Source organism: Schistocerca gregaria, chromosome 8 (assembly GCF_023897955.1).
Source record: "Schistocerca gregaria isolate iqSchGreg1 chromosome 8, iqSchGreg1.2, whole genome shotgun sequence".
NCBI lineage: Eukaryota > Metazoa > Arthropoda > Insecta > Orthoptera > Acrididae > Schistocerca > Schistocerca gregaria.
The window spans coordinates 16,989,448-17,105,206 of record NC_064927.1 but is presented as its reverse complement, the minus strand read 5'-3'; the positions used below and the strand labels follow the sequence as shown (position 1 = coordinate 17,105,206).

General features: G+C 46.5%; 35 non-coding genes across 35 annotated transcripts; all 35 read left to right on the top strand.

Annotated features, from left to right (window-relative positions):
* The first annotated feature begins 16,996 nt into the window (after positions 1-16,996).
* On the top strand, positions 16,997-17,069 carry Trnak-cuu (transfer RNA lysine (anticodon CUU)). Its single transcript has one exon. It is a non-coding gene; the product is annotated as a tRNA-Lys (tRNA).
* An 8,538-nt stretch (positions 17,070-25,607) lies between these two features.
* Positions 25,608-25,680, top strand: Trnak-cuu (transfer RNA lysine (anticodon CUU)). The gene has a single exon. It is a non-coding gene; the product is annotated as a tRNA-Lys (tRNA).
* Positions 25,681-27,130: 1,450 nt separating this feature from the next.
* Trnak-cuu (transfer RNA lysine (anticodon CUU)) lies at positions 27,131-27,203 on the top strand. Its single transcript has one exon. It is a non-coding gene; the product is annotated as a tRNA-Lys (tRNA).
* Positions 27,204-30,188: 2,985 nt separating this feature from the next.
* On the top strand, positions 30,189-30,261 carry Trnak-cuu (transfer RNA lysine (anticodon CUU)). Its single transcript has one exon. It is a non-coding gene; the product is annotated as a tRNA-Lys (tRNA).
* Positions 30,262-33,288: 3,027 nt separating this feature from the next.
* Positions 33,289-33,361, top strand: Trnak-cuu (transfer RNA lysine (anticodon CUU)). The gene has a single exon. It is a non-coding gene; the product is annotated as a tRNA-Lys (tRNA).
* A 3,000-nt stretch (positions 33,362-36,361) lies between these two features.
* On the top strand, positions 36,362-36,434 carry Trnak-cuu (transfer RNA lysine (anticodon CUU)). Its single transcript has one exon. It is a non-coding gene; the product is annotated as a tRNA-Lys (tRNA).
* Positions 36,435-37,885: 1,451 nt separating this feature from the next.
* Trnak-uuu (transfer RNA lysine (anticodon UUU)) lies at positions 37,886-37,958 on the top strand. Its single transcript has one exon. It is a non-coding gene; the product is annotated as a tRNA-Lys (tRNA).
* Positions 37,959-40,940: 2,982 nt separating this feature from the next.
* Positions 40,941-41,013, top strand: Trnak-cuu (transfer RNA lysine (anticodon CUU)). Its single transcript has one exon. It is a non-coding gene; the product is annotated as a tRNA-Lys (tRNA).
* Positions 41,014-42,452: 1,439 nt separating this feature from the next.
* Positions 42,453-42,525, top strand: Trnak-cuu (transfer RNA lysine (anticodon CUU)). Its single transcript has one exon. It is a non-coding gene; the product is annotated as a tRNA-Lys (tRNA).
* A 1,435-nt stretch (positions 42,526-43,960) lies between these two features.
* Trnak-cuu (transfer RNA lysine (anticodon CUU)) lies at positions 43,961-44,033 on the top strand. The gene has a single exon. It is a non-coding gene; the product is annotated as a tRNA-Lys (tRNA).
* A 1,437-nt stretch (positions 44,034-45,470) lies between these two features.
* On the top strand, positions 45,471-45,543 carry Trnak-cuu (transfer RNA lysine (anticodon CUU)). The gene has a single exon. It is a non-coding gene; the product is annotated as a tRNA-Lys (tRNA).
* A 1,439-nt stretch (positions 45,544-46,982) lies between these two features.
* Positions 46,983-47,055, top strand: Trnak-cuu (transfer RNA lysine (anticodon CUU)). Its single transcript has one exon. It is a non-coding gene; the product is annotated as a tRNA-Lys (tRNA).
* Positions 47,056-48,498: 1,443 nt separating this feature from the next.
* Positions 48,499-48,571, top strand: Trnak-cuu (transfer RNA lysine (anticodon CUU)). The gene has a single exon. It is a non-coding gene; the product is annotated as a tRNA-Lys (tRNA).
* Positions 48,572-50,006: 1,435 nt separating this feature from the next.
* Positions 50,007-50,079, top strand: Trnak-cuu (transfer RNA lysine (anticodon CUU)). Its single transcript has one exon. It is a non-coding gene; the product is annotated as a tRNA-Lys (tRNA).
* A 1,431-nt stretch (positions 50,080-51,510) lies between these two features.
* Positions 51,511-51,583, top strand: Trnak-cuu (transfer RNA lysine (anticodon CUU)). Its single transcript has one exon. It is a non-coding gene; the product is annotated as a tRNA-Lys (tRNA).
* A 1,439-nt stretch (positions 51,584-53,022) lies between these two features.
* Trnak-cuu (transfer RNA lysine (anticodon CUU)) lies at positions 53,023-53,095 on the top strand. The gene has a single exon. It is a non-coding gene; the product is annotated as a tRNA-Lys (tRNA).
* A 1,443-nt stretch (positions 53,096-54,538) lies between these two features.
* Trnak-cuu (transfer RNA lysine (anticodon CUU)) lies at positions 54,539-54,611 on the top strand. The gene has a single exon. It is a non-coding gene; the product is annotated as a tRNA-Lys (tRNA).
* Positions 54,612-56,058: 1,447 nt separating this feature from the next.
* On the top strand, positions 56,059-56,131 carry Trnak-cuu (transfer RNA lysine (anticodon CUU)). Its single transcript has one exon. It is a non-coding gene; the product is annotated as a tRNA-Lys (tRNA).
* A 1,436-nt stretch (positions 56,132-57,567) lies between these two features.
* Positions 57,568-57,640, top strand: Trnak-cuu (transfer RNA lysine (anticodon CUU)). Its single transcript has one exon. It is a non-coding gene; the product is annotated as a tRNA-Lys (tRNA).
* A 1,455-nt stretch (positions 57,641-59,095) lies between these two features.
* On the top strand, positions 59,096-59,168 carry Trnak-cuu (transfer RNA lysine (anticodon CUU)). Its single transcript has one exon. It is a non-coding gene; the product is annotated as a tRNA-Lys (tRNA).
* A 1,437-nt stretch (positions 59,169-60,605) lies between these two features.
* Trnak-cuu (transfer RNA lysine (anticodon CUU)) lies at positions 60,606-60,678 on the top strand. The gene has a single exon. It is a non-coding gene; the product is annotated as a tRNA-Lys (tRNA).
* Positions 60,679-62,110: 1,432 nt separating this feature from the next.
* On the top strand, positions 62,111-62,183 carry Trnak-cuu (transfer RNA lysine (anticodon CUU)). Its single transcript has one exon. It is a non-coding gene; the product is annotated as a tRNA-Lys (tRNA).
* A 1,426-nt stretch (positions 62,184-63,609) lies between these two features.
* On the top strand, positions 63,610-63,682 carry Trnak-cuu (transfer RNA lysine (anticodon CUU)). The gene has a single exon. It is a non-coding gene; the product is annotated as a tRNA-Lys (tRNA).
* Positions 63,683-65,135: 1,453 nt separating this feature from the next.
* Positions 65,136-65,208, top strand: Trnak-cuu (transfer RNA lysine (anticodon CUU)). The gene has a single exon. It is a non-coding gene; the product is annotated as a tRNA-Lys (tRNA).
* Positions 65,209-66,632: 1,424 nt separating this feature from the next.
* Positions 66,633-66,706, top strand: Trnak-cuu (transfer RNA lysine (anticodon CUU)). Its single transcript has one exon. It is a non-coding gene; the product is annotated as a tRNA-Lys (tRNA).
* Positions 66,707-68,134: 1,428 nt separating this feature from the next.
* Positions 68,135-68,207, top strand: Trnak-cuu (transfer RNA lysine (anticodon CUU)). The gene has a single exon. It is a non-coding gene; the product is annotated as a tRNA-Lys (tRNA).
* Positions 68,208-69,635: 1,428 nt separating this feature from the next.
* On the top strand, positions 69,636-69,708 carry Trnak-cuu (transfer RNA lysine (anticodon CUU)). The gene has a single exon. It is a non-coding gene; the product is annotated as a tRNA-Lys (tRNA).
* Positions 69,709-71,133: 1,425 nt separating this feature from the next.
* Trnak-cuu (transfer RNA lysine (anticodon CUU)) lies at positions 71,134-71,206 on the top strand. Its single transcript has one exon. It is a non-coding gene; the product is annotated as a tRNA-Lys (tRNA).
* A 1,427-nt stretch (positions 71,207-72,633) lies between these two features.
* Positions 72,634-72,706, top strand: Trnak-cuu (transfer RNA lysine (anticodon CUU)). The gene has a single exon. It is a non-coding gene; the product is annotated as a tRNA-Lys (tRNA).
* A 12,062-nt stretch (positions 72,707-84,768) lies between these two features.
* Positions 84,769-84,841, top strand: Trnak-cuu (transfer RNA lysine (anticodon CUU)). Its single transcript has one exon. It is a non-coding gene; the product is annotated as a tRNA-Lys (tRNA).
* Positions 84,842-98,724: 13,883 nt separating this feature from the next.
* On the top strand, positions 98,725-98,800 carry Trnak-cuu (transfer RNA lysine (anticodon CUU)). Its single transcript has one exon. It is a non-coding gene; the product is annotated as a tRNA-Lys (tRNA).
* Positions 98,801-100,176: 1,376 nt separating this feature from the next.
* Positions 100,177-100,249, top strand: Trnak-cuu (transfer RNA lysine (anticodon CUU)). The gene has a single exon. It is a non-coding gene; the product is annotated as a tRNA-Lys (tRNA).
* Positions 100,250-101,680: 1,431 nt separating this feature from the next.
* On the top strand, positions 101,681-101,753 carry Trnak-cuu (transfer RNA lysine (anticodon CUU)). Its single transcript has one exon. It is a non-coding gene; the product is annotated as a tRNA-Lys (tRNA).
* An 8,233-nt stretch (positions 101,754-109,986) lies between these two features.
* Trnak-cuu (transfer RNA lysine (anticodon CUU)) lies at positions 109,987-110,059 on the top strand. The gene has a single exon. It is a non-coding gene; the product is annotated as a tRNA-Lys (tRNA).
* Positions 110,060-111,484: 1,425 nt separating this feature from the next.
* Positions 111,485-111,557, top strand: Trnak-cuu (transfer RNA lysine (anticodon CUU)). Its single transcript has one exon. It is a non-coding gene; the product is annotated as a tRNA-Lys (tRNA).
* Positions 111,558-115,759: the final 4,202 nt, after the last annotated feature.

The window sequence follows — 115,759 nt, the reverse complement described above, 5'->3', positions numbered from 1 at the left end:
TCAAAGGCGAGTGGCGCAACTGCCTGCCGGCGATGCCGTCAGGCCCCTGCTATGTCAACGCTGCCCGTGACATATGTCGCCGTAGCGCGCGGTTTTGCAAGTGCCACTGCGCCCCCGGAAGTTACTACGAATACCGACCCACAAGCGACCGACCAACCGACCGACTCAGGTGTAGCATCTGTAGACACTCAACCCTCCTGCGAAGACTTATCTGCTCCTGCCCTTGTCGCCGTGGAATCGCCCAATGAGGCAATGGATACGGACGCGACCTCAGTCGCTTCGGGTAGTGCTTCTCTGCATCCTGGAGCTTCTTTAGGAGGTATCAAAAGCGTATCAGGTGCACAGAAAACGGACTCGCAACCAGCCGTTTCTAGTGGTGCTCTTCCGAATCCTGCAGCTGCCTTAGGCACTGACCACAGCCCGTCAAGTGCAATGAAATCAGACCTAGCGTCAGTCACTTCGAGTAGTGCTACTTTGCAACCTGAGGCTTCTTCAGGTACCGTCCAAAGTCCACCACGAGACGTATCTCCCAAGAAATCTAAAAAACGGAGGATCGCGCGTCAAGGTGCAGAGCAGACTGCACCACAACTGCGTGAACAGGCGAAGCAAATAGGGGGCAAAATACGTCAATCTGTATCTGAGAACTTGCAGTGCAATCAGCAGTCATCTAACGAAGACCCTGTGTCCTTGGATGGTACCTTAGGTTCTGCCAGTTTGCCCTCCGCTGACGTAGCAATTACCCGAACCGAAGATAAAAATCACCAGCAAACACCTGAATATAGTGCACCACTTAATGACGAACCGATGACAGGGCTGTCGAATCCGTGGGCAGACGATGTCGACGACACTACAAAGGAGGACGCAATTATGGACACCACAGGAACCGTTACAGTCACCACGATGGCCACACCACGAGATGACGTCGTCTTGAATGTCATCGCCGCGACGGATACTGTCCCAGACACCGAGAAGCCGACTGATCCCTTCCCAAGTCATGAATATTTCTAGTCTGAACGGTTTTACTGACTTGTGTCCACATGTCTCTTGGGTCAGATTTCTTAATGTTTTTTCGAAATGATATGTTGCCAGAGTTTTTCCTAATTACACTCCCGTCTTGGCTAACGTAGTTCCGTTGCAGGCCTATAAGATCGCTACGCTGAACATCAATAAAATTTGTAGCACATTTAATTTACAAAATTTAAAAGATTTCCTGTATGCAGCTGATGTGGACATTTTGTTTTTACAAGAAGTAACAAACATCAAACTTGACTTCATACAGGGGTATAATGCTATAGTCAATCCTGGAATTGGATGTGATTTGGGTACCGCATTTCTTTTCAAAGAGGGCGTCGTCATTACAGACGTAACAAAACTGCCTAACGGCAGAGGCATTGCCGGCACGCTTTATAACACCAGGATTATTAATGTCTATGCCCCATCTGGTTCTACCAATCGGTGCCAACGAGCACAGTTTTTTAAGGAGGGAATTGTTCCTTTGTTTGGTGTACACTGCACCCATACCATCCTTGGAGGCGACTTTAACAGTGTCATACATGCCAAAGACCAAACTCCGAACTACAACAAATCTCCGGACCTGGAACGTATCGTCACCGACCTCCGTTTAACTGATTCGTGGGAGCAAAAGAACGGCGCGGCACCCGGCTTCACCCATCTCACTAATCATTCAGCGAGCCGGTTGGATCGAATATATGTCTCGCCCAATCTGAAACACTGCATCCTGCAGTCTGAAGTTTGGCCAACCGTTTTTTCGGACCACGCTGCATATATATGCTCATTAAATTTGGAACGACAAGGAACCTGTCGATATAAAGGGCCATGGAAACTTAATGTTTCACACTTAAAAGATCCTGCCTGTCGAGAAGCCTTTCTCACCACTTGGAGAGCCTGCGAGACCAAACTCATCTCTTACCACTCGACTTTGGATTGGTGGCTCAAATGCGCCAAACCTCAGATCCGGAGATGTTTCATCAACTACTCCCGGGAGAAGAGATTTTGGCGGAAAAGAAGGATAGAATTTTACTTTCATTGTCTCCGAGAACTCTACCTGCAAGGTGCTACAGCTATTGGGAACCATGGGAGAATTAAAAAAATCCAGGCAAAAATACTGTCATTAAGGCGACAACAGCTTGAAGGCTACCAAATAAGGTCAAGAGCAGAGACTGTGGCGCAAAAAGAAGCCACTTCGGTATATCATGTGATTCGTGAAACTAAACGAGGATTCCGCAAAATACTGACGGAGCTTAAAACTGATAATGGAACCACCTTGACAATGCACAACGACATAAAAGCAGAAATACTAACCCATTTCGACAACTTGTTTTCACACAAAGAGGTAGACGAAAAAGCACAGGACGATTTACTGACCCACCTGCAGGGATGCGTTGGTAACGCGTACGCGGAAGCTCTAATAGCGGAGGCGACCGAAGACGATGTACACTATGCTGTCTATCAAAGTGTAAACAGTAAATCCCCTGGAGCTGACGGCATACCAGCAGAATTTTATCAAGTCTTCTGGGAACATATAAAACATAGAATTACATGCATCTGTAATGAACTTCTGAACCTCAATAAGGAGATACCGAAAGATTTTCGCGAAGGTATGATAGTGTTAATCGCAAAAAAATCGGCTGGCAAGAAAATTGGAAATTTGAGACCAATCACTCTGCTGAACAGTGACTATAAAATTTTTTCGCGGCTCTTAGCCCACAGACTTAAAAATGTAATGGCCAGCGTCACCGGCCCATATCAGTCTAGCGTGGGCAAGGGTAGGAAAATTCAGCATACGCTGTCCGACTACCGCGACATAATTTCAATAGCAGAAGTATGTCGACTAAAATGTGCCATCGTGTCGTTAGATTTCGATAAAGCCTTCGACAGGATCAGCCACTCCTACCTCCTGAAAACGATAGGCGTAATGGGTTTTCCGCCGAGATTCGTTGACCTCATACGACGTTTGGTAACGAATAACTCCTCCAGAATCATCATAAATGGACAGCCTAGCCGGCCAGTCGAGATCGCATGTTCCGTCAGGCAAGGTTGTCCGTTGTCCATGGCACTTTTTGCCATGGCCATCGAACCTTTGCTCGCTACCTTGACTCAGCGGTTACAAGGATTGCAAATACGAGGAAACAAAATAATATGTAAAGCTTATGCGGACGATGTTGGGTTTCTCGTTATGAATGTAGCGGAAGTCGAGACGGCAATGCACATAATAGAAAAATACGAACGAGCGTCAGCCGCGAGGTTAAACAAAACCAAGTCCGGCATATTCAATATCGGACGTGGCATTGGCATGCGCACACACGGTCAGTTACGTGAGCTAACAGCCTTGAAGTGTCTCGGCATTGATTTCCGAAAAAATATACGTCAAACTATTGCGGCCAACTATAGACAAGTACTAACTACCATACGAGCTAGTGTACGGACACATAGTATTCGACAATTAAATGAAATTCAGAGAGTGTCTTTAGCGAACGTCTCTATTACTTCCAAAGTCAATTATGTCGCCCAGATACTGCCAATACCCGCCGGCATCGCCAAACAAATTATGTCAGCAATAGGCTATTTTGTGAGCTGTGGCCACATATTTAAAATCCAGTATGACACTCTGACGCTCGCCACTAATAATGGCGGCTTAAACTTAACGAATGTTACTAAAAAGTCGCAGGCTCTGTACATCTCCAATACGTTTCAACAATGGAGACAATCCGTCAGCTGTATCGCCGCGCACTTGCTATCTGAAATAGCTCCAGATGACCTCTCTCCACCCATTAATGTGCAGCACATACCGAGCGGACTTTACCATTTACGATGGTTTTTAATAGAATATAGCTACCTACATTCAAGAATTCCGGAAAAAGACATGACAAACGTAAAAGAAATATATGGCAAATTGATGGGAGAAAAGAAGAACAACAAAATAGAACAAAACTATCCATGTTCTAACTGGAAAGTGATATGGGCAAATATTCATAACCGTAACTTAGCTACTCATCTGAAAGCAACATGGTACTTTGTTGTAAATAGGAAAGTTGCAACAAACTCGAAACTTCATACGATCCACTTAGCGGATTCGCCTTTGTGTGCAACGTGTAGTTTAACTGATAACGAAGAATCGTTTCGTGTGTGACAAGGTTAAAGATATCTGGCTGAATGTCCGACGAAAGCTGGCACTCATCCTTCGAACGTCACCTAACGCTATAACGCCTGCGGACTTTTTGACACCGGATGATGTACCCTTTCCTAACACGAAACGCAACGCAGTCAATTGGCTGAAAGCGGCAACGGTCCATTACCTCTTCACGAAGGAAGAGAAAAGCCAAGAGGATTTTTGGATCTATCTGCTAACTGAACATCACATGTTACTGAAGACTAGTAAATATAAAGAAACATACGCAAATTTTTTAATCAAGACCTTGATGTAAAAGAATTAACAAGAAATATCTGCGGACACAGAAGACAAACGTAAGAGAGTGTTCACCACTACTAACTTACTTTACAATCGTGGAAAAAAATAAAATAAAATAAAATAAAATAAATTATTTTAGTTTTTACCGGAATTGCCGTTCTTTGAGTTCAACGTTTATTAATTTATTTTTCAAGAAGCCATTATAAATAGTTGGTTTGTTTTTTAAGCATTTTCAGAGAGAAGAGGCAGTTTCAGAATGCCCTCTGACGTTTCTTTGTCAAGGAAGCCTATTTGCTTTAAGTGTGACAACAAAAAACAGCGATGAAGAAGGAAACAAACTGAACATAACTTCCGTTTCTACCTACTGAAGACTTCATTCTTTTTTCACATTATCAATAAGCCCAAAGAAGGGGTACATTAGTTTCTCCACGATAAAGGGATTAACTTTGTCTCATCAGTTTATGGTTATGTACATGGCGTGAGAAGCCGGCGCCGATGAAGGCGAATTATGGAGAGCGCAAGGATAGGCTAAAAGGGGTGATGGGAGGCCCAAAAAAAAAAAAAAAAAGTCGGTAGAGCATGAGACTCTTAATCTCAGGCTTGTGGGTTCGAGCCCCACGCTGGGCGGAACGGAATTTTGTTCCGCTGCAGATGTAAATTACAGTTTTTCTGATTAACGTGATGTAATGGAAATAGCAACTTTAAACTTTGCCTACGTCTCTATCAGTCGCAAGGAAACTGTATTTGAAGGTGAAGGTGAATTTGTAGACATGTGTGAAATACATGTTCTGAAATGCAAGTGTTGTTGTTTGGAGAGGACATCGGTTACGTGTCAGATGTGTAGCCAAGCAGTAATGGGTCGCCATAGCTGCAAATATTAGTCGGTAATATGAAGTGTTGTCAGCTGAAGTCTGATGATCCAGACGACCGTAAGGACGAAGTACGCAAAAGTACCGCTAGGCCGCGCGTCCTTAGCTCAGTGGTAGAGCACTGATCTAGTAAACCAAGAGTCGTGAGTTCCATTCTCAAAGGAGGAAGTCGAATTTTGTAAATCAGTTGCGCGTCGTGGCCGTATAGCAAACAGTATCTGTGATGAGGAACAATTAGCGACATGCCTTTTATTAAGAATTACTCTCAGATGTGATTAAGGCGTATGGCGCAGCTAAAGCCTTTGCCAAAGCGGTACAGCATACATCTTCGGCGTAACTCGAGAGGGTTGCGCCCTTCGATATTATTGTCGTTAATATCGAAGTGCTAGGAGTTTCAGTGATCGCTGCAGCTGCCGTTGTCCCGAGCCTTGCCGCCGTTGGTCCCAGCCGCCGCTGCCGCCACCGCCGGTTCCCACCGCCGCCGCCGCCGCCGGTCTCCCGCCGACGCCGGTTGCCGCCATCGTATCCGGTTCCTACCGCTGCTGCTGTTGCCGACCGCCGCCGACGCCGCCGCCGCCGCCGCCGCCGCCGCCGCCGCCGCTCCCTGCCCGTCTTTCGTTCTGTCGTCTCTGCTTACGTCTTACCCTTCCTCTTCGTCAGTCTCTTGTCCTTGTCCTTTGACTGTCCCCTGTTATTTTTCCTCTTTTCCCCTCTCCCATTTATCCTCTCACCATGACAACCCCCACAACTACCGCCACTACCACTGCAATCGTGTACACGTCCCCCTCACTTGCTGCCACCACCATCACGTGGTGTGCTCAATCACCACCTCCCCATATATTCCCCCCTCCTCACTCTTCCCACCCCCGCTCCTTTTGTTGCTCCCTCCCCTGTTCCTACCCCCCATGCCTCACGTGACCCATTCCCTCCCCTCCCACATGTAACTCATGCCACCCCCGCCAGGGTTGTTGTCCGTCGGGCCACCACCCACGCCACACCATCATCATCGTCATCACCATCACCATCACCATCGCCCTCGCCATCGCCAGTGCCAACCACTGCCACTGCATCTTCTGTGGCGCCAGCTCCAGCTCCAGCGCCAGCACCAGCACCACCACCAGTGCCTGCACCGCCGGTGGGACCTGCCATCTCCCGCCATCTCCCGGTCGTCCCCATCCCCCACACCTCTTCCCATCCCTCTCCCGCTGTGAAACGTCCCAGCGGCACCCCAGCCTCTTCTGCTCCCAAGAAGTCGCAGACTCTCCCCCCTCCAACCTCCCAGGATGCCATGGATACCATCCCACCTGCCCTATCTACTCCCTCCTCTACCTCCCCCTCCTACAGGTACCTCCTTTCTCACCCTGATCCCTCTCTCCTGGAGGCCCGCAATCTTACCCTTCTCCTCCGCCAGCACTTCCCCGGAGCCCCGATCTCCCTTCTCACCCCCCGTCGGGACTCCGTCCTGATCACATCCCCCAGCCCCACCCTCCACTCCGACATCCTCTCCCGCATTCCCCTCACCCGGTTTGGTCCCCATGCCTCCCTTGCCCCTGCTCCCTCCCCCTCCTCATCCCGACAACCCCAGCCGCCCCGTCGCCCACCGACCCTCACTGCTGTGATCACTCGGCTTAGCCTGATGATCACGGTGGAGGATGTGTTGGCGGAGCTGAAGGCCCCCGTCTGCCCGCACTGCAAAGAAGCACACTTCCTCCGGCAGTGCCCCAACCTTCAGTCCCCCCCCCCCTCCTGTAACACCTGTAACCTCCAACACCCAACCTACTCCCAAAAGTGCAAGGCCCGACCCCCTCCCTCCGCTCCTGAACTCACTGTCCCTGTCCGCCCCTTGGATGCCCCCACCCCTCCCGGCAATTCCCTCCGTCCCCCCCCCACAGCTGAGGACATCATCCGCTTTGTAACCGTTGTCCTTCAGAACATCCACCCCTTTCAGCGCCCCCACACCCTCCAGCAGATATCCCTTGCCACCCGTTCCGTCTTCCAGCTCAACACTTACGCCACCTACTCCCATAACCAGGCCCATTTTACCTTCTCCCGTCTCAACACCCTCGTCTAAATTCCCACTATGGCGCGACAGCAACGTATACTGTTTAACAACATCCGTTCCCTTCCTGTCAACAAGAATCTCCTTATGCATACCCTCACCACCCACCGCGTGGATGCCTTCCTCCTAAACGAAACATTTCTCCAGCCCCACCATACTGTCCATACCTCGCCCTACCTCCTTTACCGCTCTGACAACCCCCTCTCGATAGCGCGTGGCGGAGTTGCCATTGGCCACCATCGCCAGATCCCTGTTCGGCTCCAACCCCTCCTTCCCAACCCCACGGAACACCTGATCCTTAGTCTATTCTTCCCCGGCCTCACCGTTACCTGCGCCACCATCTATGTCCGCCCCTCTGCCTCTATTCCTTTTGACTTCCTTTCCCACATCGACCGTACCTTCTCCTCCTACGTGATTGCTGCAGATCTCAATATCCACCCAGTTACGGCGGTGGCATCGGTTCCTCGCCACCATCCAAGGAGATGTCCTTCCTCTTCCCCAACACACCCGCCCTGAATCCAATACCACACCCGATGTCGTCCTAGCCTCCCCCAACCTCCTTGGCCGCATAGCGGTGGACGTCCTCGACCCTATTGGCAGTGACCATCTCCCTGTCCTTCTTACCGTATCAGAAGGTCGTCGCCCCCGTCCCGATCCTCGCCTTGACCCTCCCCCCAAGTATGTCCGTGATTACTCCCGCGCCGACTGGATTGCATACCGGGATACCCTTACTACCCGAGTCGATAGCCACCCCCTCACCTACCACCGCCCACATGACATAACCCATGCCACATCCTTTCTCCAGCAGACCTTGTCTGAGGCTGTGGAGGCCCACATCCCTACCGTCGCCATCCACCCGCACCGTCCCACTTTACCCCCACAGGCCGTCCTCCTCCTTCGAGAATCCCGTCGTCTCTACCGTGCCTTCCTCCACACGCGTGACTGGGACACACTACAACGCCACCGGCAACTCCAGAGACACATCCGGAACTTGCTCGCGGCTAAGAAACGCCGGGACTGGCGACAGACATGCACCCGTCTTAATGCTACCCTACCTATTAACTCGTCCAAATACTGGTCAGCCTTCCGCCGCCTTACTGGATCAAAACCCCCCCCTTACTATCCTCTCCTTCATAATGACAATCCCTTTCCTGACAACCTTAGTAAGGCCAACCATTTTGCCTCCTACCTCACCGATGTCTTTACCGTCCCTGACGATCCCCAGTTCGATTATTCCCTCTTCCCCGATGTCCGCGATCGAACTGACACCTCTATCCCTCCACTAGCTCCTGGCTTCCAGTACTTGGACAACATTACACACACTGAACTCAATAACCCTATAACTACTCAAGACATCATCGATATACTCCGCACCAAACGCAACACTGCTCCTGGTCGCGACCGTGTTACTTGCCGTCACCTCCGTGAAGCTCCCGCCCCCTTCCTCTCCACCCTGGCCAGGCTGTACAATGTGGTCTTGTCCACCGGCTTCTACCCCGACCTGTGGAAAACCTCCCGGATCCTGATGTTCCTCAAACCCGATAAACCACCTTCCGCTGTCTCCTCCTACCGTCCTATAAGCCTTACCTCGGTCTTCAGCAAGGTCCTGGAATCCATTCTAACCCGCCGCATCCACCAGCATCTCCACCGGCACCGCTTCCTTCCCTCCACCCAATGTGGCTTTCGACCATCCTTCTCTGCCGATGACCTTCTCCTTCACCTCACTCACCTCCTCTCCGAACAACTCAACTCCCGTCGCTCTGCCATATTCCTCTCCCTTGACCTTGAACGCGCCTATGACCGTGTGTGGCATTCTGGTCTCCTCTTCAAGCTCCAAACCTTTGCTCTTCCTATTAACTACGTCCGTCTGATCGCCTCCTTCATTTCCCACCGCCCTTCCTATGTCACTATCCACAACACTGATTCCTACACCTTCTACCCCTCTGCCGGTGTGCCCCAAGGTTCCGTCCTTTCCCCTCTTCTTTACCTTCTTTATACGGCGGACATGCCTCCACCTGCACCCCCCCTTCACCTTCTCCAGTACGCCGATGACACCGCCTTCCTTGCCCTTGCCCCCACCCTGCTACGCTCCCAACACCTTCTCCAATCCCATCTTGACCGGTTCACCTCTTGGTGTAACCAGTGGTTGCTCAAGGTCAATCCTTCCAAGACCCAGGCAATCATCGTAGGCAAAACCACCCCTTCCTTCCGTCTCCTTGATTTCTATCTTACCATTTATGGCCGTCCTATTAACCTCACACCCACCCTCAAGTACCTTGGCGTCACCCTTGACCGTCGCCTCTCCTGGACCCCTCATCTCCGGACAATCCAAGCCAAGGCACGCTCCCGACTCCACCTCCTGAAGCTCCTTTCTGGCCGCACATGGGGTCTGGACCCCTCCACCGTCTTCCATACCTATAAATCTCTCATCCGCCCTATCCTCTGTTATGCCCACCCCGCCTGGATCTCTGCCCCGCCTACCTTTTACAAATCCCTTCAAATCCTTGAACGGCATGCACTCCGCCTCGCCTATCGCATCCGCCTCCCTTCCCCCACGCGGCTCCTCTATGACCTCATCCCCTTCCCACACCTCCTCCTCATCCTCCAACGGATACGGATCCTCTACACCTCCCGCAAGCTTGATCCTCCCCACCCGCTTGTCTCTTCCATCCTCTCCCACCCCAACCCACTGCCGCGCCTGTACTCATGTATCCCACCTGCTCTCCATCTTCTCACTCTCCACACCCTCTCCCAAGGTGGCTTCCGCCGACTCCCCCTCCCGGATGATGCCCTCCTCCCCTCCATCTACCCCTCCTACCAACTTTGAGCCTTGCCTTCCCCTCTCCTCTCATTTTCCTGTGGGCACCCTCTCTCCCTTCTCTCCCTCCCTCTCTCCCTCCTTCCATCCTTACCTCCCCTCCCCCTCTCCCTGGGCTTCCACCCCCCTCTTTTCGTTTTCTCCCCTCCTCCTCCCTGGCATCCTATCTCCCCCTCCCTCCTTCCCTCACCCTGTTTTTTCCCTTGGCAGGCCCCCAGCTTTTCAGTGTGGACAGTGCCCCTGCAAGCGCAGAAGCCCATCTCCGCAGTGTCCGTGTCTTTCGTCCCGTCTGTGCCTCGAGTGTTTCTTCGTTTTCTGCTCCACCGTTCACCTGTGCTAGTGTTCTCTGTTCCGTGCTGTGCTGCCCGTTTTTTTAAAACTGAAACAGTGCTGCGTTGGTGAACGACTTCAATTCTTTTTATTCTCTGTTGTCCTCCATGTCTGTGTTTTGAGATTATGTCTTCCTGTTTTTATCTCTTGTATGTTTCTTGTGGCCGAAGAGCGGCATATTAGGCCGCTGCCGGCCTACCTTTGTAGGTATAAAATGACAATAAAGGAAAAAAAAAAAAAGGTACAGCATAAGGTGGGACGAGGCAGTCTGAATTACATTTTATAGATGTATTTTTCACATATGTCAGAGCCTGTCGTCGTCGTCGTCGTCGTCGTCGCCGCTTCTGCTGAGTAGGATATGGCCATCGTTGAAATGCGGCGAGGGACGCCCTGCCTTCGATTCCGAATGCACAAAGTGTGTGGTCTGGTTTTCCAGTCTATATTTGGTCGGTCCCGTAAGAGGTTGAATGTAACGAACGGGTGGGAAAGAGCAAGGTGCAGCGGCTGTGTAGAACGGAAACACGAATCATCAGGGGTGTGAGCGTTTCGAGATGAGTCATATACAAGTTGCACTTGGCAGTCAGTGACCGTGTGGCCTAATGGTCAGTTCCGCTTCAGACGCCGTGCAGTGTGGACATTCCTACTCTTCCGCTCCGCCGTAGCGTTACGTATAGTGGGATATCGTTTGTTTACGTGTAGAGTTGTACCTTCTGTAAGTTTTTCTCCGTCGTTGTTTCGTTCCTTGTGTTACTTTCTGTGTGTATTTCAGTGTTTTTTGTGTAGCGGTTTAGACCGCGTAGTTTTTGAAAACTTCGTCTCAGGTTATTCCTCGTCAGGCTACAGTTAGTTTTGCTTTCGACAAGTCCACCCGCCATGTGCAACCTAGTTCCCTTGAGATTCATGATTGGTTAGTAGATACCTTTGGCATTAATTCGGATCAGGTGCACACTGCATATTTTGATATACAACTCTATGTTTTCTTTTTTAAATTTATTAACCCCCTTCAGGTTGATAAAATTATTTCCAAATTTGGTCATCAGGTTCTCTTTCGGCATCGGGATGATTCTGTCAGTACCGTACTGCTTTCAAATGCTTCCATTACGTACACCAGTGTTCGTGTTTACAACCTTCCGCCGGAGGTGGATAATGTGTATCTTAAAGAGGGTTTACTCAAGTATGGTGATGTTAAGAGTATTCGCCTTGAACGCTGGTCCAGCCAACATTGCCTGCAGTGTTACAGTGGCATTCGTTCTGTCGAAATGCACGTGAAGCAGAATATTCCCTCGCACCTGCAGATCGGTGGATATCGTGTCCATGTAACATATAGTGGTCAGGTTGGCACCTGTTTTTTGTGTAATGAGAGTGGCCACGTGCGTACCAACTGTCCGCGGGGAGTTTTTGTGTTAAAAAATTCTCTCCAACAGCGTCGCAAGTTAACGGTCGCTGACCTCGTTGCAGGTGGTTCTGCTCTTGGTGTCGAACAGTCCAGTGGTAGTAGCGCCCAGCCGCAGGTTGTGCACGCCCCTGACACAGAATTTCCTCTTTTACGTGCCAAATCTGATGTTGTTCCGTCGGTTCCTCAGGTGGGTGTGCCGCTTTTGAATAATAAACGGCGTCGCGCACAAGATGGAAATAGTACGGATGAGGATCTCCCCGAGATGCCCCAATCCGAGGGACCGACATCCTCCGAGCCACAGAGTAGTGTAGATGCTCCCTGTTCCCCAGAAGTAGCTGTAACGGTAGCGGCTGCTGACGCCCCTCCGGCTTCCGACACGGCTTCTCTCGAGTCGGCTCGTCGGTCGGGCCTATTGGCGCCGCCTTCCGAACCGACTTCGTTGTCACAACAATTTGAGTCGCAACAACTTCCTGCTTCGCTGCCCCACACCTCTGCCAGCGGAGCTGCTCCGCTTCCTTCCAAATTAGCAGTTTCTGAGCTTCCTCCTCACTTTTCGCCTCCGTGTAGTCCATGTTTGCCGGAAGCTAATACTGGTGTAGACCAGTCCGTTTCGTCGGATGTTTCCCCCGCGACCCCGGACCCTGACTGTGGACCGGCGCGGGTGTTGTCAGATACAGAACTTGACCCTCCTACGTCATCGGCGGCTGCCGCTTCCTTGCCCGTCAGCCGACGCAAGTTGCGCGTTCAGCCGAACGTCAATGCTGTTCGTAAAAAACCGAAACGTAAGGGATCCGCGGAAGGGGGTAGCAGTCCCCCTCCCTCGGATGCCTCCGTCTCCCCTGCTATGGACTGTGATGTTGGTGCGTCGGTGTAGGTGATTTCTTCCCACGCTTTTCTCTCCATGGTTCAAACATACACCTTTCTTACCTTAAATGTTAACCGTATTGAGTCCGATGTTCGCATTGCCTCTTTGCGGCAGTTTCTTTACGACTCCTGTGCGGACGTAGTATTTTTGCAGGAAGTATTGTTTTCTGATCTCTCTCTACCTGGATTTCAAACTGTTTTTAATGTCGCACCGGAGAATTGAACAGGAACTGCCCTTTTCTTTCGAGAAGGTATTCCTATTACTGACATTGAATTCCTTGACTCTGGCCGTGGGATTGATTGTCGTCTTTTTGATCTCTGCCTAGTTGTTTTGTATGCCCCCTCTGGTTCGGTTCGCACTGTGGCTCGATCGCGCTTTTATAAGGAAGAGCTTATTTATCTTTTGCGCAAGAGTCCTCGGAGTCTCCTGCTCGGAGGCGATTTTAATTGTGTTTTACGCCCTGAAGACCAGTCCCCCAATTTTAATTATTGCCGAGATTTACATGACTTGGTTCGTACGATGCACCTGCTTGATGTTTGGGAACACAAATATCCAACCCTGGTGAAATTTACGTATTTTACCGCGTCCTCATGCAGTAGACTCGACAGATTCTACTTCTCTGATTTTTTATGTGATAACATTCTTTCTGTCGATGTTATTCCTACTAGTTTTTCTGACCATTGTGCTTTTACTGCAACTGTAAATCTTAGTCACCAACCAGCAAAACTTTATCGTTCCCAGTGGATGTTAAATGTTTCCCACCTTGCCGACAGTGCCATTGATCAAGTTGCAAGTGCCGTGTGGGAGCGATGTCTTCGCTCTGTCCCGCGTTACCACTCCTTGATCGTTTGGTGGACTGCGTTTGCCAAGCCCAAGATTCGTCAGACTTTGATTTTTTACTGTGCCGCAAGGGCGCGTGATTTTAAGTACACGTATGAATTTTACTACTCTGTCCTGCGTGAACTGTATGACGCGGCGGGTCCTTCTCCTCTGCGGATCCATGATGGTCGTCGTATTAAAGCCAAGCTCTTGACCCTCAAACGACGACAGTTGGATGGTCTGCGAGTAAAGTCGAAACCTCACTCTCTTGTTGAAGGTGAACTGACTTCTTTGTACCACCTGCTGCGGCATCAGACTCGACGTCGTCGCTCCTTCATCTCTTCTCTTATGGTGGATGATGGACGACAGCTTATTGCACAGGAGGAAATGACTCGTGCTCTTCATCAGTATTACGCTAGTCTCTATTCTGCCGATGATTCTGGTGCGTCACTTTCTGATGATGTCCTTGAGGATCTTCCTGCGACGATCACGCCTGACGCGAACGGCGACTTTCTCCGGGAGTTGCAGGTAGATGATGTTTTTGACTTTATTGCTCACTCTCCGTCCGGTAAATCGCTGGGTCCAGACGGCCTGCCTAAAGAATTTTATCTCCGTTTTTGGCCCCTTTTGGGTGGCATTTTTACGCAGATTTTAAATGAGATTGTCTGGGGGATGGATGTGCCTGCCGATTTTAAAGTAGGGAAAATTGTTTTAATTCCGAAGTCCACTGGTCGTTTATCTACTGCCAATCTTCGTCCGCTCACATTGCTGAACTATGATTACAAGACAGCTGCTAGAGCACTCAATAGTCGATTGTCTTCACTGCTTCGGGGTGTGATTGATGCACATCAATGTTGTTTTCCTGGTAGATCTATTCTGACCCCAGTAGCCGAATATCGGGATGTTGTCTCGGTTGCGGCGGTTACAAACGTTCATTGTGCCTTTGCTTTCCTCGATTTTTTAAGGCTTTTAATCACGTCAGTCATGTGTTTTTAGATCATGTTTTAGATACAATAGGTTTTAACGCTTCATCACGTGGTGTTCTTGGTAATTTGTATAGGGGAATAACTGCTCGGGTGTCAGTCAATGGGCAGCTGACGCCGCCCTTTGCTATCCGCCGAGGGGTACCTCAGGGTAGTCCGCTCTCTATGTCGCTATTCATATTGTCCCTGGAACCGCTGCTTCGGACTCTTGCTTTCAAGCTTCAGGGTATGACCCTCTCTGGTGGGAAGCTCACTGTTAAGGCGTACGCGGACGATGTCGTTGTTCTCCTCTGTCAACGTGATGATAGCACATTGTTGAAAGGGGCAGTCGATGCATACTGTTGTGTCTCAGGAGCGCGTCTTAATCAGGGTAAGTGTAAGTTCCTTGATATTCGAGGGTTTCGCCATGCTGATGTTCCTTGGGCCACTTTTGTCCATCGCCATACGTCATTGGGGATTACCATTGATCGGTGTCCTATCAAAATGGCAGCTCTTAATTGGAAATCTGTCACCGAGAAGATACAGGGGGCTCTGATGGTCCATGAGCAGCGCTCTGCTACCATTTTGCAAAAAATCAAAATTTTAGTCACATACATGTTATGTAAAGCCTATTATGTTGCTAAGCTGTTCCCCCTTCCCATTATGGTGGCGAAACGGTTGCGCCAATTGTCTAGCAGATTTATGTGGAAGGGTCATCTATTCAAGTTGCGTTACGAGGTTATGACGAAACCGCGTATCTCCGGAGGCTTGGGCCTCACTGACACTACTCGCAAGGCATCTGCCTTGTACGTTCGCCGTACGACTCTAATTGTTACGCAAGAAGTGACTTCAATTACATCCAGACTTTTTACTGTTATGCGTCCGAAGAGCCTTGCTCCACCTGTCGACGTCGGTCGCCTCAATTTTAAGTTGAAACACGTTCGGGAATTTTATATTGCGGTTAGTTACCTCGGTGACGTCTTCTTGCGACGACCGGTGCCAACGACCAAGAGCTGGATTGCCCGTTGGGAGGGGCTGGCCGGTCCCAATCCAATCGAACTGGCGTCTCCATCAGTGTCATGGAAGAACGTCTGGAAGAAAGTCTGCCGATCCACACCATGGCTGTGGCGTCCACGTGGTGTAGGGTAGTTAATGGTTTGGTCCCCACCAACGTACGACTGCACCGTATTGGTCTTTCTGACACGGACAACTGCACTCGGTGTGGTCTCCTGGACACACTTGAGCATCGATTCACCTGCAGTGGGCACCTTGCTAATTGGATTTGGCTCAGGAAACAACTGGCTTTTGTCACTAGGACTGCCGAAACCGCTTATACCATTGACATCATCGTACGGCCCGATTCTTCCTTTTATCCGCGAACGAAGCTCAATACCGTTATGTGGTTGATCGGACACTTCGTACATTTTGTTATTAGTTGTCATGAAGAGGATGAACACCTAACGTTTCGACAGTACATTCTTACTGCTTACTGGAACCGATTGCGCATGCCAGGACTCCGTGAAGATTTTGTAAATATGCTTAGCCTGACATTTGAAAGGGAGGTTGTTGGCTAAGGTCGCCTTCGTTAGCCGATTTCCTATATACTGTTTCTGGATTTGCCACCTTTCTGTAAACTACTTTTCTAAACCTGGACTGAAGTTTTCGTGGATATTTAGGACGAACAAGAAAAACAAACGTGAGACCAAGAACCGAGACAGTAGGGGAAAGTACGACGCCGTAGTACAGGTGCCATTCGGAAACAGGACGGTGGAGTCATCGTGGCCAGGCCTCGGGTTTCGACCCCTGCCCGCTTTCTTTCCGCAGGCCTGAATCTGAGTGTCACCCCTAAATTTTAAACTATGGCATATCAAGTAATACAAAAAAAAAGAAAGGAAAAATAAAATGAAACAACATGCAAAACATGGAAGACAAAAAAAAATGGAAAAGGCGTCGGACTTCGGATCTGAAGATTACAGGTTCGAATGATGTCACGCTCGTGTTTTATCAGTTCTGAAAAAGAAACATACCGTTTTAATGTAGCAATTGAGCAGTACGAAACCGTCTGAATGTTGCTGTTGACCATTTTCTGCTTGGAGATGCTCTTGAGCTTGAAACACACACAACAAGACCGGTGTTAACCTGCGAAATGGTCGGCAGAGTGCCGTCACCGCGAGTTTTCACTGGCACTTGCACATCTAAAACAACGTCGGAAAGTAACTCATTCACCTTTTGAGTCACATCAAGTATGAGTGTTAATTTTGACGCCACTAGCTCTGCAAGTTGTCATGCAATTCCTTTACCTCTCAGAAATGATTATGAAATAAAAGTGAAGTACGTGACGTGTGTGACGTTAGGAAAACATTAGGCAGCATGGAGAGATTCTGTATGGGACCACCCAACCCAAACTAGTACTGTGTGACGTGCTACCCGGGAAGTATTTACCGAAGCAGCCTGCCTAGCTCAGTCGGTAGAGCATGAAACTCTTAATCTCAGAGTCGTGGGTTCGAGCCCCACGCTGGGCGGAACGGAATTTTGTTCCGCTGCAGATGTAAATTACCGTTTCTCTGATTAACGTGATGTAATGGAAATAGCAACTTTAAACTTTGCCTATGTCTCTGTCAGTCGCAAGGAAACTGTATTTGAAGGTTAAGGTGATTTTGTAGACATGTGTGGAAGACATGTTCTGAAATGCAAGTGTTGTTGTTTGGAGAGCACATTGGTTACGTGTCAGATGTGTAGCCAAGCAGTAATGGGTCGCCATAGCTGCAAATATTAGTCGGTAATATGAAGTGTTGTCAGCTGAATTCTGATGATCCAGACGACCGTTAGGACGAAGTACGCAAAAGTACCGCTAGGCCGCGCCTCTTTAGCTCAGTCTCATTCTGGCTCTAGCTGCCGACGCGAACGGAAGTGTCACCGTTGCTGCGTGTAGTCAGTGTTTTGCCAGTGTTTACCATTGCGTTTCGGTGTTTTTGAGTTTTGTGATTTTCTTCGTGTGTAACTCGTGTTTTTTCTGCCTCCTTTGTTCTGTTTTAGTGTTTTTCTACCGACGATTATTTGTCGTTTGTGGAGTTTTAGGTAATTACCGGAATCTCCCCTTGATTACTTCATACCATGGCTACAACTGTGAGGAAGAATACGCTGGTTTTTGCCTTCGCTAAGGAAACACGACGTGTTCAGCCGACTCCTCTGGAAATTCATGATTGGCTTGATCAGGTACTTGGCATAAATTCTGATATGGTTCATACCACTCAGCTAGATACTGACAACGACTGTGTTTTCATAAAGTTTTTATATCCCGTTTCGGTCGATAAAATTATTGGAAAATTCGGGTATCATGTCGAATTTTTTCATAGAGACGGCACTACAAGTAAAGTGGCTATCAGGAGAGCTGATGCTCTTTATAGATCTGTGCGGGTGTTAAATTTACCTATCGAGATAGATAATGAGAAAATCAAGGTTGCCCTGTCTCAATATGGTGAGGTAAAGGATATAGTTAACGAACGTTGGTCGAAGCAATTTAAAATTCAGAGCTTCAATGGTATTCGTTCGGTAGAGATGGAAGTAAAGACGAATATCCCATCTCATATAACTGCTGACGGGCATAAAGCACACGTGATTTATAGTGGTCAAACCCCTACGTGCCATATATGCAATGAATCGGGTCATTTAAGGCAGGACTGTCCCCGTCGTGTCTTTGTACTAAAAACAAATTTAGTCCAACGCCGCAAGATGACCTTGAGCGAAGTTTTGGCAACCGATAACACGGCCAAACAGGGTGAGGGTTCGGATCCTGTACCTAGTATTGGAACTATTGCTGTTGATGGCAATGATTTTCCACCCCTGGTAACACGCTTCAATTGTAATTTCTCTGCCCGTGAGTTAGACGTACTAACCAAGAATCGACCACTTGAACATACAGATGATCATTCTGATGATGACACCTCCCGACAATCTCCTGCTGTACGTAAACAGAAAGCTGGCGATGAAAATCTGCATGTGCCCCAAGACGGAATGCAAGTAGATTTAATTGCAGTTTCTGATACATCTCGCTCACTGCCAGAAAATGCAACGGCAGCTGCCGACAGCGAGAAAGTAGAAGTCCCCCAAGCAGTGACAACTTGCCCAGCTGTAAACAGCGATAATCAGCTGTTTACCGACGGGAAGTTCGCGGAAGCGGTAGAACAACAACACCGCGACACCGCAACAGCACAGCAACCGGCACCAGAGTGTAAACAAGTGAAAGTGTTTACTCCTGAACCGGAAAATAAGCAAACACCGTCGCAAGCGTCACAACAACCGAAGGTAGCATGTAAACAGCAGGCAGTGTTTACAAACCAGGTCTCTCTAGACACTGCTGCTGAAGCGGCCGCGTCGAGTGTTGCCACAACAAAATCAGGTCAGGGTTTTCAGGGCGTCCACCGCCGTACGCTAAAACCACAACCGAATCTTACTGTTTCTCGCACCCAAGCCAAACAAAAAGCGGACAAGTCGGACGTAAAATCACAGAAAAATATACGATATGAAATTGTCAGAGAAGGTGCTCCAGATGAGCCTCCTGACACACTCAATGTCGAACAGCCCCTCAGTACTAAGGTGCTTGATGACAATGGCAGACACACTAACGTTTAGCGACCGTGTTACTAGGACTGCTACCAAGATCTGAATGACTGTAGTTCTAAACCGGATTTCAGCATACCAAAAGTACAACAGTTTTTTTTTTTTTTGACCAACTTTGTCCGTGGCCAATAGCAAGTTAGGGATGCAAGCATACTCTATCACAACGATCAATATAAATAAAATTCGAACCTCATTAAAGCTAGCTGCTCTCAAGGAATTTTTGTATGACTCTGGAACCGATATCGCTTTGCTACAGGAGGTTGTAACGACGGAATTTGTAATACCAGGATACACCGCAATTGTTAACGTATCTTGTGACACACATACAGGAACAGCGGTTCTGCTCAGGGAAGGGATTCCCGTATCTCAAGTGGAGCGGTTGGAATCTGGAAGGGCAATTAGTATTAACGTTTTAGGTACCACATTGATTAACTTATACGCGCCCTCAGGAAATAGTAATAGACAGGACAGGGCAGCATTTTATAAAGAGGAACTTATATATTTATTACGTCGAAACCCAAACAGTTTTATAATGGGCGGTGATTTTAACTGTGTGTTAAATCGTAAAGATCAACAACCACATTTTAACGGTTCTTTAGAACTTAAACGCCTAGTAACCGACCTAAAACTTAATGACGCATGGGAACTAAAATATCCAACGAAGGTTGAATATTCGTATATAACACAGACTTCGCGTAGTAGAATAGACAGAATCTATGTTTCCCAAAACTTGGAAAGATGTCTACTAAATTCAGAAATTGTACCTGTATATTTTAGTGACCACTGCAGTATGAAGGCGTGCATTAATTTAGCTCCACAGCCGATTCAGATTTTTAGGAACCAGTGGCATCTAAATGTCTCTCTCTTAAAAGAGCAAGATTTGGCAGACGCGGTATCGGATGCGTTGACCTTATGTCTGCGATCGATCGAGAGGCACCCCACAGTATTAGACTGGTGGATTAAGGTTGCAAAGCCGAGACTGAGAAAAGTGTATATCAGATACAGCAGAGAAACAGCGTGGGAGTTAAAAAACAGTATGGAATTTTATTACAGTTTGTTGCGAGACCTCTATGAACAGGCAATCGTGTCAACCATTAGATTACAAGACATCAGACACTCCAAAGCGAAATTACTCGCCATTAAAAGACAACAGATGGAAGGTTTAAAACTGAAGTCAAAGGCGAAGTCGGTGGTAGATGATGAAACAACATCCTTATATAATCTGCTTCGGCATGCAAAGAATAGGCGACGCAATGTTATTAGTGAACTTAAAACCCCCAATGGGACAACACTGACGTCTCAGAAGGAGATTCTAAATGCAGTATACCAGTACTACTATGCATTATATTCCTCCAGCCCACCTCACGAGGGGTCTCTGCAAGAGTTTTTCAGTGTTTTATCCCCACAATTGACAAGTTCTGAAAACGACGAAATCCTTTCTGAAGTCAGTAACGAAGAGGTTCGTGAGACAATAACCAAGTCCCCGGTGAATAAATGTGCTGGACCCGACGGACTCCCTGTAGAATTTTACAGAAAGTTCTGGTTTTTAATTGGTGACACGTTTACATGCATTGCAATGAGATTTTTAACGAGCAGACGATACCTGCAGATTTTAAAGACAGCAAAATTGTACTTCTACCGAAAAACAAAGGGACAAAAAGTTTAAACAATTACCGCCCTATTTCACTTTTAAACTCTGACTACAAAATACACTCCTGGAAATGGAAAAAAGAACACATTGATACCGGTGTGTCAGACCCACCATACTTGCTCCGGACACTGCGAGAGGGCTGTACAAGCAATGATCACACGCACGGCACAGCGGACACACCAGGAACCGCTGTGTTGGCCGTCGAATGGCGTTGGCTGCGCAGCATTTGTGCACCGCCGCCGTCAGTGTCAGCCAGTTTGCCGTGGCATACGGAGCTCCATCGCAGTCTTTAACACTGGTAGCATGCCGCGACAGCGTGGACGTGAACCGTATGTGCAGTTGACGGACTTTGAGCGAGGGCGTATAGTGGGCATGCGGGAGGCCGGGTGGACGTACCGCCGAATTGCTCAACACGTGGGGCGTGAGGTCTCCACAGTACATCGATGTTGTCGCCAGTGGTCGGCGGAAGGTGCACGTGCCCGTCGACCTGGGACCGGACCGCAGCGACGCACGGATGCACGCCAAGACCGTAGGATCCTACGCAGTGCCGTAGGGGACCGCACCGCCACTTCCCAGCAAATTAGGGACACTGTTGCTCCTGGGGTATCGGCGAGGACCATTCGCAACCGTCTCCATGAAGCTGGGCTACGGTCCCGCACATCGTTAGGCCGTCTTCCACTCACGCCCCAACATCGTGCAGCCCGCCTCCAGTGGTGTCGCGACAGGCGTGAATGGAGGGACGAATGGAGACGTGACGTCTTCAGCGATGAGAGTCGCTTCTGCCTTGGTGCCAATGATGGTCGTATGCGTGTTTGGCGCCATGCAGGTGAGCGCCACAATCAGGACTGCATACGACCGAGGCACACAGGGCCAACACCCGGCATCATGGTGTGGGGAGCGATCTCCGACACTGGCCGTACACCTCTGGTGATCGTCGAGGGGACACTGAATAGTGCACGGTACATCCAAACCGTCATCGAACCCATCGTTCTACAATTCCTAGACCGGCAAGGGAACTTGCTGTTCCAACAGGACAATGCACGTCCGCATGTATCCCGTGCCACCCAACGTGCTCTAGAAGGTGTAAGTCAACTACCCTGGCCAGCAAGATCTCCGGATCGGTCCCCCATTGAGCATGTTTGGGACTGGATGAAGCGTCGTCTCACGCGGTCTGCACGTCCAGCACGAACGCTGGTCCAACTGAGGCGCCCGGTGGAAATGGCATGGCAAGCAGTTCCACAGGACTACATCCAGCATCTCTACGATCGTCTCCATGGGAGAATAGCAGCCTGCATTGCTGCGAAAGGTGGATATACACTGTACTAGTGCCGACATTGTGTATGCTCTGTTGCCTGTGTCTATGTGCCTGTGGTTCTTTCAGTGTGATCATGTGATGTATCTGACCCCAGGAATGCGTCAATAAAGTTTCCCCTTCCTGGGACAATGAATTCACGGTGTTCTTATTTCAATTTCCAGGAGTGTAGTATGCAGGATTTTAAAAAAGAGACTTTCCCCTCTGACCGACAAATTAATTAGTCAACATCAGTCATGTGCAGCAAATAGAAGTATTTTTAATACGATTTCTGAATATAGAGACATCATCGCCTTAGCATCGGTTTCCAATATCAAACGTGCTTTACTTTTTATAGATTTTACTAAGGCTTTCGACTCGGTGAATCACCGCTTCCTATTTGAGGTACTGACAAAAATGGGACTCGTCCACAAAACAGTTAATGTTATAAAAAACGTTGCTACTGGTCTGAACGCTAAATTAGCTGTCAACTGTCAGCTGACGCGGCAAATTCAAATAAACCGCGGCATCCCACAGGGAAGTCCATTATCTATGTTTTTGTTTGTTGTGTCGTTAGAGCCCTTTTTAAGAAGTGCTCATGAAAGTTTAAAGGGCATAACTATAACTGGCAGGAAAACTGTAGTTAGAGCCTATGCTGACGATGTTGGTGTCGTCATAAGAGGGCAAGATGATGTAATTCCACTAGGGGCCATTCTTCAAAACTACTGCCACGCATCGGGTGCGACAACAAACGAAAATAAAAGTACAATCCTGCGAATGCGGGGTCTTGAACGGATACAAATCGATTGGGCGAAGTCAGTTACCACACATAAAACCCTGGGGACAATCCTGACGGCATGTCCAATGAGGATGACAGCCCTCAATTGGAAAGAGGTTTTAACAAAGATTCAAGGGGGACTTATTGAGAACTCACAACGACTTATGAACCAGGTTCAGAGGGTCAGGTTCATTAACTTATGCATTCTCTCAAAGGCATTCTATATGGCACAAGTTTTTCCCTTGCCGAAGTTGATAGCTCAGAAAATAATGTCGAGGGTTGCAAATTTCTTATGGAAGGGGGAAATCTTCAGGGTTAACCTAAGAACTGCGACTTTACATCCTAGAAATGAAGGCCTCGGACTGGTAGACATACGCAATAAAGCTTCTGCGCTTTTCATAAAAAGGTCTTTAAACATATTTCACGCCAACCCCGGCAGTATTACTACACAATTGTTTAAATGTGTCCAACCAGAAAGCCTTCAACCACCGGCAGACGTACAAAAAATTAACCCCCGACTGCGATACGTTAGGATCTTGTACACAGAATTGAGCTATGTTAACGAGAAACTCAGAACTTCACTGCACATTACAGCCAGAGATATCATGAGACAAAGACAACAATATGAAGGACAAAATAAAATTGCCACGAAATATATGAGTCATAACTGGGATGCAATTTGGGAGAATATTAGTTTTAACGGGCTCAATTCAGATGTGGTAACGGCATGGTACAAAGCCGTCAATAATATTGTCAGCACCAATGAGCGGCTTTATAAAATTGGGAAAGCTGAAACCCCCTTATGTCAGAAATGTAAACTAGTTGACACTGTGATTCATAGATTTACGTGTGCTGGAAATCTCAACAATTGGCATTGGCTCAGGAAAAGTCTTGCACTACTGCAACGAACGTCACCCAATTCCATTACTCCTATGGTGCTTTTCGGACCTGAAACTAAATATTACCCGAAAACCAAAAATAATGCAATACACTGGTTAATGGGACAGTTTGTCCATTACATTATCAATAAAATAGGTGGTGACGACGAAACGGAATTCAAGCTTTTTATGCAAATGGAGTACAGCAACATTCAGCAATATGCAGACCACAGGAAAATGTATGGAAACATGTTGATCATTTTTTTCGAACGAATAGGTGTTGGTTAAAGCGCACAGTCTAACACTAAATGTACTATTTAGGGGTAATGAAGAAGTGAAGTATGAATCTACGTTCAAGATGAAGGAAATGCCTCTTCTTTTATCCATTCATGTTACGTCTGCCCCCCAATAAGTGTCTCATAAATGCTCGCTGTATATGGCAGTATAATCACATGTTTCTTACTCGAATGTCTGTTGACTGAAAACTCGAATGACGGCTTTGCAGTGGGATCTCACCCCCAGATGTCGTACAACCAGTGCTCCTTACCACAATAAAGAGAGCAGGCGAAAAATATACACGACTATACCCGCTTTTCTATAACAATTAAAATGCACTGAAGGAGCCATTTGGTGGGAGTGATGTTGGGGGCATCGTGGCCAGGCCTCGAGTTCTTTGACCCCTGCCCTCGTTGTCCCCGTCATGCGCCTACTGATATGCATCCTTATAAAAAACAATAAAAAGCGGTCCAAGGCGCCAAACTAAAGGAAAAGGGGCTAGGATACCTGGCTTTAAAAAAATGAGAAACAAAATTGGTTAAAAAAAAGTGGTAGGGGAAAAAAAACAGTGATTAAGGCGTCTGACTCGACATCAGATTCCCTCTGGGAGCGTAGGTTCGTATCCTACCGGCTTCGTGCGATTTTGCGTACAAACGAGCAGAAAGTTTCGCGCACATGTGACATGCATGGATGAATAAAATTAAAAATAAAAATAAAAAATAAGTCGGTAGAGCGTGAGACTCTTAATCCCAGGATTGTGGGTTCGAACCACACGCTGGGCGGAACGGAATTTTTCTTCCGCTGCAGATGTAAATTACAGTTTTTCTGATTAACATGATGTAATGTAAATAGCAACTTTAAACTTTGCCTACGTCTCTGTCAGTCGCAAGGAAACTGTAAAAAAAAAAAAAATGGATAAGGCATCGGTCTCCTAAACCGGGGATTGTCGGTTAGAGAAAAAAAAAAGTGGTAGAGCGCTAGTCTAGTAAACCAAAGGTCGTGAGTTCCATCCTCAAAGGAGGAAATCGAATTTTGGAAATCAGTTGCGCGTCGTGGCCGTATAGCAAACAGTATCTGTGATGACGAACAATTATCGACATGCCTTTTATTAAGAATTACTCTCAGATGTGATTAAGAAACATACTGTTTTAATGTAGCATTTGAGCAGTACGAAACCGTCTGAATGTTGCTGTTGACCATTTTCTGCTTGGAGATGCTCTTGAGCTTGAAACACACACTACAAGACCGGTGTTAACTAGCGAAATGGTCGGCAGAGTGCCGTCACCCCGAGTTTCCACTGGCACTTGCACATCTAAAACAACGTCGGAAAGTAACTCGTTCGCCTTTTGAGTCACATCAAGTATGAGTGTTAATTTTGACGCCACTAGCTCTGCAGGTTGTCATGCAATTCCTTTACCTCTCAGAAATGATTATGAAATAAAAGTGAAGTACGTGACGAGTGCGACGTTAGGAACACATTAGGCACCATGGAGAGATTCTGTATGGGACCACCCAACCCAAACGAGTACTGTGTGACGTGCTGCCCGGCAAATATTCACCGAAGCAGCCCGGCTAGCTCAGTCGGTGGAGTATGAGACTCTTAATCTCTGGGTCGTGGGTTCGAGCCCCACGCAGGGCACAACCGAATTTTGTTCCGCTGCAGATGTAAATTACCGTTTTTCTGATTAACGTGATGTAATGGAAATAGCAACTTTAAACTTTGAATACGTCTCTGTCAGTCGCAAGAAAACTGTATTTGAAGGTGAAGGTGATTTTGTAGACATGTGTGAAAGACATGTTCTGAAATGCAAGTGTTGTTGTTTGGAGATCACATCGGTTACGTGTCAGATGTGTAGCCAAGCAGTAATGGGTCGCCATAGCTTTAAATATTAGTCGCTAATATGAAGTGTTGTCATCTGAAGTCTGATGATCCAGACGACCGTAACGACGAAGTACTCAAAAGTACCGCTAGGCCGCGCCTCTTTAGCTCAGTGATAGACCACTGGACTAGTAAACCAAGGGTCGTGAGTCCCATCCTCAAAGGAGAAAGTCGAATTTTGGAGATCAGTTGCGCGTCGTGGCCGTATAGCAAACAGTATCTGTGATGACGAACAATTAGCGACATGCCTTTTATTAAGAATTACTCTCAGATGTGATTAAGGCGAATGGAACAGATAAAGCCTTTGCCAAAGCGGTACAGCATAAGGTGGGACGAGGCAGTCTGAATTACATTTTATAGATGTATTTCTCACATATGTAAGAGCCTCTCGCGGACGTCGTCGCCGCCGCCGCCGCCGCCGCCGCCGCCGCCGCCGCCGCTTCTGCAGAAGTAGCAAATGGCCATCGTGGCAAATGCGGCGAGGCACGCCCTTGCCTTCGATTCCGTATGCACAAAGTGTGTGGTCTTGTTTCCCAGTCTATCTTCGGTCGGTCACGTAAGAGGTTGAATGTAAAGAATGGGTGGGAAAGAGCAAGGGCAGCGGCTGTGTAGAACGAAAACACAAATTATCAGGGGTGTCAGCGTTTCGAGATGTGTCATATACAAGTTGCACTTGGTCGTCAGTTACTGTGTGGCCTGATGGATAGGGCGTCGGACTTCGGATCTGAAGATTACAGGTTCGAATGCTGTCACGGTCGTGTTTTATCAGTTCTGAAAAAGAGACATACCGTTTTAATGTAGCATTTGAGCAGTACGAAACCGTCTGAATGTTGCTGTTGACCATTTTCTGCTTGGAGATGCTCTTGAGCTTGAAACACACACTACAATACCGGTGTTAACTAGCGAAATGGTCGGCAGATTGCCGTCACCGCGAGTTTCCACTGGCACTTGCACATCTAAAACAACGTCGGAAAGTAACTCGTTCGCCTTTTGAGTCACATCATTTATGAGTGTTAATTTTTACGCCACTAGCTCTGCAGGTTGTCATGCAATTCCTTTACCTCTCAGAAATGATTATGAAATAAAAGTGAAGTACGTGACGAGTGTGACGTTAGGAAAACATTAGGCAGCATGGAGAGATTCTGTATGGGACCACCCAACCCAAACGAGTACTGTGTGAAAAGCTACCTGGCAAGTATTCACCGAAGCAGCCGGGCTAGCTCAGTCGGTAGAGCATGAGACTCTTAATTTCAGAGGTGTGGGTTCGAGCCCCACGCATGGCACAACCGAATTTTGTTCCGCTGCAGATGTAAATTACCGTTTTCCTGATTAACGTGATGTAATGGAAATAGCAACTTTAAACTTTGCCCACGTCTCTGTCTGTCGCAAGGAACCTGTATTTGAAGGTGAAGGTGACTTTGTAGACATGTGTGAAAGACATGTTCTGAAATGCAAGTGTTGTTGTTCGGAGAGCACATCGGTTATGTGTCAGATGTGTAGCCAAGCATTAACGGGTCGCCATAGCTGCAAATATTAGTCGGTAATATGAAGTGTTGTCAGCTGAAGTCTGATGATCCAGACGACCGTGAGGACGAAGTACTCAAAAGTACCGCTAGGTAGCGCCTCTTTAGCTCAGTGGTAGAGCACTGGACTAGTAAACCAATGGTCGTGAATTCCATCCTCAAAGGACGAAGTCGAATTTTGGAAATCAGTTGCGCGTCGTGGCCGTATAGCAAACAGTATCTGTGATGACGAACAATTAGCGACATGACTTTTATTAAGAATTACTCTCAGATGTGATTAAGGCGAATGGCGCAGATAAAGCCTTTGCCAAAGCGGTACAGCATAAGGTTGGAAGAGGCAGTCTGAATTACATTTTATAGATGAATTTCTCACATATGTCAGAGCCTCTCACGGTCGTCGTCGTCGTCGTCGTCGTCGTCGTCGTCGTCGCCGCCGCCGCTTCTGCAGAAGTAGCAAATGGCCATCGTGGCAAATGCGGCGAGGCACGCCCTGCCTTCGATTCCGTTTGCACAAAGTGTGTGGTCTTGTTTCCCAGTCTATATTTGGTCGGTCACGTAAGAGGTTGAATGTAACGAATGGGTGGGAAAGAGCAAGGGCAGCGGCTGTGTAGAACGAAAACACAAATCATCAGGAGGTGTGAGCGTTTCGAGATGAGTCATATACAAGTTGCACTTGGTCGTCAGTGACTGTGTGGCCTAATGGATAAGGCGTCGGACTTCGGATCTAAAGATTACAGGTTCGAGTGCTGTCACGCTGGTGTTTTATCAGTTCTGAAAAAGAAACATACCGTTTTAATGTAGCATTTGAGCAGTACGAAACCGTCTGAATGTTGCTGTTGACCATTTTCTGCTTGGAGATGCTCTTGAGCTTGAAACACACACTACAAGACCGGTGTTAACTAGCGAAATGGTCGGCAGAGTGCCGTCACCGCGAGTTTCCACTGGCACTTGCTCATCTAAAACAACGTCGGAAAGTAACTCGTTCGCCTTTTGAGTCACATCAAGTATGAGTGTTAATTTTGACGCCACTAGCTCTGCAGGTTGTCATGCAATTCCTTTACCTGTCAGAAATGATTAAGAAATAAATTTGAAGTACGTGACGAGTGTGACGTTAGGAAAACATTAGGCAGCATGGAGAGATTCTGTATGGGACCAACCAACCCAAACGAGTACTGTGTGACAAGCTACCTGGCAAATATTCACCGAAGCAGATGGGCTAGCTCAGTCTGTAGAGCATGAGACTCTTAATCTCAGGGTCATGGGTTCGAGCCCCACGGTGGGCGTAACGGAATTTTGTTCCGCTGCAGATGTAAATTACCGTTTTTCTGATTAACGTGATGTAATGGAAATAGCAACTTTAAACTTTGCCCACGTCTCTGTCAGTCTCAAGGAAACTGTATTTGAAGGTGAAGGTGATTTTGTAAACATGTGTGAAAGACATGTTCTGAAATGCAAGTGTTGTTGTTTGGAGAGCACATCGGTTATGTGTCAGATGTGTAGCCAAGCAGTAATGGGTCGCCATAGCTGCAAAAATTAGTCGGTAATATGAAGTGTTGTCAGCTGAAGTCTGATGATCCAGACGACCGTAAGGACAAAGTACACAAAAGTACCGCTAGGCCGCGCCTCTTTAGCTCAGTGGTAGAGCACTGGACTAGTAAACCAAAGGTCGTGACTTCCATCCTCAAAGGAGGAAGTCGAATTTTGGAAATCAGTTGCGCGTCGTGGCCGTATAGCAAACAGTATCTGTGATGACGAACAATTAGCGACATGCCTTTTATTAAGAATTACTCTCAGATGTGATTAAGGCGAATGGAGCAGATAAAGCCTTTGCCAAAGCGGTACAGCATAAGGTGGGACGAGGCAGTCTGAATTACATTTTATAGATGTATTTCTCACATATGTAAGAGCCTCTCGCGGTCGTCGTCGTCGTCGTCGTCGTCGTCGTCGTCGTCGTCGTCGTCGTCGCCGCCGCCGCTTCTGCAGAAGTAGCAAATGGCCATCGTGGCAAATGCGGCGAGGCACGCCCTTGCCTTCGATTCCGTATGCACTAAGTGTGTGGTCTTGTTTCCCAGTCTATCTTCGGTCGGTCACGTAAGAGGTTGAATGTAAAGAATGGGTGGGAAAGAGCAAGGGCAGCGGCTGTGTAGAACGAAAACACAAATTATCAGGGGTGTCAGCGTTTCGAGATGTGTCATATACCAGTTGCACTTGGTCGTCAGTTACTGTGTGGCCTGATGGATAGGGCGTCGGACTTCGGATCTGAAGAGTACAGGTTCGAATGCTGTCACGGTCGTGTTTTATCAGTTCTGAAAAAGAGACATACCGTTTTAATGTAGCATTTGAGCAGTACGAAACCGTCTGAATGTTGCTGTTGACCATTTTCTGCTTGGAGATGCTCTTGAGCTTGAAACACACACTACAATACCGGTGTTAACTACCGAAATGGTCGGCAGATTGCCGTCACCGCGAGTTTCCACTGGCACTTGCACATCTAAAACAACGTCGGAAAGTAACTCGTTCGCCTTTTGAGTCACATCATGTATGAGTGTTAATTTTGACGCCACTAGCTCTGCAGGTTGTCATGCAATTCCTTTACCTCTCAGAAATGATTATGAAATGAAAGTGAAGTACGTGACGAGTGTGACGTTAGGAAAACATTAGGCAGCATGGAGAGATTCTGTATGGGACCACCCAACCCAAACGAGTACTGTGTGACAAGCTACCTGGCAAGTATTCACCGAAGCAGCCGGGTTAGCTCAGTCGGTAGAGCATGTGACTCTTAATTTCAGAGTCGTGGGTTCGAGCCCCACGCAGGGCAGAACCGAATTTTTTTTCCGCTGCAGATGTAAATTACCGTTTTCCTGATTAACGTGATGTAATGGAAACAGCAACTTTAAACTTTGCCCACGTCTCTGTCTGTCGCAAGGAACCTGTATTTGAAGGTGAAGGTGACTTTGTAGACATGTGTGAAAGACATGTTCTGAAATGCAAGTGTTGTTGTTCGGAGAGCACATCGGTTATGTGTCAGATGTGTAGCCAAGCAATAACGGGTCGCCATAGCTGCAAATATTAGTCGGTAATATGAAGTGTTGTCAGCTGAAGTCTGATGATCCAGACGACCGTAAGGACGAAGTACTCAAAAGTACCGCTAGGAAGCGCCTCTTTAGCTCAGTGGTAGAGCACTGGACTAGTAAACCAATAGTCGTGAATTCCATCCTCAAAGGACGAAGTCGAATTTTGGAAATCAGTTGCGCGTCGTGGCCGTATAGCAAACAGTATCTGTGATGACGAACAATTAGCGACATGCCTTTTATTAAGAATTACTCTCAGATGTGATTAAGGCGAATGGCGCAGATAAAGCCTTTGCCAAAGTGGTACAGCATAAGGTTGGACGAGGCAGTCTGAATTACATTTTATAGATGTATTTCTCACATATGTCAGAGCCTCTCGCGGTCGTCGTCGTCGTCGTCGTCGTCGTCGTCGTCGTCGTCGTCGTCGTCGTCGCCGCCGCCGCCGCCGCTTCTGCAGAAATAGCAAATGGCCATCGTGGCAAATGCGGCGAGGGACGCCCTGCCTTCGATTCCGAATGCACAAAGTGTGTGGTCTTGTTTCCCAGTCTATATTTGGTCGGTCACGTAAGAGGTTGAATGTAACGAATGGGTGGGAAAGAGCAAGGGCAGCGGCTGTGTAGAACGAAAACACAAATTATCAGGAGGTGTGAGCGTTTCGAGATGAGTCATATACAAGTTGCACTTGGTCGTCAGTGACTGTGTGGCCTAATGGATAAGGCGTCGGACTTCGGATCTAAAGATTACAGGTTCGAATGCTGTCACGCTGGTGTTTTATCAGTTCTGAAAAAGAAACATACCGTTTTAATGTAGCATTTGAGCAGTACGAAACCGTATGAATGTTGCTGTTGACCATTTTCTGCTTGGAGATGCTCTTGAGCTTGAAACACACACTACAAGACCGGTGTAAACTAGCGAAATGGTCGGCAGAGTGCCGTCACCGCGAGTTTCCACTGGCACTTGCTCATCTATAACAACGTCGGAAAGTAACTCGTTCGCCTTTTGAGTCACATCAAGTATGAGTGTTAATTTTGACGCCACTAGCTCTGCAGGTTGTCATGCAATTCCTTTACCTCTCAGAAATGATTAAGAAATAAATGTGAAGTACGTGACGAGTGTGACGTTAGGAAAACATTAGGCAGCATGGAGAGATTCTTTATGGGACCACCCAACCCAAACGAGTACTGTGTGACAAGCTACCTGGCAAGTATTCACCGAAGCAGCTGGGCTAGTTCAGTCTGTAGAGCATGAGAATCTTAATCTCAGGGTCGTGGGTTCGAGCCCCACGGTGGGCGTAACGGAATTTTGTTCCGCTGCAGATGTAAATTACCGTTTTTCTGATTAACGTGATGTAATGGAAATAGCAACTTTAAACTTTGCCCACGTCTCTGTCAGTCGCAAGGAAACTGTATTTTTGAGGGTGAAGGTGATTTTGTAAACATGTGTGAAAGACATGTTCTGAAATGCAAGTGTTGTTGTTTGGAGAGCACATCGGTTATGTGTCAGATGTGTAGCCAAGCAGTAATGGGTCGCCATAGCTGCAAATATTAGTCGGTAATATGAAGTGTTGTCAGCTGAAGTCTGATGATCCAAACGACCGTAAGGACGAAGTACACAAAAGTACCGCTAGGCCGCGCCTCTTTAGCTCAGTGGTAGAGCACTGGACTAGTAAACCAAAGGTCGTGACTTCCATCCTCAAAGGAGGAAGTCGAATTTTGGAAATCAGTTGCGCGTCGTGGCCGTATAGCAAACAGTATCTGTGATGACGAACAATTAGCGACATGCCTTTTATTAAGAATTACTCTCAGATGTGATTAAGGCGAATGGAGCAGATAAAGCCTTTGCCAAAGCGGTACAGCATAAGGTGGGACGAGGCAGTCTGAATTACATTTTATAGATGTATTTCTCACATATGTAAGAGCCTCTAGCGGTCGTCGTCGTCGTCGTCGTCGTCGTCGTCGTCGTCGTCGTCGTCGTCGTCGTCGTCGTCGTCGCCGCCGCCGCCGCTTCTGCAGAAGTAGCAAATGGCCATCGTGGCAAATGCGGCGAGGCACGCCCTTGCCTTCGATTCCGTATGCACTAAGTGTGTGGTCTTGTTTCCCAGTCTATCTTCGGTCGGTCACGTAAGAGGTTGAATGTAAAGAATGGGTGGGAAAGAGCAAGGGCAGCGGCTGTGTAGAACGAAAACACAAATTATCAGGGGTGTCAGCGTTTCGAGATGTGTCATATACAAGTTGCACTTGGTCGTCAGTTACTGTGTGGCCTGATGGATAGGGCGTCGGACTTCGGATCTGAAGATTACAGGTTCGAATGCTGTCACGGTCGTGTTTTATCAGTTCTGAAAAAGAGACATACCGTTTTAATGTAGCATTTGAGCAGTACGAAACCGTCTGAATGTTGCTGTTGACCATTTTCTGCTTGGAGATGCTCTTGAGCTTGAAACACACACTACAATACCGGTGTTAACTACCGAAATGGTCGGCAGATTGCCGTCACCGCGAGTTTCCACTGGCACTTGCACATCTAAAACAACGTCGGAAAGTAACTCGTTCGCCTTTTGAGTCACATCATGTATGAGTGTTAATTTTGACGCCACTAGCTCTGCAGGTTGTCATGCAATTCCTTTACCTCTCAGAAATGATTATGAAATAAAAGTGAAGTACGTGACGAGTGTGACGTTAGGAAAACATTAGGCAGCATGGAGAGATTCTGTATGGGACCACCCAACCCAAACGAGTACTGTGTGACAAGCTACCTGGCAAGTATTCACCGAAGCAGCCGGGTTAGCTCAGTCGGTAGAGCATGTGACTCTTAATTTCAGAGTCGTGGGTTCGAGCCCCACGCAGGGCAGAACCGAATTTTTTTTCCGCTGCAGATGTAAATTACCGTTTTCCTGATTAACGTGATGTAATGGAAACAGCAACTTTAAACTTTGCCCACGTCTCTGTCTGTCGCAAGGAACCTGTATTTGAAGGTGAAGGTGACTTTGTAGACATGTGTGAAAGACATGTTCTGAAATGCAAGTGTTGTTGTTCGGAGAGCACATCGGTTATGTGTCAGATGTGTAGCCAAGCAATAACGGGTCGCCATAGCTGCAAATATTAGTCGGTAATATGAAGTGTTGTCAGCTGAAGTCTGATGATCCAGACGACCGTAAGGACGAAGTACTCAAAAGTACCGCTAGGAAGCGCCTCTTTAGCTCAGTGGTAGAGCACTGGACTAGTAAACCAATAGTCGTGAATTCCATCCTCAAAGGACGAAGTCGAATTTTGGAAATCAGTTGCGCGTCGTGGCCGTATAGCAAACAGTATCTGTGATGACGAACAATTAGCGACATGCCTTTTATTAAGAATTACTCTCAGATGTGATTAAGGCGAATGGCGCAGATAAAGCCTTTGCCAAAGCGGTACAGCATAAGGTTGGACGAGGCAGTCTGAATTACATTTTATAGATGTATTTCTCACATATGTCAGAGCCTGTCGTCGTCGTCGTCGTCGTCGTCGTCGTCGTCGTCGTCGTCGTCGTCGTCGTCGTCGTCGTCGCCGCCGCCGCCGCTTCTGCAGAAATAGCAAATGGCCATCGTGGCAAATGCGGCGAGGGACGCCCTGCCTTCGATTCCGAATGCACAAAGTGTGTGGTCTTGTTTCCCAGTCTATATTTGGTCGGTCACGTAAGAGGTTGAATGTAACGAATGGGTGGGAAAGAGCAAGGGCAGCGGCTGTGTAGAACGAAAACACAAATTATCAGGAGGTGTGAGCGTTTCGAGATGAGTCATATACAAGTTGCACTTGGTCGTCAGTGACTGTGTGGCCTAATGGATAAGGCGTCGGACTTCGGATCTAAAGATTACAGGTTCGAATGCTGTCACGCTGGTGTTTTATCAGTTCTGAAAAAGAAACATACCGTTTTAATGTAGCATTTGAGCAGTACGAAACCGTATGAATGTTGCTGTTGACCATTTTCTGCTTGGAGATGCTCTTGAGCTTGAAACACACACTACAAGACCGGTGTAAACTAGCGAAATGGTCGGCAGAGTGCCGTCACCGCGAGTTTCCACTGGCACTTGCTCATCTATAACAACGTCGGAAAGTAACTCGTTCGCCTTTTGAGTCACATCAAGTATGAGTGTTAATTTTGACGCCACTAGCTCTGCAGGTTGTCATGCAATTCCTTTACCTCTCAGAAATGATTAAGAAATAAATGTGAAGTACGTGACGAGTGTGACGTTAGGAAAACATTAGGCAGCATGGAGAGATTCTTTATGGGACCACCCAACCCAAACGAGTACTGTGTGACAAGCTACCTGGCAAGTATTCACCGAAGCAGCTGGGCTAGTTCAGTCTGTAGAGCATGAGAATCTTAATCTCAGGGTCGTGGGTTCGAGCCCCACGGTGGGCGTAACGGAATTTTGTTCCGCTGCAGATGTAAATTACCGTTTTTCTGATTAACGTGATGTAATGGAAATAGCAACTTTAAACTTTGCCCACGTCTCTGTCAGTCGCAAGGAAACTGTATTTTTGAGGGTGAAGGTGATTTTGTAAACATGTGTGAAAGACATGTTCTGAAATGCATGTGTTGTTGTTTGGAGAGCACATCGGTTATGTGTCAGATGTGTAGCCAAGCAGTAATGGGTCACCATAGCTGCAAATATTAGTCGGTAATATGAAGTGTTGTCAGCTGAAGTCTGATGATCCAAACGACCGTAAGGACGAAGTACACAAAAGTACCGCTAGGCCGCGCCTCTTTAGCTCAGTGGTAGAGCACTGGACTAGTAAACCAAAGGTCGTGACTTCCATCCTCAAAGGAGGAAGTCGAATTTTGGAAATCAGTTGCGCGTCGTGGCCGTATAGCAAACAGTATCTGTGATGACGAACAATTAGCGACATGCCTTTTATTAAGAATTACTCTCAGATGTGATTAAGGCGAATGGAGCAGATAAAGCCTTTGCCAAAGCGGTACAGCATAAGGTGGGACGAGGCAGTCTGAATTACATTTTATAGATGTATTTCTCACATATGTAAGAGCCTCTAGCGGTCGTCGTCGTCGTCGTCGTCGTCGTCGTCGTCGTCGCCGCCGCCGCTTCTGCAGAAGTAGCAAATGGCCATCGTGGCAAATGCGGCGAGGCACGCCCTTGCCTTCGATTCCGTATGCACTAAGTGTGTGGTCTTGTTTCCCAGTCTATCTTCGGTCGGTCACGTAAGAGGTTGAATGTAAAGAATGGGTGGGAAAGAGCAAGGGCAGCGGCTGTGTAGAACGAAAACACAAATTATCAGGGGTGTCAGCGTTTCGAGATGTGTCATATACAAGTTGCACTTGGTCGTCAGTTACTGTGTGGCCTGATGGATAGGGCGTCGGACTTCGGATCTGAAGATTACAGGTTCGAATGCTGTCACGGTCGTGTTTTATCAGTTCTGAAAAAGAGACATACCGTTTTAATGTAGCATTTGAGCAGTACGAAACCGTCTGAATGTTGCTGTTGACCATTTTCTGCTTGGAGATGCTCTTGAGCTTGAAACACACACTACAATACCGGTGTTAACTACCGAAATGGTCGGCAGATTGCCGTCACCGCGAGTTTCCACTGGCACTTGCACATCTAAAACAACGTCGGAAAGTAACTCGTTCGCCTTTTGAGTCACATCATGTATGAGTGTTAATTTTGACGCCACTAGCTCTGCAGGTTGTCATGCAATTCCTTTACCTCTCAGAAATGATTATGAAATAAAAGTGAAGTACGTGACGAGTGTGACGTTAGGAAAACATTAGGCAGCATGGAGAGATTCTGTATGGGACCACCCAACCCAAACGAGTACTGTGTGACAAGCTACCTGGCAAGTATTCACCGAAGCAGCCGGGTTAGCTCAGTCGGTAGAGCATGTGACTCTTAATTTCAGAGTCGTGGGTTCGAGCCCCACGCTGGGCAGAACCGAATTTTTTTTCCGCTGCAGATGTAAATTACCGTTTTCCTGATTAACGTGATGTAATGGAAATAGCAACTTTAAACTTTGCCCACGTCTCTGTCTGTCGCAAGGAACCTGTATTTGAAGGTGAAGGTGACTTTGTAGACATGTGTGAAAGACATGTTCTGAAATGCAAGTGTTGTTGTTCGGAGAGCACATCGCTTATGTGTCAGATGTGTAGCCAAGCAATAACGGGTCGCCATAGCTGCAAATATTAGTCGGTAATATGAAGTGTTGTCAGCTGAAGTCTGATGATCCAGACGACCGTAAGGACGAAGTACTCAAAAGTACCGCTAGGAAGCGCCTCTTTAGTTCAGTGGTAGAGCACTGGACTAGTAAACCAATGGTCGTGAATTCCATCCTCAAAGGACGAAGTCGAATATTGGAAATCAGTTGCGCGTCGTGGCCGTATAGCAAACAGTATCTGTGATGACGAACAATTAGCGACATGCCTTTTATTAAGAATTACTCTCAGATGTGATTAAGGCGAATGGCGCAGATAAAGCCTTTGCCAAAGCGGTACAGCATAAGGTTGGACGAGGCAGTCTGAATTACATTTTATAGATGTATTTCTCACATATGTCAGAGCCTCTCGCGGTCGTCGTCGTCGTCGTCGTCGTCGTCGTCGTCGCCGCCGCCGCCGCTTCTGCAGAAGTAGCAAATGGCCATCGTGGCAAATGCGGCGAGGCACGCCCTGCCTTCGATTCCGTTTGCACAAAGTGTATGGTCTTGTTTCCCAGTCTATATTTGGTCGGTCACGTAAGAGGTTGAATGTAACGAATGGGTGGGAAAGAGCAAGGGCAGCGGCTGTGTAGAACGAAAACACAAATTATCAGGAGGTGTGAGCGTTTCGAGATGAGTCATATACAAGTTGCACTTGGTCGTCAGTGACTGTGCGGCCTAATGGATAAGGCGTCGGACTTCGGATCTAAAGATTACAGGTTCGAATGCTGTCACGCTGGTGTTTTATCAGTTCTGAAAAAGAAACATACCGTTTTAATGTAGCATTTGAGCAGTACGAAACCGTCTGAATGTTGCTGTTGACCATATTCTGCTTGGAGATGCTCTTGAGCTTGAAACACACACTACAAGACCGGTGTAAACTAGCGAAATGGTCGGCAGAGTGCCGTCACCGCGAGTTTCCACTGGCACTTGCTCATCTAAAACAACGTCGGAAAGTAACTCGTTCGCCTTTTGAGTCACATCAAGTATGAGTGTTAATTTTGACGCCACTAGCTCTGCAGGTTGTCATGCAATTCCTTTACCTCTCAGAAATGATTAAGAAATAAATGTGAAGTACGTGACGAGTGTGACGTTAGGAAAACATTAGGCAGCATGGAGAGATTCTTTATGGGACCACCCAACCCAAACGAGTACTGTGTGACAAGCTACCTGGCAAGTATTCACCGAAGCAGCTGGGCTAGCTCAGTCGGTAGAGCATGAGACTTTTAATCCCAGGGTCGTGGGTTCGAGCCCCACGGTGGGCGGAATGGAATTTTGTTCCGCTGCAGATGTAAATTACCGTTTTTCTGATTAACGTGATGTAATGGAAATAGCAACTTTAAACTTTGCCCACGTCTCTGTCAGTCGCAAGGAAACTGTATTTGAAGGTGAAGGTGATTTTGTAGACATGTGTGAAAGGCATGTTCTGAAATACAAGTGTTGTTGTTTGGAGAGCACATCGGTTATGTGTCAGATGTGTAGCCAAGCAGTAATGGGTCGCCATAGCTGCAAATATTAGTCGGTAATATGAAGTGTAGTCAGCTGTAGTCTGATGATCCAGACGACCGTAAGGACGAAGTACACAAAAGTACCGCTAGGCCGCGCCTCTTTAGCTCAGTGGTAGAGCACTGGACTAGTAAACCAAAGCTCGTGACTTCCATCCTCAAAGGAGGAAGTCGAATTTTGGAAATCAGTTGCGCGTCGTTGCCGTATAGCAAACAGTATCTGTGATGACGAACAATTAGCGACATGCCTTTTATTAAGAATTACTCTCAGATGTGATTAAGGGGAATGGCGCAGATAAAGCCTTTGCCAAAGCGGTACAGCATAAGGTGGGACGAGGCAGTCTGAATTAGATTCTATATATGTATTTCTCACATATGTCAGAGCCCCTCCCGGTCGTCGTCGTCGTCGTCGTCTTCGCCGCCACCGCTTCTGCAGAAGTAGCAAATGGCCATCGTGGCAAATGCGGCGAGGCACGCCCTTGCCTTCGATTCCGTATGCACAAAGTGTGTGGTCTTGTTTCCCAGTCTATCTTTGGTCGGTCACGTAAGACGTTGAATGTAACGAATGGGTGGGAAAGAGCAAGGGCAGCGGCTGTGTAGAACGAAAACACAAATTATCAGGGGTGTGAGCGTTTCGAGATGAGTCATATACTAGTTGCACTTGGTCGTCAGTGACTGTGTGGCCTAATGGATAAAGCGTCGGACCTCGGATCTGAAGATTACAGGTTCGAATGCTGTCACGCTCGTGTTTTATCAGTTCTGAAAAAGAAACATACCGTTTTAATGTAGCATTTGAGCAGTACGAAACCGTCTGAATGTTGCTGTTGACCATTTTCTGCTTGGAGATGCTCTTGAGCTTGTAACACACACTACAAGACCGGTGTTAACTAGCGAAATGGTCGGCAGAGTGCCGTCACCGCGAGTTTCCACTGGCACTTGCTCATCTATAACAACGTCGGAAAGTAACTCGTTCGCCTTTTGAGTCACATCAAGTATGAGTGTTAATTTTGACGCCACTAGCTCTGCAGGTTGTCATGCAATTCCTTTACCTCTCAGAAATGATTAAGAAATAAATGTGAAGTACGTGACGAGTGTGACATTAGGAAAACATTAGGCAGCATGGAGAGACTCTTTATGGGACCACCCAACCCAAACGAGTACTGTGTGACAAGCTACCTGGCAAGTATTCACCGAAGCAGCTGGGCTAGTTCAGTCTGTAGAGCATGAGAATCTTAATCTCAGGGTCGTGGGTTCGAGCCCCTCGGTGGGCGTAACGGAATTTTGTTCCGCTGCAGATGTAAATTACCGTTTTTCTGATTAACGTGATGTAATGGAAATAGCAACTTTAAACTTTGCCCACGTCTCTGTCAGTCGCAAGGAAACTGTATTTGAGGGTGAAGGTGATTTTGTAAACATGTGTGAAAGACATGTTCTGAAATGCAAGTGTTGTTGTTTGGAGAGCACATCGGTTATGTGTCAGATGTGTAGCCAAGCAGTAATGGGTCGCCATAGCTGCAAATATTAGTCGGTAATATGAAGTGTAGTCAGCTGAAGTCTGATGATCCAGACGACCGTAAGGACGAAGTACACAAAAGTACCGCTAGGCCGCGCCTCTTTAGCTCAGTGGTAGAGCACTGGACTAGTAAACCAAAGCTCGTGACTTCCATCCTCAAAGGAGGAAGTCGAATTTTGGAAATCAGTTGCGCGTCGTGGCCGTATAGCAAACAGTATCTGTGATGACGAACAATTAGCGACATGCCTTTTATTAAGAATTACTCTCAGATGTGATTAAGGCGAATGGAGCAGATAAAGCCTTTGCCAAAGCGGTACAGCATAAGGTGGGACGAGGCAGTCTGAATTACATTTTATAGATGTATTTCTCACATATGTAAGAGCCTCTCGCGGTCGTCGTCGTCGTCGTCGTCGCCGTCGTCGTCGTCGTCGTCGTCGTCGTCGTCGCCGCCGCCGCCGCTTCTGCAGAAGTAGCAAATGGCCATCGTGGCAAATGCGGCGAGGCACGCCCTTGCCTTCGATTCCGTATGCACAAAGTGTGTGGTCTTGTTTCCCAGTCTATCTTCGGTCGGTCACGTAAGAGGTTGAATGTAAAGAATGGGTGGGAAAGAGCAAGGGCAGCGGCTGTGTAGAACGAAAACACTAATTATCAGGGGTGTCAGCGTTTCGAGATGTGTCATATACAAGTTGCACTTGGTCGTCAGTTACTGTGTGGCCTGATGGATAGGGCGTCGGACTTCGGATATGAAGATTACAGGTTCGAATGCTGTCACGGTCGTGTTTTATCAGTTCTGAAAAAGAGACATACCGTTTTAATGTAGCATTTGAGCAGTACGAAACCGTCTGAATGTTGCTGTTGACCATTTTCTGCTTGGAGATGCTCTTGAGCTTGAAACACACACTACAATACCGGTGTTAACTACCGAAATGGTCGGCAGATTGCCGTCACCGCGAGTTTCCACTGGCACTTGCACATCTAAAACAACGTCGGAAAGTAACTCGTTCGCCTTTTGAGTCACATCATGTATGAGTGTTAATTTTGACGCCACTAGCTCTGCAGGTTGTCATGCAATTCCTTTACCTCTCGGAAATGATTATGAAATAAAAGTGAAGTACGTGACGAGTGTGACGTTAGGAAAACATTAGGCAGCATGGAGAGATTCTGTATGGGACCACCCAACCCAAACGAGTACTGTGTGACAAGCTACCTGGCAAGTATTCACCGAAGCAGCCGGGTTAGCTCAGTCGGTAGAGCATGTGACTCTTAATTTCAGAGTCGTGGGTTCGAGCCCCACGCAGGGCAGAACCGAATTTTTTTTCCGCTGCAGATGTAAATTACCGTTTTCCTGATTAACGTGATGTAATGGAAATAGCAACTTTAAACTTTGCCCACGTCTCTGTCTGTCGCAAGGAACCTGTATTTGAAGGTGAAGGTGACTTTGTAGACATGTGTGAAAGACATGTTCTGAAATGCAAGTGTTGTTGTTCGGAGAGCACATCGCTTATGTGTCAGATGTGTAGCCAAGCAATAACGGGTCGCCATAGCTGCAAATATTAGTCGGTAATATGAAGTGTTGTCAGCTGAAGTCTTATGATCCAGACGACCGTAAGGACGAAGTACTCAAAAGTACCGCTAGGAAGCGCCTCTTTAGCTCAGTAGTAGAGCACTGGACTAGTAAACCAATGGTCGTGAATTCCATCCTCAAAGGACGAAGTCGAATATTGGAAATCAGTTGCGCGTCGTGGCCGTATAGCAAACAGTATCTGTGATGACGAACAATTAGCGACATGCCTTTTATTAAGAATTACTCTCAGATGTGATTAAGGCGAATGGCGCAGATAAAGCCTTTGCCAAAGGGGTACAGCATAAGGTTGGACGAGGCAGTCTGAATTACATTTTATAGATGTATATCTCACATATGTCAGAGCCTCTCGCGGTCGTCATCGTCGTCGTCGTCGTCGCCGCCGCCGCTTCTGCAGAAGTAGCAAATGGCCATCGTGGCAAATGCGGCGAGGCACGCCCTGCCTTCGATTCCGTTTGCACAAAGTGTGTGGTCTTGTTTCCCAGTCTATATTTGGTCGGTCACGTAAGAGGTTGAATGTAACGAATGGGTGGGAAAGAGCAAGGGCAGCGGCTGTGTAGAACGAAAACACAAATTATCAGGAGGTGTGAGCGTTTCGAGATGAGTCATATACAAGTTGCACTTGGTCGTCAGTGACTGTGTGGCCTAATGGATAAGGCGTCGGACTTCGGATCTAAAGATTACAGGTTCGAATGCTGTCACGCTGGTGTTTTATCAGTTCTGAAAAAGAAACATACCGTTTTAATGTAGCATTTGAGCAGTACGAAACCGTCTGAATGTTGCTGTTGACCATATTCTGCTTGGAGATGCTCTTGAGCTTGAAACACACACTACAAGACCGGTGTAAACTAGCGAAATGGTCGGCAGAGTGCCGTCACCGCGAGTTTCCACTGGCACTTGCTCATCTAAAACAACGTCGGAAAGTAACTCGTTCGCCTTTTGAGTCACATCAAGTATGAGTGTTAATTTTGACGCCACTAGCTCTGCAGGTTGTCATGCAATTCCTTTACCTCTCAGAAATGATTAAGAAATAAATGTGAAGTACGTGACGAGTGTGACGTTAGGAAAACATTAGGCAGCATGGAGAGATTCTTTATGGGACCACCCAACCCAAACGAGTACTGTGTGACAAGCTACCTGGCAAGTATTCACCGAAGCAGCTGGGCTAGCTCAGTCGGTAGAGCATGAGACTCTTAATCCCAGGGTCGTGGGTTCGAGCCCCACGCTGGGCGGAATGGAATTTTGTTCCGCTGCAGATGTAAATTACCGTTTTTCTGATTAACGTGATGTAATGGAAATAGCAACTTTAAACTTTGCCCACGTCTCTGTCAGTCGCAAGGAAACTGTATTTGAAGGTGAAGGTGATTTTGTAGACATGTGTGAAAGGCATCTTCTGAAATACAAGTGTTGTTGTTTGGAGAGCACATCGGTTATGTGTCAGATGTGTAGCCAAGCAGTAATGGGTCGCCATAGCTGCAAATATTAGTCGGTAATATGAAGTGTAGTCAGCTGAAGTCTGATGATCCAGACGACCGTAAGGACGAAGTACACAAAAGTACCGCTAGGCCGCGCCTCTTTAGCTCAGTGGTAGAGCACTGGACTAGTAAACCAAAGCTCGTGACTTCCATCCTCAAAGGAGGAAGTCGAATTTTGGAAATCAGTTGCGCGTCGAGGCCGTATAGCAAACAGTATCTGTGATGACGAACAATTAGCGACATGCCTTTTATTAAGAATTACTCTCAGATGTGATTAAGGGGAATGGCGCAGATAAAGCCGTTGCCAAAGCGGTACAGCATAAGGTGGGACGAGGCAGTCTGAATTAGATTCTATATATGTATTTCTCACATATGTCAGAGCCCCTCGCGGTCGTCGTCGTCGTCGTCTTCGCCGCCGCCGCTTCTGCAGAAGTAGCAAATGGCCATCGTGGCAAATGCGGCGAGGCACGCCCTTGCCTTCGATTCCGTATGCACAAAGTGTGTGGTCTTGTTTCCCAGTCTATCTTTGGTCGGTCACGTAAGACGTTGAATGTAACGAATGGGTGGGAAAGAGCAAGGGCAGCGGCTGTGTAGAACGAAAACACAAATTATCAGGGGTGTGAGCGTTTCGAGATGAGTCATATACTAGTTGCACTTGGTCGTCAGTGACTGTGTGGCCTAATGGATAAAGCGTCGGACCTCGGATCTGAAGATTACAGGTTCGAATGCTGTCACGCTCGTGTTTTATCAGTTCTGAAAAAGAAACATACCGTTTTAATGTAGCATTTGAGCAGTACGAAACCGTCTGAATGTTGCTGTTGACCATTTTCTGCTTGGAGATGCTCTTGAGCTTGTAACACACACTACAAGACCGGTGTTAACTTGCGAAATGGTCGGCAGATTGCCGTCACCGCGAGTTTCCACTGGCACTTGCACATCTAAAACAACGTCGGAAAGTAACTCGTTCGCCTTTTGAGTCACATCAAGTATGAGTGTTAATTTTGACGCCACTAGCTCTGCAGGTTGTCATGCAATTAGTTTACCTCTTAGAAATGATAATGAAATAATAGTGAAGTACTTGACGAGTGTGACGTTAGGAAAACATTAGGCAGCATGGAGAGATTCTGTATGGGACCACCCAACCCAAACGAGTACTGTGTGACGTGCTACCCGGCAAGTATTCACCGAAGCAGCAGGGCTTGCTCAGTCGGTAGAGCATGAGACTCTTAATCTCAGGGTTGTGGGTTCGAGCCCCACGCTGGGCGGAACGGAATTTTGTTCCGCTGCAGATGTAAATTACCGTTTTTCTGATTAACGTGATGTAATGGAAATAGCAACTGTAACTTTGCCTACGTCTCTGTCAGTCGCAAAGAAACTGTATTTGAAGGTGAACGTGATTTTGTAGACATGTGTGAAAGACATGTTCTGAAATGCAAGTGTTGTTGTTTGGAGAGCACATCGGTTATGTGTCAGATGTGTAGCCAAGCAGTAATGGGTCGCCATAGCTGCAAATATTAGTCGGTAATATGAAGTGTTGTCAGCTGAAGTCTGATGATCCAGACGACCGTAAGGACGAAGTACTCAAAAGTACCGCTAGGCCGCGCCTCTTTAGCTCAGTGGTAGAGCACTGGACTAGTAAGCCAAGGGTCGTGAATTCCATCCTCAAAGGAGGAAGTCGAATTTTGGAAATCAGTTGCGCGTCGTGGCCGTATAGCAAACAGTATCTGAGATGACGAACAATTAGCGACATGCCTTTTATTAAGAATTACTCTCAGATGTGATTAAGGCGAATGGCGCAGATAAAGCCTTTGCCAAAGCGGTTCAGCATAAGGTTGGACGAGGCAGTCTGAATTACATTTTATAGATGTATTTCTCACATATGTCAGAGCCTCTCCCGGTCGTCGTCGTCGTCGTCGTCGTCGTCGTCGTCGCTTCTGCAGAAGTAGCAAATGGCCATCGTGGCAAATGCGGCGAGGCACGCCCTGCCTTCGATTCCGTATGCACAAAGTGTGTGGTCTTGTTTCCCAGTCTATATTTGGTCGGTCACGTAAGAGGTTGAATGTAACGAATGGGTGGGAAAGAGCAAGGGGCAGCGGCTGTGTAGAACGAAAACACAAATTATCAGGGGTGTGAGCGTTTCGAGATGAGTCATACACAAGTTGCACTTGGTCGTCAGTGACTGTGTTGCCTAATGGATAAAGCGTCGGACTTCGGATCTGAAGATTACAGGTTCGAATGCTGTCACGCTCGTGTTTTATCAATTCTGAAAAAGAAACATACCGTTTTAATGTAGCATTTGAGCAGTACGAAACCGTCTGAATGTAGCTGTTGACCATTTTCTGCTTGGAGATGCTCTTGAGCTTGAAACACACAATACAAGACCGGTGCTAACTAGCGAAATATTCGGCAGAGTGCCGTCACCGCGAGTTTCTACTGGCACCTGCACATCTAAAACAACGTCGGAAAGTAACTCGTTCGCCTTTTAGGTCACATCACGTATGAGTGTTAATTTTGACGCCACTAGCTCTGCAAGTTGTCATGCAATTCCTTTACCTCTCAGAAATGATTATGAAATAAAAGTGAAGTACGTGACGAGTGTGACGTTAGGAAAACATTAGGTAGCATGGAGAGATTCTGTATGGGACCACCCAACCCAAACGAGTACTGTGTGACGTGCTACACGGCAAGTATTCTCCGAAGCAGCCTGGCTAGCTCAGTCGGTAGAGCTTGAGACTCTTAATTTCAGAGTCGTGGGTTTAAGCCCCACGCTGGGCGGAACGGAATTTTGTTCCGCTGCAGATGTAAATTACCGTTTTTCTGATTAACGTGATGTAATGGAAATAGCAACTTTAAACTTTGCCCACGTCTCTGTCAGTCGCAAGGAAACTGTATTTGAAGGTGAAGGTGATTTTGTAGACATGTGTGAAAGACATGTTCTGAAATGCAAGTGTTGTTGTTCGGAGAGCACATCGGTTATGTGTCAGATGTGTAGCCGAGCAGTAATGGGTAGCCATAGATGCAAATATTAGTCGGTAATATGAAGTGTTGTCAGCTGAAGTCTGATGATCCAGACGACCGTAAGGACAAAGTACGCAAAAGTACCTCTAGGCCGCCCCTCTTTAGCTCGGGAATAGAGCAGTGGACTAGTAAAACAAGGGTCGTGAGTTCCATCCTCAAAGGAGGAAGTAGAATTTTGGATATCAGTTGCACGTCGTGGCCGTATAGCAAACAGTATCTGTGATGACGAACAATTAGCGACATGCCTTTTATTAAGAATTACTCTCAGATGTGATTAAGGCGAATGGCGCAGATAAAGCCTTTGCCAAAGCGGTACAGCATAAGGTGGGACGAGGCAGTCTCAATTACATTTTATAGATTTATTTCTCACATATGTCAGAGCCTCTCGCGGTCGTCATCGTCGTCGTCATCGTCGTCGCCGCCGCCGCTTCTGCAGAAGTAGCAAATGGCCATCGTGGCAAATGCGGCGAGGCACGCCCTGCCTTCGATTCCGTATGCACAAAGTGTGTGGTCTTGTTTCCCAGTCTATCTTTGGTCAGTCACGTAAGAGGTTGAATGTAACGAATGGGTGGGAAAGAGCAAGGGCAGCGGATGTGTAGAACGAAAACACAAATAATCAAGGGTGTGAGCGTTTCGAGATGAGTCATATACAAGATGCACTTGGCGTCAGTGACTGTGTGGCCTAATGGATAAGGCGTCGGGCTTCGGATCTGAAGATTACAGGTTCGAATGCTGTCACGCTCGTGTTTTATCAGTTCTGAAAAAGAAACATACCGTTTTAATGTAGCATTTGAGCAGTACGAACCCGTCTGAATGTTGCTGTTGACCATTTTCTGCTTGGAGATGCTCTTGAGCTTTAAACACACACTACAAGACCGGTGTTAACTAGCGAAATGGTCGGCAGAGTGCCGTCACCCCGAGTTTCCACTGGCACTTGCACATCTAAAACAACGTCGGAAAGTAACTCGTTCGCCTTTTGAGTCACATCAAGTATGAGTGTTAATTTTGACGCCACTAGCTCTGCAGGTTGTCATGCAATTCCTTTACCTCTCAGAAATGATTATGAAATAAAAGTGAAGTATGTGACGAGTGTGACGTTAGGAAAACATTAGGCAGCATGGAGAGATTCTGTATGGGACCACCCAACCCAAACGAGTACTGTGTGACGTGCTACCCGGCAAGCATTCACTGAAGCAGCCGGGCTAGCTCAGTCGTTAGAGCATGAGACTCTTAATCTCAGGGTCGTGGGTTCGAGCCTCACGCTGGGCGGAACGGAATTTTGTTCCGCTGCAGATGTAAATTACCGTTTTTCTGATTAACGTGATGTAATGGAAATAGCAACTTTAAACTTTGCCTACTTCTCTGTCAGTCGCAAAGAAACAGTATTTGAAGGTGAAGGTGATTTTGTAGACATGTGTGAAAGACATGTTCTGAAATGCAAGTGTTGTTGTTTGGAGAGCACATCGGTTATGTGTCAGATGTGTGGCCAAGCAGTAATGGGTCGCCATAGCTGCAAATATTAGTTGGTAATATGGAGTGTTGTCAGCTGAAGTCTGATGATCCAGACCACCGTAAGGACGAAGTACGCAAAAGTACCGCTAGGCCACGCCTGTTTAGCTCAGTGGTAGAGCACTGGACTAGTAAACCAAGGGTCGTGAGTTCCATCCTCAAAGGAGGAAGTCGTATTTTGGAAATCAGTTGCGCGTCGTGGCCGTATAGCAAACAGTATCTGTGATGACGAACAATTAGCGACATGCCTTTTATTAAGAATTACTCTCAGATGTGATTAAGGCGAATGGCGCAGATAAAGCCTTTGCCAAAGCGGTACAGCATAAGGTGGGACGAGGCAGTCTGAATTACATTTTATAGATGTATTTCTCACATATGTCAGAGCCTCTCGCGGTCGTCGTCGTCGTCGTCGTCGTCGTCGTCGCCGCCACCGCTTCTGCAGAAGTAGCAAATGGCCATCGTGGCAAATGCGGCGAGGCACGCCCTGCCTTCGATTCCGTATGCACAAAGTGTGTGGTCTTGTTTCCCAGTCTATCTTTGGTCGGTCACGTAAGAGGTTGAATGTAACGAATGGGTGGGAAAGAGCAAGGGCAGCGGCTATGTAGAACGATAACACAAATTATCAAGGGTGTGAGCGTTTCGAGATGAGTCATATACAAGTTGCACTTGGTGGTCAGTGACTGTGTGGCCTAATGGATGAGGCGTCGGACTTCGGATCTGAAGATTACAGGTTCGAATGCTGTCACGCTCGTGTTTTATCAGTTCTGAAAATGAAACGTATCGTTTTAATGTAGCATTTGAGCAGTACGAAACCGTCTGAATGTTGCTGTTGACCATTTTCTGCTTGGAGATGCTCTTGAGCTTGAAACACACACTACAAGACCGGTGTAAACTAGCGAAATGGTCGGCAGAGTGCCGTCACCGCGAGTTTCCACTGGCACTTGCTCATCTAAAACAACGTCGGAAAGTAACTCGTTCGCCTTTTGAGTCACATCAAGTATGAGTGTTAATTTTGACGCCACTAGCTCTGCAGGTTGTCATGCAATTCCTTTACCTCTCAGAAATGATTAAGAAATAAATGTGAAGTACGTGACGAGTGTGACGTTAGGAAAACATTAGGCAGCATGGAGAGATTCTTTATGGGACCACCCAACCCAAACGAGTACTGTGTGACAAGCTACCTGGCAAGTATTCACCGAAGCAGCTGGGCTAGCTCAGTCGGTAGAGCATGAGACTCTTAATCCCAGGGTCGTGGGTTCGAGCCCCACGGTGGGCGGAATGGAATTTTGTTCCGCTGCAGATGTAAATTACCGTTTTTCTGATTAACGTGATGTAATGGAAATAGCAACTTTAAACTTTGCCCACGTCTCTGTCAGTCGCAAGGAAACTGTATTTGAAGGTGAAGGTGATTTTGTAGACATGTGTGAAAGGCATCTTCTGAAATACAAGTGTTGTTGTTTGGAGAGCACATCGGTTATGTGTCAGATGTGTAGCCAAGCAGTAATGGGTCGCCATAGCTGCAAATATTAGTCGGTAATATGAAGTGTAGTCAGCTGAAGTCTGATGATCCAGACGACCGTAAGGACGAAGTACACAAAAGTACCGCTAGGCCGCGCCTCTTTAGCTCAGTGGTAGAGCACTGGACTAGTAAACCAAAGCTCGTGACTTCCATCCTCAAAGGAGGAAGTCGAATTTTGGAAATCAGTTGCGCGTCGAGGCCGTATAGCAAACAGTATCTGTGATGACGAACAATTAGCGACATGCCTTTTATTAAGAATTACTCTCAGATGTGATTAAGGGGAATGGCGCAGATAAAGCCGTTGCCAAAGCGGTACAGCATAAGGTGGGACGAGGCAGTCTGAATTAGATTCTATATATGTATTTCTCACATATGTCAGAGCCCCTCGCGGTCGTCGTCGTCGTCGTCTTCGCCGCCGCCGCTTCTGCAGAAGTAGCAAATGGCCATCGTGGCAAATGCGGCGAGGCACGCCCTTGCCTTCGATTCCGTATGCACAAAGTGTGTGGTCTTGTTTCCCAGTCTATCTTTGGTCGGTCACGTAAGACGTTGAATGTAACGAATGGGTGGGAAAGAGCAAGGGCAGCGGCTGTGTAGAACGAAAACACAAATTATCAGGGGTGTGAGCGTTTCGAGATGAGTCATATACTAGTTGCACTTGGTCGTCAGTGACTGTGTGGCCTAATGGATAAAGCGTCGGACCTCGGATCTGAAGATTACAGGTTCGAATGCTGTCACGCTCGTGTTTTATCAGTTCTGAAAAAGAAACATACCGTTTTAATGTAGCATTTGAGCAGTACGAAACCGTCTGAATGTTGCTGTTGACCATTTTCTGCTTGGAGATGCTCTTGAGCTTGTAACACACACTACAAGACCGGTGTTAACTTGCGAAATGGTCGGCAGATTGCCGTCACCGCGAGTTTCCACTGGCACTTGCACATCTAAAACAACGTCGGAAAGTAACTCGTTCGCCTTTTGAGTCACATCAAGTATGAGTGTTAATTTTGACGCCACTAGCTCTGCAGGTTGTCATGCAATTAGTTTACCTCTTAGAAATGATAATGAAATAATAGTGAAGTACTTGACGAGTGTGACGTTAGGAAAACATTAGGCAGCATGGAGAGATTCTGTATGGGACCACCCAACCCAAACGAGTACTGTGTGACGTGCTACCCGGCAAGTATTCACCGAAGCAGCAGGGCTTGCTCAGTCGGTAGAGCATGAGACTCTTAATCTCAGGGTTGTGGGTTCGAGCCCCACGCTGGGCGGAACGGAATTTTGTTCCGCTGCAGATGTAAATTACCGTTTTTCTGATTAACGTGATGTAATGGAAATAGCAACTGTAACTTTGCCTACGTCTCTGTCAGTCGCAAAGAAACTGTATTTGAAGGTGAACGTGATTTTGTAGACATGTGTGAAAGACATGTTCTGAAATGCAAGTGTTGTTGTTTGGAGAGCACATCGGTTATGTGTCAGATGTGTAGCCAAGCAGTAATGGGTCGCCATAGCTGCAAATATTAGTCGGTAATATGAAGTGTTGTCAGCTGAAGTCTGATGATCCAGACGACCGTAAGGACGAAGTACTCAAAAGTACCGCTAGGCCGCGCCTCTTTAGCTCAGTGGTAGAGCACTGGACTAGTAAGCCAAGGGTCGTGAATTCCATCCTCAAAGGAGGAAGTCGAATTTTGGAAATCAGTTGCGCGTCGTGGCCGTATAGCAAACAGTATCTGAGATGACGAACAATTAGCGACATGCCTTTTATTAAGAATTACTCTCAGATGTGATTAAGGCGAATGGCGCAGATAAAGCCTTTGCCAAAGCGGTTCAGCATAAGGTTGGACGAGGCAGTCTGAATTACATTTTATAGATGTATTTCTCACATATGTCAGAGCCTCTCCCGGTCGTCGTCGTCGTCGTCGTCGTCGTCGCTTCTGCAGAAGTAGCAAATGGCCATCGTGGCAAATGCGGCGAGGCACGCCCTGCCTTCGATTCCGTATGCACAAAGTGTGTGGTCTTGTTTCCCAGTCTATATTTGGTCGGTCACGTAAGAGGTTGAATGTAACGAATGGGTGGGAAAGAGCAAGGGGCAGCGGCTGTGTAGAACGAAAACACAAATTATCAGGGGTGTGAGCGTTTCGAGATGAGTCATACACAAGTTGCACTTGGTCGTCAGTGACTGTGTTGCCTAATGGATAAAGCGTCGGACTTCGGATCTGAAGATTACAGGTTCGAATGCTGTCACGCTCGTGTTTTATCAATTCTGAAAAAGAAACATACCGTTTTAATGTAGCATTTGAGCAGTACGAAACCGTCTGAATGTAGCTGTTGACCATTTTCTGCTTGGAGATGCTCTTGAGCTTGAAACACACAATACAAGACCGGTGCTAACTAGCGAAATATTCGGCAGAGTGCCGTCACCGCGAGTTTCTACTGGCACCTGCACATCTAAAACAACGTCGGAAAGTAACTCGTTCGCCTTTTAGGTCACATCACGTATGAGTGTTAATTTTGACGCCACTAGCTCTGCAAGTTGTCATGCAATTCCTTTACCTCTCAGAAATGATTATGAAATAAAAGTGAAGTACGTGACGAGTGTGACGTTAGGAAAACATTAGGTAGCATGGAGAGATTCTGTATGGGACCACCCAACCCAAACGAGTACTGTGTGACGTGCTACACGGCAAGTATTCTCCGAAGCAGCCTGGCTAGCTCAGTCGGTAGAGCTTGAGACTCTTAATTTCAGAGTCGTGGGTTTAAGCCCCACGCTGGGCGGAACGGAATTTTGTTCCGCTGCAGATGTAAATTACCGTTTTTCTGATTAACGTGATGTAATGGAAATAGCAACTTTAAACTTTGCCCACGTCTCTGTCAGTCGCAAGGAAACTGTATTTGAAGGTGAAGGTGATTTTGTAGACATGTGTGAAAGACATGTTCTGAAATGCAAGTGTTGTTGTTCGGAGAGCACATCGGTTATGTGTCAGATGTGTAGCCGAGCAGTAATGGGTAGCCATAGATGCAAATATTAGTCGGTAATATGAAGTGTTGTCAGCTGAAGTCTGATGATCCAGACGACCGTAAGGACAAAGTACGCAAAAGTACCTCTAGGCCGCCCCTCTTTAGCTCGGGAATAGAGCAGTGGACTAGTAAAACAAGGGTCGTGAGTTCCATCCTCAAAGGAGGAAGTAGAATTTTGGATATCAGTTGCACGTCGTGGCCGTATAGCAAACAGTATCTGTGATGACGAACAATTAGCGACATGCCTTTTATTAAGAATTACTCTCAGATGTGATTAAGGCGAATGGCGCAGATAAAGCCTTTGCCAAAGCGGTACAGCATAAGGTGGGACGAGGCAGTCTCAATTACATTTTATAGATTTATTTCTCACATATGTCAGAGCCTCTCGCGGTCGTCATCGTCGTCGTCATCGTCGTCGCCGCCGCCGCTTCTGCAGAAGTAGCAAATGGCCATCGTGGCAAATGCGGCGAGGCACGCCCTGCCTTCGATTCCGTATGCACAAAGTGTGTGGTCTTGTTTCCCAGTCTATCTTTGGTCAGTCACGTAAGAGGTTGAATGTAACGAATGGGTGGGAAAGAGCAAGGGCAGCGGATGTGTAGAACGAAAACACAAATAATCAAGGGTGTGAGCGTTTCGAGATGAGTCATATACAAGTTGCACTTGGCGTCAGTGACTGTGTGGCCTAATGGATAAGGCGTCGGGCTTCGGATCTGAAGATTACAGGTTCGAATGCTGTCACGCTCGTGTTTTATCAGTTCTGAAAAAGAAACATACCGTTTTAATGTAGCATTTGAGCAGTACGAACCCGTCTGAATGTTGCTGTTGACCATTTTCTGCTTGGAGATGCTCTTGAGCTTTAAACACACACTACAAGACCGGTGTTAACTAGCGAAATGGTCGGCAGAGTGCCGTCACCCCGAGTTTCCACTGGCACTTGCACATCTAAAACAACGTCGGAAAGTAACTCGTTCGCCTTTTGAGTCACATCAAGTATGAGTGTTAATTTTGACGCCACTAGCTCTGCAGGTTGTCATGCAATTCCTTTACCTCTCAGAAATGATTATGAAATAAAAGTGAAGTATGTGACGAGTGTGACGTTAGGAAAACATTAGGCAGCATGGAGAGATTCTGTATGGGACCACCCAACCCAAACGAGTACTGTGTGACGTGCTACCCGGCAAGCATTCACTGAAGCAGCCGGGCTAGCTCAGTCGTTAGAGCATGAGACTCTTAATCTCAGGGTCGTGGGTTCGAGCCTCACGCTGGGCGGAACGGAATTTTGTTCCGCTGCAGATGTAAATTACCGTTTTTCTGATTAACGTGATGTAATGGAAATAGCAACTTTAAACTTTGCCTACTTCTCTGTCAGTCGCAAAGAAACAGTATTTGAAGGTGAAGGTGATTTTGTAGACATGTGTGAAAGACATGTTCTGAAATGCAAGTGTTGTTGTTTGGAGAGCACATCGGTTATGTGTCAGATGTGTGGCCAAGCAGTAATGGGTCGCCATAGCTGCAAATATTAGTTGGTAATATGGAGTGTTGTCAGCTGAAGTCTGATGATCCAGACCACCGTAAGGACGAAGTACGCAAAAGTACCGCTAGGCCACGCCTGTTTAGCTCAGTGGTAGAGCACTGGACTAGTAAACCAAGGGTCGTGAGTTCCATCCTCAAAGGAGGAAGTCGTATTTTGGAAATCAGTTGCGCGTCGTGGCCGTATAGCAAACAGTATCTGTGATGACGAACAATTAGCGACATGCCTTTTATTAAGAATTACTCTCAGATGTGATTAAGGCGAATGGCGCAGATAAAGCCTTTGCCAAAGCGGTACAGCATAAGGTGGGACGAGGCAGTCTGAATTACATTTTATAGATGTATTTCTCACATATGTCAGAGCCTCTCGCGGTCGTCGTCGTCGTCGTCGTCGTCGTCGTCGCCGCCACCGCTTCTGCAGAAGTAGCAAATGGCCATCGTGGCAAATGCGGCGAGGCACGCCCTGCCTTCGATTCCGTATGCACAAAGTGTGTGGTCTTGTTTCCCAGTCTATCTTTGGTCGGTCACGTAAGAGGTTGAATGTAACGAATGGGTGGGAAAGAGCAAGGGCAGCGGCTATGTAGAACGATAACACAAATTATCAAGGGTGTGAGCGTTTCGAGATGAGTCATATACAAGTTGCACTTGGTGGTCAGTGACTGTGTGGCCTAATGGATGAGGCGTCGGACTTCGGATCTGAAGATTACAGGTTCGAATGCTGTCACGCTCGTGTTTTATCAGTTCTGAAAATGAAACGTATCGTTTTAATGTAGCATTTGAGCAGTACGAAACCGTCTGAATGTTGCTGTTGACCATTTTCTGCTTGGAGATGCCCTTGAGCTTGAAACACACACTACAAGACCGGTGTTAACTAGCGAAATGGTCGGCAGAATGCCGTCACCCCGAGTTTCCACTGGCACTTGCACATCTAAAACAACGTCGGAAAGTAACTCGTTCGCCTTTTGAGTCACATCAAGTATGAGTGTTAATTTTGACGCCACTAGCTCTGCAGGTTGTCATGCAATTCCTTTACCTCTCAGAAATGATTATGAAATAAAAGTGAAGTATGTGACGAGTGTGACGTTAGGAAAACATTAGGCAGCATGGAGAGATTCTGTATGGGACCACCCAACCCAAACGAGTACTGTGTGACGTGCTACCCGGCAGGTATTCACTGAAGCAGCCGGGCTAGCTCAGTCGTTAGAGCATGAGACTCTTAATCTCAGGGTCGTGGGTTCGAGCCCCACGCTGGGCGGAACGGAATTTTGTTCCGCTGCAGATGTAAATTACCGTTTTTCTGATTAACGTGATGTAGTGGAAATAGCAACTTTAAACTTTGCCTACGTCTCTGTCAGTCGCAAAGAAACTGTATTTGAAGGTGAAGGTGATTTTGTAGACATGTGTGAAAGACATGTTCTGAAATGCAAGTGTTGTTGTTTGGAGAGCACATCGGTTATGTGTCAGATGTGTGGCCAAGCAGTAATGGGTCGCCATAGCTGCAAATATTAGTTGGTAATATGGAGTGTTGTCAGCTGAAGTCTGATGATCCAGACCACCGTAAGGACGAAGTACGCAAAAGTACCGCTAGGCCACGCCTGTTTAGCTCTGTGGTAGAGCACTGGACTAGTAAACCAAGGGTCGTGAGTTCCATCCTCAAAGGAGGAAGTCGTATTTTGGAAATCAGTTGCGCGTCGTGGCCGTATAGCAAACAGTATCTGTGATGACGAACAATTAGCGACATGCCTTTTATTAAGAATTACTTTCAGATGTGATTAAGGCGAATGGCGCAAATAAAGCCTTTGCCAAAGCGGTACAGCATAAGGTGGGACGAGGCAGTCTGAATTACATTTTATAGATGTATTTCTCACATATGTCAGAGCCTCTCGCGGTCGTCGTCGTCGTCGTCGTCGTCGTCGTCGTCGCCGCCGCCGCTTCTGCAGAAGTAGCAAATGGCCATCGTGGCAAATGCGGCGAGGCACGCCCTGCCTTCGATTCCGTATGCACAAAGTGTGTGGTCTTGTTTCCCAGCCTATATTTGGTCGGTCACGTAAGAGGTTGAATGTAACGAATGGGTGGGAAAGAGCAAGGGCAGCGGCTGTGTAGAACGAAAACACAAATTACCAGGGGGTGTGAGCGTTTCGAGATGAGTCATATACAAGTTGCACTTGGTCGTCAGTGACTGTGTGGCCTAATGGATAAAGTGTTGGACCTCGGATCTGAAGATTACAGGTTCGAATGCTGTCACGCTCGTGTTTTATCAGTTCTGAAAAAGAAACATACCGTTTTAATGTAGCATTTGAGCAGTACGAAACCGTCTGAATGTTGCTGTTGACCATTTTCTGTTTGGAGATGCTCTTGAGCTTGAAACACACACTACAAGACCGGTGTTAACTAGCGAAATGGTCGGCAGATTGCCGTCACCGCGAGTTTCCACTGGCACTTGCACATCTAAAACAACGTCAGAAAGTAACTCGTTCGCCTTTTGAGTCACATCAAGTATGAGTGTTAATTTTGACGCCACTAGCTCTGCAGGTTGTCATGCAATTCCTTTACCTCTCACAAATGATTATGAAATAAAAGTGAAGTACTTGACGAGTGTGACGTTAGGAAAACATTAGGCAGCATGGAGAGATTCTGTATGGGACCACCCAACCCAAACGAGTACTGTGTGACGTGCTGACCGGCAAGTATTCAGTGAAGCAGCCCGGCTAGCTCAGTCGGTAGAGCATGAGGCTCTTAATCTCAGGGTCGTGGGTTCGAGCCCCACGCTGGGCGAAACGGGATTTTGTTCCGCTGCAGATGTAAATTACCGTTTTTCTGATTAACGTGATGTAATGGAAATAGCAACTTTAAACTTTGCCTACGTCTCTGTCAGTCGCAAGGAAACTGTATTTGAAGGTGAAGGTGATTTTGTAGACATGTGTGAAAGACATCTTCTGAAATGCAAGTGTTGTTGTTTGGAGAGGACATCGGTTACGTGTCAGATGTGTAGCCAAGCAGTAATGGGTCGCCATAGCTGCAAATATTAGTCGGTAATATGGAGTGTTGTCAGCTGAAGTCTGATGATCCAGACCACCGTAAGGACGAAGTACGCAAAAGTACCGCTAGGCCGCGCCTGTTTAGCTCAGTGGTAGAGCACTGGACTAGTAAACCAAGGGTCGTGAGTTCCATCCTCAAAGGAGGAAGTCGTATTTTGGAAATCAGTTGCGCGTCGTGGCCGTATAGCAAACAGTATCAGTGATGACGAACAATTAGCGACATGCCTTTTATTAAGAATTACTCTCAGATGTGATTAAGGCGAATGGCGCAGATAAAGCCTTTGCCAAAGCGGTACAGCATAAGGTGGGACGAGGCAGTCTGAATTACATTTTATAGATGTATTTCTCACATATGTCAGAGCCTCTCGCAGTCGTCGTCGTCGTCGTCGTCGTCGCCGCCGCCGCTTCTGCAGAAGTAGCAAATGGCCATCGTGGCAAATGCGGCGAGGCACGCCCTGCCTTCGATTCCGTATGCACAAAGTGTGTGTTCTTGTTTCCCAGTCTATCTTTGATCGGTCACGTAAGAGGTTGAATGTAACGAATGGGTGGGAAAGAGCAAGGGCAGCGGCTGTGTAGAACGAAAACACAAATTATCAGGGGTGTGAGCGTTTCGAGATGAGTCATATACAAGTGCACTTGGTCGTCAGTGACTGTGTGGCCTGATGGATAAGGCGTCGGACTTCGGATCTGAAGCTTACAGGTTCGAATGCTGTCACGCTCGTGTTTTATCAGTTCTGAAAAAGAAACGTACCGTTTTAATGTAGCATTTGAGCAGTACGAAACCGTCTGAATGTTGCTGTTGACCATTTTCTGCTTGGAGATGCTCTTGAGCTTGAAACACACACTACAAGACCGGTGTTAACTAGCGAAATGGTCGGCAGAGTGCCGTCTCCGCGAGTTTCCACTGGCACTTGCACTTCTAAAACAACGTCGGAAAGTAACTCGTTCGCCTTTTGAGTCACATCAAGTATGAGTGTTAATTTTGACGCCACTAGCTCTGCAGGTTGTCATGCAATTCCTTTACCTCTCAGAAATGATTATGAAATAAAAGTGAAGTACGTGACGAGTGTGACATTAGGAAAACATTAGGCAGCATGGAGAGATTCTGTATGGGACCACCCAACCCAAACGAGTACTGTGTGACGCGCTACCCGGCAAGTATTCATTGAAGCAGCCGGGCTAGCTCAGTCGGTAGAGCATGAGACCCTTAATCACAGGGTCGTGGGTTCGAGCCCCACGCTGGGTGGAACGGAATTTTGTTCCGCTGCATATGTAAATTACCGTTTTTCTGATTAACGTGATGTAATGGAAATAGCAACTTTAAACTTTGCCTACGTCTCTGTCAGTCGCAAAGAAACTGTATTTGAAGGTGAAGGTGATTTTGTAGACATGTGTGAAAGACATGTTCTGAAATCCATTTGTTGTTGTTTGGAGAGCACATTGGTTATGTGTCAGATGTGTGGCCAAGCAGTAATGGGTCGCCATAGCTGCAAATATTAGTCGGTAATATGAAGTGTTGTCAGCTGAAGTCTGATGATCCAGACCACCGTAAGGACGAAGTACGCAAAAGTACCGCTAGGCCGCACCTGTTTAGCTCAGTGGTAGAGCACTGTACTAGTAAACCAAGGGTCGTGATTTCCATCCTCAAAGGAGGAAGTCGTATTTTGGAAATCAGTTGCGCGTCGTGGCCGTATAGCAAACAGTATCTGTGATGACGAACAATTAGCGACATGCCTTTTATCAAGAATTACTCTCAGATTTGATTAAGGCGAATGGCGCAGATAAAGCCTTTGCCAAAGCGGTACACCATAAGGTGGGACGAGGCAGTCTGAATTACATTTTATAGATGTATTTCTCACATATGTCAGAGCCTCTCGCGGTCGTCGTCGTCGTCGTCGTCGTCGTCGTCGTCGTCGTCGTCGCCGCCGCCGCTTCTGCAGAAGTAGCAAATATCCATCGTGGCAAATGCGGCGAGGCACGCCCTGCCTTCGATTCCGTATTCACAAAGTGTGTGTTCTTGTTTCCCAGTCTATCTTTGGTCGGTCACGTAAGAGGTTGAATGTAACGAATGGGTGGGAAAGAGCAAGGGCAGCGGCTGTGTAGAACGAAAACACAAATTATCAGGGGTGTGAGCGTTTCGAGATGAGTCATATACAAGTTTCCCTTGATCGTCAGTGACTGTGTGGCCTAATGGATAAGGCGTCGGACTTCGGATCTGAAGCTTACAGCTTCGAATGCTGTCACGCTCGTGTTTTATCAGTTCTGAAAAAGAAACGTACCGTTTTAATGTAGCATTTGAGCAGTACGAAACCGTCTGAATGTTGCTGTTGACCATTTTCTGCTTGGAGATGCTCTTGAGCTTGAAACACACACTACAAGACCGGTGTTAACTAGCGAAATGGTCGGCAGAGTGCCGTCACCCCGAGTTTCGACTGGCACTTGCACATCTAAAACAACGTCGGAAAGTAACTCGTTCGCCTTTTGAGTCACATCAAGTATGAGTGTTAATTTTGACGCCACTAGCTCTGCAGGTTGTCATGCAATTCTTTTACCTCTCAGAAATGATTATGAAATAAAAGTGAAGTATGTAACGAGTGTGACGTTAGGAAAACTTTAGGCAGCATGGAGAGATTCTGTATGGGACCACCCAACCCAAACGAGTACTGTGTGACGTGCTACCCGGCAAGTATTCACTGAAGCAGCCGGGCTAGCTCAGTCGGTAGAGCATGAGACTCTTAATCTCAGGGTCGTGGGTTCGAGCACCACGCTGGGCGGAACGGAATTTTGTTCCGCTGCAGATGTAAATTACCGTTTTTCTGATTAACGTGATGTAATGGAAATAGCAACTTTAAACTTTGCCTACGTCTCTGTCAGTCGCAAAGAAACTGTATTTGAAGGTGAAGGTGATTTTGTAGACATGTGTGAAAGACATGTTCTGAAATGCAAGTGTTGTTGTTTGGAGAGCACATCGGTTATGTGTCAGATGTGTGGCCAAGCAGTAATGGGTCGCCATAGCTGCAAATATTAGTCGGTAATATGGAGTGTTGTCAGCTGAAGTCTGATGATCCAGACCACCGTAAGGACGAAGCACGCAAAAGTACCGCCAGGCCTCGCTTGTTTAGCTCAGTGGTAGAGCACTGGACTAGTAAACCAAGGGTCGTGAGTTCCATCCTCAAAGGAGGAAGTCGTAGTTTGGAAATCAGTTGCGCGTCGTGGCCGTATAGCAAACAGTATCTGTGATGACGAACAATTAGCGACATGCCTTTTATTTAGAATTACTCTCAAATGTGATTAAGGCGAATGGCGCAGATAAAGCCTTTGCCAAAGCGGTACAGCATAAGGTGGGACGAAGCAGTCTGAATTACATTTTATAGATGTATTTCTCACATATGTCAGAGCATCTCGCAGTCGTCGTCGACGTCGTCGTCGTCGCCGTCGCCGCTTCTGCAGAAGTAGCAAATGGCCATCGTATCAAATGCGGCGAGGCACGCCCTGCCTTCGATTCCGTATGCACAAAGTGTGTGGTCTTGTTTCCCAGTCTATCTTTGGTCGGTCACGTAAGAGGTTGAATGTAACGAATGGGTGGGAAAGAGCAAGGGCAGCGGCTGTGTAGAACGAAAACACAAATTATCAGGGGTGTGAGCGTTTCGAGATAAGTCATATACCAGTTGCACTTGGTCGTCAGTGACTGTGTGGCCTAACGGATAAGGCGTCAGGCTTCGGATCTGAAGATTACAGGTTCGAATGCTGTCACGCTCGTGTTTTATCACTTCTGAAAAAGAAACATACCGTTTTAATGTAGCATTTGAGCAGTACGAAACCGTCTGAATGTTGCTGTTGACCATTTTCTGCTTGGAGATGCTCTTGAGCTTGAAACACACACTACAAGACCGGTGTTAACTAGCGAAATGGTCGGCAGAGTGCCGTCACCGCGAGTTTCCACTGGCACTTGCACATCTAAAACAACGTCAGAAAGTAACTCGTTCGCCTTTTGAGTCACATCAAGTATGAGTGTTAATTTTGACGCCACTAGCTCTGCAGGTTGTCATGCAATTCCTTTACCTCTCAGAAATGATTATGAAATAAAAGTGAAGTACGTGACGAGTGGGACGTTAGGAAAACATTAGGCAGCATGGAGTGATTCTGTATGGGACCACCCAACCCAAACGAGTACTGTGTGACGTGCTGCCCGGCAAGAATTCTCCTAAGCAGCCCGGCTAGCTCAGTCGGTAGAGCATGAGACTCTTAATCTCAGCGTCGTGGCTTCGAGCCCCGCGCTGGGAGGAACGGAATTTTCTTCCGCTGCAGATGTAAATTACCGTTTTTCTGATTAACGTGATGTAATGGAAATAGCAACTTTAAACTTTGCCTACGTCTCTGTCAGTCGCAAGGAAACTGTATTTGAAGGTGAAGGTGATTTTGTAGACATGTGTGAAAGACATGTTCTGAAATGCAAGTGTTGTTGTTTGGAGAGGACATCGGTTACGTGTCAGATGTGTAGCCAAGCAGTAATGGGTCGCCATAGCTGCAAATATTAGTCGGTAATATGAAGTGTTGTCAGCTGAAGTCTGATGATCCAGACGACCGTAAGGATGAAGTACGCAAAAGTACCTCTAGGCCGCGCCCCTTTATCTCAGTGGTAGAGCACTGGACTAGTAAACCAAGGGTCGTGAGTTCCATCCTCAAAGGAAAAAGTCGAATTTTGGAAATCAGTTGCGCGTCGTGGCCGTATAGCAAACAGTATCTGTGATGACGAACAATTAGCGACATGCCTTTTATTAAGAATTACTCTCAGATGTGATTAAGGCGAATGGCGCAGATAAAGCCTTTGCCAAAGCGGTACAGCATAAGGAGGGACGAGGCAGTCTGAATTACATTTTATAGATGTATTTCTCACATATGTCAGAGCCTCTCGCGGTCGTCGTCGTCGTCGTCGCCGCCGCCGCTTCTGCAGAAGTAGCAAATGGCCATCGTGGCAAATGCGGCGAGCCACGCCCTGCCTTCGATTCCGTATGCACAAAGTGTGTGGTCTTGTTTCCCAGTCTATCTTTGGTCGGTCACGTAAGAGGTTGAATGTAACGAATGGATGGGAAAGAGCAAGGGCAGCGGCTGTGTAGAACGAAAACACAAATTATCAGGGGGTGTGAGCGTTTCGAGATGAGTCATATACAAGTTGCACTTGGTCGTCAGTGACTGTGTGGCCTAATGGATATGGCGTCGGACTTCGGATCTGAAGATTACAGGTTCGAATGCTGTCACGCTCGTGTTTTATCAGTTCTGAAAAAGAAACATACCGTTTTAATGTAGCATTTGAGCAGTACGAAACCGTCTGAATGTTGCTGTTGACCATTTTCTGCTTGGAGATGCTCTTGAGCTTGAAACACACACTACAAGACCGGTGTTAACTAGCGAAATGGTCGGCAGAGTGCCGTCACCGCGAGTTTCCACTGGCACTTGCACATCTAAAACAACGTCAGAAAGTAACTCGTTCGCCTTTTGAGTCACATCAAGTATGAGTGTTAATTTTGACGCCACTAGCTCTGCAGGTTGTCATGCAATTCCTTTACCTCTCAGAAATGATTATGAAATAAAAGTGAAGTACGTGACGAGTGGGACGTTAGGAAAACATTAGGCAGCATGGAGTGATTCTGTATGGGACCACCCAACCCAAACGAGTACTGTGTGACGTGCTGCCCGGCAAGTATTCTCCGAAGCAGCCCGGCTAGCTCAGTCGGTAGAGCATGAGACTCTTAATCTCAGCGTTGTGGGTTCGAGCCCCACGCTGGGAGGAACGGAATTTTCTTCCGCTGCAGATGTAAATTACCGTTTTTCTGATTAACGTGATGTAATGGAAATAGCAACTTTAAACTTTGCCCACGTCTCTGTCAGTCGCAAGGAAACTGTATTTGAAGGTGAAGGTGATTTTGTAGACATGTGTGAAAGACATGTTCTGAAATGCAAGTGTTGTTGTTTGGAGAGGACATTGGTTACGTGTCAGATGTGTAGCCAAGCAGTAATGGGTCGCCATAGCTGCAAATATTAGTCGGTAATATGAAGTGTTGTCAGCTGAAGTCTGATGATCCAGACGACCGTAAGGACGAAGTACGCAAAAGTACCTCTAGGCCGCGCCCCTTTAGCTCAGTGGTAGAGCACTGGACTAGTAAACCAAGGGTCGTGAGTTCCATCCTCAAAGGAAGAAGTCGAATTTTGGAAATCAGTTGCGCGTCGTGGCCGTATAGCAAACAGTATCTGTGATGACGAACAATTAGCGACATGCCTTTTATTAAGAATTACTCTCAGATGTGATTAAGGCGAATGGCGCAGATAAAGCCTTTGCCAAAGCGGTACAGCATAAGGTGGGACGAGGCAGTCTGAATTACATTTTATAGATGTATTTCTCACATATGTCAGAGCCTCTCGCGGTCGTCGTCGTCGCCGCCGCCGCTTCTGCAGAAGTAGCAAATGGCCATCGTGGCAAATGCGGCGAGGCACGCCCTGCCTTCGATTCCGTATGCACAAAGTGTGTGGTCTTGTTTCCCCGTCTATATTTCGTCGGTCACGTAAGAGGTTGAATGTAACGAATGGGTGGGAAAGAGCAAGGGCAGCGGCTGTGTAGAACGAAAACACAAATTATCAGGGGTGTGAGCGTTTCGAGATGAGTCATATACAAGTTGCACTTGGTCGTCAGTGACTGTGTGGCCTAATGGATAAGGCGTCGGACTTCGGATCTGAAGATTACAGGTTCGAATGCTGTCACGCTCGTGTTTTAAACAGTTCTGAAAAGGAAACATACCGTTTTAATGTAGCATTTGAGCAGTACGAAACCGTCTGAATGTTGCTGTCGACCATTTTCTGCTTGGAGATGCTCTTGAGCTTGAAACACACACTACAAGACTGGTGTTAACTAGCGAAATGGTCGGCAGAGTGCCATCACCGCGAGTTTCCACTGGCACTTGCACATCTAAAACAACGTCAGAAAGTAACTCGTTCGCCTTTTGAGTCACATCAAGTATGAGTGTTAATTTTGACGCCACTAGCTCTGCAGGTTGTCATGCAATTCCTTTACCTCTCAGAAATGATTATGAAATAAAAGTGAAGTACGTGACGAGTGGGACGTTAGGAAAACATTAGGCAGCATGGAGTGATTCTGTATGGGACCACCCAACCCAAACGAGTACTGTGTGACGTGCTGCCCGGCAAGAATTCTCCTAAGCAGCCCGGCTAGCTCAGTCGGTAGAGCATGAGACTCTTAATCTTAGCGTCGTGGGTTCGAGCCCCACGCTGGGAGGAACGGTATTTTGTTCCGCTGCAGATGTAAATTACCGTTTTTGTGATTAACGTGATGTAATGGAAATAGCAACTTTAAACTTTGCCTACGTCTCTGTCAGTCGCAAGGAAACTGTATTTGAAGGTGAAGGTGATTTTGTAGACATGTGTGAAAGACATGTTCTGAAATGCAAGTGTTGTTGTTTGGAGAGCACATCGGTTATGTGTCAGATGTGTGGCCAAGCAGTAATGGGTCGCCATAGCTGCAAATATTAGTCGGTAATATGGAGTGTTGTCAGCTGAAGTCTGATGATCCAGACCACCGTAAGGACGAAGCACGCAAAAGTACCGCCAGGCCTCGCTTGTTTAGCTCAGTGGTAGAGCACTGGACTAGTAAACCAAGGGTCGTGAGTTCCATCCTCAAAGGAGGAAGTCGTAGTTTGGAAATCAGTTGCGCGTCGTGGCCGTATAGCAAACAGTATCTGTGATGACGAACAATTAGCGACATGCCTTTTATTTAGAATTACTCTCAAATGTGATTAAGGCGAATGGCGCAGATAAAGTCTTTGCCAAAGCGGTACAGCATAAGGTGGGACGAGGCAGTCTGAATTACATTTTATAGATGTATTTCTCACATATGTCAGAGCCTCTCGCGGTCGTCGTCGTCGTCGTCGTCGTCGTCGTCGTCGTCGTCGCCGCCGCCGCTTCTGCAGAAGTAGCAAATGGCCATCGTGGCAAATGCGGCGAGGCACGCCCTGCCTTTGATTCCGTATGCACAAAGTGTGTGGTCTTGTTTCCCCGTCTATATTTCGTCGGTCACGTAAGAGGTTGAATGTAACGAATGGGTGGGAAAGAGCAAGGGCAGCTGCTGTGTAGAACGAAAACACAAATTATCAGGGGTGTGAGCGTTTCGAGATGAGTCATATACAAGTTGCACTTGGTCGTCAGTGACTGTGTGGCCTAATGGATAAGGCGTCGGACTTCGGATCTGAAGATTACAGGTTCGAATGCTGTCACGCTCGTGTTTTAAACAGTTCTGAAAAAGAAACATACCGTTTTAATGTAGCATTTGAGCAGTACGAAACCGTCTGAATGTTGCTGTTGACCATTTTCTGCTTGGAGATGCTCTTGAGCTTGAAACACACACTACAAGACCGGTGTTAACTAGCGAAATGGTCGGCAGAGTGCCGTCACCGCGAGTTTCCACTGGCACTTGCACATCTAAAACAACGTCAGAAAGTAACTCGTTCGCCTTTTGAGTCACATCAAGTATGAGTGTTAATTTTGACGCCACTAGCTCTGCAGGTTGTCATACAATTCCTTTACCTCTCAGAAATGATTATGAAATAAAAGTGAAGTACGTGACGAGTGGGACGTTAGGAAAACATTAGGCAGCATGGAGTGATTCTGTATGGGACCACCCAACCCAAACGAGTACTGTGTGACGTGCTGCCCGGCAAGAATTCTCCTAAGCAGCCCGGCTAGCTCAGTCGGTAGAGCATGAGACTCTTAATCTTAGCGTCGTGGGTTCGAGCCCCACGCTGGGAGGAACGGAATTTTGTTCCGCTGCAGATGTAAATTACCGTTTTTGTGATTAACGTGACGTAATGGAAATAGCAACTTTAAACTTTGCCTACGTCTCTGTCAGTCGCAAGGAAACTGTATTTGAAGGTGAAGGTGATTTTGTAGACATGTGTGAAAGACATGTTCTGAAATGCAAGTGTTGTTGTTTGGAGAGGACATCGGTTACGTGTCAAATGTGTAGCCAAGCAGTAATGGGTCGCCGTAGCTGCAAATATTAGTCGGTAATATGAAGTGTTGTCAGCTGAAGTCTGATGATCCAGACGACCGTAAGGACGAAGTACGCAAAAGTACCTCTAGGCCGCGCCTCTTTAGCTCAGTGGTAGAGCACTGGACTAGTAAACCAAGGGTCGTGAGTTCCATCCTCAAAGGAAGAAGTCGAATTTCGGAAATCAGTTGCGCGTCGTGGCCGTATAGCAAACAGTATCTGTGATGACGAACAATTAGCGACGTGCCTTTTATTAAGAATTACTCTCAGATGTGATTAAGGCGAATGGCGCAGATAAAGCCTTTGCCAAAGCGGTACAGCATAAGGTGGGACGAGGCAGTCTGAATTACATTTTATAGATGTATTTCTCACATATGTCAGAGCCTCTCGCGGTAGTCGTCGTCGCCGCCGCTGCTTCTGCAGAAGTAGCAAATGGCCATCGTGGCAAATGCGGCGAGCCACGCCCTGCCTTCGATTCCGTATGCACAAAGTGTGTGGTCTTGTTTCCCCGTCTATATTTCGTCGGTCACGTAAGAGGTTGAATGTAACGAATGGGTGGGAAAGAGCAAGGGCAGCGGCTGTGTAGAACGAAAACACAAATTATCAGGGGTGTGAGCGTTTCGAGATGAGTCATATACAAGTTGTACTTGGTCGTCAGTGACTGTGTGGCCTAATGGACAAGGCGTCGGACTTCGGATCTGAAGATTTCAGGTTCGAATGCTGTCACGCTCGTGTTTTATCAGTTTTGAAAAAGAAACATACCGTTTTAATGTAGCATTTGAGCAGTACGAAACCGTCTGTATGTTGCTGTTGACCATTTTCTGCTTGGAGATGCTCTTGAGCTTGAAACACACACTACAAGACCGGTGTTAACTAGCGAAATGGTCGGCAGAGTGCCGTCGCCGCGAGTTCCCACTGGCACTTGCACATCTAAAACAACGTCGGAAAGTAACTCGTTCGCCTTTTGAGTCACATCAAGTATGAGTGTTAATTTTGACGCCACTAGCTCTGCAGGTTGTCATGCAATTCCTTTACCTCTCAGAAATGATTATGAAATAAAAGTGAAGTACGTGACGAGTGTGACGTTAGGAAAACATTAGGCAGCATGGAGAGATTCTGTATGGGACCACCCAACCCAAACGAGTACTGTGTGACGTGCTGCCCGGCAAGTATTCACCGAAGCAGCCAGGCTAGCTCAGTCGGTAGAGCATGAGACTCTTAATCGCAGGGTCGTGGGTTTGAGCCCCACGCTGGCCGGAACGGAATTTTGTTCCGCTGCAGATGTAAATTACCGTTTTTCTGATTAACGTGATGTAATGGAAATAGCAACTTTAAACTTTGCTTACGTCTCTGTCAGTCGCAAGGAAACTGTATTTGAAGGTGAAGGTCATTTTGTAGACATGTGTGAAAGACATGTTCTGAAATGCAAGTGTTGTTGTTTGGAGAGGACATCGGTTACGTGTCAGATGTGTAGCCAAGCAGTAATGGGTCGCCATAGCTTCAAATATTAGTCGGTAATATGATGTGTTGTCAGCTGAAGTCTGATGATCCAGACGACTGTATGGACGAAGTACGCAAAAATAACGCTAGGCCGCGCCCCTTTAGCTCAGTGGTAGAGCACTGGACTAGTAAACCAAGGGTCGTGAGTTCCATCCTCAAAGGAAGAAGTCGAATTTTGGAAATCAGTTGCGCGTCGAGGCCGTACAGCAAACAGTATCTGTGATGACGAACAATTAGCGACATGCCTTTTATTAAGAATTACTCTCAGATGTGATTAAGGCGAATGGCGCAGATAAAGCCTTTGCCAAAGCGGTTCAGCATAAGGTGGGACGAGGTAGTCTGAATTACATTTTATAGATGTATTTCTCACATATGTCAGAGCCTCTCGCGGTCGTCGTCGTCGTCGCCGCCGCCGTTGCTGCAGAAGTAGCAAATGGCCATCGTGGCAAATGCGGCGATGCACGCCCTGCCTTCGATTCCGTATGCACAAAGTGTGTGGTCTTGTTTCCCAGTCTATATTTGGTCGGTCACGTAAGAGGTTGAATGTAACGAATGGGTGGGAAAGAGCAAGGGCAGCGGCTGTGTAGAACGAAAACACAAATTATCAGGGGTGTTTGCGTTTCGAGATGAGTCATATACAAGTTGCACTTGGTCGTCAGTGACTGTGTGGCCTAACGGATAAGGCGTTAGACTTCGGATCTCAAGATTACAGTTTCGAATGCTGTCACGCTCGTGTTTTATCACTTCTGAAAAAGAAACATACCGTTTTAATGTAGCATTTGAGCAGTACGAAACCGTCTGAATGTTGCTGTTGACCATTTTCTGCTTGGAGATGCTCTTGAGCTTGAAACACACACTACAAGACCGGTGTTAACTAGCGAAATGGTCGGCAGAGTGCCGTCACCGCGAGTTTCCACTGGCACTTGCACATCTAAAACAACGTCGGAAAGTAACTCGTTCGCCTTTTGAGTCACATCAAGTATGAGTGTTAATTTTGACGCCACTAGCTCTGCAGGTTGTCATGCAATTCCTTTACCTCTCAGAAATGATTATGAAATAAAAGTGAAGTACGTGACGAGTGTGACGTTAGGAAAACATTAGGCAGCATAGAGAGATTCTGTATGGGACCACCCAACCCAGACGAGTACTGTGTGACGTGCTTCCCGGCAAGTATTCAACGAAGCAGCCCAGCTAGCTCAGTCGGTAGAGCATCAGACTCTTAATCTCAGGGTCGTGGGTTCGAGCCCCACGCTGGGAGGAACGGAATTTTTTCCGCTGCAGATGTAAATTACCGTTTTTCTGATTAACGTGATGTAATGGAAATAGCAACTTTAAACTTTGCCTACGTCTGTCAGTCGCAAGGAAACTGTATTTGAAGGTGAAGGTGATTTTGTAGACATGTGTGAAAGACATGTTCTGAAATGCAAGTGTTGTGGTTTGGAGAGGACATCGGTTACGTGTCAGATGTGTAGCCAAGCAGTAATGGGTCGCCATAGCTGCAAATATTAGTCGGTAATATGAAGTGTTGTCAGCTGAAGTCTGATGATCCAGACGACCGTAAGGACGAAGTACGCAAAAGTACCGCTAGGCTGCGGCCCTTTAGCTCAGTGGTAGAGCACTGGACTAGTAAACCAAGAGTCGTGAGTTCCATCCTCAAAGGAAGAAAACGAATTTTGGAAATCAGTTGCGCGTCGTGGCCGTATAGCAAACAGTATCTGTGATGACGAACAATTAGCGACAATCCTTTTATTAAGAATTACTCTCAGATGTGATTAAGGCGAATGGCGCAGATAAAGCCTTTGCCAAAGCGGTTCAGCATAAGGTGGGACGAGGTAGTCTGAATTACATTTTATAGATGTATTTCTCACATATGTCAGAGCCTCTCGCGGTCGTCGTCGTCGTCGTCGCCGCCGCCGTTGCTGCAGAAGTAGCAAATGGCCATCGTGGCAAATGCGGCGATGCACGCCCTGCCTTCGATTCCGTATGCACAAAGTGTGTGGTCTTGTTTCCCAGTCTATATTTGGTCGGTCACGTAAGAGGTTGAATGTAACGAATGGGTGGGAAAGAGCAAGGGCAGCGGCTGTGTAGAACGAAAACACAAATTATCAGGGGTGTTTGCGTTTCGAGATGAGTCATATACAAGTTGCACTTGGTCGTCAGTGACTGTGTGGCCTAACGGATAAGGCGTTAGACTTCGGATCTCAAGATTACAGTTTCGAATGCTGTCACGCTCGTGTTTTATCACTTCTGAAAAAGAAACATACCGTTTTAATGTAGCATTTGAGCAGTACGAAACCGTCTGAATGTTGCTGTTGACCATTTTCTGCTTGGAGATGCTCTTGAGCTTGAAACACACACTACAAGACCGGTGTTAACTAGCGAAATGGTCGGCAGAGTGCCGTCACCGCGAGTTTCCACTGGCACTTGCACATCTAAAACAACGTCGGAAAGTAACTCGTTCGCCTTTTGAGTCACATCAAGTATGAGTGTTAATTTTGACGCCACTAGCTCTGCAGGTTGTCATGCAATTCCTTTACCTCTCAGAAATGATTATGAAATAAAAGTGAAGTACGTGACGAGTGTGACGTTAGGAAAACATTAGGCAGCATAGAGAGATTCTGTATGGGACCACCCAACCCAGACGAGTACTGTGTGACGTGCTTCCCGGCAAGTATTCAACGAAGCAGCCCAGCTAGCTCAGTCGGTAGAGCATCAGACTCTTAATCTCAGGGTCGTGGGTTCGAGCCCCACGCTGGGAGGAACGGAATTTTTTCCGCTGCAGATGTAAATTACCGTTTTTCTGATTAACGTGATGTAATGGAAATAGCAACTTTAAACTTTGCCTACGTCTGTCAGTCGCAAGGAAACTGTATTTGAAGGTGAAGGTGATTTTGTAGACATGTGTGAAAGACATGTTCTGAAATGCAAGTGTTGTGGTTTGGAGAGGACATCGGTTACGTGTCAGATGTGTAGCCAAGCAGTAATGGGTCGCCATAGCTGCAAATATTAGTCGGTAATATGAAGTGTTGTCAGCTGAAGTCTGATGATCCAGACGACCGTAAGGACGAAGTACGCAAAAGTACCGCTAGGCTGCGGCCCTTTAGCTCAGTGGTAGAGCACTGGACTAGTAAACCAAGGGTCGTGAGTTCCATCCTCAAAGGAAGAAAACGAATTTTGGAAATCAGTTGCGCGTCGTGGCCGTATAGCAAACAGTATCTGTGATGACGAACAATTAGCGACAATCCTTTTATTAAGAATTACTCTCAGATGTGATTAAGGCGAATGGCGCAGATAAAGCCTTTGCCAAAGCGGTTCAGCATAAGGTGGGACGAGGTAGTCTGAATTACATTTTATAGATGTATTTCTCACATATGTCAGAGCCTCTCGCGGTCGTCGCCGTCGTCGCCGCCGCCGTTGCTGCAGAAGTAGCAAATGGCCATCGTGGCAAATGCGGCGATGCACGCCCTGCCTTCGATTCCGTATGCACAAAGTGTGTGGTCTTGTTTCCCAGTCTATATTTGGTCGGTCACGTAAGAGGTTGAATGTAACGAATGGGTGGGAAAGAGCAAGGGCAGCGGCTGTGTAGAACGAAAACACAAATTATCAGGGGTGTGAGCGTTTCGAGATGAGTCATATACAAGTTGCACTTGGTCGTCAGTGACTGTGTGGCCTAACGGATAAGGCGTTAGACTTCGGATCTCAAGATTACAGTTTCGAATGCTGTCACGCTCGTGTTTTATCACTTCTGAAAAAGAAACATACCGTTTTAATGTAGCATTTGAGCAGTACGAAACCGTCTGAATGTTGCTGTTGACCATTTTCTGCTTGGAGATGCTCTTGAGCTTGAAACACACACTACAAGACCGGTGTTAACTAGCGAAATGGTCGGCAGAGTGCCGTCACCGCGAGTTTCCACTGGCACTTGCACATCTAAAACAACGTCGGAAAGTAACTCGTTCGCCTTTTGAGTCACATCAAGTATGAGTGTTAATTTTGACGCCACTAGCTCTGCAGGTTGTCATGCAATTCCTTTACCTCTCAGAAATGATTATGAAATAAAAGTGAAGTACGTGACGAGTGTGACGTTAGGAAAACATTAGGCAGCATAGAGAGATTCTGTATGGGACCACCCAACCCAGACGAGTACTGTGTGACGTGCTTCCCGGCAGGTATTCAACGAAGCAGCCCAGCTAGCTCAGTCGGTAGAGCATCAGACTCTTAATCTCAGGGTCGTGGGTTCGAGCCCCACGCTGGGAGGAACGGAATTTTTTCCGCTGCAGATGTAAATTACCGTTTTTCTGATTAACGTGATGTAATGGAAATAGCAACTTTAAACTTTGCCTACGTCTCTGTCAGTCGCAAGGAAACTGTATTTGAAGGTGAAGGTGATTTTGTAGACATGTGTGAAAGACATGTTCTGAAATGCAAGTGTTGTGGTTTGGAGAGGACATCGGTTACGTGTCAGATGTGTAGCCAAGCAGTAATGGGTCGCCATAGCTGCAAATATTAGTCGGTAATATGAAGTGTTGTCAGCTGAAGTCTGATGATCCAGACGACCGTAAGGACGAAGTACGCAAAAGTACCGCTAGGCTGCGGCCCTTTAGCTCAGTGGTAGAGCACTGGACTAGTAAACCAAGGGTCGTGAGTTCCATCCTCAAAGGAAGAAAACGAATTTTGGAAATCAGTTGCGCGTCATGGCCGTATAGCAAACAGTATCTGTGATGACGAACAATTAGCGACAATCCTTTTATTAAGAATTACTCTCAGATGTGATTAAGGCGAATGGCGCAGATAAAGCCTTTGCCAAAGCGGTTCAGCATAAGGTGGGACGAGGTAGTCTGAATTACATTTTATAGATGTATTTCTCACATATGTCAGAGCCTCTCGCGGTCGTCGTCGTCGTCGCCGCCGCCGTTGCTGCAGAAGTAGCAAATGGCCATCGTGGCAAATGCGGCGATGCACGCCCTGCCTTCGATTCCGTATGCACAAAGTGTGTGGTCTTGTTTCCCAGTCTATATTTGGTCGGTCACGTAAGAGGTTGAATGTAACGAATGGGTGGGAAAGAGCAAGGGCAGCGGCTGTGTAGAACGAAAACACAAATTATCAGGGGTGTTTGCGTTTCGAGATGAGTCATATACAAGTTGCACTTGGTCGTCAGTGACTGTGTGGCCTAACGGATAAGGCGTTAGACTTCGGATCTCAAGATTACAGTTTCGAATGCTGTCACGCTCGTGTTTTATCACTTCTGAAAAAGAAACATACCGTTTTAATGTAGCATTTGAGCAGTACGAAACCGTCTGAATGTTGCTGTTGACCATTTTCTGCTTGGAGATGCTCTTGAGCTTGAAACACACACTACAAGACCGGTGTTAACTAGCGAAATGGTCGGCAGAGTGCCGTCACCGCGAGTTTCCACTGGCACTTGCACATCTAAAACAACGTCGGAAAGTAACTCGTTCGCCTTTTGAGTCACATCAAGTATGAGTGTTAATTTTGACGCCACTAGCTCTGCAGGTTGTCATGCAATTCCTTTACCTCTCAGAAATGATTATGAAATAAAAGTGAAGTACGTGACGAGTGTGACGTTAGGAAAACATTAGGCAGCATAGAGAGATTCTGTATGGGACCACCCAACCCAGACGAGTACTGTGTGACGTGCTTCCCGGCAAGTATTCAACGAAGCAGCCCAGCTAGCTCAGTCGGTAGAGCATCAGACTCTTAATCTCAGGGTCGTGGGTTCGAGCCCCACGCTGGGAGGAACGGAATTTTTTCCGCTGCAGATGTAAATTACCGTTTTTCTGATTAACGTGATGTAATGGAAATAGCAACTTTAAACTTTGCCTACGTCTCTGTCAGTCGCAAGGAAACTGTATTTGAAGGTGAAGGTGATTTTGTAGACATGTGTGAAAGACATGTTCTGAAATGCAAGTGTTGTGGTTTGGAGAGGACATCGGTTACGTGTCAGATGTGTAGCCAAGCAGTAATGGGTCGCCATAGCTGCAAATATTAGTCGGTAATATGAAGTGTTGTCAGCTGAAGTCTGATGATCCAGACGACCGTAAGGACGAAGTACGCAAAAGTACCGCTAGGCTGCGGCCCTTTAGCTCAGTGGTAGAGCACTGGACTAGTAAACCAAGGGTCGTGAGTTCCATCCTCAAAGGAAGAAAACGAATTTTGGAAATCAGTTGCGCGTCGTGGCCGTATAGCAAACAGTATCTGTGATGACGAACAATTAGCGACAATCCTTTTATTAAGAATTACTCTCAGATGTGATTAAGGCGAATGGCGCAGATAAAGCCTTTGCCAAAGCGGTTCAGCATAAGGTGGGACGAGGTAGTCTGAATTACATTTTATAGATGTATTTCTCACATATGTCAGAGCCTCTCGCGGTCGTCGTCGTCGTCGCCGCCGCCGTTGCTGCAGAAGTAGCAAATGGCCATCGTGGCAAATGCGGCGATGCACGCCCTGCCTTCGATTCCGTATGCACAAAGTGTGTGGTCTTGTTTCCCAGTCTATATTTGGTCGGTCACGTAAGAGGTTGAATGTAACGAATGGGTGGGAAAGAGCAAGGGCAGCGGCTGTGTAGAACGAAAACACAAATTATCAGGGGTGTGAGCGTTTCGAGATGAGTCATATACAAGTTGCACTTGGTCGTCAGTGACTGTGTGGCCTAACGGATATTCTGGCTTTAGCCGTCGCCGCGGTCGGACGTGCTTGTTGTTTACTCCGCGTACGTTAGCGCTATCGCCGGTGTTTGGTGTTTACGTGAAGTTAGCTGTACATTTTCGCTGTTATTTTTTGAGTGGTGTCTCTGATAAGTGTTTTTATAGTGCTTTCGTCCGTTCCACGTTTCGTGCTTCGCCGCAATTTCGGTTGTTGCCGGAATTTCGTCGGAACCGACGACCATGTCTGACACCGTCAGGAAGAATACTTTAGTCTTCTCGTTCGAGAAAGGAACAAGGCCGGTCCAACCCACTGCGCTGGAAATCCACGATTGGCTGACTGAGGTAATCGGTATTAATTCTGACTCTGTTCATACCACGCAATTAGATGCTGAAAAATACTGTGTTTTTGTTAAATTTCTGAACTCAGTGACAGTCGATAAGTTGCTTGCAAAATGGGGTAATTCCGTCGAATTTGTTCATCGAGACGGTTCAAAAAGTAATGTCTCTGTACGAAAAGCTGATATCATGTACACCAATGTCAGGATTTTGAATGTTCCAATTGAAATTGATAATCAGTTGATCAAGGACGCTCTATCTAAATATGGCGAAGTTAAATCTATCTATAACGAAAGATGGTCGAAGCTATACAAGATACAGTGTTTTAATGGCATTAGATCCGTTGAAATGGAGGTGAAAGCCAACATTCCGTCCCATATATCCGTTGCAGGCCATAAAGCACATGTTGTGTATTCTGGTCAGGAGCGCACGTGCAATATTTGCAATGAGACAGGTCATTTCCGACTAGATTGTCCGCGCCGTGTTTTTGTTCTTAGGAACAATCTAACACAGCGTCAAAAACTGACCCTCAGCGATGTCTTACCAAATAGCACTTCCCTTCTTTCGGTTAACGACAGTGGTGCATGTACTTCTGCAGTGCCCGCCATAACTACTACGGAGTTCCCTCCCCTGAGCGTCATTACATCACACCCTTCTGTTCCCGATTGCGATCTCCAGAATAAGAAGCGACCGTTGGAAACGACCGATGACGGCTCGGACGGCGAGTCCGCCCGTAATTCGCCTTCCACCCGCAAGCAGGAGCAGTGTAATGCGGATGTGCTCGAGGAAACAAACAGTACATGTATTGACGTGACGACAGCCGCTGAGGCAACCCGGCCGCTGTCGGCGGCTGAACAGGTACAAACGGTCCATGGAGGGGACGCAGTAACGATTGTCGCGGAGACGGAAGAGGCGCACTCCGAAGCACAAGAGGTGACGGAGCGGAACCCAACTCAAGAACTTACAGACCCACAAACCGCCGACTCAGTCAGTGCTCTGGAGCTAGTGACGGAAGAACAAGGAAATGGCACTCGTAAAAAGGACGCTGTTGAGGCAGCTTCGGTCACAACGGTGGTAAAGATAGACAATCCGAATGACGGCGCGTTGAACCAAGATGTCCGAAGACGCCGACTCAAACCGCTACCTACTCTCAAAGCTTCCCGTAACCAAAGCAAACAACAACCAGCACAAGAGGAAGCGACGGCCAAGAACGTCTTGTATGAAATCATCACGGAAAGACCTAAGGAGCTACCTTCAAGTGACATTAGTGATGCAAAGCCCCTCGGTAAAACTAAAACCCGAGATGTTCGGAATCCTGCACCAAAATGAGGCTGTAAGATGGAAAAAAAAGGGATTTTGTTGAACCAGTTTCATTTCTAATTGTACTACTGTCTTAGTCATATTTCAGAGGAACCAGATGAAGTGTTTACCGAGCTTCAAATACTGACTATTTTTTTAGATGTTTGTTTAAGCAGAGTCGTTTCTCCCTTCTAGGAGCTGCACATCTCTTTTTTTTTATTCATATTTTGTTATCTTTTTAATCACTTATTTACTTTTTATGCAAACTAAATGTCCCAGGCATATACAATTACGACTATCAATATTAACAGGATTACATCCGTGACTAAAGTTACAGCGCTCAAGGATTATTTATATGAGTCAGGGACGGACATTGCTTTCCTACAGGAAGTAGTGCTGACTAATCTTACAGTGCCTGGATATTTGGCGATTTTAAATGTCTCACTTGACACCAACGTCGGTACAGCAATTTTAGTCAGGGAGGGGATTCCTGTCTCGGATATCGAGAGGTTGGACTCCGGCAGAGCGATAGGTATAAAAGTCTTTGGTTCTACCCTTATCAATCTGTATGCCCCTTCTGGCACATCCAATAGAATGGAAAGAGCACAGTTCTATAAAGAAGAAATCATTTATTTATTACGGAAAAACCCAAAAGATCTTATAATAGGCGGTGATTTTAATTGTGTGATAAATAAGAAAGACCAGGTTCCGAATTTTAATAACTGCAGTGAACTGAAGCGTTTCGTCACTGTTTTACAGCTTAAAGATGCTTGGGAAATAATGTATCCCACTTAGGTGGCATTTACATTCCTAGGTCCTCACTCACGTAGCAGGATCGACAGACTCTACATATCGCAAAGTCTAGTTAGCTCCTTCATTAAAGCAGAGACGATTCCAGTTTACTTTTCTGATCATAGCTCCGTGCTAGCTTCCATCAACCTTACTGCGCAACCCACTCGCCGTTTTAGAAGTTCATGGCACCTTAATACGTCACTGATGCAGGACGACGGATTAGAAGAAAGTTTGACAGAAGCGTGGGCATTGTGCCTCCGCTCTGCAGATAGACACGTCTCAGTACTAGACTGGTGGTGCAACAGGGCAAAGCCTAAACTGAGAAAAGTTCTCATCCAGTATAGTGTACAACGATCGAAAGACTTGAAAAATTCCATCGAATTTTATTATACCATGCTGCGAAATTTATATGAGCAGGCAAACACTTCCAACGTCCGTCTGGCAGATATCAAGCAAACTAAGGCCAAATTGCTCAGTCTTAAAAGACAGCAGATGGAGGGTCTGAAATTAAAATCCAAGGCTAAGACAGTCGTGGAGGATGAACATGCTTCCTTGTACCATCTACTGAAGCACGAAAGAAACAGGAGACGCACCTTCATTGATGGACTTCAGTCTGAAACTGGCGAGACACTCACGACTCAGAGAGACATCGTCAATGCAGTGCACAAATATTACGAAGACCTATACACTGCCAACCCGGTATGTGAAGAGTCCTTCGATGAGTTCCTTAGTTACATAGCTCCACAGGTCTCGGACGAGGAAAATGAAGACCTTCTCGTTGAGTGTACTAACGAAGATATCCACAGAATCATCTGCAAATCTCCTCTGAGGAAATCGCCGGGACCGGATGGTTTGCCTGTTGAATTTTATAAACGATACTGGCCACTGATTGGTGACATGTTTACCCGAATGACGAACGAGGTGCTTCAGGGAAAGCATTTACCTGCTGTTTTTAAAGAGAGCACAATAGTACTAATCCCAAAAAATGCTGCAAAAAGAAACCTCAACAACTTTCGTCCTATCTCCCTGTTAAACTCTGATTATAAAATAATCGGCAGAATTTTAAACAACAGACTCTCTCAGTTGGCCAAAAAGATAGTAAGTCCATACCAGTCCTGTGTGCCTACCAAGAGCATTTTCAAAAGCATAGCTGAATATAGAGATATAATTGCCATCACTGCTGTGACCACCATAAAATGTGCTATCATATTTATTGACTTCCAGAAAGCATTTGATCGTGTGGATCATAGATTCCTTAGTGCCACACTGAACAAAATAGGTTTTAATGAGCGAGTCGTAAGTGTGATCAGCAATGTTGCAACAGGCATCAGCGCTTGTATATCAGTTAACTGCCAGAGGACAAAGCAGATTCAGATCAGGCGCGGCGTTCCTCAAGGAAGCCCCCTCTCCATGTTCCTATTCGTGCTTTCATTAGAACCTTTCCTCCGCAGTGTTCATGCCACTCTAACTGGCATCACATTATCTGGTCACCGAACAGTCATAAACGCCTATGCCGATGATGTCGGAGTCGTCCTGCGAAATCCCGACGACATTTTGAAATTGGAAACGCTAATTAAAAAGTACTGTAGAGTCTCCGGAGCAGGTGTCAACGCAAACAAAAGCAAACTCCTAAACCTGCGGGGTTTTCAACATACCACCTTAGCCTGGGCCACAATGGTCACCCAATGCAAAGCACTAGGAATAACACTGACACCTTGTCCGTTAAAAATGGCAGCTATCAATTGGAGAAATACGTCGGGACAACTTCTTGGAACAACAAGAGAAAACCTCCACCGTAACTTGAACCAAGTTCAGAGGGTGATTTTCATTAACCACTGCATTCTCTCCAGGAGTTACTTTATAGCACAGATCTTCCCACTACCGAAAATGATTGGAAAAAAGATAATGTCCACCATTGCCAGCTATCTTTGGAGAGGGGATATATTCAGAGTCGACGCAAAAACTGCGACCTTAGATCCCAGGAATGGAGGTTTGGGGTTAGTTGACATCAGAAATAAGGCGTCTGCGCTTTTTATAAAAAGGACCGCCACTATCCTTAGCGACCAAGCTGATAGCATTACAACTAAATTATTTGAAGTTGTCAGGCCTGCCAGTTTACAGGCGCCGGTGAATGTGCAAAAAATAAATAACCGGCTCCAGTACGTTCGTGTATATTTTGTGGAATTCAGCTATCTCGGCGGTGTCATCATCAACTCACGACGGATCACGGCCCGCGATATTCTGTCCCATCGAAAGAAAATGGAGGGGAGAAACAAATTGGAAAGTAAATACCCACACACTGATTGGGACGCCATATGGAAAAATATTAATATGCGTGGTCTACCATCGGACGTCAAGTCAGCGTGGTATAAAACAGTGAATGAGACCGTAAGCACCAATGAAAGGTTACATGCAATCGGCGTTAGCGACACGAACCTATGTCTCAAATGTAAATTGATCGACACGTTAGTGCACAGATTCACGTGCGGTGGCAATCTACAACTCTGTAATTGGATTAGGGAACAACTGGCTTTTCTTACGAGATCTTCGGTGGAAAATTTTCCCCCTGTTACATTCCTCAGGCCTCAGACTTGCTATTTTCCAGCAGCAAAAAACAACTCGGTCCATTGGTTAATGGGACACTATGTGAATTACGTAATTAATCACCTGGGAAATGACAATTTTACTGATTTTTACATGTACTTGAAGTGTGCTTTTTATAACGCCCTGAAATATAAAGACCACAAGAAAAACTACGGCAATATGCTTAAAATTGTATTCGAGCGACTGGGCATTGGTTGACAAGCCAACGAGATAAACAAAAATCGTTTATTTAAGCGAAACGACGCTTAAACAAAAACAATTGGGGAGAAGTACACTTTTACAGTTTCATATTACAATCACTTATCTTCTGCTGGCAAAGAAGGCTATTTTGTTTATTGCACAGAAGAAGCCGAAGCCGAAAGCCAGTATCGCAGGGTTAAAGATAAATTGTTTTCTTATACATTCATTTTATGACTGAGAAGGAAGTCTCATTTGTTTCCATGGAAGGGAACATACTTTTTTATTATTATTATTAATCTCAAGAAGGAAAGGAGGCTATGGAATTAGTGCCTTAACATAAAATTCCTTCTTCACATTCCATGAAGATTTTTCTTTTACAATAAAAAAATAACAAACAAACAAAAATAATAATAATAACAATAAAAAAAACTAAACAGAAATTAAAAAAAATAATATACAGGTTCAGGGTCCACAAAAAAAAAAAAAAAGTGGTTAAGGCGTCTGACTAGAAATCAGATTCCCTCTGGGAGCGTAGGTTCGAGTCCTACCGACTGCGTTTCGTTTTTGCGTCAAGACGCGAAGAGCGTCTCCAACGGAACCGTGAAATGGGCAAACACGTGGGAAACATTGCATTCGAGACGCTTGTGAATTTTCCAGTTGGCAAGTGAGTGTCGACAAAACACGAAGCTCCTCTGCTTCAACGTATGAGACGTAAAAGCTGCTGCAATTTGATTTTCATCGTGTGTCAGCTTTCGTCGATAGACAGTTACGAGTCCAGCGTGATGAGTTCGTAGAGAGCATTCAGAGGACGTTTAATTAGTAACAGCTCCATGCAATGATTGCCCAACAAAAATAAAAAAAAAAAAAAAAAAACGGATAAGGCGTCAGACCTCGGATCTGAAGATTACAGGTTCGAATGCTGTCACGCTGGTGTTTTATCACTTCTGAAAAAGAAACATATCGTTTTAATGTAGCATTTGAGCAGTACGAAACCGTCTGAATGTTACTGTTGACCATTTTTTGCTTGGAGGTGCTCTTGAGCTTGAAACACACACAACAAGACCGGTGTTAACTAGCGAAATGGTCGGCAGAGTGCCGACACAGCGAGTTTTGACTGGCACTTGCACATCTAAAACAACGTCGGAAAGTAACTCGTTCGGCTGTTGAGTCACATAAAGTATGTGTGTTAATTTTTACGCCACTAGCTCTGCGTGTTGTCACGCAATTTCTTTACCTCTCAGAAATGATTATGACATAAAAGTGAAGTACATGACGAGTGTGACGTTAGGAAAACATTAGGCTGCATGGAGAGCAACTGTATGGGACCCGCCCAACCGAAACGAGTACTGTGTGACATGCTACCCGGCAGGTATTCACCGCGGTAGCCGGCTAGCTCAGTCGGTAGAGCGTCAGACTCTAAATCCCAGTGTCGTTGGTTCGAGCCACAAGCGGGGCGGAACGGAACTTTGTTCCGCTGCAGATTTAAATTACTGTTTTTCTGATTAACAATATTTAATGCAAATAGCAACTTTTAACTTTGCCAACGTCTCTGTCAGTCGCAAGGAATCTGTATTTCAAGGTGAAGGTGATTTAGTAGACATGTGTGTAAGACATGTTCTGAAATGCAAGTGTTGTTGTTTGGAGAGCACATCGGTTTCGTGTCAGATGTGTAGCCAAGCAGTAATGGGTCGCCATAGCTGCAAATATTAGCCTGTAATATGAAGTGTTGTCAGCTGAAGTCTGATGATGCAGACGACCGTAAGGACGAAGTACCCAAGAGTACCGCTAAGCCGCGCCTTTTAGCTCAGTGGTAGAGCACTGGTCTAACAAACCAGGGGTCGTAAGTTCCATCCTCACGGGAGAAAGTTGAATTTTGGAAATCAGTTGCGCGTCGTGGCTGTATAGCAAACAGTATCTGTGATGACGAACAATTAGCAACAGGCGTTCTTTTAAGAATTACTCTCAGAAGTGATTAAGGCGAATGGCGCAGATAAAGCATTTGCCAAAACGGTACAGCATAAGGTGGGACGAGGCAGTCTGAATTACATTTTACAGATGTATTTCTCACATATCTCAGAGCCTCTCGCGGTCGTCGTCGTCGTCGTCGTCGTCGTCGTCGTCGTCGCCGCCGCCGCTTCTGCAAAGTAGCAAATGGCCATCGTAGCAAATGCGGCGAGGGACGCCCTGCCTTCGATTCCGAATGAACAAAGTGTGTGGTCTTGTTTCTCAATCTATATTTGATCGGTCTCGTAAGAGGTTGAATGTAACGAATGGGTGGGAAAGAGCAAGGGCAGCGGCTGTGTAGAACGAAAACACAAATTATCAGGGGTGTGAGCGTTTCGAGATGAGTCATATACAAGTTGCACTTGGTCGTCAGTGACTGTGTGGCCTAATGGAAAAAAAAAAAAAAAAATAAATAAAAAAAAAAAAAAATGGATAAGGCGTCGGACTTCGGATCTGAAGATTACAGGTTCGAATGCTGTCACGCTCGTGTTTTATCACTTCTGAAAAAGAAACGTATCGTTTTAATGTAGCATTTGAGCAGTACGAAACCGTCTGAATGTTGCTGTTGACCATTTTCTGCTTGGAGATGCTCTTGAGCTTGAAACACACACTACAAGACCGGTGTTAACTAGCGAAATGGTCGGCAGAGTACCGTCACCGCGAGTTTCCACTGGCACTTGCACATCTGAAACAACGTCGGAAAGTAACTCGTTCGCCTTTTGAGTCACATCAAGTATGAGTGTTAATTTTGACGCCACTAGCTCTGCAGGTTTTCATGCAATTCCTTTACCTCTCAGAAATGATTATGAAATAAAAGTGAGGTACGTGACGAGTGTGACGTTAGGAAAACATTAGGCTGCATGGGGAGAAACTGTATGGGACCACCCAACCGAAACGAGTACTGTGTGACGTGCTACCCGGCAGGTATTCACCGCTGCAGCGGGCTAGCTCAGTCGGTAGAGCGTCAGACTCTAAATCCCAGGGTCGTTGGTTCGAGCCACACGCGGGGCGGAATGGAACTTTGTTCCGCTGCAGAAGTATATTACTGTTTTTCTGATTAACAATATTTAATGCAAATAGCAACTTTTAACTTTGCCTACGTCTCTGTCACTCGCAAGGAATCTGTATTTCAAGGTGAAGGTGATTTTGTAGACATGTGTGTAAGACATGTTCTGAAATGCAAGTGTTGTTGTTTGGAGAGCACATCGGTTTCGTGTCAGATGTGTAGCCAAGCAGTAATGGGTCGCCATAGCTGCAAATATTAGTCGGTAATATGAAGTGTTGTCAGCTGAAGGCTGATAATCCAGACGACCGTAAGGACGAAGTACGCAAAAGTACCGCTAGGACGCGGCCCTTTAGCTCAGTGGTAGAGCACTGGACTAGTAAACCAAGGGTCGTGAGTTCCATCCTCAAAGGAAGAAGACCAATTTTGGAAATCAGTTGCGCGTCGTGGCCGTATAGCAAACAGTATCTGTGATGACGAACAATTAGCGACAATCCTTTTATTAAGAATTACTCTCAGATGTGATTAAGGCGAATGGCGCAGATAAAGCCTTTGCCAAAGCGGTTCAGCATAAGGTGAGACGAGGTAGTCTGAATTACATTTTATAGATGTATTTCTCACATATGTCAGAGCCTCTCGCGGTCGTCGTCGTCGTCGCCGCCGCCGTTGCTGCAGAAGTAGCAAATGGCCATCGTGGCAAATGCGGCGATGCACGCCCTGCCTTCGATTCCGTATGCACAAAGTGTGTGGTCTTGTTTCCCAGTCTATATTTGGTCGGTCACGTAAGAGGTTGAATGTAACGAATGGGTGGGAAAGAGCAAGGGCAGCGGCTGTGTAGAACGAAAACACAAATTATCAGGGGTGTGAGCGTTTCGAGATGAGTCATATACAAGTTGCACTTGGTCGTCAGTGACTGTGTGGCCTAACGGATAAGGCGTCAGACTTCGGATCTGAAGATTACAGGTTCGAATGCTGTAACGCTGGTGTTTTATCACTTCTGAAAAAGAAACATGCCGTTTTAATGTAGCATTTGAGCAGTACGAAACCGTCTGAATGTTGCTGTTGACCATTTTTTGCTTGGAGGTGCTCTTGAGCTTGAAACACACACAACAAGACCGGTGTTAACTAGCGAAATGGTCGGCAGAGTGCCGACACCGCGAGTTTTGACTGGCACTTGCACATATAAAACAAGGTCGTAAAGTAACTCGTTTGGCTTTTGAGTCACATAAAGTATGTGTGTTAATTTTGACGCCAGTAGCTCTGCATGTTGTCATGCAATTTCTTTACCTCTCAGAAATGATTATGAAATAAAAGTGAAGTACGTGACGAGTGTGACGTTAGGAAAACATTAGGCTGCATGGGGAGAAACTGTATGGGACCACCCAACCGAAACGAGTACTGTGTGACGTGCTACCCGGCACGTATTCACCGCTGCAGCCGGCTAGCTCAGTCGGTAGAGCGTCAGACTCTAAATCCCAGGGTTGTTGGTTCGAGCCACACGCGGGGCGGAATGGAACTTTGTTCCGCTGCAGATGTATATTACTGTTTTTCTGATTAACAATATTTAATGCAAATAGCAACTTTTAACTTTGCCTACGTCTCTGTCAGTCGCAAGGAATCTGTATTTCAAGGTGAAGGTGATTTTGTAGACATGTGTGTAAGACATGTTCTGAAATGCAAGTGTTGTTGTTTGGAGAGCACATCGGTTTCGTGTCAGATGTGTAGCCAAGCAGTAATGGGTCGCCATAGCTGCAAATATTAGTCGGTAATATGAAGTGTTGTCAGCTGAAGTCTGATGATCCAGACGACCGTAAGGACGAAGTACGCAAAAGTAGCGCTAGGACGCGGCCCTTTAGCTCAGTGGTAGAGCACTGGACTAGTAAACCAAGAGTCGTGAGTTCCATCCTCAAAGGAAGAAGACGAATTTTGGAAATCAGTTGCGCGTCGTGGCCGTATAGCAAACAGTATCTGTGATGACGAACAATTAGCGACATGCCTTTTATTAAGAATTACTCTCAGATGTGATTAAGGCGAATGGCGTAGATAAAGCCTTTGCCAAAGCGGTTCAGCATAAGGTGGGACGAGGTAGTCTGAATTACATTTTATAGATGTATTTCTCACATATGTCAGAACCTCTCGCGGTCGTCGTCGTCGTCGCCGCCGCCGTTGCTGCAGAAGTAGCAAATGGCCATCGTGGCAAATGCGGCGATGCACGCCCTGCCTTCGATTCCGTATGCACAAAGTGTGTGGTCTTGTTTCCCAGTCTATATTTGGTCGGTCACGTAAGAGGTTGAATGTAACGAATGGGTGGGAAAGAGCAAGAGCAGCGGCTGTGTAGAACGAAAACACAAATTATCAGGGGTGTGAGCGTTTCGAGATGAGTCATATACAAGTTGCACTTGGTCGTCAGTGACTGTGTGGCCTAACGGATAAGGCGTCAGGCTTCGGATCTGAAGATTACAGGTTCGAATGCTGTCACGCTCGTGTTTTATCACTTCTGAAAAAGAAACATACCGTTTTAATGTAGCATTTGAGCAGTACGAAACCGTCTGAATGTTGCTGTTGACCATTTTCTGCTTGGAGATGCTCTTGAGCTTGAAACACACACTACAAGACCGGTGTTAACTAGCGAAATGGTCGGCAGAGTGCCGTCACCGCGAGTTTCCACTGGCACTTGCACATCTAAAACAACGTCGGAAAGTAACTCGTTCGCCTTTTGAGTCACATCAAGTATGAGTGTTAATCTTGACGCCACTAGCTCTGCAGGTTGTCATGCAATTCCTTTACCTCTCAGAAATGATTATGAAATAAAAGTGAAGTACGTGACGAGTGTGACGTTAGGAAAACATTAGGCAGCATGGAGAGATTCTGTATGGGACCACCCAACCCAAACGAGTACTGTGTGACGTGCTGCCCGGCAAGTAATCACCCAGGCAGCCCGGCTAACTCAGTCGGTAGAGCATGAGACTCTTAATCTCAGGGTCGTGGGTTCGAGCCCCACGCTGGGTGGAACGGAATTTTGTTCCGCTGCAGATGTAAATTACCGTTTTTCTGATTAACGTGATGTAATGGAAATAGGAACTTCAAACTTTGCCTACGTCTCTGTCAGTCGCAAGGAAACTGTATTTGAAGGTGAAGGTGATTTTGTAGACATGTGTGAAAGACAGGTTCTGAAATGCAAGTGTTGTTGTTTGGAGAGGACATCGGTTACGTGTCAGATGTGTAGCCAAGCAGTAATGGGTCGCCATAGCTGCAAATATTAGTCGGTAATATGAAGTGTTGTCAGCTGAAGTCTGATGATCCAGACGACCGTAAGGACGAAGTACGCAAAAGTACCGCTAGGCCGCGCCTCTTTAGCTCAGTGGTCAGTTCCTCTTCAGACGTTGTGCAGTGTGGACGTGCCTAGTCTTCCGCTCCGCCGTAGCGTTACGTATAGTGGGATATCGTTTGTTTACGTGTAGTGTTGTACCTTCTGTAAGTTTTTCTCCGTCGTTGTTTCGTTCCTTGTGTTACTTTCTGTGTGTATTTCAGTGTTTTTTGTGCTGCGGTTTAGACCGCGTAGTTTTTGAAAATGTCGTCTCAGGTTATTCCTCGTCAGGCTACAGTTAGTTTTGCTTTCGACAAGTCCACCCGCCATGTGCAACCTAGTTCCCTTGAAATTCATGATTGGTTAGTAGATACCTTTGGCATTAATTCGGATCAGGAGCACACTGCATATTTTGATACAGAACTCTATGTTTTCTTTGTTAAATTTATGGACCCCCTTCAGGTTGATAAAATTATTTCCAAATTTGGTCATCAGGTTCTCTTTCGGCATCGGGATGATTCTGTCAGTACCGTACTGCTTTCAATTGCTTCCATTACGTACACCAGTGTTCGTGTTTACAACCTTCCGCCGGAGCTGGATAATGTGTATCTTAAAGAGGGTTTACTCAAGAATGGTGATGTTAAGAATATTCGCCTTGAACGCTGGTCCAGCCAACATCGTCTGCAGTGTTACAGTGGCATTCGTTCCGTCGAAATGCACGTGAAGCAGAATATTCCCTCGCACCTGCACATCGGTGGATATCGTGTCCATGTAACATATAGTGGTCAGGTTGGCACCTGTTTTTTGTGTAATGAGAGTGGCCACGTGAGTACCAACTGTCCGCGGAGGGTTTTTGTGTTAAAAAATTCTCTCCAACAGCGTCGCAAGTTAACGGTCGCTGACCTCGTTGCAGGTGGTTCTGCTCTTGGTGTCGAACAGTCCAGTGGTAGTAGCACCCAGCCGCAGGTTGTGCACGCCCCTGACACAGAATTTCCTCCTTTACGTGCCAAATCTGATGTTGTTCAGTCGGTTCCTCAGGTGGGTGAGCCGCTTTTGAATAATAAACGGCGTCGCGCACAAGATGGAAATAGTACGGATGAGGATCTCCCCGAGATGCCCCAATCCGAGAGACCGACATCCTCCGAGCCACAGAGTAGTGTAGATGCTCCCTGTTACCCAGAAGTAGCTGTTCCGGTAGCGGCTGCTGACGCCCCTCCGGCTTCCGACACGGCTTCTCTCGAGTCGGCTCGTCGGTCGGGCCTGTTGGCGCCGCCTTCCGAACCGACTTCGTTGTCACAACAAGTTGAGTCGCAACAACTTCCTGCTTCGCTGCCCCACACCTCTGCCAGCGGAGCTGCTCAGCTTCCTTCCAACTTAGCAGTTTCTGAGCTTCCTGCTCAGGTTTCGCCTCCGTGTAGTCCATGTTTGCCGGAAGCTAATACTGGTGTAGACCAGTCCGTTTCGTCGGATGTTTCCCCCGCGACCCCGGACCCTGACTGTGGACTGGCGCGGGTGTTGTCAGATACAGAACTTGACCCTCCTACGTCATCGGCGGCTGCCGCTTCCTTGCCCGTCAGCCGACGCAAATTGCGCGTTCAGCCGAACGTCAATGTTTTTCGTAAAAAACCGAAACGTAAGGGATCTGCGGAAGGGGGTAGCAGTCCCCCTCCCTCGGATGCCTCCGTCTCCCCTGCTATGGACTGTGATTTTGATGCGTCGGTGTAGGTGATTTCTTCCCTAGCTTTTCTCTCCATGGTTCAAGCATACACCTTTCTTACCTTAAATGTTAACCGTATTTAGTCCGACGTTCGCATTGCCTCTTTGCGGCAGTTTCTTTACGACTCCTGTGCGGACGTAGTATTTTTGCAGGAAGTATTGTTTTCTGATCTCTCTCTACCTGGATTTCAAACTGTTTTTAATGTCGCACCGGAGAATTCAACAGGAACTGCTCTTTTCTTTCGAGAAGGTATTCCTATTACTGACATTGAATTCCTTGACTCTGGCCGTGGGATTGGTTGTCGTCTTTTTGATCTCCACCTAGTTGTTTTGTATGGCCCCTCTGGTTCGGGTCGCACTGTGGCTCGATCGCGCTTTTATAAGGAAGAGCTTATTTATCTTTTACGCAAGAGTCCTCCGAGTCTCCTGCTCGGAGGCGATTTTAATTGTGTTTTACACCCTTTAGACCAGTCCCCCAATTTTAATTATTGCCGAGATTTACATGACTTGGTTCGTACGATGCACCTGCGTGATGTTTGGGAACACAAATATCCAACCCTGGTGAAATTTACGTATTCTACCGCGTCCTCATGCAGTAGACTCGACAGATTCTACTTCTCTGATTTTTTATGTGATAACATTCTTTCTGTCGATGTTATTCCTACTAGTTTTTCTGACCATTGTGCTTTTACTGCAACTGTAAATCTTAGTCACCAACCAGCAAAACTTTATCGTTCCCAGTGGATGTTAAATGTTTCCCACCTTGCCGACAGTGCCATTGATCAAGTTGTAAGTGCCGTGTGGGAGCGATGTCTTCGCTCCGTCCCGCGTTACCCCTCCTTGCTCGTTTGGTGGACTGCGTTTGCCAAGCCCAAGATTCGTCAGACTTTGATTTTTTACTGTGCCGCAAGGGCGCGTGATTTTAAGAACCCGTATGAATTTTACTACTCTGTCCTGCGTGAACTGTATGACGCGGCGGGTCCTTCTCCTCTGCGGATCCATGACGTTCGTCGTATTAAAGCCAAGCTCTTGACCCTCAAACGACGACAGTTGGGTGGTCTGCGAGTAAAGTCGAAACCTCACTCTCTTGTTGAAGGTGAACTGACTTCTTTGTACCACCTGCTGCGGCATCAGACTCGACGTCGTCGCTCCTTCATCTCTTCTCTTATGGTGGATGATGGACGACAGCTTATTGCACAGGAGGAAATGACTCGTGCTCTTCATCAGTATTACGCTAGTCTCTATTCTGCCGATGATTCTGGTGCGTCACTTTCTGATGATGTCCTTGAGGATCTTCCTGCGACAATCACGCCTGACGCGAACGGCGACTTTCTCCGGGAGTTGCAGGTAGATGATGTTTTTGATTTTATTGCTCACTCTCCGTCCGGTAAATCGCCGGGTCCAGACGGCCTGCCTAAAGAATTTTATCTCCGTTTTTGGCCTCTTTTGGGTGGCACTTTTACGCAGATTTTAAATGAGATTGTCAGGGGGATGGATGTGCCTGCCGATTTTAAAGTAGGGAAAATTGTTTTAATTCCGAAGTCCACTGGTCGTTTATCTACTGCCAGTCTTCGTTCGCTCACATTGCTGAACTTTGATTACAAGACAGCTGCTAGAGCACTCAATAGTCGATTGTCTTCACTGCTTCGGGGTGTGATTGATGCACATCAATGTTGTTTTCCTGGTAGATCTATTCTGACCCAAGTAGCCGAATATCGGGATGTTGTCTCGGTTGCGGCGGTTACAAAAGTTCATTGTGCCTTTGCTTTCCTCGATTTTTATAAGGCTTTTGACCACGTCAGTCATGTGTTTTTAGATCATGTTTTAGATACAATAGGTTTTAACGCTTCATCACGTGGTGTTCTTGGTAATTTGTATAGGGGAATAACTGCTCGGGTGTCAGTCAATGGGCAGCTGACGCCGCCCTTTGCTATCCGCCGAGGGGTACCTCAGGGTAGTCTGCTCTCTATGTCGCTATTCATATTGTCCCTGGAACCGCTGCTTCGGACTCTTGCTTTCAAGCTTCAGGGTATGACCCTCTCTGGTGGGAAGCTCACTGTTAAGGCGTACGCGGACGATGTCGTTGTTCTCCTCCGTCAACGTGATGATATCACATTGTTGAAAGGGGCAGTCGATGCATACTGTTGTGTCTCTGGAGGGCGTCTTAATCAGGGTAAGTGTAAGTTCCTTGATATTCGAGGGTTTCGCGATGCTGATGTTCCTTGGGCCACTTTTGTCGATCGCCATACGTCATTGGGGATTACCATTGATCGGTGTCCTATAAAAATGGCAGCTCTTAATTGGAAATCTGTCACCGAGAAGATACAGGGGGCTCTGATGGTCCATGAGCAGCGCTCTGCTACCATTTTGCAAAAAATCAGAATTTTAGACACATACGTGTTATGTAAAGCCTATTATGTTGCTCAGCTGTTCCCACTTCCCATTATGGTGGCGAAACGGTTGCGCCAATTGTCTAGCAGGTTTATATGGAAGGGTCATCTATTCAAGTTGCGTTACGAGGTTATGACGAAACCGCGTATCTCCGGAGGCTTGGGCCTCACTGACATTACTCGCAAGGCGTCTGCCTTGTACGTCCGCCGCACGACTCTAATTGTTACGCAAGAAGTGACTTCAATTACATCCAGACTTTTTACTGTTGTGCGTCCGAAGAGCCTTGCTCCACCTGTCGACGTCGGTCGCCTCAATTTTAAGTTGAAACACGTCCGGGAATTTTATATTGCGGTTAGTTACCTCGGTGACGTCTTCTTGCGACGACCGGTGCCAACGACCAAGAGCTTGATTGCCCGTTGGGAGGGGCTGGCCGGTCCCAATCCAATCGAACTGGCGTCTCCATCAGTGTCCTGGAAGAACGTCTGGAAGAATGTTAGTCTGCCGATCCACACTATGGCTGTGGCGTCCACGTGGTGTAGGGTAGTTAATGGTTTGGTCCCCACCAACGTACGACTGCACCGTATTGGTCTTTCTGACACGGACAACTGCACTCGGTGTGGTCTCCTGGACACACTTGAGCATCGATTCACCTGCAGTGGGCACCTTGCTAATTGGATTTGGCTCAGGAAACAACTGGCTTTTGTCACTAGGACTGCCGAAACCGCTTGTACCATTGACATCATCGTACGGCCCGATTCTTCCTTTTATCCGCGAACGAAGCTCAATACCGTTATGTGGTTGCTTGGACACTTCGTACATTTTGTTATTAGTTGTCATGAAGAGGATGAACACCTAACGTTTCGACAGTACATTCTTACTGCTTACTGGAACCGATTGCGCATGCCAGGACTCCGTGAAGATTTTGGAAATATGCTTAGCCTTACATTTGAAAGGGAGGGTGATGGCTAAGGTCGCCTCTGTTAGCCGATTTCCTATATACTGTTTCTGGATTTGCCACCTTTCTGTAAACTACTTTTCTAAACCTGGACTGAAGTTTTCATGGATATTTAGGACGAACAAGAAAAACAAACGTGAGACCAAGAACCGAGACAGTAGGCGAAAGTACGACGCCGTAGTACAGGTGCCATTCGGAAGCAGGACGGTGGAGTCATCGTGGCCAGGCCTCGGGTTTCGACGCCTGCCCGCTTTGTTTCCGCAGGCCTGAATCTGAGTGTCACCCCTAAATTTTAAACTATGGCATATCAAGTAAAACAAAAAAAAAGAAAAGAAAGGAAAAATAAAATGAAACAACAAGAAAAAGATGGTAAAGGTGAAAAAACGAAAAAAAAGTGGCAGAGCACTGGTGTAGTAAACCAGGGGTAGTAAAAAAAATAAAAAAATAAAAAAAAGTGGTAGAGCACTGGTCTAGTAAACCAGAGGTCGAAAAATAAAAAAAAAAAGTGGTAGAGCACTGGACTAGTAAACCAAGGGTGGTGAGTTCCATCCTCAAAGGAAGAAGTCGAATTTTGGAAATCAGTTGCGCGTCGTGGCCGTATAGCAAACAGTATCTGTGATGACGAACAATTAGCGACATGCCTTTTATTAAGAATTACTCTCAGATGTGATTAAGGCGAATGGCGCAGATAAAGCCTTTGCCAAAGCGGTACAGCAAAAGGTGGGACGAGGCAGTCTGAATTACATTTTATAGATGTATTTCTCACATATGTCAGAGCCTCTCGCGGTCGTCGTCGTCGTCGTCGCCGCCGCCGCCGCCGCCGCCGCCGCCGCTTCTGCAGAAGTAGCAAATGGCCATCGTGGCAAATGCGGCGAGGCACGCCCTTGCCTTCGATTCCGTATGCACAAAGTGTGTGGTCTTGTTTCCCAGTCTATCTTCGGTCGGTCACGTAAGAGGTTGAATGTAAAGAATGGGTGGGAAAGAGCAAGGGCAGCGGCTGTGTAGAACGAAAACACAAATTATCAGGGGTGTGAGCGTTTCGAGATGAGTCATATACAAGTTGCACTTGGTCGTCAGTGACTGTGTGGCCTAACGGATAAGGCGTCAGACTTCGGATCTGAAGATTACAGGTTCGAATGCTGTCACGCTCATGTTTTATCACTTCTGAAAAAGAAACATACCGTTTTAATGTAGCATTTGAGCAGTACGAAACCGTCTGAATGTTGCTGTTGACCATTTTCTGCTTGGAGATGCTCTTGAGCTTGAAACACACACTACAAGGCCGGTGTTAACTAGCGAAATGGTCGGCAGAGTGCCGACACCGCGAGTTTCCACTGGCACTTGCACATCTAAAACAACGTCGGAAAGTAACTCGTTCGCCTTTTGAGTCACATCAAGTATGAGTGTTAATTTTGACGCCACTAGCTCTGCACGTTGTTATGCAATTCCTTTACCTCTCAGAAATGATTATAAAATAAAAGTGAAGTACGTGACGAGTGTGACGTTAGGAAAACATTAGGCAGCATGGAGAGATTCTGTATGGGACCACCCAACCCAAACGAGTACTGTGTGACGTGCTGCCCGGCAAGTAATCACCCAAGCAGCCTGGCTAGCTCAGTCGTTAGAGCATGAGACTCTTAATCTCAGGGTCGTTGGTTCGAGCAACACGCTGGGCGGAACGGAATTTAGTTCCGCTGCAGATGTAAATTACCGTTTTTCTGATTAACGTGATGTAATGGAAATAGCAATTTTAAACTTTGCCTACGTCTCTGTCAGTTGCAATTAAACTGTATTTGAAGGTGAAGGTGATTTTGTAGACATGTGTGAAAGACATGTTCTGAAATGCAAGTGTTGTTGTTTGGAGAGGACATCGGTTACGTGTCAGATGTGTAGCCAAGCAGTAATGGGTCGCCATAGCTGCAAATATTAGTCGGTAATATGAAGTGTTGTCAGCTGAAGTCTGATGATCCAGATGACCGTAAGGACGAAGTACGCATAAGTACCGCTAGGCCGCGCCTCTTTAGCTCAGTGGTAGAGCACTGGACTAGTAAACCAAGGGTCGTGAGTTTCATCCTCAAAGGAAGAAGTCGAATTTTGGAAATCAGTTGCGCGTCGTGGCCGTATAGCAAACAGTATCTGTGATGACGAACAATTAGCGACATGCCTTTTATTAAGAATTACTCTCAGATGTGATTAAGGCGAATGGCGCAGATAAAGCCTTTGCCAAAGCGGTACAGCTTAAGGTGGGACGAGGCAGTCTGAATTACATTTTATAGATGTATTTCTCACATATGTCAGAGCCTCTCGCGGTCGTCGTCGTCGTCGTCGTCGTCGTCGTCGTCGTCGTCGTCGTCGTCGTCGCCGCCGCCGCCGCCGCCGCTTCTGCAGAAGTAGCAAATGGCCATCGTAGCAAATGCAGCGTGGTACGCCCTGCCTTCGATTCCGTATGCACAAAGTGTGTGGTCTTGTTTCCCAGTCTATATTTGGTCGGTCACGTAAGAGGTTGAATGCAACGAATGGGTGGGAAATAGCAAGGGGCAGCGGCTGTGTAGAACGAAAACACAAATCATTAGGGGTGTGGGCGTTTCGAGATGAGTCATATACCAGTTGCACCTGGTCGTCAGTGACCGTGTGGCCCATTGGATAGGTTCCGCTTGAGACGCGACAGCGATCGGACGTGCTGTGTATTCGATCCGCCGTTACCCTCGGGTTGTGAATATTTACCTTCTGTGTGTGAGGTTTCTTTGTCTTCTTTTTTTCGTTGTTTCTTTGCCTGAGTGTTTGTTTTGTGTCTTGCGTTGTATTGCGGCTTTTGCAGCATTAATTAAGTGTTATGGCTTCCCGGTTGTTTCCGCGGAAGTGTACTCTCAGTTTTCAGTTTAACAAGGCTACCAGGAATGTCCAACCGACATCGTTGGAAATTCACGAATGGATTGTGGACACGATTGGCATTACATCGGACCAGGTACATACGGCGTATTTTGATACAGAATTACACTGCTTTTTTGTGAAATTGTTGAACCCGGTTTTGCTGGATAAGATATCACTTAAACATGGTGAGCAAGTGTCGTTCCGTCATAGGGATGGTTCTGTTAGCAGTGTTACTGTCTCAAATGCTGAAATTACGTATACCACAGTTCGGGTTTATAATTCACCTCCTGAAGTTGACAACAGCTATCTTAAGGAAGCTTTGCTTCGTTATGGTACTGTTCGGTCAATTCGAAATGAACGTTGGTCTGCACAACATAAGCTGCAATGTTATAATGGTGTCAGATCAGTTGAAATGCATATTAAGTCTAATATACCGTCCCATCTGGTTGTATGCGGTTATCGTGTACATCTTACATATGAGGGACAGCTTGGTACATGTTTCCTATGTAATGAACATGGTCATGTTCGAGCTAATTGCCCTAAGCGGGTATTTGTGCTTAAAAATGGCCTAGCACAGCGCCGCAAATTAACGGTTGCCGATCTTGTGCCAGCAGCTTCCTCCACTGTTTCCTATCTGCCTCCTGCAGTAGCTTCTTCACAACAGGTGTCACCCTCCCCTGATGCAGGTTTTCCTCCGCTACCCACTCGCCCAGACGTATCGGCTGCTCCTATACCGATTCCGTCTGTTACCAACAACAAACGCCGTCGTGCTAGTGATACCGGTAGCACTGATGACGAAGCTGCTGTTTCGCAGCCGGTTTGCGAATCTGATGAGAGAATTCCAGAATCTCCCATGCCTGTTTCGGATTCTGTTCCCGCTGTGCCTCCTGCTTTGCCTGATGACGTCGAACTTGCTGCCAGGCCGTCGGCGCAAGAGCCACAACATGCGGTCGAGGTGTTGTTGACATCCCCACCGCCACAGGCATCACAACATGTTGACGACACTTCGGTGGAGACGGCTGTTTGTCGGAAAACCGCTCCTAGAACTGCGCGCTCCGCATTAGCAGACTCCAAACCTATCTTACCACCTCCTACACTTCCAATACCTACACATTCTGAAACCGGTGCCGATGTTCCTGATGCAGTTTTCCCTTGATGGCTCCTCCTTCTGACTCCTCTCGCCCTGCTAATCCTTCGGACGCTTTGGTTGACGTGCCTGATCTCGACCCCCCACTCCGCCTGCTCTTGAATCTGGTGTGCATCAGATACGTCGTCGGGTGAAAGTGCCCTCCAATCTCCACGCGGTGCGGAAGAAACATAAGCATGCGAAAGACGACTCTGATTCCGTTGATTCTGGACAATCACCCTCTGCCATGTCTGATGTTGATGATATGGATGTAGTTGCTTCTAGTGTGGTGTAATTTGGGTTCATTTCTCATTTTTTGGTTGATGTTGCAGGCGTACACGTTTATTACCTTAAATATAAATGGCATTCAATCTGCTCTGAAGTTAGCGTCTCTGCAGCAGTTTATTTATGACTCTGCAGCTGATATTGTTTTCCTGCAGGAAGTCTCCGTTGCACACCTGTTTGTTCCTGGTTTTCGTACTATTATAAATTTTGCACCTGAGTTTTCTGCAGGTACTGCTTTCCTAATTCGTGACGGTATCCCCGTTACCGAAATTGAGCTTTTAGACTCGGGACGGGGCATTGGTTGTCGGTTATTTGACACGACCTTGGTTAACATTTACGCCCCCTCTGGTTCTAGCAAGCGGCAGGAAAGGTCTCGTTTTTATAAAGAGGATCTGATTTACCTTCTACGAAAAAATCCTGCGACCTTGATATTGGGGGGCGATTTTAATTGTGTGTTACAAGCTAAAGACCAATCCCCTCATTTTAATTATTGTTTCGAGCTACATTCTCTTGTACGTCAATTACGACTACGCGATGCGTGGGAGGTTAAACACCCCACTTTAGTTAAATTTACATTTTTTACTGCCACCTCAAGTAGTCGACTTGACCGATTGTATATTTCTGATCCCCTTAGTGTTTCTGTTTTAGATGTAGATGTTATTCCAGCCAGTTTTACGGATCATTGTGCCCTTGCTGTTATAATTAATTTGGAGCGTCAACCTCTTAAACTTTATAGGCCGCTGTGGAAATTAAATGTCTCCTTGCTCGATGACCCTCACATCGAACCTCTAATACAGACGGCGTGGGACATTTGATTACGTTCTCTGCGATACTATCCGTCTAAGCTTCATTGGTGGATCCACTGTGTGAAGCCAAAACTACGTCGCACTTTAATGTCCTACAGTTATAATAGAGCGCGAGATCTGAAACTGACTTTTGAGTATTACTATTCGGTGCTTCGCGAACTTTATGATAATTCTACAATGACATGTGCCCACCTTTCTGAGATTCGGAAAATTAAGGCCAAGCTTCTTAGTATTAAGCGGCTTCAGATGGAAGGATTGAAGATTAAATCCAAACCACCGTCCACGTTAGCACATGAAATGACTTCTATGTACCATCTGTTTCGTCACCACAAGAACCGTCGACGTGTATTGATTGACGGCCTTATGGCAGCTGATGGTCGCCGGCTTACCTTACAGAATCAAATAACCCATGAACTTACCTGCTACTATGAGACGTTATATACTGCGGCTGATTCTGATCCGATTGATGTTGACGAGATTTTAACTGCTATCCCATCAGTTTTAACAGAGGACCATAATGCGAAATTTTTAGCTCCTTTTACTGCAGACGAAATTTCAGCTTTCATTGCTTGTTCAGCATCTCACAAATCTCCTGGTCCTGATGGCCTACCTAAGGAGTTTTTTGTTAGTTTTGGCCTATTATAGGGCCTGTTTTTACGGATATTGTGAATGAAATCTTGAATGGTGGCACAATTCCAGCCAATTTCAAGAGAGGTACGGTTGTCCTGATACCAAAATCTGCTGGTTTGAAGACAGCTAGTGACTTTCGTCCTTTAACCCTTTTAAATTTTGACTATAAGACGGCCGCTAGGGCTGTTAATGCACGTCTATCCCTCTTGCTTACACCTGTGATACCTCCTTGTCAAAGCTGCTTTCCAGGGCGCTCCATACTGACGTCTCTGGCGGGGTATCGTGATGTCGTGTCGATTGTCGCTGTCACCAATATTTCCTGTGCGCTTTTATTTGTTGATTTTAGTAAGGCCTTTGATCGTGTGTCCCATTCGTTTTTAGAGCTTCTGCTGCACCGGCTCGGTTTTAATGAACAGGCGCTGCTGGTACTTAAGAATATGACGACTGGCATTTCTGCTAAGATTGACATTAATGGCCAGCTGACAAAGGTCATTGATATTCAACGTGGCTTCCCGCAAGGTAGTCCTTTATCCATGACCCTTTATGCTCTCTCCCTTCAACCACTCCTCACACGTCTCAACTCGACACTTCGTGGTCTTACGATCTCTGGGGTTAACCAGACGGCAACGGCTTATGCTGATGATTTGGTTGTTTTGCTTCGTTCCACCGCAGAAGTGCCGCAGTTGAAAATGGAACTCGATAAATTTTCTGCGGCCTCAGGTTCTCGTATCAATCCCCGTAAAAGCAAGCTCCTGAATTTGCGGGGCTTTGAACGTGTGGTTGCTACGTGGGTTACAGCTGTTGAACACTATACACATTTAGGTATCTATCTTGAACGTTGTCCTCTCCGGATGGCTGCAAAAAATTGGCAAGTGGCCATTTCCAAGCTGCAAGGTGTTTTATTGGAACACTCATGGCGTTCGATACCGCTACTGCAAAAAAAGCGTGTATGAGACACTTATGTTTTATGTAAAGTATATTATATTGCTCAGCTGTTTCCGCTTCCCCGAATGCAGGGTGCAAAAATGGTCCAGCTTATTAACAGATATATTTGGCGGGGGCATATTTTTAAATTACGTTGTGATGTTCTTACGAAGCCGCGTCTTGAGGGCGGCTTGTCGTTCACCGATGTCCGTCTCAAGGCTGCTGCCCTTTATGTTAAGCGAACCCTCCATCTTTTATTATCTGAGTCCCCGACTGTTACTTCGCAATTATTCCATGTCGTTCGTCCTGCGAGCTTGTCACCGCCCATTAACGTTGGGCCTCTAAATGCGAAGCTACGGCATGTTCGGGAGGCCGGCCGCGGTGGTCTCGCGGTTCTAGGCGCTCAGTCCGGAACGGTGGGACTGCTACGGTCGCAGGTTCGAATCCTGCCTCGGGCATGGATGTGTGTGATGTCCTTAGGTTAGTTAGGTTTAAGTAGTTCTAAGTTCTAGGGGACTAATGACCACAGAAGTTGAGTCCCATAGTGCTCAGAGCCATTTGAACCATGTTCGGGACTTCTACATTGAGATTAGTTACCCAGACCTCCACTTACAACGTCGTCCTGTTATTACTACGCTAACCCTGCTTGACAAATGGCACCGGTCTTCTTCTTCCAACCCGATTGTTTTGCATTATACCAGTTTTAATTGGCGTAACATATGGACGAATATTAGCTTACCCGTTCATTCAACAGCTGTTGCGTCCCTATGGTATAAGGTAGTTAATCAGCTGATTCCTACGAACGAACGCCTTCATCGTATAGGTTTATGTGTCTCTCCGATTTGTCAAACGTGTGGTTGTGTTGATACACCCCAACACCGATTTACCTGCGCTGACCGTCATCGCATGTGGCACTGGCTTTACTCACCAGGAGCTCAGAATCGGCATTTAAGACTGATATTCTCTGCTGGCCGGACACGGTTTTTTATCCACGGACCAAGAACAACACCGTTATGTGGCTTCTTGGCCGTTACATTTTTGCAGTGGTTGATGATCATGGTATTACCGATTTTATTTCGTTTACTGGTTACATGCTTCATGAGTACTGGACGCAAAAGTCTTTCCCACACCTTAAGAGGGACTTTGCGAATATGCTTACTATTGTTTTCGAAAAGCAGGGAGTTGGTTAAGTTTCAATTTCTATTGATCGCTCCTGCGCCTGAATCATTAATGGAACCGGTATAGGGGCATACTGAGCTAACTTCATGACAGGGAAGACATTCTCGCTAGTTCTTAGGTACAATCTTGGCAGGAAGGCAAAATAACTCTTTGAATAGACAACGCTTCATAAGTCCCGTGTTCACATATAAGTATCATAAGGCGTCGGACTACGGATCTGAAGATTACAGGTTCGAATGCTGTCACGCTCGTGTTTTATCACTTCTGAAAAAGAAACATACCGTTTTAATGTAGCATTTGAGCAGTACGAAACCGTCTGAATGTTGCTGTTGACCATTTTCTGCTTGGAGATGCTCTTGAGCTTGAAACACACACTACAAGACCGGTGTTATCTAGCGAAATGGTCGGCAGAGTGCCGCCACCGCGAGTTTCCACTGGCACTTGCACATCTAAAACAACGTCGGAAAGTAACTCGTTCGCCTTTTGAGTCACATCAAGTATGAGTGTTAATTTTGACGCCACTAGCTCTGCAGGTTGTCATGCAATTCCTTACCTCTCAGAAATGATTATGAAATAAAAGTGAAGTACGTGACGAGTGTGGCGTTAGGAAAACATTCGGCAGCATGGAGAGATTCTGTATGGGACCACCCAACCCAAACGAGTACTGTGTGACGTGCTACCCTGCAAGTATTTACCGGAGCAGCCGCTCTAGCTCAGTCAGTAGAGCATGAGACTCTTAATCTCAGGGTCGTGGGTTCGAGCCCCACGCTGTGCGGAACGGAATTTTGTTCCGCTGCAGGTGTATATTACCGTTTTTCTGATTAACGTGATGTAATGGAAATAGCAACTTTAAACTTTGCCTACGTCTCTATCAGTCGCAAGGAAACTGTATTTGAAGGTGAAGGTGATTTTGTAGACATGTGTGAAAGACATGTTCTGAAATGCAAGTGTTGTTGTTTGGAGAGCACATCGGTTACGTGTCAGATGTGTAGCCAAGCAGTAATGGGTCGCCATTGCTGCAAATATTAGTCGGTAATATGAAGTGTTGTCAGCTGAAGTCTGATGATCCAGACGATCGTAAGGACGAAGTACGCAAAAGTACCGCTAGGCCGCGCCTCTTTAGCTCAGTGGTAGAGCACTGGTATAGTAAACAAAGGGTCGTGAGTTCCATCCTCAAAACAATTAGCGACATGCCTTTTATTAAGAATTACTCTCAGATGTGATTAAGGCGAATGGAGCAGATAAAGCCTTTGCCAAAGCGGTACACCATAAGGTGGGACGAGGCAGTCTGAATTACATTTTATAGATGTATTTCTCACATATGTCAGAGTCTCTCGCGGTCCTCGTCGTCGTCGTCGTCGTCGTCGTCGCCGCCGCCGCCGCCGCTTCTGCAGAAGTAGCAAATGGCCACCATAGCAAATGCGGCGAGGGACGCCCTGCCTTCGATTCCGTATGCACAAAGTGTGTGGTCTTGTTTCCCAGTCTATATTTGGTCGGTCACGTAAGAGGTTGAATGTAACGAATGGGTGGGAAAGAGCAAGGGCAGCGGCTGTGTAGAACGAAAACTCAAATTATCAGGGGTGTGAGCGTTTCGAGATGAGTCATATACAAGTTGCACTTGGTCGTCAGTGACTGTGTGGCCTAATGGATAAGGCGTCGGACTTCGGATCTGAAGATTACAGGTTCGAATGCTGTCACGCTCGTGTTTTATCAGTTCTGAAAAAGAAACATACCGTTTTAATGTAGCATTTGAGCAGTACGAAACCGTCTGAATGTTGCTGTTGACCATTTTCTGCTTGGAGATGCTCTTGAGCTTGAAACACACATACAAGACCGGTGTTAACTAGCGAAATGGTCGGCAGAGTGCAATCACCGCGAGTTTCCACTGGCACTTGCACATCTAAAACAACGTCGGAAAGTAACTCGTTCGCCTTTTGAGTCACATCAAGTATGAGTGTTAATTTTGACGCCACTAGCTCTGCAGGTTGTCATGCAATTCCTTTACCTCTCAGAAATGATTATGAAATAAAAGTGAAGTACGTGACGAGTGTGACGTTAGGAAAATATTAGGCAGCATGGAGAGATTCTGTATGGGACCACCCAACCCAAACGAGTACTGTGTGAAGTGCTACCCGGCAAGTATTCACCGAAGCAGCCCGGCTAGCTAAGTCGGTAGAGCATGAGACTCTTAGTCTCAGGGTCGTGGGTTCGAGCCCCACACTGGGCGGAAAGGAATTTTGTTCCGCTGCAGATGTAAATTACCGTTTTTCTGATTAACGTGATGTAATGGAAATAGCAACTTTAAAATTTGCCTACGTCTCTGTCAGCCGCAAGGAAACTGTATTTGAAGGTGAAGGTGATTTTGTAGACATGTGTGAAAGACATGTTCTGAAATGCAAGTGTTGTTGTTTGGAGAGGACCTCGGTTACGTGTCAGATGTGTAGCCAAGCAGTAATGGGTCGCCATAGCTGCAAATATTAGTCGGTAATATGAAGTGTTGTCAGCTGAAGTCTGATGAACCAGACGACCGTAAGGACGAAGTACGCAAAAGAACTGCTAGACCGAGCCCCTTGAGCTCAGTGTTAGAGCATTGGACTAGTAAACCAAGGGTCGTGAGTTCCATCCTCAAAGAAAGAAGTCGAATTTAGGAAATCAGTTGCACCTCGTGGCCGTATAGCAAACAGTATCTGTGATGACGAACAATTAGCGACATGCCTTTTATTAAGAATTACTCTCAGATGTGATTAAGGCGAATGGCGCAGATAAAGCCTTTGCCAAAGCGGTACAGCATAAGGTGGGACGAGGCAGTCTGAATTAAATTTTATAGATGTATTTCTCACATATGTCAGAGCCTCTCGCGGTCGTCGTCGTCGTTGTCGCCGCCGCCGCTTCTGCAGAAGTAGCAAATGGCCATCGTGGCAAATGCGGCGAGGCACGCCCTGCCTTCGATTCCGTATGCACAAAGTGTGTGGTCTTGTTTCCCAGTCCATATTTGGTCGGTCACGTAAGAGGTTGAATGTAACGAATGGGTGGGAAAGAGCAAGGGCAGCGGCTGTGTAGAACGAAAACACAAATTATCAGGGGTGTGAGCGTTTCGAGATGAGTCATATACAAGTTGCACTTGGTCGTCAGTGACTGTGTGGCCTAATGGTTAAGGCGTCGGACTTCGGATCTGAAGATTACAGGTTCGAATGCTGTCACGCTCGTGTTTTATCAGTTCTGAAAAAGAAACATACCGTTTTAATGTAGCATTTGAGCAGTACGAAACCGTCTGAATGTTGCTGTTGACCATTTTCTGCTTGGAGATGCTCTTGAGCTTGAAACACACACTACAAGACCGGTGTTAACTAGCGAAATGGTCGGCAGAGTGCCGTCACCGCGAGTTTAAACTTGCACTTGCACATCTAAAACAACGTCGGAAAGTAACTCGTTCGCCTTTTGAGTCACATCAAGTATGAGTGTTAATTTTGACGCCACTAGCTCAGCAGGTTGTCATGCAATTCCTTTACCTCTCAGAAATGATTATGAAATAAAAGTGAAGTACGTGACGAGTGTGACGTTAGGAAAACATTAGGCAGCATGGAGAGATTCTGTATGGGACCACCCAAACCAAACGAGTACTGTGTGACGTGCTGCCCGGCAAGTATTCACCGAAGCAGCCCGGCTAGCTCAGTCTGTAGGGCATGAGACTCTTAATCTCATGGTCGTGGGTTCGAGCCCCACGCTGGGCGGAACGGAATTTTGTTCCGCTGCAGATGTAAATTACCGTTTTTCTGATTAACGGGATGTAATGGAAATAGCAACTTTAAACTTTGCCTACGTCTCTGTCAGTCGCAAGGAAACTGTATTTGAAGGTGAAGGTGATTTTGTAGACATGTGTGAAAGACATGTTCTGAAATGCAAGTGTTGTTGTTTGGAGAGGACCTCGGTTACGTGTCAGATGTGTAGCCAAGCAGTAATGGGTCGCCATAGCTGCAAATATTTGTCGGTAATATGAAGTGTTGTCAGCTGAAGTCTGATGATCCAGACGACCGTAAGGACGAAGTACGCAAAAGTACCGCTAGGCTGCGCCTCTTTAGCTCAGTGGTAGAGCACTGGACTACTAAACCAAGGGTCGTGAGTTCCATCCTCAAAGGAAGAAGTCGAATTTTGGAAATCAGTTGCGCGTCGTGGCCGTATAGCAAACAGTATCTGTGATGACGAACAATTAGCGACATGCCTTTTATTAAGAATTACTCTCAGATGTGATTAAGGCGAATGGCGCAGATAAAGCCTTTGCCAAAGCGGTACAGCATAAGGTGGGACGAGGCAGTCTGAATTACATTTTATAGATGTATTTCTCACATATGTCAGAGCCTCTCGCGGTCGTCGTCGTCGTCGTCGTCGCCGCCGCCGCTTCTGCAGAAGTAGCAAATAGCCATCGTAGCAAATGCGGCGAGAGACGCCCTGCCTTCGTTCCATATGCACAAAGTGTGTGGTCTTGTTTCCCAGTCTATATTTGGTCGGTCACGTAAGAGGTAGAATGTAACGAATGGGTGGGAAAGAGCAAGGGGCAGCGGCTGTGTAGAACGAAAACACAAATCATCAGGGGTGTGAGCGTTTAGAGATGAGTCATATACAAGTTGCACATGTGGTCAGTGACCGTGTGGCCTAATGGATAAGGCGTCGGCCTACGGATCTGAAGATTACAAGTTCAAATGCTGTCACGCTCGTGTTTTATCAGTTCTGAAAAAGAAACATACCGTTTTAATGTAGCAATTGAGCAGTACGAAACCGTCTGAATGTTCCTGTTGACCATTTTCTGCTTTGAGATGCTCTTGAGCTTGAAACACACACAACAAGACCGGTGTTAACTAGCGAAATGTTCGGCAGAGTGCCGACACGGCGAGTTTTCACTGGCACTTGCACATCTAAAACAACGTCAGAAAGTAACTCGTTCGCCTTTTGAGTCACATCAAGTATGAGTGTTAATTTTGACGCCACTTGCTCTGCAGGTTGTCATGCAATTCCTTTACCTCTCAGGAATTATTATGAAGTAAAAGTGAAGTACGTGACGAGTGTGACGTTAGGAAAACATTAGGCAGCATGGAGAGATTCTGTATGGGACCACCCAACCCAAACGATTACTGTGTGACGTGCTACCCGGCGAGTATTCACTGTAGCAGCCCGGGTAGCTCAGTCGGTAGAGCATGATACTCTTAATCTCAGAGTCCTGCGTTCGGCCCCACGCTGGGCCGAACGGAATTTGGTTCGGCTGCAGATGTAATTTACCGTTTTTCTTATTAACGTGACGTAATGGAAATAGCAACTTTAAACTTTGCTTACGTCTCTGTCAGTCGCAAATAAACTGTATTTGAAGGTGAAGGTGATTTTGTAGACATGTGTGAAAGACATGTTCTGAAATGCAAGTGTTGTTGTTTGGAGAGAACATCGGTTATATGTCAGATGTGTGGCCAAGCAGTAATGGGTCGCCATAGCTGCAAATATTAGTCGGTAATATGAAGTGTTGTCAGCTGAAGTCTGATGATCCAGACGACCGTAAGGACGAAGTACGCAAAAGTACCGCTAGGCCGCGCCTCTTTAGCTCAGTGGTCAGTCTGCCTGCGGCAGCGGTGGTGAGCGGACCGTCAGGGCCAGCGCGCTGTGGCAGGAAGTGTTTACGTCAGGCGGTGAGTCGCGTGCTTACAGCGTCTGCGTATTAGTATTCGTTCCGTTCTGTAGGATCTGATATGGAATTATGAATCCGAGTAACAGGAAAGATACCTTGAAGTTTACCTTTGATAGGATCTTTTCGAAACCAAATTCGTTTGAAGTTGAAGCTTGGTTAGAGGAAACAGCTAAGATAACTTTTGATGACTTTGTAGGGATAAATTTCTCTATCGTGACTAGTGTTGTTTATGTGAAATTAACGTCTTCTGAAATGTGTGACAGAATTGTGGAGTCCAGTGGAGGTGTACTGAAGTTTAAACATAGTGATGGTACCGTCAGTGACGTCAGCATTACGCATGCTGGACTGGGCATCCGAAAGGCACGTATTTTCGAACTCCCGTTTGAAATATCAGCCGCGCAAATAAATTCTGCATTAACATCTTACAGGAGGGTCATTAACAATTTTGTGGAGCGTTGCTCCAAAGCCCACAAATTTCCGGTGCTTAACGGCGTCAGGCAGGTTCAGATCGATCTACAAAAGCACATACCTTCATATATTTACGTAGGTGGACATCGCGGAATTGTCATATATGATGGGCAGCCAAAAACGTGTGCCGGCTGTGGTGCGCCCGGCCACGTGCGCTCTGAATTTATACAAAGACGCGTGACGCAGATACCTGTCGGTGAAGCCGCTAGCCCCCCTGTGACGACGGCACTGCCACTGACATACGTTGCCGCGGCTTCTGGTCTTCCACCCGCGACCCCGCCTGTAGATGCCCCTCGTTTGAATGATGTTTTTCCGATAACGTCAAAGAACCGAGTGCTGACCCGGCACCGCCGCTACCACACTCACAGATGGAGGTAACGACGGATGGCTCCCCAGTGGTTGATGCCACTGGTACTGAGGATGAAGCAGACGCTGTGTTCCCGGCGGATCAACCCCAGAGTCAACAGTCCACTTCGGATGTTGATGATACCGCGAACCCTAACAGGAAGCCTTCCAAAAAGAAGCGGAGACTTGCACATCAAGGAGCCAATCAGCTCGCCCCACAGCTCCGCGAAAAAGCGAAACGAATAAGCAGCCAAATGAGTCAGAACACTTCTGAACCCTCTGAAGTTGGTCTCCCTGCGTCTGGTCGAATGGACATTGATCCAGTAGTGTCTCCCCCTGTGAATCCACGACGGGTGGAAGATAGTGATACCTCGAGTAGAGTCGTTTTGCCGGATGCCCACGCTCAAGGAAACGCAGGATCGCTTTTGTCAGAGGCCACTCTCACTGGGAATTAGGCACAGGAAATGGAAGTCTTGGATGCGAGCAATGATGCGGCTGTCATGCGGACCATTGAGACGGAATCTTCGGCACCCCCCACAGAGCAGCATACACCAACCGTACCGGGAAGTACAGGAACTCCGACTGACGCGCTTGGCCTCAATTTCGTTAGCCATCCTTCTAAGACTGTCTAATTAATAGTATGTGCCTTCCCCCATGAACGAGCCCCAGGCCTATAAAATTGCCACGTTAAATATCAATAAGATACAGTCGTACTGGCGGCTCCGTAATTCACAAGATTTTGTATACGCAGCGGATATCGATATTCTGTTACTTCAAGAAGTCGCTGCGATTGAACTTGACCGAATAACTGGTTATACTACTCTCTCCAATTCCGGGAGCGGTGCGAATTTAGGGACAGCGATTCTGTTAAAAGAAGGGATTGTAGCGACCGACGCAGAAAAACTGCCTGATCATAGAGGGATCGCTGTCACTTTCAATCGGACACGCATAATCAATTTTTACGCCCCGTCCGGCAGTAGCAATAGGCGTGCTAGGGCTGAGTTCTTCACAAGCGCCATAGTCCCACTTTTTAGGGGAACCTACGATCGTATAATTTTTGCGGGTGACTTCAATTGTGTCTTAAGTCCAAAAGACCAGACGCCTAATTTTAACAAATCTGGAGAACTAGAACATATCGTCCAAGAAATGAACCTCATTGACACATGGGAGCATACGCACGGAGCGGCACCTGGGTTCACCCATGTCACGAACCACTCTGCAAGCCGGCTAGACAGAATCTATGTATCGGCGTGTATGAAGACTCAAGTCCTCCATTCCGAAGTTTGGCCCACAATTTTTTCCGATCATGCCGCATATATTTGTACTGTTAAGCAAGCATGGCACATTTCGCGGCAGAGGTTTCTGGAAACTTAACAATGCTTTCCTTAACGATGTTGACTGTCACCGTGTCTTTAACGAAACATGGGAGGCATGTGAACGACGGGTTGCACAGTATGCCTCCGTTACTGAATGGTGGATAACACATGCCAAACCAACTTTATCAAAAATGTTTAAACGCTACGCTCGGGACAAATCCTGGTGGCAACGGCAAACATCTGAGTTTTATTTTACTTGTCTCAGGGAGCTCTACCAGTCCGATGTGACTGTACCTGAAAATTTTATGCAGATTAAAAAAATTAAGGCAAAATTATTAAAACTTCAGCGGCAGCAGGCAGAAGGCTTTCAAATAAGGTCCAGGCCCCAGAATGTGATAGACGACGAAATGACATCCATGTTTCACGTCATTCGTGAAAATAAGAGGGGGCGGCGGAGATTAATAACTCGTCTTCAGTTGAGTGAAGGCGTTGCGCTCACGCGGCAACAAGACATACGGACCGCACTTCACAATCACCTGGCAGATCTGCTGGCAACGACACATACCGACGATGGAACTCACGATGAATTACTCAATAACTTGCAAAGGACTTTGGGTGCTGCTGAAGTCGAAACTCTCATGCGAGAAATTGATGAAGACGAATTTGATTCTGCGCTATCACGAAGTCGGAAAAATAAATCGCCGGGACCTGACGGTCTCACTGCCGAATTTTATCTTACTTTCCGCGACAAATTAAAGCCCAAGTTGTTGAGTATGTTTAATGACATTTTACGGCCTGATTTTAATGTTCCTCAGGCTCTCGTGGAAGGCATCATGGTTTTAATCCCTAAACGCCCAATGTGCAGTTCTGTTGATGATTTTCGGCCGCTTACTTTACTGAACAGTTACTACAAAATTTTAGTACGTATTATTTCTAATAGATTGAAAATGTTGATAAATACTGTCATTGGTCAGTACCAGACCAGTGTAGGTGTCGGTAGGACGATCTTCCAAAATTTGTCTCAATACAGGGACGTCATAGCCATTGCAGATGCGTGCAAGATACGGTGTGCGCTAGTTTCCCTTGACTTTTCAAAGGCATTCGACAGAGTAAACCATCAGTTTCTCATCCGGACGATGCATGCCATGGGATTTCCACTACGTTTTATCAATCTTATACATGAGCTCCTTCATAAAGGAGTAACTCGACTCATGGTGAATGGCCAGCTGAGCGCATCGAATAATATTACTAATTCAGTGCACCAGGGATGCCCTATGTCAATGGCCTTGTTTGCCATTGCCATTGAGCCTTTGCTTGTCACCTTGACACAGCGTCTACAAGGATTAACCATCCACGGCTTTAAGATTGTTTGTACTGCATATGCGGATGACGTCGGATTTTTGGTCATGGACGAAGGTGAAGTCGAGGAAGCCCTTCAGATCGTCTAAAACTACGAACTTGTTGCGGGTGCGAAGTTGAATGCCAGGAAATCTGGCATTATGAACATAGGACGCGGCATCTCGCTGCACCATCACGGTCAGTTGCAACTACTTTCTAAAATGAAATGCCTTGGTATTGAGTACAGGAGCAACATACAGCACACAATTGCGGTGAACTATAGGAATCTCCTGGCAAGTATGCGTGCTTGCATGCAGACCCACTACCTAAGGAGCCTTGATGAACTGCAGAAAGTCACCTTCGCTAATGTCTACCTCACCTCAAAGATTAACTACGTTGCACAAGTACTGCCCATGCAACACAGGAGACAGCGAAGCGAATGATGTCCGCTCTAGGCCATTTTGTCACACGTGGACACATTTTTAAAGTCAAGTACGATCCGCTCACTCTCTCCACGACGGATGGAGGCTTAAATTTAACAGATGTTCGTTCCAAGTCACGAGCATTGTACGTATGCACCACCTGCAAACGGTGGAGGTCGTTACCGAACAGTCTAACGGCTCACTTGTTAACTGAAATAGCGCCGGCCTGCCTGCAGCCTCCCGTCTCTGTTCAACATATTTCGCCTGCGCTGACTCACTTTAAGAGCTTTTTCATTGAGTTCAGTTACGTACGGTCAACTCTCCCAGAAAATGAGCTTTCCGTGGTGAAGTTAGTTTATAATAAACTACTGGCAACCAAGAACAGGAACAACATCGAACACAAATACCCCAATCATCGCTGGCCAGTGATATGGAAAAACATACATAGCCGTGATTTACCAACGTCAGTGAAAGCCTCTTGGTACAGGGTCGTGAACCGTAAAATAAGTACCAATTCACGACTTCATGCTCTACATTTGGCTGACTCACCTTTGTGCCTTACGTGCAACTTGCCTGATACTGATGAACATCGTTTTCTGTGCACCACTGTCCAAGCAGTTTGGCCATGCATTCGCCGAAAACTGGCTACGATTATGAGGACTTCCCAGCTTTGTATTAAACCTGAAGATTTCCTGTATCCGGATTCAGTGCCGTACCCAAACACCAAACGGAACTCTGTCAATTGGTTGAAGGGTCATTATGTTCATTATTTACAGACGCAAGAACCCAAGAGTGAGGCGGCGTTCTGTCTTTACCTGGCATTACAGTTTCACATACTTTCACAGACGAGACATTACAGGAAACGATATGCGAATTTTTTAGAAGTCGTTCTTCGATGAAAGAAGTATTTTTTTTCTTTCCTTCATTCTACATTGCTTTGTTTTTTTTCTTTTCTTCTTCAAATGTCACAGTGACGTATACTGAACAGTGATACGAAAAGGACTATTTTATTTTCTTCTGTTTTTCTAGAGGACCAGAGTTCCTTGTTTCATTTTCTATTAAAAAAAAAAAAAAAAATAAAGATAAATAAGTAAATTATAATAAAAAATAAACGATTATAAAAGTTGATAAACAAACCAACAATACAACGAAAGCACTAAAAAGAACAACAAACAACAGAAAGAGTGTTGCAGACCAGAAGTAGGGGATTGCTGCCTGGGGTGAAGTATGGTGGGGACTTCGTGGGCCCTCTCGCCGCTACGGTAGCCGTGAAGGCCCAGGACAACTCTCTGAACATGGAATACAACACACGCACCAAAAAAAAAAAAAAAGTGGTAGAGCACTGATCTAGTAAACCAAGGGTCATGAGTTCCATCCTCGAAGGAGGAAGTCGAATTTTGGAAATCAGTTGCGCGTCGTGGCCGTATAGCAAACAGTATCTGTGATGACGAGCAATTAGCGACATGCTTTTTATTAAGAATTACTCTCAGATGTGATTAAGGCGAATGGCGCAGATAAAGCATTTCCAAAGCGGTACAGCATAAGGTGCGACGAGGCAGTCTGAATTACATTTTATAGATGTATTTCTCACATATGTCAGAGCCTCTCGCCGTCGTCGTCGTCGTCGTCGTCGCCGCTTCTGCAGAAGTAGGGTATGGCCATCGTAGCAAATGCGGCGAGGGACGCCCTGCCTTCGATTCCAAATGCACAAAGTGTGTGGTCTTGTTTCCCAGTCTATATTTGGTCGGTCACGTAAGAGGTTGAATGTAACGAATGGGTGGGAAAGAGAAAAGGGCAGCGGCTGTGTAGAACGAAAACACAAATCGTCAGGGGAGTGAGCGTTTCGAGATGAGTCATATACAAGTTGCCCTTGGTCGTCAGTGACCTTGTGGCCTAATGGATAAGGCGTCGGACTTAGGATCTGAAGATTAAAGGTTCGAATATTGTCATGCACGTGTTTTATCAGTTCTGAAAAAGAAACATACCGTTTTAATGTAGCATTTGAGCAGTACGAAACCGTCTGAATGTTGCTGTTGACCATTTTCTGCTTGGAGATGCTCTTGAGCTTGAAACACACACAACAAGACCGGTGTTAACTAACGAAATGGTCGACAGAGTGCCGTCACCACGAGTTTTCACTGGCACTTGCACATCTAAAACAACGTCGGAAAGTAACTCGTGCTCCTTTTGAGTCACATCAAGTATGAGTGTTAATTTTGACGCCACTAGCTCTGCAGGTTGTCATGCAATACCTTTACCTCTCAGAAATGATTATGAAATAAAAGTGAAGTACGTGACGAGTGTGGCGTTAGGAAAACATTAGGCAGCATGGAGAGATTCTGCATGGGACCACCCAACATAAACGAGTACTGTGTGACATGCTACCCGGCAAGTATTCACCGAAGCTGCCTGGCTAGCTCAGTCGCTAGAGCGTGAGACTCTTAATCTCAGAGTCGTGGGTTCCAGCCCCACGCTCGGCGGAACGGAATTTTGTTCCGCTGCAGATGTAAATTACCGTTTTTCTGATTAACGGCATGTAATGGAAATAGCAACTTTAAACTTTGCCTACGTCTCTGTCAGTCGCAAGGAAACTGTATTTGAAGGTGAAGGTGATTTTGTAGACATGTGTGAAAGACATGTTCTGAAATGCAAGTGTTGTTGTTTGGAGAGGACATCGGTTACGTGTCAGATGTGTAGCCAAGCAGTAATGGGTCGCCATAGCTGCAAATATTAGTCGGTAATATGAAGTGTTGTCAGCTGAAGTCTGATGATCCAGACGACCGTAAGGACGAAGTACGCAAATGTACTGCCAGGCCGCGCCCATTTAGCTCAGTGGTAGAGCACTGGACTAGTAAACCAAGGGTCGTGAGTTCCATCCTCAAAGGAAGAAGTCGAATTTTGGAAATAAGTTGCGCGTCGTGGCCGTATAGCAAACAGTATCTGTGATGACGGACAAGTAGCGACATGCCTTTTCTTAAGAATTACTCTCAGATGTGATTAAGGCGAATGGCGCAGATAAAGCCTTTGCCAAAGCGGTACAGCATAAGATGGGACGAGACAGTCTGATTTACATTTTATAGATGTATTTCTCACATATGTCAGAGCCTCTCGCGGTTGACGTCGTCGTCGCCGCCGCCGCTTCAGCAGAAGTAGCAAATGGCCATCGTGGCAAATGTGGCGAGGCAAGTCCTGCCTTCGATTCCGTATGCACAAAGTGTGTGGTCTTGTTTCCCAGTCTATATTTGGTCGGTCACGTAAGAGGTTGAATATAACGAATGGGTGGGAAAGAGCAAGGGCAGCGGCTGTGTAGAACGAAAACACAATTTATCAGGGGTGTGAACGCTTCGAGATGAGTCATATACAAGTTGCACTTGGTCGTCAGTGACTGTGTGGCCTAATGGATAAGGCGTCGGACATCGGATCTGAAGATTACAGGTTCGAATGCTGTCACGCTCGTGTTTTATCAGTTCAAAAAAAGAAACATACCGTTTTAATGCAGCATTTGAGCAGTACGAAATCGTCTGAATGTTGCTGTTGACCATTTTCTGCTTGGAGATGCTCTTGAGCTTGAAACACACACTACAAGACCGGTGTTAACTAGCGAAATGGTCGGCAGAGTGCCGTCACCGCGAGTTTCAACTGGCACTTGCACATCTAAAACAACGTCGGAATGTAACTCGTTCGCCTTTAGAGTCACATCAAGTATGAGTGTTAAATTTGACGCCACTAGCGCTGCAGGTTGTCATGCAATTCCTTTACCTCTCAGAAATGATTATGAAATAAAAGTGAAGTACGTGACGAGTGTGACGTTAGGAAAACATTAGGCAGCATGGAGAGATTCTGTATGGGACCACCCAACCCAAACGAGTACTGTGTGACGTGCCCGGCAAGTATTCACCGAAGCAGCCCGGCTAGCTCAGTCGGTATAGCATGAGACTCTTAATCTCAGGGTCGTGGGTTCGAGCCCCACGCTAGGCGTAACGGAATTTTTTTCCGCTGCAGATGTAAATTACCGTTTTTCTGATTAACGTTATGTAATGGAAATAGCAACTTTAAACTTTGCCTACGTCTCTGTCAGTCGCAAGGAAACTGTATTTGAAGGTGAAGGTGATTTTGTAGACATGTGTGAAAGACATGTTCTGAAATGCAAGTGTTGTTGTTTGGAGAGGACATCGGTTACGTGTCAGATGTGTAGCCAAGCAGTAATGGGTCGCCATAGCTGCAAATATTAGTCGGTAATATGAAGTGTTGTCAGCTGAAGTCTGATGATCCAGACGACCGTAAGGACGAAGTACGCAAATGTACTGCCAGGCCGCGCCCATTTAGCTCAGTGGTAGAGCACTGGACTAGTAAACCAAGGGTCGTGAGTTCCATCCTCAAAGGAAGAAGTCGAATTTTGGAAATAAGTTGCGCGTCGTGGCCGTATAGCAAACAGTATCTGTGATGACGGACAATTAGCGACATGCCTTTTATTAAGAATTACTCTCAGATGTGATTAAGGCGAATGGCGCAGATAAAGCCTTTGCCAAAGCGGTACAGCATAAGATGGGACGAGACAGTCTGATTTACATTTTATAGATGTATTTCTCACATATGTCAGAGCCTCTCGCGGTTGACGTCGTCGTCGCCGCCGCCGCATCTGCAGAAGTAGCAAATGGCCATCGTGGCAAATGTGGCGAGGCAAGTCCTGCCTTCGATTCCGTATGCACAAAGTGTGTGGTCTTGTTTCCCAGTCTATATTTGGTCGGTCACGTAAGAGGTTGAATGTAACGAATGGGTGGGAAAGAGCAAGGGCAGCGGCTGTGTAGAACGAAAACACAATTTATCAGGGGTGTGAACGCTTCGAGATGAGTCATATACAAGTTGCACTTGGTCGTCAGTGACTGTGTGGCCTAATGGATAAGGCGTCGGACATCGGATCTGAAGATTACAGGTTCGAATGCTGTCAGGCTCGTTTTTTATCAGTTCAAAAAAAGAAACATACCGTTTTAATGCAGCATTTGAGCCGTACGAAATCGTCTGAATGTTGCTGTTGACCATTTTCTGCTTGGAGATGCTCTTGAGCTTGAAACACACACTACAAGACCGGTGTTAACTAGCGAAATGGTCGGCAGAGTGCCGTCACCGCGAGTTTCAACTGGCACTTGCACATCTAAAACAACGTCGGAAAGTAACTCGTTCGCCTGTAGAGTCACATCAAGTATGAGTGTTAAATTTGACGCCACTAGCGCTGCAGGTTGTCATGCAATTCCTTTACCTCTCAGAAATGATTATGAAATAAAAGTGAAGTACGTGACGAGTGTGACGTTAGGAAAACATTAGGCAGCATGGAGAGATTCTGTATGGGACCACCCAACCCAAACGAGTACTGTGTGACGTGCTGCCCGGCAAGTATTCACCGAAGCAGGCCGGCTAGCTCAATCGGTAGAGCATGAGACTCTAAATCTCAGTGTCGTTGGTTCGAGCCCCACCCTGGGTGGAACGGAATTTTGTTCCGCTGCAGATGTAAATTACCGTTTTTCTGATTAACGTGATGTAATGGAAATAACAACTTTAAACTTTGCCTACGTCTCTGTCAGTCGCAAGGAAACTGTATTTGAAGGTGAAGGTGATTTTGTAGACATGTGTGAAAGACATGTTCTGAAATGCAAGTGTTGTTGTTTGGAGAGGACATCGGTTACGTGTCAGATGTGTAGCCAAGCAGTAATGGGTCGCCATAGCTGCAAATATTACTCGGTAATATGAAGTGTTGTCAGCTGAAGTCTGATGATCCAGACGACCGTAAGGACGAAGTACGCAAAAGTACCGCTAGGCCGCCCCCATTTAGCTCAGTGGTAGAGTACTGGACTAGTAAACCAAGGGTCGTGAGTTCCATCCTCAAAGGAAGACGTCGAATTTTGGAAATCAGTTGCGCGTCGTGGACGTATAGCTAACAGTATCTGTGATGACGAACAATTAGCGACATGCCTTTAATTAAGAATTACTCTCAGATGTGATTAAGGCGAATGGCGCAGATAAAGCCTTTGCCAAAGCGGTACAGCATAAGGTGGGACGAGGCAGTCTGAATTACATTTTATAGATGTATTTCTCACATATGGCAGAGCCTCTCGCTGTCTTCGTCGTCGTCGCCGCCGCCGCATCTGCAGAAGTAGCAAATGGCCATCGTGGCAAATGCGGCGAGGCACGCCCTGCCTTCGATTCCGTATGCACAAAGTGTGTTGTCTTGTTTCCCAGTCTATATTTGGTCGGTCACGTAAGAGGTTGAATGTAACGAATGGGTGGGAAAGAGCAAGGGCAGCGGCTGTGTAGAATGAAAACACTAATTATCAGGGGTGTGAGCGTTTAGAGATGAGTCATATACAAGTTGCACTTGGTCGTCAGTGACTGTGTGGCCTAATGGATAAGGCGTCGGACTTCGGATCTGAAGATTACAGGTTCGAATGCTGTCACACTCGTGTTTTATCAGTTCTGAAAAAGAAACATACCGTTTTAATGTAGCATTTGAGCAGTACGAAACCGTCTGAATGTTGCTGTTGACCATTTTCTGCTTGGAGATGCTCTTGAGCTTGAAACACACACTACAAGACCGGTGTTAACTAGCGAAATGGTCGGCAGAGTGCCGTCACCGCGAGTTTCCACTGGCACTTGCACATCTAAAACAACGTCGGAAAGTAACTCGTTCGCCTTTTGAGTCACATCAAGTATGAGTGTTAATTTTGACGCCACTAGCTCTGCAGGTTGTCATGCAATTCCTTTACCTCTCAGAAATGATTATGAAATAAAAGTGAAGTACGTGACGAGTGTGACGTTAGGAAAAACATTAGGCAGCATGGAGAGATTCTGTATGGGACCACCCAACCCAAACGAGTACTGTGTGACGTGCTGCCCGGCAAGTATTCACCGAAGCAGCCCGGCTACCTCCGTCAGTAGAGCATGAGAGTCTTAATATCAGGGTCGTGGGTTCGAGCCCCACGCTGGGCGGAACGGAATTTTGTTCCGCTGCAGATGTAAATTACCGTTTTTCTGATTAACGTGATGTAATGGCAATAGCAACTTTAAACTTTGCCTACGTCTCTGTCAGTCGCAAGGAAACTGTATTTGAAGGTGAAGGTGATTTTGTAGACATGTGTGAAAGACATGTTCTGAAATGGAAGTGTTGTTGTTTGGAGAGGACATCGGTTATGTGTCAGATGTGTAGCCAAGCAGTAATGGGTCGCCATAGCTGCAAATATTAGTCGGTAATATGAAGTGTTGTCAGATGAAGTCTGATGAACCAGACGACCGTAAGGACGAAGTACGCAAAAGTACCGCTAGGCCGCACCCCTTTAGCTCAGTGGTAGAGCACTGAACTAGTAAACCAAGGGTCGTGAGTTCCATCCTCAAAGGAAGAAGTCGAATTTTGGAAATCAGTTGCGCGTCGTGGCCGTATAGCAAACAGTATCTGTGATGACGAACAATTAGCGACATGCCTTTTATTAAGAATTACTCTCAGATGTGATTAAGGTGAATGGCGCAGATAAAGCCTTTTTTTTTTTAAAAAAAAAAAAACTTTATTTCAACTACAATAATAGTTATACTTAATAACCCACTCCCTTAGTTGATTAGTGGGCCTGTATTATTATACAATGATTGTTACAAATATGCAGCTCTTAATTCTAACTTGTAAGTGAGCTACAGGTGTTACACAATGATTGGCATTACTAATATTATTGTCTATACCTACAATTAAATACCACTTCTTATCTCTGAGTTCTAACATCTGCAGCGTCACATATATGCCAGCAGAGAGTATAAACCTACTGATAATTGCCTTGCTCTTCGAGCTAAACCCGAAGAGCATGCCCCTGGCACTGGGCAGGCCAAGATGTTATTTCGCTGCAGTTTCCTAAACGTAAATATCCTAGTCTAATTCCTACAAACTAGGCTTATCCTAAGTCAAATCCGGTGCTTTCCATTTTGGTAAAGTTGACCCCTACTCCCCCTATTCCTGCACGCGGCGGATCCCAACTATGGTGGATAGTCGGCCAGTCCGCGCACAGGCGGTATGGGAACAGGGATCTAGACGAAATCGGTGTATATTTCTGAGTTTATGTTAATTCATGTCCCTCAGATATTCCATCAACACCTTACGTGATACCTCGTTTGCCAGAGTGTTAAGCAGTTGAAAGGTATCTTCGCGT